The sequence below is a fragment of the Anabrus simplex genome, chromosome 13 (assembly GCF_040414725.1).
Source record: "Anabrus simplex isolate iqAnaSimp1 chromosome 13, ASM4041472v1, whole genome shotgun sequence".
Lineage (NCBI taxonomy): Eukaryota > Metazoa > Arthropoda > Insecta > Orthoptera > Tettigoniidae > Anabrus > Anabrus simplex.
Genome location: NC_090277.1, coordinates 29,202,762 through 29,346,940, shown reverse-complemented (window position 1 = coordinate 29,346,940; position 144,179 = coordinate 29,202,762).

Here is a 144,179-nt window from a genome sequence, read left to right as displayed (position 1 = left end):
CCGCAGTTTAACCCGAGGGAAAGGTCCGAATCATTAGCTATGAAACCTAGCTTTTCTAAAATGTAACTTCTTCCGTATAATGTAAAAACTTCATAAAATCTTTAACTGTAAATCGGGGATAGAGAGTGAATTACCCTCTCGAGCTCCCCTTCATCTTGGTTTGAGGTGACTACGTTTTCGAACTGTTTTCCGACTGTAAGTGCTTAATGTAATTTATATACGAGTCACCTCAGTAGTTTGGGAATAGCCCCTGTTTTTTCGGCCTAGAGCCCCGTAGGTTTTTTGGTGTTCATATCTAGGAGTGCAAGTACGCCTCCATTCATTTTGTGTTTCGGGCCAGTCACTTAACATGTTCTTTTCCGCAAAGGCCCTACAGGTTGGGTACGAGATACCCCTGTTTTAAATTGTAAGTTGTGCCTTGAAAGGCCAGAGGCACGGTTGCGGCAGATAACACCAAACTCAAAGAGTCATAAGAATTACCTATCAGTATCCCAACCTTGGGAGAGAAAGAAATTGATGAGGCTCTCTCCATTATCACAGACACCACCGAGCTAGCATCTGTAGTTAGTTTTTTTGAAGTGAGTGATCCTTCGGCTAACCAACTTAAAAGAGTACAGGCTAGATTGTTCCATTTTTATAATAGGGTTAGGGACCTATTGTCTCTCAAACTAAAAGAAGACCATGCCAAGGAGGCTAGTACCCTTGTTGAAAAACTTTCTGAAATGTCAAATAAAGTTCTTCAATTCTTGACGGGGACAGCTACTCCCAAAACTGACCAAGCCCCTGTGATGAACACGGTGAGTGGGGAAGATTCTTCCAGGAATGTAGAAGGTACAAACTCTGTAGCTTTGCAACAAACATCCGCCCCACTGGAAACCGAGTCTGATAGTCGCACATCAATTCCACATTTCTTTTTAAATAATACAGTGTCTGAGACTTCCCAACCTTCTAGGCCGTTAGCTACTATGTCACCTTGGTCAATGGTTTGCCTCATCCTTTGGCTATGTTGCCTAGGGGAATTTCTTAGTTTTCTATAAATACTACTAACGAGGTCACTTCATTTGTAAGGTTTTTCGTTGAATTTCAAAATCACGCACTAGTGTTTTTCCTCTGGCACTCTCAAAATTTTCAAATTATTTACCCTTACTCCATAGGTGTCCTCTCGGACAAAATTGTTAAGGCATTAGCTGAACAATCTTCTATAGAACACATTCACGCCCATCTGCTGGCTAACTTAATTCCGGCTCGAACAATCTCATCATTAATTCAAAAGTACTATTACAGAGTAGAGCGACTGGGTGAAAATCTCGCAGACTTCATCCAGGACATTAAGTTTTACACCAGGGTATTCGCTCTTCATTTCCCTGAAGTTCAAATTGTGCAGACGATTGTTGAAGGCATTTCCCCGCCCTATAGGTCGTACCTGAGTTTCGCGTCGCGTCCTCAAACCTTTGCTGAATTAGAGGCTTTGGCGGTCTCAGCCGAAGGAGTTAGGTATGCCGACACCTTAAGAGTCGCTAAGGAGCCCCCTCCATCTTCTAATAGTTTTCGGCCTTCACCTCGCCGAACCTTCACCACCCGCAAATGCTATGCTCGTGGGTCCACGGATCATCTGCGTTACAAATGCCCAGTAATAAAATCGAGTGGGACAAAGAATGGAGCAGGTTCATCGCAAGGATGTTTCAAATGCGGCCTTTTTATTCATAACGATAAAAATTGCCCTAATGCCAATAGCACCCCCTCCTGCTCAACTTCTGGTGCAACCTCCACCATCTCAAATAATAGGAAATGACTAGTGTGTCAGGCTGAGTCGGCGTGTTCTTCTTTTCAAGGCTCAGCCCCGGTTAAGCCCTCCAAAAGCTCATGTACGGATAAAAGTTCTTCTAATTTGTCTTTTGAAGGGAATAAGGAATGCCTTAGGATTGCGGCGGAGACCCCCGCACGCGTACGTTTTCTCAAACTTGAACAGTGAACCGGTTACTGCTCTACTAGACTCAGGGAGTGTTTGTTCCATTATTTCGGCTGAATGGTATTCTAAATTAAAGAATATCTGTAAGTTTTCTGACTATTTTTCTTCTTCTGTTCAATGTATTTCGGCTAACTCATCTCCCATAGAAATTCTATGGTTAATCTTTACCAAAATTCTCATTTCTATGTTCACATGGAAAGTTAAATTATTTGTGGCTAAGCACTTGTCTTGCCCCATAATGTTAGGAGCAGACTTCATGTCTCATACCGTTCTAATGCTCGACATTCAGAGCAAGTCGTGCACTTTCAAATTTGTTAATAACTGTAAAATTCCTTTGCTTAAGTATAATTCTGTATCATGTTCATCGGTTTCGCCTACCCAGGATGAGATGTTGTTAGACCTTAGAGATCTACCTGAGGAGCAGGCTGATAGTATTCGCCAATTGTGTCAGTCGTTTCCAGATGTATTCTCCGATACTCTTGGCGTTACTGACCTTATTGAATACAAGATTGAGGTTACGGATTCGATCCCAGTTAGGTTTCCACCTTTTAGGCTATCTCCACCTAAAATGAAGGCTCTGAAGGAGATCATTGATCAAATGCTAAAAGGTGGTATTATTCGACCCTCTAAGATGGCGTATTCATAGCCCATTTTATGGTGCCGAAACCCCAGGTGGCTTCAGGCCTGTGATTGACTATAGGGCTTTAAATCTGTGCCTCCCCACCGACCTTCACTCTTGTTTTTCATGGTTTCGGGAAGCTAAGTTCTTCACCATCTTAGACCTCAATCAGGCGTACAACCAGATCCCTCTAGCTGAAGAATCGAAATATCTAACAGCCTGTGCCACGGACTGGAACTGGTAAGAGTACAAACGCGTGCCTTTCGGACTTCCCACGGGGGCAGCCGTGCTCTCTAGACTGCTAGATAGGGTCTTCTCCGACATGAAATTTGAATACTTGTACCATTATCTTAATGACGTCGTAGTATTTACGGAGACCTTTGAAGAACACCTACATCATTTAAAGGAAGTACTCAATCGCCTTCGTAAGGCCGGGTTGACTGTGAAGTTATCTAGGGTAGCTTTTGCTAAACCTTCCATATCATTCCTTGGGCATATTGTGTCTCCCGATGGTGTTTCTATAGATCATTCCAGAACACATGCCATCCGTGACTTCAAACTTCCTAAGGACGTCAAAGGTATTGCCAGGTTCATCGGCATGGTGAATTTCTTCAGGAAATTTATTCCTAACTTCGCTAACAGGGCGGCGCGCTTGAACTTACTTCGCAGGAAACGCGTCAAATTTGAGTGGGGACCGTCTCAACAAGCCGCTTTCGAAGATCTGAAATTAGCTTTTTCTAATGCCCCGGTCCTTGCTATGTCTGATTTCTCGGAGAAATTCATCGTTCAAACCGACGCCTCGTCATCGGCAGTGGCTGCTGTGCTTCTCCAAGAAAGTGAACTCGGAGGCGACCCATCGCCTATGCGCCTAGGATATTATCGGCTAAAGAGGCCAAATATTCCATTTATGAACTTGAGGGTTTGGCAGTTTTATTTGCATTAGAGAAGTTCCGGCTCTATCTGGAACACGTCAAGTTCGACTAGAAACAGATAATCAAGTCCTAAGTTGGGTCTTGGCCAGGCCGCGTCGTACAGGTCGTATAGCCCGTTGGGCCATCAGGATTTCTGCCTTCCAGTTTGATGTTAGGCACATCAGAGGATCCGAAAATGATATTGTGGATGGACTTAGCCGCATGTTTTCTCATGATGTGGAGACCACCGAGCAGGAAGATAGTTCGTCTCTTCCCACGCCCATGCCTTCGGGTACTAATTCCATTTTAACTGATGCCCCCATGTTGTTTAGGGATATTGAAAAATATCAACGTGAAGATCTCGTGCTGGCCCCTATTATGGAAACCCTTTCCTCTGGGGAACATGCAGTCCCTTATGTTTTGAGGAACGGGGTTTTATGTTGCCGTCGAGGCATGATCAAAAGATGAAAGTTGTGGTTTCAGCTGTTCTGGTGCATATGATCTTCAAGTACTATCACGAGACCCCATTAGGGGGGCATTTAGGCATCTTCAAAACTCGCGAAAATATCCGAGAGATGTTTATTTGGAAAGGTATTGACGGTGAATTTCGAGAACTGGTAAAAACTTGTAAGTTTTGTTTGCTTAGTAAACCCACCATGTCCACTAAGATAGGTCTATTATCCTCTCATCAAGCGTCCCGCCCCATGGAGCGCCTGTATATAGACTACGTCGGACCCTTCTCCCAATCAAAGGGGAACGCCAAGAAATTCATTCTAGTATGTGTAGATGGTTTCGGTAGATTTTTCTGGTTATTTCCGACTAAGCTGGCTACCGCCCAGTCCACCATTTCTTGTTTAAATACCATATTTACTTCTTTTGGTTCTTGTCAATATATAGTTTCTGATAATGCTAAAGCATTTACCTCCAACCTCTTCCGTAAATTCTGTTTTGATCTGTCTATATCACATGTAAATACATCGGCGTATTATACTCAACCATCTCTGGCTGAGTGTGTCAATCGTAATCATCCATCGGCTCTCATTGCATTTCATAATGAAGATCATTCCAGGTCGTATACGTCCTTGCATTGGTTGGCCTTTGCTTTAAATTCGGCAGATCATGACTCCCATAAGTTCACTCCAGCTTCTCTGTTTAAATTTGTGCCGAACACGCCGCTCTATTAAACGTTGGACACTTAATAATATTTTACCAGAGACAACAGATCCCGATAGTATTAGGAATCTATGGAAGAAAGCTAAGCACAACCCGAAGGTTTCTCATGAAAAGGTTAGGGAAAGATAAGATCGTGGACGGAGGCCCACCAATTTAAAAGTCGGAGATAAAGTCATGGTTAGAAACTTCCTTCCAGCGGGCAAACTTGCCCCCAGATTTCAAGGGCCGTGTTTTATACTGGATTTTCTGACTCCCGTTACATTACTAGTAAGCAATCCAGCCAAGGAAAGGATCTCTAGAGTCCACCTCTCTCAAGTGAAACCTGTATAAAAACTGTACCTTTTTTGCCGCTAAATTTAGCATGAGTTTGAAGGTTGCATTTTTCAAATTATTATTCCAGGCCTTCTGCCCCAACTATGTTATTATTTTTATATGACCTGTTATGTAGGATCTTCCGCTCTGGGTTTCCTGCTGTCAATTCCTTAGTGGCCATTACCAAGCCCCCGTCTCATGCATCTCCACACTGTTGGCATACAAGTACCTTCCACGCCGCACGCCCCTCTGCATTACCAATAATGATCGTACTCTCAAGTCTGCAACAACACTTCTATGTCGCCTTGATCTTACACTTTCAGTGCCCCCTCAGCCGTTCGCCGCCGTCCTGCAACTGACGTGGGGTATGGGCTCACTCCACTCCCGTGAAGGCTCCTTGTGAACGGCGCGCTGGAGTCAATCTCCCGGCAAAGGCTGAAGTGCGGTGCCCCTACCGCCAACTCATGTGGCGACTGTACATACACTTTTTATCTGCGGTGACCGCTCTCATAGTACCGGGAGAGGCGTATCTCAGAGTACACGGGGGTCCGGGGCGACCTCTACTGGATAGCGGCACCGGCGGCAGGACTTGCCGTCAAATTTATTAACATACATTTCATAGTCTACAACAAGGACACTCTAAAGCTGGAGTTCAACTACTTTATAACCATCAACAATAAAAAACGTAGAATTTTTCTCTCTAAAAATGTTATCTCAAAATTCTTCTGTGTCACCCCAAAGAAGGACGTTTGGTGGGGGAGGTCTGTACCGGGCGGTACACCTCAGCGCCGCGCATTCAAAGCTAGCGCCTAAATGAACTCCTCTATTGGTGAATCAGTGCAACTGATTCTACAGCAACTTGGAACCTTAATCAGAAATGTCACCACCTAAATATTGAGTTAATTTCGTTATTGTGCAGTTTCCTGACCTGAGTGAATTTCTACTTGTGTTGTTTGACATTCATCAAGAAGTTTGGACATTCCTCCACAGATGACACCACCTAAAACCTATGATCATGCACCCTGGTGCGAAGTGAAAGAAACTAAAATTTGAAGGTTTTGTATTTCTAGGTTTTTTAACCAAGTGATGTTCATTTATTTTTGGGTTGGCAATATTTATATTTCTTTCCGGCAGTTTTGAATCCAACAAATCACTAATTTCTGTAATTAATTTTCCACCTATCACTGGCTTCTTCTCCGATTCTGAGTGTTACTTTTAAAACCTACCAATAAAATTCAGAGGGTGTGTCTTGATTAATCGCGAATGATCTCGAATCTTCCCTAAGGGTTTATAAACTACGGCGCTTTTCTCGCTTCTTGGCCAACTGATCGTCATCTTATTGAGTGTGCGTGTCAAAGCGGGAGGCGGGTGGCCTCTTTCGTCAGCTGCTAGAACTTCTACAAGGTAATGGCCACATAAATTATTTCTTTCTTGCTACCTGCGCAGTTTACCCCAAGGGAAAGGTCCGAATCATTAGCTATGTAACCATGCTTTTCTAAAATGTAAGTTCTTCCGTATAATGTAACACCTCATAAAATCTTTAACTGTAAATCGGGGATAGCGAGTGAATTACCCTCTCGAGCTCCCCATCGTCTTGGTTTGAGGTGACTACGTTTTCTAACTGTTTTCCGACTGTAATTGGTTAATGTAATATCAATACGAGTCACCTCAGTAGTTTGGGAATAGCCCCTGTTTTTTCGGCCTAGATTCCCTTAGGTTTTTTGGTGTTCATATCTAGGAGTGCAAGTTACGCCTCGTTTCATATTGTGTTTCGGGCCAGTCACTTAACTTGTTCTTTTCCGCAAAGGCCCTATAGTTTGGGTACGAGATACCCCTGTTTCAATTTGTAAGTTGTGCCTTGAAAAGCCAGAGATTGTGAGTTGATGTTGCCTTGAGTAGGCTTGAGAAACTGAGAGCCGGTTAGCTTTTTTAAAAAAAATTGTAACTGTAAAGTGTGCCTCTGGGGAGGCTGGATATTGTCTTTTAGGGAGCAAGGGCTCTGGAATTAGGGGATTTCTGCCCCTCATTAAATGATACCTCTTCTCTTTGTAAAATTGTAAAACTAGAGGCTTAAAGCCCAAAGAGTTAAGGTTCTGAATTTTGGACTTTTCCCTATCTTGTTTAATGATTGCTACTTGTCCCTGTAATACTGTCATAAAAAATTGTTAAGTTTGAAGTTCTGAAAATATAACCTTCAGTCTAAGTTTTAAATTCTATTCCTGACAATGTAGTTAGACCCATTCACCCCGGCATCTTCTTTTACCTCTGCGTTCCTCGGAAACTCGGGAACAACTGTGATAAACAACTCCCGTGTAAAAAAATTCCAACACCTTAACGCCATCAAAAACCGTGTAGGAACGTAAATCCGATGTTTTCTAAACGTGATTGCAAGTAGAAATACGACAGTCATCAACCTATTATGCAGTTTTTCGTAAAATGTAAAACAACGGAGGACTTTGGCTACCAAACGACTGCTGCTCAGATTAAAAAGGCCTACAGATTACGACGTAATGTGTGGTCAGCGTACATCGCCATTCATCACGACACGCCACACGTACCGGGGGAGTTGGCTGTGCTGTTAGGAGGTTACATATTGCATTCGGAAAATAATAGGTTCGAATCCCACTGTCGCTATAGTCCTTATCCAGGAGATAGTACAAGCTGGTTGAACGGTGTTCGATAGCCGGTGCTGTAGGTCTTGATGTGGCAGTAAATCTACCGACATGAGGCTGTCGTATTTTACCACCGGACTGAGCCAGAATCGACCCGGTCAAGACTACATGCTCCTGCTTTTTATTCTCACGTTATCTAATGCGATAATGTGGAAATACATCAAACTATCTTGCTGGTTCGCAATATAGCCTTACTTCTTAAATCCACAGACTGTTTCTAGTCATTCAGGGATAGAATAAAGCCCCTATCTAGTGGCGAGGATAGGAAAGATGTCGACTGCCGAAGCCTGTCTCACTCCCGTGAATAACTCAAAGATAAAATATTACCCCGAAGACCTGCAACAGGGCTAAGTTTTACGGACAGATGCCCATCTCGTCGTCATTTTGGAGGTGCCCCAAAAATAAGGTATTTAACGTGTTATTGGTCTCTAGATGACTTTGCCACGATTGAATCGGAGCGTTCAGGGAGTCAGTTTACTGAATCCCGAGTTTGAGCAGCGGTCTCTCGGTAAGCCAAGGTACTTCAAGTAGTCTCCCTTTATTATTAACCTCGCAAATGTAGTACTGTTATTATTATTATTATTGGCAGCCTCTGCCGAGTTTTGAACCCGTTACCTTCGGGTTGAGCAGCGGTCAGTTGTTAGGCCAAGGCCCTTCCTACGCGTTAGGGTGTCGGATGGAGACATACCGAATTTGCTTGTCCTTCAATCAATTCCACACATATACCGAGCGAATTGGCTACGCGAAGGGATGAAAGTTCGAATCGCATGATTTTTTATTCTGTTACGGTAACTACTGTGTTTGCGTTATAAACGAGGTAAGTTGTCTGTTCAGAACAGGATAGGGAATGTATGCTACCTATTCAAATCTTTACTGTAAGATAACAAGAGTACGTTCCATGCCCCCTGTAACAGGAATAAACCTGTTTGCATGTTTTGTCTTGTCGGATGGAGACACACAGCATTTGCTTGTCCTACAATGAATTCTATATTTTTGCGTGTAGAAAATTCCACAGCGTGGCTATGTCCCATTAAGAAAGTTTAAATTCCGCGCCCACGTGCTCAAAGAACCTAACAGTTGTCAAAAGAGCACGTAGACTTTCAATTCTGCGCCCTAGATGGCAGCAGTGAGGTTTTGATCTGTTATGACAGTAGCAGTAAGTTAACTTGTTTAAAATATCCGCAGCAAAACAAGTGCACGTGGTTAGGACCTGTTAGCTGTCACTTTTTCAAATTCCGCGCCTCCCTACATGGTTATGATGGCAGCAGTGAGGTTAGGTGCTGTTAAGATGCTAGCAGTAAGGTTAGCTACGTTTACTTGTTTAAATTCAGCATCCACGTGGATGGGACCTGACAGATGTCAAAAGCATGTGCCACATCCAAAATTCCGCGCCTGCACATGGCTAAGTCCCGTCAAGATAATAGCAGTATATATAGTGTCGTTCTCTTTTGCAAAATTCCGCGCCACTTATCTGTTAAAAGCATGTGATGTGTGGCTAAGTCCCGTTAAGATGCGCACGTATACGAGATGAGCTTACATGCTTTTTTTACCAGAGTGCGCAACTATTGTTAATCGACGCATGCACATCGACAATCGAAAAATTTCAAAATGAGCTTATATTTTCTTATGTCTGCAACTATCGCCAGCCGATGTGCATGCATCGACAATCGAAAAGTATCGAAATGAGTTTATTTCCTCTTTTACCAGAGTTCTCAACAATCGCCAGCCGATGTGCATGCATCGACAATCAAAAAGTATCGAGATGAGCTTATATTTTATATTACTAGAATGTGTAACAATCGCCTCATAATGCGCGCGCACTGCATGCTGATCTGTGCATCCCCACACCCGCTCAACGTTGGTGTAAATACAACTGCAAGTCGTAGTTTTACACGCTTGCCTTGTAAGAGGTGGTAGTGCCTTGGCATATTAGCCGGGTCAATAACTTTTTTAGAGGACACATCGCTACGGCGGTGGACCTCTAGGGAGAGAGACAGAGAGACAGAGCGAATCTCTCACTCACCCATTCCCTATTTTTGGTAAGGGGAGCTGGGAAAAGAGGACTACCTCTCTACTCTCTCTCCCGAATACAACAATGCACCAAAATTCCCTGAGGTTAGCCTTATACACTTGCGCCCGTCAGCTCCCAGTTAACTCACGTCAATGAGGTTAGCCTTGTCTACTTTTCCAATTCCGCGCCCGCTACGTGCCTAAGGTGGCAACGATGTGTGACCCTGTTAATTGGCAGCAGAAAGGATAGGCAGGTTTACTTGTTTAAATTCCATGCACACGTGGTTACGACCTGTCTAGATGACAGCTGTCAAAAGCACGTGGATTTAAATTCCACACGCCCCACTTGTATAAGGTGGCAACAATGAGGTTATGCCCCGTTAGGATGGCAGCAGTGAGGTTAGCGATACCCACTTGTCCGAAAAACTGAGGTTAGTGTCCGTCAAGATGGCAGCTGTGAAAAACAACGTGGCTTTGTTTACAAACAGTGTGACGTCACGGCCACGTAATCATGACGTCATGGGATCAATAACCTTAGCCGGGGTCAATGACCTCGGGTGCTGACTCAGCAGAAAAAATTCTGACGCCAGTGATTTAGAACTGTGACAGCTCTACTACACATACTCTCCTTCATTGTCTAGATTTACAACAAGTTCTGTTACTATGCTCACATCTCAAGAGGAAGATAAGCTAGATAAATAAGAGGAATAATAAGTAGATCTCAATGGTATTTACCAACAGAGTTTATCATTTTATTCCATGGTCTAAGCCAATTACAATATCTATCGCAGTGCAAACATCTAAAGAAGGAGAGAAGCAGGATGAGGTACATAATGAAGAAGGCGATGATAAAGTAGACAACCGAGAACGTCTCAACGCCCTTTTACCAACAAAGCATTTTAAATACAGTCTTCTACATATCAACTGTCTGCACTTAGTCTGAAATGTGAACAACAAGCCTCTGTTACCATATGTAGATATACAAAGTAAGATCCCAACCTACTCGTAGAACGCTTGTAACAGATAAGAGCCAATCAAGATTGCCATTACACAAGGTATGAAGCAGAGATTCTAGAAATAGAGCAAGAATGGCATTGCATGAGTATTACAGAGTAATAGCTTTTACAGTACAGTCAATACAACACCTTTCTTTTTCCTGTAGCATACAGTACACTATAAAGTAGCAGACTTTGCAATAACTTACATCTCTTGGGGTTATATCTCCAACTCTATCCGTAGAGCAGGTCTCAAGACTAGATAAAGCAAGACAGACACCCGAAATAGTAGGCTAGCAAAAATGGTAGTTTAGGTGGAAGTATAAAATTTAATTCATATATAACAGCGTTAGTAGTCGTTCTATCGAATAATGCTACATAACTAAAGATGTAAAACATAACATTTCTAATAATTTTTGGCCGAACTTGAGTTTTCGAGTTTTTGTACAGGCTATATTAACACATAATTATATTCACGAATATAAACTTAACTGAGTTGTAAGAAAATGGTTGCATTAAATGTAAAAAATAAACTTGTAATGCACACCTCAGTAATCCACACATTTTAGTCACTGTTCATTAGCCTGCACTCATAAGTAACTGCTAATAAGCCCTTGCTCAATTGCCCCCTATCATTTGTAATTACTTATTAAACCCTGCTCATTAAGTCATGCTTAACTGACACTTGCTCATTAGTGACTGCACACTGCCGATGACCACACAGTGTTCAAGTCTTACCCCTCACCTAGGCAGTTTACCAACTTGGAAGATGGATGGGTGTTTGTACCATATTTAGAATTAATAATAACATTATTGGCTTTACATTCCACTAACTACTCTCTTACGGCTTTTGGAGACGCCAAGGTGCTGGAATGTAGTCACGAAGGAGTTGTTTTACGTGCCAGTAAATTTACTGACACAAGTCCGACGTATTTGAGCATCTTCAAATAACACCGGTCTGAGCCAGGATCGAACCTGCCAAGTTGGGGTCAGAAGGCCAGCGCCTCAACCATCTTATCCACTCAGTATTTACAATTTGATGACAATTTCCCAGCCTTAGTCTATATAAACTTGATATTCCACTAAAATTTTAAGTACAATTCTGACTATCATTCTTAAATCAGCCTTTTAGACTGATGATAGTGCAGTTTTCAAGACTCGAAAAGCTAGCACTCAGCTTCTAAATAAGTTTTAGTAAGTCTACGCAGACCTGATACCTATCTTTCACCACATTTTTTTAAGTTCTGAACTCAAATCTTTCATCTCTAGCTGATGTAAACATTATGGCATGCAATTATAAGTCTCTAAAGTCCAAATTTATAAGCTCAAAAAGTTAAAATCAACAAGTGAGCGACTCCATTGTCGCTCAGCTCAGAGACCCTGAGAACGACCTCCATTACGTCCATGTAAGCAATTCGAATTGTTAGGCCTTACATCACCTCCCTAGTCCCATATAAACAATATATACTCACTACCGTGTACATAACTACATGTTCAACTCCGAGTCCCTCAGGTTACCTTCAATTACGCCCCTATCAGTATTAAACATTACACCATCTCTCTAGTCCCTTTAGCAAAATGTGTACCCACCATATTGTTCCAAGTCCAGCAGCAAGTCCTGAAGACCACCTTCGAATATTTCCCCTCTATGAGTGAAACGTGCGTATTAAGCCTTACACCATGTCCCTAGTCTCACTAGTACAATGTTTTGCCGCCGTTAAGTTCCAAGGTCCACTCCGATGGAGCTAATGCTCCTGCACATTGCTCAAAGGTAATTGATGTATGTTGTCAAGGTCGAAAGCAACATGTGGTCGAGTATTTTCTAGGCTCTTAATTACCTTGATCTCCATGAAGTAAAGGATGGAGGGAGAGTGGTAATGGCTTAGCTGTGTTTGGGTACATATTTATACTTTTCCCTGGCTCATTATTGCCTTCTTTAAATTTATCACTGAACGTTGAGGCAATGGCCTCGGGGCAGGCTACTATTGTTATTAGAGTAGAATGCACTTTGTGCTGATTTGCCATGTGTGCTATTAAGGTATTAATACACGTCATTGCTGTTGTTACTTATCTTATTTATGTAGTTTCTATATGCTTTGTGGACGAGTTTCTTGGTGGTATAGCTCACGCATTTATACTTGTCCGACATAAGATTGCTTGTATCTTGTTTCCGTTTCCTGTAAAGCATATTCCGTCTGTATATCATTTTGACTACTTCTTTTGTGATCTATGGAGTGTTTTTTCTTGGTAACGATGGGTTGATGGCTCCTTAGAAGTTATGATAGCAGTTCCCAGTCGGTTTTCTTGTAATAAGAGACTTCTCCATTACATTTTTTACTGGTGGTTTCTTGTGTTTTATGATAGCTGTAACTGCTAGGTTTTCGGAGGAACAGAGGATCACTTCTGTTTTCAGTACTGAGGATGGAGGGTTAGTAAGGAAAAGTTTTCATCATACGGGTTGGTTCAGTAATTAATTGTTCAAGGAACACCTTGTAATTCTACAACAAAAGTTGTTGCTAATGGACTGATGGGAAGAGGCAGCAGGTGAGGGCGATCATGCTGCCAGAATATTTCCAAGATAAAATCACCAGCCGTCTAGATACATTTATATCAATATTGTATATTTTGCGCACGGCTTAGAGACAGTAGTAATTCCTCGTTGATGTCACTGGGAGGAGTTCTGAGCTCAGTACATGGAACCCGAAAGGAACTTGCTTCCAGCGCACGTGAATTCCACCCAAGGAAATTTTGCCTTTTTTCCAGCTGCTCAAAGCACACAGGGTTGAATTTGGGTTTCATGGCAATAAGTGTTCCTCCCCATGAATTTTCCTAAATACTGTGTATGACTGAGGTACAACTTCTATGTCATAGTTTGACGAATTTAGCCAGGATTCACTAACGCACACAATTGGTGGGTCTAAAGCAGAAAGAGTGGCCTGAACTCCCTGTGTACAGTTCACATATTTCAGGCTGTGAGCATTAAATCAAAACACAGTAACTGCCCTATTATTTGCAGTCCAATATTCTGAGTTGCTAACATCACTATTTACACTGCATGATGTCATGTTGAAAAATGATTCTGAGATTGAGGAGAACTACATTTCCAACATAAACATGTCTGCACCCTTGAGTTAATTTTCTACAGTAGAGATGTTCTCCGGACTGGTGAGTAAAAAAAATGTACATGTCACAAATAGCTGATTAACATGTTGTTTAGAATTACACATGTTACACAGGCATAGAATGAGACTTCTGAGTTTGGTCCTGGGTTCAATTCCACATCTCCACTAAGTGCAACTGAACACATCACAAGGTAGCGAAATGATACAGGCGGTTTGGCAACTTTGGTCCCTCCAGCAACCCTCCAACCCCCAGACGTCCGATACCCATTCCTGCGGCGGACTGTAGACGTCACTTCTACATCATGCCCAAGAATTAATCTCATATTTAGTTACTACTAATAAACGCTTATTAATTTCTAAATATGTACACAATTCTCTGTTTGACAAGAAGTACTTTGACACTATTTTTGCAGATGTTATTACACTTTATACCATTAAAACATGACACAAACCTGGAGAACTCGTTTCACTACGGAGATACTTGCCACCATCCTGAACTATTTTCTGGTTATTTTGTTGTGATGAGCTGCAGATTTTAATATTCGAAAATAACATTCTTGCAAAACCAAACATTTGATTCCTTCACTTTCATCCAATACAGCCAGACAAGAGGCAGTGTTGCCAAAACTTATATCACAGCATATACTCTCCCCGGCCTGAACACTGAGGATGCTGAGGCCAACCTCTCACTCTGAAACAACCCCCAATTTTGCTTTTGTTTACTCACTTAATTTATCTGTACCACGATGCATTTCTCAAATAGGTTGCTTACCTGTTACTCATGACCGTATTTCAGTTTTATTGATTTGATAGTCCTTGGAATATTGTGATGAGTGAGTGAGTGTTGTTTTGAATTTCTACTATACATTGCCTGTGATCACCAGATTGTGCAGAAATCAGCTACTACTTACAATGCCAGATGTAAGAACAAGGAATGTGAAAGACCAACAGGAGGCCAAGTTAAATGTCACAGAGCAAGTAAGACTTGACAATTACACAACTAACTGCATGGAGCAGTGTCTATAAAGAGGTGCTAGAAGTGAAGAAGAATTAACAAGGTGCAGATGATGTAATATAACACACCAGCCTCTGTGGATCATTGCTGAATTTTCAGCCACTGGAACCCAGGATCAAATTTTCAAAGGTGAGAATAAATTTTGAGTATAGAAGCAAATTGAGTACATGGTCATCACATGGCAAACAATCAGGCCTTGAAATATAAGAAAGATTCCAGGCAAAGTTCCGATGTTATTCTTCCATCTGGAACAACATTTAAAAATATGCCCCTAACAGCACCACGATAAAAATCTGTTATGCCATCATAGGAGCCAGTGTATTCTAAGGCTTTGAAACTTAACAAGCCACTGAATGTGACAGTAAATATATCGATATCACAGAAAGAAAGTACTTTCGAAGTGTCACTAATGAAAGAAAATGGGGATTTGAAGGAGGAATGCAAAGATGTACAGAGGTATAAAATGAGACAGAATCAAGTGCCTAATTCAGAGCAGGTTGATTCTCTGAACTGGTTATGTTGCAAGAATGGTGAACAGCAAGATCATGGTCAACCAGACAACCCAGGAACACCTATTAATATATGGAGAAATGAACTGGGACAGTAATAATAATCACTGTACTGGCTCAGATACCGAGTGGTGCCAACTAGGCGGCCTGCTGATCAATAGATACTACAGGCTGACTTATTTTAATTTTGTGAAATGTTCTTACGAGCCACGATCAAACCAACAAGTTCGGACCACGAGTGAAGTACAGGAGACAGAATTCGAGAATGATTTGGATGGACCTGTGCTCACCTTGAACCCAAGATATTGGGATATTGAGGACTTCCCTTCACCTCTTGTCTGCAGAGGGAGCTACTGAACACATAAATATCAAATTCCATATTGTCGAGGGTAAGAGATGTAAAATCTAATAAAGCTAAACAGTACTTACTTGTCTTCTTCCTTGAAACAAGCAACCAACTGACCAACTGTTTGTTCATCTATGCATATTTCATCCTTAATATCGGTGGAAAGCTGTAAAAACAAATATGCAAAACAAAGTAAGAAATGTAGGGTAAGCAGATAACTAGAGTAAAAGTTTATAAATAGACATGACACAGCTGACAAGGTAAACTGCACAATAAAGATATCAATTTATTCTCCCAATGTAAAAAGGAAACAAACAACTGTCAAGTTAAAATTATGTGAAAAGCAGGAACAAGAAAAGGCATTCATAATAGGATAGAGAGGACAGTACTGGAAGTGGGAGCAAAGGAAGAAAACCTTGAAGGACAACAATAATCTCTGAAATTTTTCTACAACTTCCTACAACTTACTGTCATTGTGTTCATCCTAGTATGTGTTCTTAAATGATTGGTCACTTGTTTGTTTTTTGTGTTCCCACAGATGACTCTGATTGCCAAACAGACATACATTGGATCTTAACCAGAGAACGTTCAATCTCCTACCTATCATGTTCAAGTTTGTACAACAAATAGTCAGTGTTAGACTTTTCATTGACTCTAGACAATCTGAAAGCTCCATCAATATCGACTTACAACATTTACATTCAGGTTTTAAGGGACAATGCTGACCGTGTTTTCTACAGATAACAAGTACACCGCATACCCGGAAGCCCCAGAATTGCTGGTCCAGTCAGTCTATATGAGAACAATGAAGGTGTTAAATGATAGAGAGGTAGAATCCTTAGTCTAAAAAGCCAAGAATAATCGCCATGAAAATTTGTTGTGCTCACCACACATCGACTTACAAACTGCATGCCATCAGGCGGAGCAGAGGTCGATTGGCAGGGTAATGCTCACCAGAGCTGTAGAGCCACGGGTTTTGGTTCGGTCTTAAAACGACTCTGTTCAGATAGTTCAAAACTACCTAATATGTTTGCTAGACATGAGCAGAACTGCATAATATTTTTTAAAATTATCATTCAACTGACGTAGTTTACACTTGACTTTGTATGCAATGTTAGTTTAATGTTATCTCTCGGGTTTTTTGAAAGAGACAAACCTTACACTTTGCTTCCTCACAAGTGAATTTTCCACTGTTCTAACACAGGTGAAGGGATTCAATTTACTTAACTGTCATTGTGTATTTCATCAACAGAGCAATATTAAAATGAATTTGTCTAAACCTTACTAATGGAAGTTCAAGGATCATAACTAATGTCGTATATTTTGAAAGGAGCAGCCAGCAAAAGAGAAGAATCTCCCATTGTCTTGTGTAGTAAATGCTGCAAAAGGAAATCAAGGATCCAAACTACATGGGTAACACTTCCTTGGAAAATCAAAAGACACATTTCTTCTCAGATGAGTCTCTTCAGGATCGGGTGCATCTATGGATATGCCACGTTGCACATGTAGAATTACACTGACTTTAATTTAAAATGTTATACCGGAAAGGACACCCCATTTGTTCACAACAAGAAAGCTTTAAACAACAATCTATATTACCTTCGTGAGAAGAAACATGCTTGAAACAGGCGATTCACTAGATATATCCACAAAATATTCCCAATGGGCTGTTCATATGAAAATTAAGTTGGCTACAAGGGGACGAACTGAGAAATGGTATTTAATTAGCCCCAGAATATGAACACGACTGAAGAATGGGAGATAAGACGGTTGGAACTTGAATAGCTACATCATGAAGAGCTACATCAAACCAGTCTTTGGACTGATGACTCAAACATTAACAGGCGAGAAATAGTGTCCTGGTTAACAGAGACGGCAATTCCTTTCCAAGTGGACATGCTAGAACCCACTTATATTCATTAATCAAGATGAACAAGCCAGTCCAGTGCACTTATAAAATAGACTGTACTTAAGCCGAACATGGCCATACTGCATTACACCTTTCTCCATATCACCCTGAATTGAATCCCATTAAGCTGATGTGGGCCAGTGTCAAGAATGGCATTCCTGAACATAATGTGATTTCAGAATGGAAGCACTACTATAATTTATGGTTAACAAATTGATTCTATTACAAATGAGGACTGGAAGTAAAACTTGTGAGCACGTAAAGAAATTTGAAGATCAGTAATTTCAAGTGAAGTTTTATTGGACCCTGGTAAACATAAACGTGGGAAGTGAAATGGACAGAAATAGTGACCGTGAAGGAAGTAATACTGAAACCGCAAGAGAAAGTGATAATAAAACGGCAGATACTGCCAGCGGAAGTGAAATAGATATGCATATGATGAAACAGTGTGAGGGGCATTCTCTAAGAGATTTACTATGCCTAGAAAGAGTGACAGTGAATGATCCACAGTCTTTTATCAAGTGATTAACATACTGAGTTATGTGTAACGTGCAAATATGTGTGTAATTATTGGAAGGATTTGTGGAAGTTTTCTTAGCAGGAATACTACAATTTACGATAAGATTTTATGTTTCATAAGGCATGCATTGTACAATATCCTCACTTATACCCTCCTATGTATGCTCGAACCTAGTCCTTGTCTCCTTCCACTACAGCGCTCTTCCTGTCCTGCATTTAAATGAGTTTCTCCAAAATTAGCACAAGCTGTACCCAAAGATTGTGACTTTGTCTTCAACACAACAAAAGCAACAAAGCATTCTGCTGAAATGAAACGCTGGATAGAGAAAGCATAGTCCAACATGTACTCCTACCCTGAAACGATCTCAGAATAAAGCTTCACTAAGAGAATAATGAAGTGCTGTGTCCTCTCCACCATACTAAATACTGTAGAGCCCTAGATACTTCATTACCCACAACTTTCAAGATGTGTATATACGCAGGTGGATCAAAATATCAGTTGCATTAATGCGCCGCAGGAGCGTGCTGTGTGTCGCAAACGTGGGCATAGCGGAGAAAGGGACAGACACTGCCCACACGTCTGTTAGGCAGGTCGCTGTGGTGTCTCGTCTAGTATTGTGTGAATAGCGGCCAAATGCAATGGCGCGTCAAATGGACGTTCACTCCAAATATCAGGTGCGTGCGACAATCCGATTCATATGGGCCAAAAGGAAGATTTGCACGGACATTCATCGTGAAATTAGTGCTGTGTATGGGGAGCGGGCCATTTCCCGGCAAGGTATCGTACAGTGGTGTCAGCAATTCGAAGCCGGACGCACGTATATCATCGCGAAGGCAGGCCCGCAACGTACAGGAGCGGTGCAAAGGTCAACAGTGTGAATGCGATCATTAGACAGAATCAGAGCATTAAACTGAGAGAAATCGCGACGCAGCAGAACATGTCGTATGGCAGTGTGCTCGCCATTGTTCACGAGGACCTTGGATATCGTAAGCCGTGTCAAAGATGGGTCCCACGTCTTCTCACCGATGAGCTCAAGGGACGACGTTTCCAATCCTCCCTGGCAGTTTTGCAACGCTATGCCGCAGACGGCAACGGGTTTCTGTGGCGAATCGTCACAGGCGACGAAACGTGGGTCCACCACTTACCCCCCGAAACGAAGCGAACATCAATGGAATGGGTGCACACATCTTCACCACAACGAAAGAAGGCCAAGGTTCAACCTTCAGCCGGTAAGATTATGGCGAGAGTGTTCTTTGACATGGAGGGTTTGCTGCACGTGGAATTCATGCCGAAAGGAACGACGATCAACGCGGCGTAGTATTGTTAAACGTTGCACCGGTTGCGTAAAGCGATTAAAGAGACGCGCCGGGGGAAATTGAGCGCCGGTGTGATTTTGTTGCACGATAACGCAACACCTCACAAGGCCCGCCAAACGAGATAACTGCTGCAGCGTTTCAAGTGGGAGGTCTGGCAACATCCACCCTACAGTCCCGACCTAGCATCATGTGACTTTTATCTGTTCGGTAAGCTCAAAACGGAACTCGATGGTCGACGTTTCCAGACCGATGAGGAGGTGAAGGCCGCTGTCTCCGAGTGGTTGCAGAACGCTGGAGGAAATTTCTATGCATCCGGCATCGACAAGTTGGTTGTGCGTTCGCAGAAATGTTTGGAGTCACTTGGAAACTATGTGGAAAAGTGACGTAACAGTGTATGTCGTTATAGTCGTGTTGCTGTTGTATAGGTGGTGTAATAAATGGACATTACTGGGAAGTGCAACTTATTTTCTGATCTGGCCTCGTATAAATAAATATAACGGCAAATTGTATAATACCTGCGGGTCATGTTTTTGGCGACGATGTGGTAGGGGAGGGTTAGGAGTGGGAAGGAAGTGAACGTGGCCTTAATTTACCCTCACTTGACCTTGTGTGGTCCCTGGGACCTGTGAAGTTTGTTATATCTCTGTGAGTGGAATGCTTTGTCACCGATTTACTCCCCCCACCCAGTACGTTTCTACAGACTATGGTGATAAGACGTGCAAGTGCGGTGGCTTGGTAGGTGAGTATTTAGATACCCCTGGTCTGTGGGACCACACAAGATCAGTTACATACTTTTCTCTATAATTTACTTATTTTACTCTTTTTAATTCTTAGTGTAACGTGATATAATGGATCATTCCAAACCTGGCCCCAGCTGGAAAAAATGTACGATCCACGGTTTTCGAGAATATTGCTGCTGACTGGCTGCAAGCGGATGATGAAATCCAACAAAATGTGTCGGAATCCGAAGAACAGATAGGTACTCACGTGCAACATGCTTCAGAAGAAGAGTTTTCAGACCAAGATGATGCCGATTACATACCCAGTGATCATGATGATGATGATGATGATGCTTGTTGTTTTAAGGGGCCTAACATCGAAGGTCATCGGCCCCTAATGGTACGAAATGAAAGAACAAAAAAATCAAAGGCATCCACTGACCAAAATAAAAATAAAGTGTCATGAAGAATGAATGAATGGATGGACAGGAACCCAACAAAACACAAAACAAACAAACAAAAACAAAAACCAGTGGATCGGACTCAAGACAGATCGAAAATAACATTATTACCAACCAAGGAAGCACTTACAAAGCACAATGATGCTTGGTGTCTAAAGGGGGTGCAAAATCCACGTCTAAGGCCCCACAGAATGGTACATGTCGCGAGTAAAATAGAACCATGGTATGTGTCATGTTGGGGTATTAATCAGAAGTAGCGAAGACTCACGGTGTTCCACAAAAGATGGTACTACTCACAAGTATTGCAATACGTACAAGTAACGCAGACCTATGGTGTGTCTCACACAATGGCGCAACTCGTAGCCAACGCAAAGCGAGAAGGTTCCCCACCTAGGTGTACTAAACACGGGCGCCGGTATTCCCCTGGTGTTCCTCACATAGTGGGTACTATTCACAGGCAACGCGGACCCACGGTGCTGCTCATATAGTGGTACAACTCACAGGCTACGCCCAGACCCGCGGTGTTGCTCACATGGGTACGACGCACGGGTACTGGAATCCACCAGGCCAGGCTTTTACTGCTACTAATCACAAACCTATTTCGTACCGAATTTAGTGGTACTACTCGCAAGTACAGGCAACCTATGGTGTTCCCCGCGTGATGGTACGATTCAAAATTAGTTTCATGGTTCTAATTCAGTCAGCCCTTGGTCGCCCCTTTTAGTCGCCTCTTACGACAGGCAGGGGATACCGCGGGTGTATTCTACATGTGCATCCCCCACCCGCAGGGGGTAGTGTGTTTGGTCCGCGAGAGGTATTTTATTTCCCTCAAGTCCGCCGGCAAGCCGGTTAGGACCGCCCTATCCGCCACCTGGGACGCGCCACGTGGGAGTATCACCTCTCCCCCTGCTACGCCTGCGTAGCAGGTTCGTGGCAGTGATCATGAAACAGCTACTGAGGTAAGTGTCTCAGAAAAAGAAGGTACAGAGGCTGAAGGTATGGACGTGGCAAGTGAAGAACGTAACCCAAGGGAACAGTGTTTCTATTATGGTAAGAATAGATTCAAGTGGGCTCAAGCTGAACCAACTGGATATGTTAGGACGCCGTCGCATAATATTTTGGGACTGCCGACTATTCGAAGTTCAGCACGGCGTGAAAAACTACTCAGTCCAAAAGAAACTTTTGAACTGATTTTTGATGAGCATATGCTTACAATCATTACGACAGCGAAAAATACAAATCTCGACCTGATGCGACAAAAATTTCATAGCTAGCTAGGGGCTTTACGTCGCACCGACACAGATAGGTCTTATGGCAACGATGGGAATGGAAAGGCCTAGGAGTTGGAAGGAAGCGGCCGTGGCCTCAATTAAGGTACAGCCCCAGCATTTGCCTGGTGTGAAAATGGGGAAACCACGGAAAACCATCTTCAGGGCTGCCGATCACAAAGGTGATATGAGTAAAGTACGATTTCTCACTTTTCTTGGTCTTCTAATTTTTAGCTCTGCTTTCAAATCAAACCATGAAAGCATTCTGTCCTTATTCACCATGGGTGGCACGGGCAGAGAGGTATTCAGAATGACGTCATCAGCGAAGAGATTTTATTTACTGCTGTTGGTTTTGCGACTTGATGACTTTGAGACTCGTCACTTGCGTAAACAAGCAGATCCGGGTTGTGCTATCTCTGAAATTTTGAACTTGTTTAACGAAAACTCTCAGAACCATTACTCTATAGGAGCGAATGCCGCAGTTGACGAAATGCTCATCACCTTCCGTGGACGCTGTAAATTCAAAATGTATAAACCCAATAAACCGGCCAAATACGGCTCGAAACTTCAGTGCCTAGCACATGCTAAGACGTACTACATGCTCAGTGTCTACTTGTACAAGGGGAAGGGTTCTGAAGGGATGAACCTTTCTAATGATGAAAAGAAGTATTCTGCACCAACTCAAGCGGATCTTCTATTATGCAATCCCATTTACTATTCAAATCGAAATGTCACTTTGGACAATTGGTACTGTTCGGTGGAGCTACTGGAGGTACTACAATCTAAATGGCTCACAATACTTGGCACGTTGCGTAAAAACAAAGAGGAAATTCTTAAGGATTATTTGCCTGACAATAAGAGACCTGTCTTCGGTTTTACCAAAGACGGGACGCTAGCAAGCCATGTACCAAAAAAGAACCAAGCCGTCATTCTACACTCATCTATGCATCATAATAAGGACATATATCCTGTTACTGAGATGCCTATTATGATTATGGACTACAACACCGAAGGAGGAGTTGACTCAGTAGCCCAAAAAACATCTATATACAGCAGCAATAGCCGCACAAGAAGATGGCCGATGGCTGTGTGGAACCAAGTGCTGGATATTAGTGCTGTTAATGGTTTTGTGACAGACCAAAGCCAAGCAAGAATGAAAAATATCCCACGCCTTCATTTTCTGAAGCAATTAGCTAGAGACTTATGCGAGCTGCAATTGAAAGAGAGAATGTACAACAAATCGCTGCCGAGAGAAACGTGCCTAACCATTGCCCGTAATCTAAAACTAAATATAGATCCCGACAATGAGACATCAGAGGAAATAAAGGATCGCAACAAACGTAAATGTTGCTCAGTGTGTCCGGCGAAGAAGAGAACGAACACCGCTTACCTCTGTTACAAATGTAAACTACCAATCTGCTTACCGCCCAGCAAGAAAGTTTGCAATGGCTGCGTCAGTGAAAAGAATTAGGACATACTAACACTTTGCAGGATTCTTTTCCTTGATCTGATATAATTTTGAATTTTACTGACATTTAGATAATATATTTTTGTGTTAAGATGCACTTTAAATTACCAAACATGAAAAATGGTATTTTTTCTGAAGCAAAGACTGAAACTTCACAATTTTAGTAATATTTTGATATTTGTGCCATTAGCAGCTTGAGTAATGTATAATTTTATAAAATCTTGTTTTATATTGCAATAATATGGATGCACCTACAATGTTATTTAAATCAATAAAGAGAAAACTATATCATTTACGAAATACATATTTTTTATTTTCCTGGTCCATGGGACCACACGAAGTTACTAGTGTGAGTATTTTCCACGATGTTAATCAAGGGTTAAGGTACATTTGCCTGGTGTAAAACAGGAAACCACAGAAAACCATCTTCGGGGCTGCCAACAGAGGGTTCGGCCCACTATTTCCCAAATACAAGCACACAGCTGTATGACCCTAACCACATGGCCACTTGCTCATTACAGATATACTGTCCATTGTGACTGGACTTCACATGATTGTACTGAGAAGCAAAAGGTCAGATTGTTGCCTCAAGAATACCAGCCCTATGTTCAGCATACGGCTGCACTAATCAGTGTAACTAATCCTAGGATACATTTTGTTTTAACTAAGTGTTACTGAATTGTAAGTGACATTGCTTTTGTAATTCCTGTTTGATATTAAACCCATTCTAATGTTTAAACAGAGGAAATACTGTGAAACACAGTTATTATTCATTTGATCATGTTTCTGATTTCCTTTTTAAAGACCAAGGAATTAACTAAACAATGGGTTGTGAGGATGAAAAGAGACAAATGGTATCCCACCCAACACAGTCATTTATGCTCTGCATACTTTGAAGATAAGTACATGTATCAATAAACCAGTGGCTATTACTGCCAAACATGGTTCTAAGCATTTTATTTTCCCTCACATTTGCAAACAAAGAAAATACAGTACTGACTGCCTATAAAACATAATAAAGAAAACCCACCAGAGGCAACCTTTCAAAATTAAAGTATATAAAGTGGCGACTATTAAATAATCTTAAATTATTTTTACTAACAATTTTCTGCACATATTTATCATGCAATTGGAAACTGTAGTGATCTGGATGGCATTGTTTTTTTTTTTTAATTTCATCTTTTAAATCACCACACCTATGACCAAAACTACAGCTTTTGTCCAATCCCTAAGAAAATAAAGCAGCAATTGGTGCAAACTACCAGGAAAAATTGGCTGAAATCATGGCAAAGCATACAAACAGAACAGGAGGAAAGTCTTCCATCAGCAATATATCATTTAAAGTCTTCACAAGAAACATAATGATTCACATCTCAATATTCTGGGTAGCTATTTCCAAGAGGTGATCTGAGACCTTGTCAGGCTTCTGGCCAACCTAACCATGCATTGATATCCCCAGTATCCCTATTGTTACTGCAGGAAATTTTCACAATACCACATCTTCACAATCCTTGTCACTGGGCAACATCCAATGATGACAGTCCAGGATTTACAGAGGAGAGTTTTGAAAAGATAGAAAAAGTTAGGGCTATTTCACAATCAATCCTCGGAACTTAGATGTTTAATGAAACGGCTGTTAAGAAGGACTTGGTGCGGGGCAATAAACAGTTTTGTGTCTATGTTGAATCAGGTCAGGGATATTTAGACACTGGTGAGTACCTATGATGTGGCCAAGGAAGCATTAGAATTGATGGTGGCAGCACTGAATAGGACCTCAAAAATACCAGTGAGTGGAGGGACCATACAAAAAAATCGTATAGTCAGCAGTTGTGAAGGGATTGGGACTAATAGCCTTACGAATGAAGTTTGATGGACTGAACTCCCAGTGTTCTATTCCTCATCCAGCAGAGTTTGAGCAAAAGGCATTAACTTTCCTTGATGCTGCTCACAATATAACATTTGCAATGAATTCCCTAGATGAAAAGCTGGTTCTCATAGATGGTAGTGATCCAGACCAAGAACATATATTACTGAGGTGAAATACCTAAAAGAACTTGGTACTATTACAGGAAGTGGAAGGCCTGCACACTGGTTATAGATTAAGGAGAAAAAATTTGGAGTGGGTGACACAGAAGACAAACGTTTTCTTATGTGCATAAAACTTCAGTAATTCTGTTGCTAAAACACTTAAATTTTGCAGAGATCTGGGTCATGGAGTGATTTCTGATTATGAAAGTACCACTAAGTTGCAAAGTTCCTACATCTTGCATTTCATTTAACAAATTCATGCCATCCTATGGGTAAGTGAACAAGGCTGCAAACAGATATTCCATCAAGGCCAAAATATTATTATATTATTATCTTAACAATACTATGCTAACTCATGGTTCAGCCCTAACTCTAAGAAATAACTGCAATGAATGGTATCTTCTTGAAATGTTTAACTGTGCAAGGTTTTGCAGAAATATATGTCTGGGGAGAAGATTCCAAAATAAAAAACCTTCTCACATGGAGGTTAAGCCAGGATCATCTGGAATTATTATTTTCATGTGTGAGGTATAGAGAAGGAAATAAAATGCTGCTCAATTCAAAGCTGCACACAGGAAGTGTCTCATTTGTTTGAAAGGTACTGTTTTTTGAACCATTATCTTGTGCAGATAATTCAAAAAGAAATTGAGTTTATGAGACTTGAACACCGATATATAACCAATTATGAAGTCCTTTCTTCATATAGTGAATACGTTGAATATACTGCAAGCAGTGTAGTAAAATGTATCGCTAATTCCATTAAATATGAGCAGTATTTGCATATTTTGCAGTGTTATATAATATCAATTTCATATCCGTATTGATAGTACTTATAAAACTTTAATACTTCCTCCCCTTCAATACAAACTTCCATGTAACTTCACTCATTACTTGAGGCCATGTTGCCAGTAGGGGAAAACAGGGACACTGAACTAATGCAATCCTTATCTTGCATTGAATATGAGGAATTAATAGAGTCTTATAAGTGTATAATTCTTCTGTATTGCACAAGCACTAATACATGTGGATTGGTGCAGTGTAATGAGTTTACATGGAATATATCCCTTCCTTAACATCATTGTTGAGACACACAGTATGGAGGATTTGACAGATTTATTGTTCTTTGCCTCAGTGCTTAGACATTCCTCTTTTCCTATAGGTGACAGCTCATAAAAACGCAACAGACCACAGTTATTATTATTATTATTATTATTATTATTATTATTATTGTACCCGATGCATTTACTGGACGTATTAAAAATGGCGCCTACGGAAGGTAGAGGCCAGCCAAGGCAAAGAAATGTGTAATAGGGTATCGATATTGATGTATGCTAGAAGGCCATGACTAACTTAAACCTACCACTATGAAGGCGGTGTACAATGGTGTAGAATCGATAGAATTGTTTTTTTTTAAAAATAAGAAGGATAAAACAGATTACTATAAAAAAAGTGACTTAAAAAAATTGACGTGGTAAGGACAAGATATCCCGAACTTTGCTCTCAAAAATAAGCAAGATTCACAAGATCTAACGCGAAATTTTAAGCTGAGAGGACGGAAATATTAAACGAAACGAAGAGATAAACGTTGAAATACTGTAAAGTGGGAATAAAATCCAGAAGTTTTGAAAAAGTCCGTCCAAATACTTAGACGCAAAATCGTTTGGAAACAAGAAGACGATTGAGACGAGAGAGCTCGAGGTTGAGCTATATTAAGTGGAAATAATAGCAAGGACAGCCTAAATAAAGAAGCAATCGTTAAAATATATATATATATATATATATACTACGCAGAACCATGATGAATTCATATTTTCCAGAATCGATGAATATTGTCTACTGTGTTCCTGAACAGATGATGGCTTGCTAAATCGGCATAGACCAACCTGGAGGGAGATGTCATCCTGGCTGTTAAAACCACCCGACCCGTGTGGAGGAGGTCATTCTACCTGAGATACCAGTGGTGGAGAACCTGCCCAGTTCCTAATCCAAGGCCTGCGACCAGACCGAAGAGCAACTAAGGACCGAGATATTGAATGGCGAGCTAAGTAATAGTATTAAGTAGTATAATTTCTTATGTAGAGTATTACCAGTATATGCAATAGATCTGAATAGCCTAAGCGTGAGATAATTAAGTGTGCAGTGAATATAAGAAAGTGCAGTGTGAAATATTTAAGACGATATCTCATGACAGAATGGTAAGGTGTTTACTACATTATCTTATCCAAGGATGAAGGAATGCGATTTAAAATATGACATAGTGTAACAGCTGTTTTCAAAGAATCCCGGTTAATTAGAAAGATCCATGAGTGATGTAATACCACCCAAACCCAGTTACGTCACAGAGGGACGCATGTTTGAATTGGTTAAGTTAAATTACCATACTCTTTGCTATGTGAATATATTGAAAGAATAGATACTGAATTTGGGGTTATATGTTGAATTGTATGACAAAAAGCGTTTTGAGGAACGAATTCTGCGCTGTTGGAGAGAAACGTATCGTTGTGTTTAATTAATATTGGAGGTTAAACGCGGTAATTATAGATGTTAAAGGAATTAAATATGGGTTGAAATGAAGGTTAATAATGAAATAATGGAAGTATATATGGTATTTTAAATGATATATTGCGCAGATTAACAGGAAGTAAAACGTACCGTATATGATATATATAATGTATGATGTAGGAGCACATGTAAAGCGACTACGGAATATAAGTACGCCCCAGGTAGGAACTATAGCAAGGTATGGACAATAAAATTACGCATATTTTAATGAAGTGTGAAAGTGGTTTGACAATAATAACAACCGGTGATGGGTAAATGAATACATGATTGTATCATATTCTGAATGAATGGTAATTGCGTGGAAGATCAAACTTGTATGCAACTAGTATGATAATGTAGTGTTGAAATATCTTTATGTAGGCATTTGCACGTCTATATATGAAAAACGCTTAGTGACTATGTGCATATTGAACTGGAATACGTTACGTAAGAAATTATCTAGCTAGAGTAGGGAAATTATTTGAGATTTACGTAGGATATCATCGATGTTTTGTTAATCTGAAATATTATTAGAGCGAATATTTAGTTAGGAGCCGTAATTTAAGTGGCAATCGGACCGAGAAACTTAGTGCGTCATTCAATATTTCATTTTCTTCACTGTAGTCTGCACCAACGAATTCAGATAATTTTCAATGTAACTTAGGTCACTGATATTTGTATTCATGACACTTTATTAAAATTCAGTTCATTTCCGCGATAACTTGAACAATGTAATGGTTGTATTTTTGATCAGGGTGTATAATTAACACCGTGAGTGATGGAATAATTTATTGATATACCAAATTCTGACCGTGGTCTGAAGACTTTGATGTAGTATATACTTAAGTGACCAGATGTAAATTTTAAAAGGAAGATGAAACAAAGCAACAATTCATTTCAGGAATACGCGACCCAGAATGTTAAGATATGTAAACTTAGTTTAGGAGTAAGGCAGCGCTGACCTAGAATATTTGATTCAGTAATTAAAATATTTATTTATTAGGTTGATAATTGGAAGATTATGAGCAATATTTGACATTAACCATTTCTTTCCCGAATCTTGATAGTTTAATAAATGTGTTTCTTGATTAATTTTTTTTATAGAATGAAATGAGTTTCATTTATAATTGTAGTCAGTAATTGTACTTAGTAAGTAAAGTTCTCATTATGCGGATGTGTTTTTCGAGAGGTTGACTGAAGTATATGTTCCCAAAATCCATTACTGAGCGTTGACTTACGTAATTCTGAACCGCATATGGTGCCGTTACTTTCTCTTTGAACACACGTTAAACCTAAACATAGAAAAATTAACCATTTTTCTGGAGGCATGAATACCCTGAGATATATAACTGACTAGTTGGGAAAATACTGTGGTCACCCTGACCCGTAGGGTGCATTATTATTATTATTATTATTATTATTATTATTATTATTATTATTATTATTATTATTATTATTATTATTATTATTTTTCTGGATGGCTAAATTAAGATGAGAAGAGTTATTGCTTGAAAATTTTGCTTGATGCTTATTCCAATAGCAAGACATATCCTTAATAGGGCTGACTGATCAAAAATCACCATCAGGGATGTGATCTAAAAGGGAAACAACACTCAAATCAGATAGCATTTTTATATATCATGTAATAAAGGCAATAAACAAACGATGGTATATAAGAATGCATTTAGTATTTTGCACTGCATAAAGAATAGAGGAATCTTCTGGATAACTTCAAGCCATGCTGGCAACAGGGGCAAACACGGACACTGTGCTAATGAAATTATTATCCATGAGCACATTAAGAAATGTCCTGTTATAGGAATACATAAATACACACATCTTCATTATAGACCATAATTTCATTCTGTGTTCAGTCTGCGAGCCTCTGTGGGTTCACTTATCACCACAACAAACCCGTATTTGTAACTAGTTCTATATCTTTTATTTTAAATCATAAGAAACTGAGACTAATTATCATTGCATTTGTCTCCCTGTATACCTCTTACCCTCTATGACTGACTCCATCATTCTACTTGGTAACCTATCCTGCTCCTTTCACATCACATGACCCCTATCACCAATTTGTTTCATGCATACAGCTCTATCCATTGAGTTCAATCCTAATTTAGCCTTTCTCTTATCATATCGAGTACCTTCCTGCCGTCTGATAACATCAATTCCTTGTGGAATTGTCTGTACTAGATCATGGTTCAATAAAAGAGTACCTTTCAGAAAAATCTCTTTTTGTTCCCACCAGTTTTTACCAGCAATCATTCTCACTACTTTCATGTCTGCTACTTCTAACTTGTGAATAAGATATCCTAAGTCCACCCAGCTTTCACTCTGTAAAGCAAAGATGGTCTGCAAACACACCAATGTAAAGATAGTTTTGTCTGGGAGATGATTTCTTTATTACAGAAAAATCTTGATTGCAACTGAGCTCATTCCATTAGCTTGATTCAAGTTTACTTACTATTTTACCAGCCTGCGAGTACACACAACCTTAATGTCTGAAATTGTCTACCTGTTCCAACTTTGCATCCACAATCTGACACAATTCTCTTGGATCTCTGACATCAATTTAGTCTTATAAACACTAATTTTCATACCATACTCAAGGCACCTATTTTCAAGTTCAAACATAGCAGACTGCAGGATTTTGGCAAAATCTGCCATTAAGATATAATCATCAGCATATGGCAAACTGCTTACTAAATTTTAACCTTACTAAATCCATCCCTGCCACTTCTTACCTTTAGCAGATGATGCATGAAAACTATGAAAAGGAAAGATTTTTTGAAATCTGGTGCATACCAAAAATCTGAAACTAACAGCCCCTTTGTGGTCTGAAACCACACCGCTTTTCATCCAACTTCCTCTCATCCACTGATCTCACCCTCCCTTCCAAGACACCAGTGAACACCTTGCCCAGTACACTCGTTGTTGAGATACTTCAATAATTGTTGCTATGCTTCCTATTTGCTTGTTTACAGGTAGGTGCAATTTAGAGCTTTCATCCAATCTGAATGTATCTTACTAATACGCCATGGTAATCTTACCTCATGAAGCCATTTCAACGTTTCCTTCACATTATACTTCAGTATTTCAGGTCCAATCTCATCTACTTCTGCTGCATGATGACACTGGAGTTTATCATCCTTTCCACTTCCTTAAGAGTAATTTCACCAATATCATTGTCTTCTTGGCACAAGAGCTCAGAAACAATAGGGCTTACAAGTAATAATGCTGTCTAGAGGTAAAGTCTACATTCTACCAAATTGGGGTGTATTTAAGGACAGTGCAAATTAGACCCATATTTGATACATCCAGTACTAGGAAGAGGGAGTTGTCACTGATGACTGAATGAACAAAGGTCCGAAATTAATCGAACTTATTCCCTCTGTCCTGTTCAAGCTTAGAGAGAGGCCAGAGGGTGTGATCTCGGACATAAAAAAGGCATTCCTACAAGTGTCAGTAAAGAGGGTTGATCGATTTCTGTGGTGGAAAGATCATACTCATACGAGCTTCAAGGACTTTCGTCGTCGCCAAGTGGATGGAAAAGTAGTGTGCTTTCTTCAGGCACAGAAAAACCAGTCATTCCACCACTGGGGCTGCTAGGTCTTGTCATGAAAAATTGCAACATTCATTATGAGCCTGTAATGAGGCGAGGTATTCTATGTGTCAGGGCGTCTTTTTCCCTATTGGTTTCTACTATCCTGAGACTCTGATGCTGAAGGTTCTGTTGCAAGACAGTTGCGGACAGAGAACAAGTTGAGACACAGAGCTACTACCAGACACAAAAGACATCTTCATAAAGTGCAACGAACAATGCCTATTCCGAGACAATTTACCATGGCTGACTGCAAGGAAGCCTTACTAACTTCAGTAACTATGCGTATGCTGCAATTATATTGTTGGGAAGCAAGCATCCCGATGAAATCAGTCTGCAGCTAATATTCACAAAAGGGACGGTAGCACCATTTAAGGAAACCCGACGAGAAAAATTCTTTCCTACCATATTGGTGCTTGAATGTTAACCTCTGTAAAAGACAGTCTCAGGCTGGTTGGTGTGCAATTCTATTTTTGTACACTGCATTGATATGGATAAAGAAGAGGGTCTTTTTATGACTCAGAGTGAAATATTAACTTTCTCCCATTTACGAGGAAGACTTAATCGAGTTAATTTGCCATCACGAGGTTGCAACGTGGATGACTTTCAGAAGAATCCAAGTGTTGGGGAGGTCCTGCCCTGTTGAACCTGGGAGAAGAAAAGCGCCCTTGTGGTGAAGGTGACCTGCAAGAAGAGGAATTTGATCGTGAAAGAGATAAGGAAACTTATGCTGCCTCGTCTGGAGAGCCTCTTTGTTATCTGGAATTTTTCCTTCCATATCAGAATTACCAGAATGGTCACCTGGATGTTTCAGTATACTATCAACAAAAGAAGGAACAAGAATGAAACACTAGAGGGAGAGACAACCATGGATAAAATAAAGGCATCAGAAAGGATACTCATTTGATTAGTTCAAGAAGTAGTTTCTGGGGGAGAAGGGATTTCTAGCTGGAAGTCACTTTGCATATTCAAAGACTGTGAAGGAAATTTGTGAGTAAAAACAATGCTCACTGAATGAAAAGAGAGTGAGAACTTCAGATGCCCAAGGGTACTACCCAGTAAATATTGTCTGGTGCAACTTTTGATTCATGAGAAACATGTTAGAATGTTACACGTTGGCACTCGCATGTTACTGTTGCCCTTGCGGGAAAGATATTCGCTTATACGAGGAGGAAGGAGCAGCCAGGCCATGCTGTCAATATGTGTGAGATGTAAGCGGCAGGATGATAAGAAGACTGATGCTAATCCTGGAACTCTATGGAAAACAGAATAACAGATGATGTGGCATTTGAGGAGACAAGTGTACACCTTGCTGGACCCGTGATACTGACAGAAGGAGGAGAAGGGTGTATCAGCCGTACCGGCGATTACTGGTATGAGTAAACAAAGACTTTAGATAGTACAATCCAAGAAAACTTTAAAATGAAAGACCAATATTTACAGATGACATTCAAGAAAAGCTCATTAAATGGAAAGGTGCACCTTCGCGAATCTACAATAGTAATTACCTAAATGCTAAATTGGTTAGTAAAATAGACTTTGAAAATGAATAACAGTGAATAATTGATTAACTAAATAAAAGTAAGAAATACACCTTTAAAACGAGGGACGCCCTCTAAACCAAGAAATAAATTAAATGAAAACTTGAAATCGATGGGTTACAGGTTAATTATTTGTACTAATGTCCATGGACTAATTGGACTGTTCGCTAGAGGAGCTCGAGTAAACCCCTTACGCTAACAAGATTTTAGTTGTATATTAAGGATTTTGAAAATACTCTTTCTGTAGGAATAATTACTTTTACATCAAGTGAACATATGTTGGAGTGAGGCTGCCAGATACTCTCCTGAACCGGATCACGGGAGCCCAACTAGAAATTAATAACATGCATAGAAAACATATATCAAAACCGAAAGGCGCCCCCAAAATTAATTGACACGAAACGGGGATCAACCCCAAACATATGCCACACATGGAAAAGGCAGAACAAGATAGCGTTAAGAAGGTAAACTCCCCAGCAAAATTTTAGAATAAAATCATATATTATAAGAGCAAGCAGCTGAAATCACAACTCAGTGACCACACGTTAAACCAGATCGGCATAAAGCACAAGGCACCACAATCCACCAAGGAAATCAACCACCAATTAAATCATGAAACAATAAATGAGGTGAAAAAGGAGTCAGCAGCTCTCAACGTAAAGACACGCTTTCAATAATTAAATCAGTCTTCAATCCTTCCCCAAAACATATTAATAATCACCGAAAAAATAGTTCCCGTTACAACGGTTGTCATGGTAATGAGTAGATAAGAAAGAAGGGAACTGGACTGCAAGACAGTTGTAAACAGAGAATAAGTTGGGACACAGAGGTACTACCAGACACAAAAGACATCTTCATAAAGTGCAACAAACAATGCCTATACCCAGACGATTTACCATGGCTGACTGCAAGGAAGCCTTATTAACTTTAGTAACTATGCTTATGCTGCAATTATATTGTTGGGAAGCAAGCATCCCGATGAAATCAGTCTACAGCTAATATTCACAAAACAGACGGTAACACCATTTAAGAAAACCACAACACTCCGGCTAGAATTACTTTCCTGCCATATTGGTGCTTGAATGTCAACCACTGTAAAAGACAGTCTCAGGCTTGTTGATGTGCACTGCTATGTTTAGACACTGCATTGATATGGATAAAGAAGAGGGTCTTTTTATGACTCAGAGTGAAAGAAATATTAACTTTCTCCCATTTACGAGGAAGACTTAATCCAGCTAATTTGCCATCACGAGGTTGCAACGTGGATGAGTTTCAGAGGAATTCAAGTGTTGGGGATGTCCTGCCCTACCTGGGAGAAGAAAAGCGTCCTTGTCGTGGAGGTGCCGTGCAAGAAGAGGAATTCGATCATGAAAGAGATAAGGAAGCTGTGACTTATGCTGCTTTGTCTGAGGAGCCTCTTTCTTATCTGGAATTTTTCCTTCCATATCATAATTGCCAGAATGGTCACCTGGATGTTTCAGCTTACTATCAACAAAAGAAGGAAAAAGATGAAACACTTGTGGGAGAGACAACCATGGATGAAATAAAGGCATCAGAAAAGATACTCATTTGATTAGTTCAAAAAGTAGTTTCTGGAGGAGAAAGGATTTCTAGCGGGAAGTCGCTTTGCATATTCAAAGACTGTGAACGAAATTTGTGAGTAAAAACAATGATCACTGAATGAAAAGATAGTGAGAACTTCAAATACCCAAGGGTACTACCCAGTAAATATTGTCTGGTGCAACTTCTGATTCATGAGGAATATGTTAGAATGTTACACGTTGGCACTCGCATGTTACTGTTGCCCTTGCGGGAAAGATATTTGCTTAGACGAGGAAGAAGGAGCAGCCAGGCCACGCTGTCAATATGTGTGAGATGTAAATGGAAGGAAGATAAGAAGCTGCTTGCTAATCCTGGAACTCTATCGGAAAACAGAATAACAGATGCTGTGGCATTTGAGGAGACAAGTGTAGATATTCCTGGACACTTGATATTGATAGGAGGAGGAGAAGTGTAGAATGTGCTGTTTACATTTGCCATGAATAGGGCAGGCAACTTGGAACTGGTCAGCAGTTTCTTAAGGAATGGATTTTTACTCAGTTTTCGACAGCTCATCGCTGCTCGATGAGGAAGACCGAAAGCTGTCTACAACGACAATGGAACAAATTTTACTCGTACAGATAATATGTTGCAAACTGTCGACTAAAACCACACAGAAACAGAGTGCACAATGCATCAAATACAGTGGAGGATTAATCCTCCCACAGCAGGCTGGTGGAGTGAAGTGTGAAGCAGTGGTTAATTTCCGTCCCCTTACCTACTTGCCTGAGAAGCCTGAAGATCTCAACCAACATCCACCTTCAAGTTCTTTGCAAGATGAAGTCTGCATGGGTAGATTTAGATCAACTGGATTCTGTCAACTTATCAAGGAGATATTGATTTCTACAACAGTTGTGACAAGATTTGAGAAGAATATTTTTCATATGCATTGTTTTTCATGCTTTTTATGTCTTGAACGGCTGACGATGACCTGGACTAGGGTCGAAACCGGTCCCATTTCTAATTACTATTAAATAAGAATGTAATCACTACATTTCTTTCTCTTATGTATTGAATAGGTTGAACCTCTTTTTTAATTATTCAATTTTAAGAATATTTAAGTCAGTTGATCCAATGGCAGAATAAGATTTCTATGGTGCAGGTTGGAGCTTATGGGAAGAATGGGATTGACTGGGCATTAGCACGGGTGCTGGAAGTTTATCATGGGAAAGAGTTGAAAGTGTTGCGAGTTTGAAAACATTGTCAGCTGAGGCGACTAGTCTGCATCAGTGACTTCTGGAACTTCGAAGGAGGATTCTAATGACTGCCCCAGTAGCTTTTACTCTCATGAACAGTCTGACTCATCAGACTCCTCAAAGGGGGTAGTGGTAACCAGGATTGATGGTCGACAAGCAAAACTGCCGAATAAATTTAAGTTTGTGTATTCCTTCAATGTTTAACTTCTTATATTTGCAGATTCTTTTAGGTAAGTGACTGAAATTACCAGATAGATAGTTTGATGCCCATAGTGCTTAATTTTGATATCTGTCACTCCTTCCAAATTGGGAAGGATGTGAAGAACAATTTGTTGTAAATATTCGTATTTTATTTTCTCCTTGGAATTACTATCAATGAGTTTACGCACCATGAGTGTGTATTCCTTGTTATTTTGAAAACATGTCTACTGATTCATGTCAGTACAAAAAGCTAGTAAATCTAAGTAATTTACAATAAATGGGATGCTCCTTTCAGGTAGAAACAATGTCACAGGCTATGTGCTCTAGGAATTAAGACTGTAAGACATTCTATTAAAGATAAAGCCTCCTATCAAAATAGTATATATTAGAACAACGTTTCAGAAATAGATTGCCAGTCAGGTTGATACATTTCAAGTAAAGTTGGAAATGTATATTTTGTCGTAGAGAAAAATCACTGCTTCAGTCTTCCTAAAAACCCCCAGTCAATTCATGGATTTTGAAGTGATATTGAATCTAAAACTATCCATGGATAAGAGGATTCTAAATGTGGATTCAGTTACAAGAACTAAACAACAGAAAATACAGGCAAAACTCAAAAGCTAAGAAATATATAGGTATCGTTATTACACCTAAAATGGATAATTATAAGAAAATGTTGCCAAAATAAACAATGGATAGATAAACAGTTGTTAAAATTTTTTATACTGTATATATTACAAGAATCAAGCTAGCCTCAGGTCCTTGGCCTGTCACTTCACATAGGGGATGGTCTAAAACATTTAGAGAAATCAGGACATTTTGGAAGATCTCGGGATATTAATAATAAATCCGGCTAATAACCCCTATTGTGAGAGATTGCGGCACAGTCATTAGGAGGAAGTAATTGAACATTTTACAATCATTTGATGAAGCTATCTTCTCAGGGTTAATTTAATTATACCCTGAGAGAAGTTATGCAGTCTGTCTGCAGTGTGAAATTACACGTGTCAAGGACATACAGCCATTTACAGGATTTACGAACTTCTACGAGGAAGACAGCGAAGTCCCAGATATCTCGCTGAAATTATTATTAATACGGTTTATTTTGACGATCTGTAATGGAAAACAATTGGTTTCTTGTGAGATATAGCATCATTGTCCCATGGTCATTCACGTTTGGTGAACACCTGGCAGAGAAGGGTAGGAGCTTTGCACGATTACATTAGTTAACTCGTCGAGAAGGAATGGTTAGGTCCATTTTCAGTTATGTGTATAATAAAATATGTTACTATGTTAGTTCAAGTGAATTGTCAGCACAATTAGAGGTCTCGAAATTAAATACTATGTTTTGTAGTTAGAAATGTGAATTTCTGTCCCCTTTAAATTAGTTAGTATATCATGACACCGGATTGTATATGTGGCTTGCATAGAATTAATTGTGTGGCGATGACGACAATGTGTCATGTCGGGTATACCAAGAAACACTGTAGGTGGGATTGTATGTTATTTATGACGCGAGGCATTGAACTGTATTCAATTTCTTAAAATGTTAAGTTAAATATTACAATGAAAATCAGTAAAATCCGTTCGTGCCGGTAGAAGTTACAATAATAATGATAATAATAATAATAATAATAATAATAATAACAATAATAATAATCATTATTATTATTATTATAAAGTAAAGATAACAATTATAGGAAGCCTCCGTGGCTCAGGCGGCAGCGCGCCGGCCTCTCACCGCTGGATACCGTGATTCAAATCCCGGTCACTCCATGTGAGATTTGTGCTGGACAAAGCGGAGGCGGGACAGGTTTATCTCCGGGTACTCCGGTTTTCCCTGTCATCTTTCATTCCAGCAACACTCTCCATTCACATTTCATTTCATCTATCAGTCATTTATCATTGCCCCACAGGAGTGCGACAGGCTTCGGCAGCCGGCACATTTCCTATCCTCGCCGCTAGATAGGGGCTTCATTCATTCCATCCCTGACCCGGTCAAATGACTGGAAACAGGCTGTGGATTTTCAAAGATAACAATTATAAAAATGAAGTTAAATATTACAACGCAAATCAGTAAAATCTGTTTGTGTCGGTGAAAGTTATAACAATAATCATCATAATGTGAAAGATAACAATTGTATGTGTTCTAAAGTCAAATGATAACAGGGATAATAATATTCGCATTAGGAGTAAATCGAGATAATAATACATTCAGCAGTTATGTAAGCGCGATTTAGTTTTATATTCAAATCCAGCGAAGCAAGATAATTTTGGCATTTGGAAATTTAATCTTGTGACACCGTGTGTTTGTGATATAGAATCATAGCATGTTATTTTGCTCCTAAGGTCTGGGAAAATTTAGAGAAAGCTTCTTTGAGATCCGATATGTTGTTTAGTTATGGGATAGCTTGAACTTGAAATCTGGTCACGCAAGAAGATATGGATCGTAATGAGGAAGAAAATATTATGAGATAAATTAGGAAGAAAGTTTCAAGCAGAGTAAAACCTGTATTGTATGAGTCGAAAATTTTAAGCAAGACACGTAGAGAAAAGGCCCTGCAGTTTGATGGAAAGACTTTTTTTTGTGACAGGGTGTATATATTGATGTATGATATTTCTGAGACAGGCTGTATAAGAGAACTGACATCCTGTAGCGATCCAGAGCTATAGAAAAATGTAAGGGTTGTCAAATCCAAGTGAGTGCATTGTAGCGCATATTTTAAGTACCGGTACACGTAATGTTATCCCATGATTATTACTTTACGTAAGACTGTAGACAACGTCAGTTAAGCCTAGTTGACAATTCTATTTGATACTAGCGAAGTGGATTTTGTTATAAACCGACCTCACGAACAAAATACCTTCTCATACGCAGTCGAGATAATATATGCTTACTGGAAAGTGAATTTTATTCTGTATCTTTACAAGGCGAAAAGCATCGCGAATTGGAAACACTGCGGGAGAGAGAATGAATTTATCTGATTGAGAGTTTATCCTGCGTATGTTGATGAGAGTTTACTTCACTGGAGAGAATACAATGATACATGTTTGATATTGCAGATTATTTGGAGCCTCACACTCCAAGCTATTCCGCGAATATTGTTTTCAGTAATATCACGTAATATCATACGAGAATTGAATTTACTTTTATTTAGCGAACTTCACTTCATGTGTTAACATTTTAATGAGTGGTAGACTGAACTATTCAGTACCGTTATTTAATTTCGATTTTGCAATTTATCGCAGGAAATGGACAGATTAGAGTTCATTTCTGTAGCGAATTTTAATTCATGTGTTTGAATTTCAAAGAGAATTAGATTTAAATATCCGGACGTTGTTTTAAATTTCCGATTTCGCCCGACAGTATCAGTGATGTGTATATACTTTAGTGTTGGCTCAACGATAGGTTTGGGATGCCGCGTGAATATAATTATTGTTAGAGGTGTGTAGACACTATACTGTTGGCTCTGCGATAGGATCAGGGCACCGTTTGTACTTTGTCAAGTCATAGGTTAAGCATTTTTACGAATCGAATTGAACGATGGTAGTGTCCGGAGTAATGGGTGAAGGTACGGAAGATATTAGCTGGTACTATTCAGGCCATGTTTAAGAGATGGGAGGTGCTCCTATGAAAGCATCGCATCAATAGTGGCTTAAAAGTAAGCATTATTGCACGTGGAAATCTTGCTGATGGAGGCTGGTCCCTACTAATTAGCCGCGTGCGGTCAAGTTCGATGAACTTTCGTTTTCCATTTGACACTGTTTCTTTTCCTTTACTTCGAGATTTACTTTTCAGGTGTAAGGTGTGTTACGATAGTGCAGTGTGTTAACAGTTAATTCATACACTACGTCTGCGGTTTCATTCGTCAGCTGTTCTAATACTTTATTTTTATTTCATGTTACTCACATTATTTAGGTGAGACACTGATCTACCGATCACTTGTAGTTTAGTTTAAGTTTAAGGGGACAAGTGTAGGTAGACAAATTTGTAATTGTAGTTACGTAGAATTTGACTTGGAGTGGGAAGGAATTAGCCGTGGCCTTAATTAAGGTACAGCCCCAGCATTTGCCTGGTGTGAAAATGGGAAACCACGGAAAACCATTTTCTGGGATGCCGACAGTGGGGTTCGAACCTACTGTCTCCCGAATACTGGATACTGGCCGCACTTAAGCGACTGCAGCTATCGAGCTCGGTAAATGGTTGGTAAGGTAAATCACCATCAAGGGTAACTTTACCTGAATAATGGCAATGTGTGATATTTTTAATACCAATATTACTGTGAAAATCTTCGTTACGTTCCTAATTATCTCCAACCACAGGAATTGGCGGTGTTCCACTTAATAAATCGTTTTCAGAATCACTCTCACTGACTACAACCACACTAGAAGTGCTTTCAACACTGCTATGAAGACCAGTTCACTTTCTGACTCGACATAATCATCGTCAGTCTCTAAACAATGGATATAATCAGATCATCGTCATGTGTAAACATAACCTTCACGTTTTTAAATATTCGTCGCACGAAAACAAATAATTTCATCCGGCTCCTAGAGGTAAATTTGGGGACTACACACAGTCCTTGATAAGAATATCCTGATAGGTGTTACCATCTAACGGAAAAGGAAGAACTACGATGGTTTCCAAATAAGTCTGCATGAGGGATGAAATATCATTCCTGGCACTTTTGGCGAGTTCACAGAGGAATGAAAAATCATCCCTTGGTGCTCAAAGAGTTCATAACCTGAAAGTTGGTTTAATAAGAAGACATCTCCAGTGATTTAATACTTCTGTTTAACTTCAGTGTTTGGTGTTCCTTCTAAATGTGTAGTGAATCAACGTTGCTCTGCATTTCGCAGTTTTGTTCCTTCAGAATGATGTAACATATGATACCTCAGATCAAGTGTTGTTGGTTCATTCTGAACATCTGTTTGGGGTGATGCATGTTTCAGTATCGGGAATCATCTATAACTTAAGGGTGTCATGAGATGGTAACACATCGTATAATTTTATTTCAGATTGTGATAATTGCCGTTAACTTGTAATAAACACCATGCTTTTGAATAATAGTTCACAACCTATTCAAGGCAACTGATATTTTAATTGGTTCAATGAAGGATCCATTCTGGGGATGTTCCGGTATCCGAGAGGATAGTCGACTGGTGGATAACCTTAATTAAATACAAATCTCGAATTCTACTTTCTACTTGTTGAAGGTCAGATTTTTACATGGATCATGTGGGTCAATGTTGTCGGATTTTCAGGGTTTCTATTCTTTTTCTGGTGTTGCTGGTCACAAACCTTACATTGCATTTTCACATGTTGAAAGGCACTAATGTAAATAATTTCTAGATCCTTTCACCATTCACATTATGGATTGTGACTGTGATATAACATGTTGTGACAAATATAACTGATTTTTTGGAATTCATTAAAACATTATTATCATGATTTCATTGAATAAATGTTCAGTAAGTACACTTTTGCTCCTCATTTGAAGTACTTGTGCTCACATCTGAACACTGTTAAATGGTCAATGAAGTGACTGAAAAGAATCCTACATGCCTCCAGATCTAAGAATCAATATTGTTCTACCGAAGTACCCGAGACAGACAACCAACAATGGAACGGTAAGTTCAAGGGTTTAACAGGGAATGAGAATAGTAATCCCCGAGATTTATCTAACTGTGCAAACTCAAAAGCAAAGGTGTAGGAAGCCTTAAGTGTATTGCAAGTCATGTTATACCTTGAAACATTGCTGTTGTGGTTATTATAATTCTGGTAATTTTGAATTTCCAACAGGTTGGAACTTCATCTTACTGATGAATAGAAGTTGTATTGCTGCCTGGAGGAGTAACTCTCAGCTGCTAGATTGGACTCAGTACTGAGAACGACCTGGTGGTGTTCACATGACCTTCTAGGTTGTATTACTTTTTTGTTGTGGGGACAAATTTAAAGCATTCTTTAAGTACCACTATTGGGTACATACAATTGCAAGGAGACTAATTTCACAAATTGCCCCAACTGCTCCATCCAGGAGCCAGTATTGCCAACAAGAAGTGCCATCCTGAGCAATTGTTCAAGTAGAGGAGTATAAATAACAATCTATCATCCTCCCATAGTTCTCTCTTAACATTGTTTTTCAGTGGCTTCCACGAGTGCTGGATGTTCTGCATGTTTTTCAAGAATATTGTTCTAATATGGGTCTAACTACAATATCAAGAACTGAATTAAAATAAAAGGTTATATTTCCTTTAGAACTTCAAACTTAACAATTTCTTCACTGAATGATACAATGCTAATCTTGAAACAAGACTATGAAAATCCAAGATTAGTGAAATTTTACAGATTTGGTGCTTCAAGCCCTTAGTTTACAATTTCAGAGATACTGGATCCAGTTTACAAAACTTGCAAACTCTCAATGTTTCAACAAGGATGAAGGTATCCCAATTTAAGAGCGCTTGCAACAAAAGTTACAATTTTTAGCCTTCCAGAGGCACCTCACACTATAACAAAACTTTGAAAAGAGCTTACATGCTCTCAATTTCTTACAGCCCACTCAAGGCAACAATACATCAAAATCTTACACTCTCCGGCCTCACAAGGCACGATTTACCAATGGAAACAGTTTTACACAGGGGTATCTAGTACCAACCTACTGGGCCTTTGCAAAAATAGAACAGGATAAATAAATGGCCTGAGCACAAACTGAATGGAGGCGTACACTGCGCTCCCAGATAATGAAATATTAAAATCCTACAGGGCTCTCAGCTGATGAAACTGGGGCTATTCCCAAGCTACTGAAGTGGCTCACACAGAAATAACTTTTATATATTACAAGAAAGAAAACAGTTAAAAAATCGTAGTCACCTAGAACCAAGATGAAGGGAAGCTCGAGAGGGTAACTCACTCTCTATCCCCGATTTACAATTAAAGACTTTATAAAATTCTATATGAAAAGGAAGAAATTTACATTAAAAGGGTCACATAGTTAAAAATTCTGACCTTTTCCTTGGATATGTATGCGGAAACAACAAGAAAGATTAAATTTATGTGGCCATTACCTGGCTGATGTTCTGCCTGCCTCCTGCCTTAAAACGTACACTGAGAAAGACGACGATCAACAGACAAGGAAACTCGAAAAGCCGCAACTTACATACCCTCAGGGAAGGTTCGAGAGAATTCTGGGCTAATCCGGACACACCCTCTCAATTTCCATTGGCTAATTCAAGTGAACAAGAAATGCGGGATTGGTTGAAAATTATATTACAAAATTTCATGATTGGCCAGATTCAAAACTGGCGGAATAAAGAGAAGTGTTGCCAACCCAAGAATAAATAAACATAGATTCAGTTATGAAAATCTAGAAATACGAAACTTCTTTAAGTTATAAGTTCTTCCACCTTGCACCAGAGTGCATGATCAGAGTTTTTGAAATGACATCTATGGAGGAAGGTTTGAACTTCTTGAAGTAAACTAACACAATGCAAATAAATCCAGTCAGTTTAGGAAACTTCAGAACACAATTACTCAATACTTCAGTAGTGACATCTTCTGATTAAATTTCCAACTTCATGTAGTATCAGTTTCACCTTTAGGTCGATAGCGGAGTTCATTAAGGTGCTTATTTTGAATGAGCAGAGTTGAGGTGTACCTCCCGGTACAAATATAATTCACAATACTCAACAGAATGGTTCATAGTATGGTTAATGTAGCTCTGACATTAGAAACGGCTTTAAAATGGAGAACTAAACAAACTCATAAAAAATTATTGATATCAATAGAAAAGAGAATATAAATTAAGTGGAAGCAGGGGGAACACAACATGACAAATTATACAAAAACAACTTAACCATGACCACACAGGACCATTATATAAAGAATGGGAAAATCCAATTATGAAAGTTTACCATCAATGTTATAAAATCTATTCAATAAAGGAGAAAAGATGACTAAAAATCAATAATTACCAAACTCTCCATACACACATCTAATTAAATCTGTTGGTACCAAAGAGGATAATATAGAATTATCAATATTATGAATACTGCGATAATGGACTCAATTAGCTCACGATTTCAGGCAAAAATGACTCGACTGGGCACAATCAGTGATTGTGTCATTTACAGTAACCTAAATGTCAATATAGCAGTTTTACCATATGGAGAAAAAGTCCATAGCACAGATAGGATCCCAAATAAGCACTAAGTTTCAGTTACTGATATCTCAAACTCACTTGGAATCTTAACAGGGCCCTGTAAGTAAGATGAAGGTGCTCATTCTCTAAGGAATAGGGCCTGCTCAGTTATTTTACATTGAAAGTAATTAATGTTATGTAAAAACAAACCAAAACCAAACCCCACAGCACTTAACACCCTTGAAAGGGCTTTGGTCTGCGCAGCGACCGCTGCTCAGACCAAAGGCCTGCAGATTACGAGGGCCATGTGGTCAGCACGACACATCCTCTCGGCCGTTATTCTGGGCTTCCGAGTCCGGGGCCGCCATCTTACCATCAGATAGCTCCTCAGTTATAATCACACGTAGGATGAGTGGACCTCGAAACAGCACTCAGGTCAAGAGAAAATCCCTGACCTGGCCAGGAATGGAACCTGGGGCCTCCAGGCAAGAAGCAGGCATGCTACCCCTACACCATGGGGCCGGCAGTGTTATGTAACCAATCATTAAACTATCCATGGGAAAAATAACGAATAAGACATTCCAATATCATCAACTATCCAACATTTCAATAACAATGGATGATATCCTACATGCCATCACCACTCATCTGATGGCCATTGACAGCTACAACATACAGCACACCTACCAGACTACCACATTGATATGTCATGCCACGAAATTAGAAAAAAATGAATCATCTGACAAAGTACCTTAAGTTGGAGAGTTCAAGCCTCTTGTTATGCACTGAACATTATTACAGATTAACTTATAACTCTGAAAATATTTCAATATACAGTAAATTAAATTCCAATCACTACTTACGAAGGATGGACTTGCCGTGCCTTCAAGACAGAAAGTTTCCTCCTTGATCTCTATTCTCTGGTCCATTTCACACTGCAACAGATGTCCTTATATGAAATTGAGCCAAAAATTACTTCCACTGACTTTTTACTGAAAATTAAAATACTGGAAAATTATATTATCACCATCATTAGGGTTATAGCTTATTGACCACACAGCCTCTAGTCTTCCATGGAAATCAATAAAAGGGACAGGGCTTTTATTAAAAACATCCCACATGCAGTGGCTGGGACTGACTGTTAAGAGTACATATTTTTGAAAACAGAGTATTCACTTCTCCTTTAGCAGGTTAGCAATCCCTGTTTGCTAACACTGTGGGACCATGCATTTGGTCTGCCTCTGCTAAGTACAGTTTTTTGAGGGGCATGCCAATCCAACTTATAAGACAAAATGGCATGTCTGGGCGAAACTCTGCAAACGCACATGACCTAACCACCCAAAAGCTGGTTCTAATTCCAAGATTTTAAGATCTGCGGCCTTGAGAGCCATTTTTCGAATTGCATCTCCATGGGGAGTACATATTTTTGAAAATGGAGAATTCACTTCTCCATTAGCAGGTTAACAAACCCCTATTTGCTAACATGGCTGGATCATGCATTTGGTCTGCCACTGCTAAGCAGTCTTGAGGGGCATGCCAATCCAACTGATGAGCCCAAATGGTACGCCAGGGCAAAACTCTACAAATGCACATGGCCTAACCACCCAAAAGCGGGTTCTATTCCCGATATTTTAAAATTTCTCCAACTCAATTTTGACTGGCATTAGGATAAGGGGCTTGTCTTTATAACTCCCTATCTCTATTGTTAATGGCAATTGGCTAGTGAGTTTGCCATTATGATGCAAACCCCTTAAATCTATTGTGAATGGTCTTAGGAAATATGACCTGCCATTATAATCAAAACTCCCCAATGGCCACCTTACATTGGAAACAGTGTATGGGGTCCTCCACATTTGTTTCTCAGATAGGGCTAAGGGACATAAAATTTAATATAAACTTACTCACTGCATGTACAGTAATTTACGTAGAAATCCATACAAAAAGAAGTATACTGTAGCGAAGCATGGGTACATTAGCTAGTTTCTAATATTTCTTCAAGGAATGTTTGGGATTATGAAAACATATGTGTAATTGTATGCCACATGCAGGTTTTTTTGAAGGTACTTGTTTCCATATTTTGTCATTATTATCATTATCTCCTTCCTTTATGTTTCTGATTTTATGTTTAATGGGTTACTTATATTATCAACGCAATCTTCTATTAACCTCACAATGGTCGGTGGTGAAGGAATCCCTCAATTCTTAATTTTGTCGCACTGCACAATAATTTTGCACGCGTGTCTCTCCTTCTAGGTATTCCGAGTTCATTATCTTCTGCATCACTCTGCGACTGTTGCATGTTGGTGAAGGTTTGTTACTTTTGTTTGTTGTGCATTTTTGTCATCCCTGCAATTCAGTGAGATTTTCCCTCACCTTGCTCTTTGTTACATTAGTATTTCTGGCTTAGTTGAATACAGTAAATATATTGACTATATTCGAAAGTATTGCAGTATGGTTGTCAATAATGCACAGAAACTGTTTCAAGTGCCAAAGGAAAAGCAAGAAATGTAAATTCTGCAATGGAAGCATGACATTTATTTTTCCCGTCAGACACAACAAAGCTATTTGTGCATTATATCAATCTCAAATTGGCAGAGGTGCATAAAAGAGTCACCTATGAAAGAGATGTTTGTGATACTGTACAAACAATGTAGAATAACCTACATTTGTATTTATAATAATGTAAAACTAAAATGATTCTTATGAAGATAAATACAGAAAGCTTTAATTAACCAATTATACCTAAAACAGTACTTTAAAAATTACTTTTAATTTATTTCATGCGTGAGGAAAGTTCTTACCATGTGCCCACTTCTGTCTCTAGTAACCTCGTCCCCTGTGCCAGGCTAAGTAATGATTTTATATATTAAGTGAATAAATTCCATGTATGGCTTTTCAGTCATTCTGAATCTCCAATGTTCTTAGAATTTTTGTGGAATTCAGATAATGCTTCTCCTTATCATGTCTGCCCTTCTTTTCTTTGTGGGCTGTCTTTGATATGTATCTGTCTTCCCACTGTTATTGTATCCTCTCTCCTTGAGTTTATGTGTGTGCATTGCCTTTTGTTATTGGAAATAGATTATTAATTGGGATTGAAGTGTCTGTGATGTTGGACATCAATTTATTTCCTTAATTGTGGGAAATGTGGGAAGTTTTTTCAGGATTTAGACTTTGTGAGCTTCTCTTGGTGATAATATTCAATTATAAATATTTTTCTTCTAAATAACATTATTCTTGGTTTCAATTAAGGATTCTACATTTTAATATTCATCGGATTCTAACCATAGTTGTGAATTATGTTTAAATTCAACTGCCTTAAACTATGTTTTATTATGGAATGTTTAATCATTATTTTAATTTAAAGGAAATTCATTACTTTCATCCCACTTATCAACTTAAAATGAATCATGTCATGTCTTACCATTTCAAACGCACCATTCATGTTGTTTTAATTCATAAAATCCATTGTTAATGGTAATGGGTGTTCTCATATCTTCCATTCAGGCAAGGTACAGAACATATTACAATCCATTTTGTGTTCTCAGTCACACCACTTTATTGTTCTCCAGGGAATGAGCCTGTCTTCAGCATTACTTCAGTTGGGTATCTTTGGAGTTGGGATGTCTTCAAAAGGTAGGTCTGTTACATCATGTTCCTTGTACTTGTGAGTTTTCTTGTTTTTTATGTTTATCATAAGGTGATGAATTTCTTATGTTTGATGGGCTCTGTTTTACTTGCCCTGCCTTATACTGCCTCTAAATATGCTGTTCACACACAGAAACAGTAAGGGGTAACAGACCGTAGTGCTGGGGTGGTGCAAAATAATACTTCATCATAAGGGATGACACTGTGCGGAACTAATAAATGAAGAACATCATAAAATCAGTGATATATTCTTACCGTGAAATTGAAAAAATTAACTATGCCTGTTTTCTTCCCTTACTACCAAGAACATGTCTTGCTCCTAGATGGTTGCCAGATATAGATGTACTGAGAAAAGAGGTCAATGCATCAAAATAAAAAGATGTAGCAAATCTACTGACACGAGGCTGACACCTTCAAATACCACTGGACTGAACCTGGATGGAAAGTGAGTCAATCACCCCAGCATGAACAACAATAGATCACAAAAAAAGTACTATCAAGTAACAGAACTTGAGCTACACAGGTGGAAACAGTTTCATGAAATATGAGGTAGATGTTGTATTAAAGGCACTATACAAGTCTGCACCAGATGGTATGGATGACAACATAATTAAATATATACACAACTTCTGGAAGACCGTGTTCAACAAGTGCTTACTTCTTGAATGCTTCACTGTATTCCTTTTTTTTTACCAACTACATTTTATCTTTATCTTATGTTTCTTCCCTTTTCTTGTATTTATCTGCTTTTCATCTAATCCTACATTTCCCGCATCAAGATTGAAGAAAGGTGAAGGTGGCCCTTGAATGAGTGCTGATGACCACCCTCCTGATGAAGTTGAGAAGCACAAACCAGCTTGTTGGAGGCTTAATTTGGATTGGTGAGGAGAAAGCCTGTGGCAGTGTAACAGGAGATTTTTGCCGTCCTCCTGTGTTTTCATGTTCATCCCAATCTCCCCTTACCATGCCTCCCTCTTTCTACACTGAACTGTGATTATGTTTATCCTATTCAGTGTTCATTTTCTTGTGACACTTGTTTGTTCCTCTCACCTTTCGTGTTTTTCCTGTGTTCCTAAACTTTTTACCTCCCATATTTTATTCTTACCCTATATTTCTTCCCTATTCATCTTCCTTCCTGCTTTAAGACTGAAGTTCTGTCAAGATGGCCCCTAAATGAGTGTTAATGCCCAATTTCATGCTGAAGCTGGGAAGGAGAACTCGTCAGGGACTGAGAAGAGATGGATGTAGAAGAAATGGGACTGATAAACTCTCCTATAATGTGTTCCTCTGTCTCTCTCTGTACAAGTTGATTTCACAATTGTTTGTTCCTTCCCAATCCGTATTCCTCCAACTTCTGATTGCTATAGATTAGATTCAAGACAAACCATCAAGTGCCCACTCCCGCTATCCCTGTAGACTCCCAAGCAGCCTTAACTGCCATCTGAAATGGACACAGAATGCATCTACTTGCTCTTGCAGAGGTGCTAACCTTTGAATTGGGTCAACAGGAATCCCATCATTAACTCACGCTCCCCCACCCCACCCCCAAGACATTTACGAGTCAAATCCAAAGCACCCCTTTGCTCATTCCTACAGCAATCCATTCTAAAGTATATCATATTACACAATAAAATCTTCTCTTTGCATTAGTTCTGCAAAAAATAATCTTTGTACCTTGTTTTGCATCCAGCAGCTGCTTTTTCAGTGTAGGTTTCCTTGAAACATACTTCCCCCTGAGATGATATTTTTGTCTTCAGAAACTTAAGCAATTCCAGTGTAGATGTACTTAGTGTAGGTCTGAATTCTGTCTGATTTTTCCTAACAAAACTGAAAACTCTTTCTGTGGGAGAGTTACTGTGAGGTACACTTAGTATTGCAAATACAACATTACTTAATGTTTTATACTCAATTTGTCCACTTTCATTTTTAAGCTTTGAAATGTTGGCCCTGTTCATTATGTTGGGTTCAATGTACAATATATTCAGTGAATGTATCATACTGCTAAACGGCAAATTTCTCTTCAAGATTGTCTTGCTCATTTTCCTTGATCAAACTTGGGAATCTTCAAACAAAATATTCAAGAGATGAATAGGAAACCCTCATTCTGAGAGAGATGTCTACAACTTCGGCATGATGAAGAAATTCATCATCAAGGGGAGATTTCCTGATAATGTAACTGCAAGCTGCCATATAAAACTTTCCAACAGAATTATAAAGCATCTCTTCATCACAGTCATTATCTTTCAAGTATGCTCTGAATTTTGCTCCAATTAACAAGTCTTCATTGGCTTTCTGGTATTTCTTCCTCTTGAATTCAACACTCAAAAGGGAGGTAGATTCTGACTGAATAGAACATGACTGAACAAATCTGACAAATAGGTCAATTAAATGATCAATAAGTTTCCTCCTAACAAGGTGTATGGTTGGAGCATCTTTTTGCAGAAATAAATTCACTGAGTTAAAGACAGGAAGTGTACTCTGAAGAAGGTATCAAAACAGTTTTGTGTGTGGGTCTTGTAAGAAAGATTTTACAGTTTCAAACTGCTTGGTGCTCTCATTTTTATGGTGGCACTCACTACAAACCATGAGTGTCAAAGCTTCCCACTGCTTGAGATCGCCACCAATAGACTGAAGAAAAAGAGCCAATGGGTTCAGACATATTTCAAAATTTTGTAAAATTTTGTGACCCTCTGTGCCACAAACAGCCTGATATATTTTCAACACGTTTTGTCTTTTAGAACTCTTATCAAGATAGGAATATAACCAAAAAGTTCTCTACATTGACTGGTAATTGGTCTGCTGCTTTTTGTGCATGGATGTGCATGAGATGACATGAACAACCTGGGACATAAACAGAAGAATGACTGCTCTTTACAAATTTGGCAACACCTTTATTTGCCCCTATACTGTATATGCATTGTCAGATGAAAAAGAAATGCAATCTTCCCAAGGAATGCCTAAAGAAGACAATTCACTATTAATAAAAGAGAAAATTCCCTCACCTCTATTGTCGGTACTCCCTAACAATGACAATAAAGGAGTTCACATTTGGCCTCCATGAGCATTAAAGAAAGAGACAACTATAGGATAAAGTTCAACTGCACTTGAATCCATCCAAAAAGGTGTTATTTGTAAAAGTTCATTTATTTCCTTTTAAAATAAAGCAGAGGTTTTAGTTATTGCACAACCACATTTCTGAGATATTTTAGAGTTGGAGAACATTCATCTAAGTAATTTCCAGCATGGTCTGAAACTGATAACGGATTATTATGCTCCAAAAGAAATTATGTGAACAGCAATTCGGCACTTGTCACCGCAGTTCCATTCTTTTTACGAAGAACGATGAAACAGACTGGTTTCGCAATTTTGATTCACCGTATGTGTGATGTTTCTTGGATTCTACGTGTCTTCTGCAATCACCTCGACCACCGTGAGCCACACAGAAATCACACGAGCACACACTGCAGAACACGTGGTTTTCACTAACATGTGAAACATGTAGGCTTCCTTTTACAAAACTAATCACTCCTTTTCGAATCAACGCCTAGCATAATTAGAATTGAAACGCGCTAAATACACCACTCGTTCTACGCACACAACAGAGAGAGAACTGAATGCGTGCACTCGAGAACAGCAGAGCAAGGAGTAAAGCCTAATTCACGGCCGACTTGATGCGTCATTCTAGCTAATCGTATATCTATGTAGCTGGCCGTGATTTCACAACGCTCGCGGGAAGCAAAAGGAAGTGACGACCAAATAATTGCTATATATGTTTAGTTGGCAATTTACAAACATTTAAATGAGGAAGGTTTACCAGTAATGCTCTAAGGGATTGATTTTTTTTACTTCTTTCCTTTTTCCGAAGAAATTTATTTTTAAGGTGACATTGTTGCTTTATCGTAATAATATTCACTTCGACCGTAATGACGTAGTCATGCAGTGAAATCCTTAATCATTATGGACAATCCGTAATAGTTGACACTTCTGCTCTTGCAATCACAAATAAAACCATTCATGTAAATAACCTCAATTTCCTACACCGAGTCAAAGGACAAGATATTGCAAGATATTAATATTCTGTATTGACGGTTTTCACTTTACATAGCAAATTCAATAAGTCTTCCTGTTCAATACATACATGTCCCCATCTTTAGATGGAGTAAGAATTGGTCATACAAGTTTCAGCTCTTTTGAGCCATCTTCAGTAACAAGAAAACTGAGGTAATTATGCTTGTGAAGAAAACAGATGCCAGAAAATTTGTGAGTGACTCATAGTGGAAACCACAAATGTGGATTAAATTTATTTTTCTCCCTGCCGTCTTGATCACTTGGGATTGTGACTCAAAGGAAATAGACTTTTATTTTATTTTTAAAACAGTGTATTCGTCCTGGTTTTTTACTATATCATCCTGTACATTCAGACTATGAGGTCCATAACCTCATTTTAATTGTTCTTAATCCATCATGTCTCATTTGTTTTTCATTTATTTTATCATATTTTAACATATTCTTTATAAGACCAATTACGTAAATTTTAATTTTTTGTCACTGGAGATGCCTCAAAGGAGCCAAAACATATATGACCAACATCACGCCATCTGAAGATGGGGACATATATGTATTGAACAGAAGGATGTATTAAATTTGCTTTGTAAAGTGAAAGGACACGAGAGACTTTGAGGGAATGAAAGAGCAGACCACATAGCAAAAATTGCACCCAGCTATCCATTCATCATTTACCATAGTTCAATACCAATAACACGATGCAGGAAGTTACTGAAACAATGAAAATCCATAGCCTGTTGCCAGTCATTCAAGTGGGTCAAGAATGAAATGAAGCTGCCATCTAAGGTGAGGATAGGAACTAAGCTGGCTGCCAAAGCCTGTTGCCCTCCTCTGGGGCAATTATTAATGACTGACAGATGAAATGAAATTATATTAGAATGAAAGATTACAGGGAAGACCAGAGTTCTGAGAGAAGTGCTTGTCCAGCCTCTACTTTGTTGAGTAAAAATCTTATATGGATTGACTGGGATTTGAAACAAGGAACCCAGCAGTGAGATTCCAGCATGCTCCTGCCTGAGCCATGGGGAATTTTACTGAAAAAATATTACACCAAAATCTGGATTGAAACATATACCAACTCGCAGAATACTTCTCACACTTAACTATTCATTCCAAATATCTCCTATAGACATTCTGAATATTTTTTGCCTAATTACGTCCACATGCAGTTCCTTATAAACGAAGGCTGCTTGATCTCCCCCCCCCCCAAATGAACATAATCAGTTCACCACTGCACGACAGCCCAAACAAAGCGAAACAAATGGCTTACAACAGCATGAAAGAATGTACCGTCTTTACAAGGGAATATCCTACTGCACCTAAGTCTCTTCACCTATCTCAAGAGCAAACATCATATCAAAACTCTCAGCATTTAAAGATTCACTATATCAGCACTCTGTAAGATTCAAGATTAACATGACTGCACTGTAATGCAGAACTCTGTATGTACCCATAGTATATTAACACATGGTATCCTTTTCATCTGATAAATTAAATACGAAAGAAAAGGACCCAAGTGACGTTTTCCATCTAATGACAATATGACATTAATACAATATTAAACTTTATGCAATATCACATTTACAGTATAGCAGGTCATGGTTTCTGGAGAAAAATTCACTGTCAAACTGTTATCATTATTGATTCTATGTCATGCAAACTAGCTTTATGGATTTTGAAACACTAAGATGACAGAGTTGTTTCCATGAGAGGCTGATGTATTTGAGCACCTTTAATACCATCAGGGTAATAAAGGATTGAATATGCCAACTTGGAACCTGAAGGCAAGCCCTCCACAACCTGAGCTAATCAGACTGCCATTTTTCCTGAGAATAGCTACAGAATTAAAAGCCAGATACTCAGAAGAGTACACGGTACTCTGCTGAATGCAGGAACAAAGCAAACGGAGATGAAGAGAAACAAACATCATCTTTAAAACCTAACCAATGAATTCAGTTTTCAGACATGCTGTGTAAAAAAAACATGCATACTTGTAAATTCTGCATTTATATAATCATGAAAAAAATTTAGTCAATTTCATATTTCTATACAAATATATATATTACACCCAATATGCGATTACCCCAATGAATAATTTTATTAAATTTATTAATTTCACATATTAAATACGCATTGAAAATCTACGGAAGATAGTCTCTAATTTCGGTAACAAAGAGGCAGTCTTGGTAACAGATCAAATCCTCTGTGCTTGTCTTCAAGCATGTAGCAGAAGGACCAACCGGCCATAAACCACCTTAAATATAATTTAATATGCCGACCGCAATGTTTCTGTTGCAACTTTCTCGTGGGAATCGAAATTTTGGAAACAAAGAAGAGCCACACCTTACTGTGAGACAGAGACATATTCCTTGAAGGAGGACCCACTTACACCTGCTACCTCTCACCGAACTTGGTACAATCCTAGTCAGAAGACATCTCTAGTGTAAAAGTTTCAAACAAATTTCTTTAAAAACCACCAATCCAATACTTTACAATCTTTGCGTTTAAGATACAAATATTACATATATGTTACAATGGGACATGTTTCGCTTAGACTTTGTAAGCATCTTCAGCCATACTTAATCTAAAACTAAGTCAGGGCCCTGAACTGGGTTTCTCATTAAAGTATAAAACAAGTTTAATACAAGATAAAACAGTCATAAAATCTAGTTTGTGGAGAAAGCGATGCTTAAATGCAAATAAAATTCAATAATGAACTTGTCATAGTATTGTATGTACATGGGATGAATACTAGTGTTCTTCTAAAAAAGTACACATTAGTTATTTGTAGAACGAGACATAGTCATAATGATCTAACATACATTTGGATTGTACAGATTGTTTGATATTAGTGAAATGTGGATTAACTGAAATAGCGAAAAGTAAATCTTCGAGCGTTATTGACTGAGAATCAGGTAACATAGAATTGCAGTAGAGTTGTTCACTCCAAGTGGTTGCGTGATAAGGTTAAAAGGCACTAGAAGTATCAGTATAGAAGTGTTGTGTCCCTTTCTAGAATAATCTTTGTAATAGATGGTAGTCATAAGCTGTGTAGCGTAGATTCAACAAATAAGGTGTTCATTAAAGCCTTTGATGTAGGAGAATTTGCAGTGTAGCGTGTGTTGAAAACCTTAGTGTTGACAGACAGGTGACTAGCCTTGTTGGTTGTTTGAGATGATCTGGCAGTTGCTATTCTACTGCTATGTGTGTAGTAAGGGTTTTTCTTTTTAAATTAACTATCAAAGAAATATCGTTTACAGGAGGCGAATGTGACTTTGTTGTTTTAGAGGAGTTAGTTAATTGTGTGTCCTTTAGAAGTTTCAATTTCTTAGCCAGGGTTTCTTGTTTTTTATTTATTATAACTGATACATTGTCATTAACAAATTTGGAAAAAGAATCCCATTCTAACGGGGGCATATTGAAGAAATTTCCAAATGTGTTCTGTAAAGTTGTAGATTCAGAAGTGATTTCTTTTTGTAATGTAATGTAAATAGGTTGTGTGTTTTCCCAGGATGGTGATATAGTAAGTGAGATTGAATCAAGGTGTAGTAAAGCTAATCCAGTGAGCTCGCAGTTGCGATCAGCAGTATTCTGTAAGAAGGAAGTCAGCTCCCAGACGAAACTATCTTTACATCGGTCTGTTTTCAGACCAACTTTGCTTTATGGGAGCGAAAGCTGGGTGGACTCAGGATATCTTATTCATAAGTTAGAAGTAACAGACATGAAAGTAGCAAGAATGATTGCTGGTACAAACAGGTGGGAACAATGGCAGGAGGGAACTCGGAATGAGGAGATAAAGGCTAATTTAGGAATGAACTCGATGGATGAACCTGTACGCATAAACCGGCTTCGGTGGTGGGGTCATGTGAGGCGAATGGAGGAGGATAGATTACCTAGGAGAATAATGGACTCTGTTATGGAGGGTAAGAGAAGTAGAGGGAGACCAATACGACGATGGTTAGACTCTGTTTCTAACGATTTAAAGATAAGAGGTATAGAACTAAATGAGGCCACAACACTGGTTGCAAATCGAGGATTGTGACGACGTTTAGTAAATTCTCAGAGGCTTGCAGACTGAACGCTGAAAGGCATAACAGTCTATAATGATAATGTATGTATGTATGTATGTATGTAATTTGACCTCATTTCTCAACCAAATATCATTAACTCTTTTCTGGGTATTTTGTATTTTGAGAAGGAATGTTTTTTCTTTGTAAGCATCTTAAAAACTTTGGAATTAATCCAAGCTTCAAGCATTCTTTTAAAAAATAGGTATCTCTAGAAATTTTGTGGACCTTGACTTTAAGATTAAGATATCTGTTTTTCATATTTGCCTGGTTGGCAGTTATATTACATGTTATGAGTCTTACTATACACGTAGCAGTAGAATAGCAACTGCCAGATCATCTCAAACAACCAACAAGGCCAGTCACCTCTCTCGTCCGGCTCCATGGCTAAATGGTTAGCGTGCTGGCCTTTGGCCACAGGGGTCCCGGGTTCGATTCCCAGCAGGGTCGGGAATTTTAACCGTAATTGGTTAATTCTGCTGGCATGGGGCTGGATGTATGTGTCGTCTTCAACATCATTTCATCCTCATCACGACGCACAGGTCACCTACGGGTGTCAAATCAAAAGACCTGCATCTGGCGAGCCGAACTTGTCCTCGGACACTCCCGGCACTAAAAGCCATACGCCATTTCATTTCATACCTCTCTGTCAACACTAAGGTTTTCAACACGCGCTACACTGTGAATTCTCCAACATCAAAGGCTTTAATGAACACCTTATTTGTTGAATCTACGCAACACAGCTCACAACTACAATCTATTACAAAGATTATTCTAGAAAGAGACACAACACTTCTATACTGATACTTCTAGCGCCCTTTAACCTTATCACGCAACCACTTGGAGTGAACAACTCTACTGCAATACTACGTTACCTGATTCTCAATCAACAACGCTCAAAGATTTACTTTTCGCTATTTCAATTAATCCACGCTTCACTAATATCAAACAATCTGTACAATCCAAATGTATGTTAGATCATTATGACTATGTCTCGTTCTACAAATAACTAATGTGTACTTTTTTAGAAGAACACTAGTATTCCATACCTGCCAACTTTTAGAAACCAAAAATAGGAAGATTTTTTTATTCCTGGATTTCATCACATATATTCCACCACGGTCTAGGTGAAAAAAGGTCAAGATAAAAGGCATACATGTCTACAGTTACAATGCGAATTGACCGTTAAATTTCAAATCTTAAACTACCAAAACATAAAAATGGTTACAAGAAAATGTACCTTATCATTATCATTTATGACACTTAAACGAATAATAATATTTATGTCACACCGACACACGCAACAAAATGCATAATATCGTATTTTCTCCCGTAATTAACGCACTTTTTGACGAAAAATACAGGCGAAAACTTCGGATGCGTAAATTACTCAAGGAATTAAGATATTTACAATTCATTTACATTTAAAAGATGCATCAAATATAATATAAAAACACAACTGGTTCAACTCGTTTGCGGTTATCGTCATTTGGCGTAAAATTCCGGAGTGAGATTTTTCCTGAAAATTCAAATAGGGTACATCAGGTAAGTTAGACACGTGGGATTGAAGTACCGACTGGAAAATATTCTTCCCATTACGAGCTGACAATACGACCTGGAGTGAAAACATGAACTAATAAAAGTACAATTCATGTAATGCCATGAAAATGGCGTATGGCTTTTAGTGCCGGGAGTGTCCGAGGACAAGTTCGGCTCGCCAAGTGCAGGTCTTTTGATTTGACACCCGTAGGTGACCTGCGCGTCGGGATGAAGATGAAATGATGATGATGAAGACGGCACATACACCCAGCCCCCGTGCCAGCGAAATTAACCAATTAAGGTTAAAATTCCCGACCCTGCCGGGAATCGAACCCGGGGCCCCTTTGACCAAAGGCCAGCACGCTAACCACTTAGCCACGGAGCCGGACATGTAATGCCATAACAATGACATACCGGCAAAAAAAAAAACTGTCCAACACGAGAAGGGCGGGGCATCGAAGGAGGGACCCTGCTACATTACCCCAAAACCGTTTGTATCCAATCTTGTACGAGTGACGTGTCCATCCATCCTCCTTCTTCTTGAATACGAACGTGGATCACTCGCGGAAATTTTGCTTTGGGCATTGTTTTTCGTTTTAGATCAATGTAAGGTGTAAGCTTTCTGAGATCAGCTGTTATAGCAAGCATTGCAGTACATCGTTGTTTTTTGCTTCCGGTAGCGCGTACGATAACACTGTATGATCCTTTCTTATCGATTGTTCGACTTTGTGGCATATGGAAACTGATTGGCGTCTGATCTGCGGTTTCTATAAGGGAGATCAAATATTCCTCACTTTACGCTTCTCAATCACAAAACGATGAAAATCGTTTAAAACATTCGTCATTTTTTGGCATGATGATGTTCTTCGCTGAAGAGGAAGTCCATTTCTCTTCATAAAATTAATCAAGACTCGGCTAACCTTCAAATCCGAGACACTGATTCCATGTGCAGCGGTTATTTCACATTCTTTAAAATACTGCATTTCGTGAGAAATTGCTTATCCAACGTTGCGTCACAAAATCATATATTTAAGCAGATCCTTCTCTACTTGCGGAAACTTGCCGCTTTTTGGTCCGCGAAATGCTTTGCGAGACATGTTGGCCGCTTGACGTGCACTTCTGTTACCGCGGTAGCGCACGTTTCATTTGGGCATTGAATACACGCTGCCCTCTTCCCGTATGTTTCGGTGTAACTGATCACCGCGAGTTAGTATGATGCAGTATTACTCGAATACTGTGGACTGACAATTTTGAGATCACAGAATGTCCCGTACCCGAAATACTCGTAAAACTAGTGCCGGCTAATAACAGCACGTTGCCCTGTATCTGGAATGCCCGCTTTCGCAATAGGAAGCCTGCTACTTGAGTAGTTGACATCTTTATTTCGAAACGCATCCGGAGCTGCGTGATGGATGTTCGAAGTTGTGGGAGCGTCATATACGTGAACATTTGTTGTCCACTTTGGACCCAAAAATATTGGGATGCGTAAATTATGCAAGGGCGTTAATTACGCGAAAGAATATGGTAGTTTCTTTATCAGACGGTAAAATGAACGGAAATTTATAGGTATCTCTGAACACTTGGAGATAACGTTTGTTATATTTTTGGCCTTAACGAGAAAATAAACTACCTGAAACTGTCACCGACACAACCCACTTAAAAACATTCAACTCATTAAAATGATGCACTTAAATACGCGAAACTACCACATACAAAACAATTCTATATGTCCCATACATTATTAACATACGACTTTGGCAGTGGGGGAAAGCATACAAATGCAAGAAAAAAAGGGGCCTAAAACTCCGACGAAACTACACACAGAAAGGATGTTAACAGCGCGCGAACAACAATAATAAACTAATTCTTTCATCCCGATTAACTGAGTCGCTAGCGCGCGCCAGCCTGTCTTGCTTGCAGGACAATTGCCGCCCCGAATCCCCAGCTGTATAAAGCGGACACGCTGCTGTGGTGAGCGGGAAACACGATACACGAAGGCGCAGGACGAAATACTCACGAAATAAAGCATCAAATAAATACTCTTGAAAATGAGGTTTCGTAAATTACACAAACACATAAGAATTTATAGTAGGGGAAGAGTATTGGCCGTTCTAGAAGTTATATTGGTAAAAAATAGGAAGAAGTAAAAATAAATCGGAAAATCGGAAGACGAGTTAAAAACCGGAAAGTTTCCGGGTAAATCGGAAGGGTTGGCAGATATGGTATTCATTCCATGTACATGCAATACTATGACAAGTTCATTAATGAATTTTATTTGCATTTAAGCATCGCTTTCTCCACAAACTAGATTTTATGACTGTTTTATCTTGTATTAAACTTGTTTTATACTTTAATGAGAAACCCAGTTCAGGGCCCTGACTTAGTTTTAGATTAAGCATGGCTGAAGATGCTTACAAAGTCTAAGCGAAACATGTCCCATTGTAACATATATGTAATATTTGTATCTTAAATGCAAAGATTGCAAAGTATTGGAATGGTGGTTTTTAAATAAATTTGTTACCGGGCGAGTTGGCCGTGCGCGTATTGGCGCGCAGCTGTGAGCTTGCATCCGGGAGATAGTAGGTTCGAATCCCACTATCGGCAGCCCTGAAGATGGTTTTCCGTGGTTTCCCATTTTCACACCAGGCAAATGCTGGGGCTGTACCTTAATTAAGGCCACGGCCACTTCCTTCCAACTCCTAGGCCTTTCCTATCCCATCGTCGCCATAAGACCTATCTGTGTCGGTGCGACGTAAAGCCCCTAGCAAAACAAAAAACAAAAAATTTGTTTGAAACTTTTACATTCTGTACTCCAATACGGCTATCAAAATGAGACTCATAACGTGTAACATGTTTAGTGCCTGAAGCAAAATACAGCCAATCAGAAAATTGCAAGGGAGAACCGCCTAACTGAGATTAATCTGTCAATTTTGAGATTGTGAACTGTGTAAAAGAAAAAGGGCTATGCTAGCATCAAATTAGTTTGATGAAGTGTAATACAAATCCTTCTGCCATCCCTTCCCAAGATCATCTGGGGGCTTGGCGTAAGAAGATACAAAAGAAAACATCGAAGCCGACACGGTACTCAGTCTTCTTTCAGGTGGTCATTCAGTGTTCAGTCAGTCAGTTGTCAGAAATCAATTGTTACTCAGTGTTGACTTGCTCAGGTGTTACAGTCTGAAGCACAGTCGCGATACGGAGTCTTCAATTATCATCCGGGTGTCGTTGTTGATCAAGGTGAGTGTTACTCTAACACAGACAATCATAGCAACTATGCCATGATCAAAAGAGACTATGCACTCGTCATTATGTGACAGTCAATGTTCGGTTTTATGTTTGAGGAACTGATATATAATTTGACCAGCTTGTGTGATTTGAACAATTCATCGTTACTTCAGGAAAATGTTGCATTAATGTGAATTGTAAGACATATGTATAGATAGTTGCATCACTTAATGAACTCTGCTGTGCTCAAAATAATAAACATTTTTCACACACGTACAGTCATTTCTTTACCGCCATTCGCAAAGTGGTAATGATTTATTCTCAACGGCAGTTATACACAAAAATTCTCAATAAGGGAGCTAAAAGAATGGACATTAAAAACAAACATTATTGAGAACAGGGTTTATAAGAGACAAGGCACAACAGGAATTGGTCAGACAGGAGGAAGAGTGCTGCTAGCAGGTAGCAAATTCTGGCAATCTGTTGTGCAAGGACAAACATCCCCAGCTCACCTGAGCAAGATCATTGGACGGGCACTTTCTCTTATTTACAAACAATGAAAGGAGAAAGTATGCGCCATAATAGCAACGTTATCAGCTGCGCGCGCCAGAAGAGATAAGCCGGTGGAGAAATTAGTTCATTTTCACAGTACAAACGCTGATCCAAAATTAATCTTTGTAAAATTGTGTTAGTCTGTAAGTTTTATTACAATGCATCAAGAAACAAGATATGTGTGCACTACAAATAATTAAAATATGGTTATTTAACAAGTGCTATGCAAATAACATCCAAATTACGAAACGCAACATGTGTTAAATACAGGATAATTAGGTCCAGCAGAATGCAGTAGCGGCCAGCAGATGAGGTAAAGAAATGCTCAATTTATTACCTTGATCAATTAAGACTGTAGATTAATGTGTTGTCCAACATTGTTATAATGTAGTATAATTGCAAATATTAAGTTTACGTACTGGGCAAACTAATAATAATGACAGTTATGTGACGTATGTCTTGCAATAATCATATGTTAAATCAAGAGATTAAAGCAGTCAGACTGGCGATTGAAGTCTGATTGTTGTAAGCTCAATCCAATAATAATAATAATAATTATTGAATGTATGGATTTTCCATGTAGCATTTCATTATATGCGGATAAATTGCAAGATCTAACATATATATCTGATAAGTAAGATTCTATTGGAATGAAATTAATTGTAGCCATCTATTCAATACAATTTACCATTTGTGGTGATTAAATTCTAAGTGATTTGTATTCACTATATAGGTATATATTTCACCCTGTTTTTGGGCATCTTCAGCCTATTGTCAATATTAAGGTCAAGACCCAGGTATTATCTGAGTTAAACATTTGGAACCAATATATACAAATATGATCTTATACTAAGAATCTTCTTATTTCTTACAAATAAGAAACGGGGGCCTTACTTTAGGTGATATGTATAAAAATTATAAAAATGAGCAACTGCAATTAAAACAAAATTTGTTACATGAATACATCTAAAATTATCTATCAATTTACAAACTGTACAAAGCAACAACTGGATCTCTTCATCATTGGATGAATTGCTAGGTTCATAGTTTGTAGTAAATACGTTCGTCCAAGGTTCTTTCTGTTCACCTATGCCATTCGTCTGGCACCAAAAAAAAAAAAATCGGAACCATGTTTGTTGTCGTTCTTGCAAAGCTTGAAATATCCAATGAGAAAAGAAGCATAGTAGGTTGTTACTCTTATAAGGAATTAATCAATTTTTGTGGATTAAACTTTGTGTATGTTGGAGTAGGTTATCCAATGTCATTCAGTAGTTAGTTCTTCCTCTTTGAAAAGTTACACGTTTTATATTGTATGACTGTAATATTTGACTGTTTGGAATCAATAATTATTAATGCTGTGACAAATAAAATACAGTTTCAGTCTTAGCAACATTATGTAATTTTAGTTAGTTTTGAGTCGTCAATACTTGAGTTATTGAACCACTTTTGTAATTCAGTCAGAGGATGTTGTTGTTTGTTAACTGTTAATCTTGATTTTCTGATTGTGATTTATTTTTTATCTCAGCTCTGTTAATGTCATGTTATTTTGTTAGAATTTTCTGCTACTTTATTTAATTTCACTTTTATTTAACTTCAATTTAATTTTCATTTGATTTGCAATTTTATTTAAATTTAACTTCATTTCTATTTGCTTTGATTAATAAAGTTTGCTTTATTCAATCTTATTCAGTCTTGGGGTTACATTATTCAGTACCGTAGTTTGCTTGAACAATAATTAAATCATGACACCCCTATACCAGCCCTGTACGAGGAATCATCGGACGGTCCAACACCCTGAGAAGAGAATCTATGTCGTGGTGAGTTATGTTTCTTTTTCAGCTAGCCGTGGCAGGAGTTGGAAGAGGCTCATCACCACACTTGCTCTGGTCAAAGGGCACAATATATATATGTGAGTGTATGTATGTATGTGTGCCTTAAGAAGAGACAACAAGATACTCATATATCACCTGAACAAACAGATAAAAGTACAGTTATGTAACCAGTCATACTTAGACGACTCCCAAGGCTTTACGTGTTATCACTATAAAGTTATCTGGAATTATACTTACACACGAAGTATTTGATGTATCCTCAAACCTGATTGGTTCCTCTTTGGTTTTTACTTCCAAGTCCATTTTAAATAGCGTGTGAAGGTTTAGGTGGTTTTGGGATGTAGATTACTTCCACAGACCTTGCACTGAAACATGAGCGGAAAACACAGTATTGTTGTTCTAGGTTAGTATCGATATTGTGCTCATAGCCACAGGACCTCCAGTTTTACCTGGAAATTGAACCTCAGTGGTAAATATTTTCACTGAAAGAACGTAACACATTCACAGATTGGGATTAATTTGCACACATTTTGTGTAAAGCCTGTAACTATGCAACTTGCATATCGCCCACTACAATGGGAGTCTAGTGAATGGTTTGATGTACCTCCCCACACAACCCTATCCTGTGCTATGTTGTTAATCTATTAATTAAATATTGCCCTCTACCACCACAACTTAACTTTTTTTTAAATAATTTGTTTCACATCACATTGACACAAGTAGGACTTACGGTGTTATGGCTAGGAGTGGGAGGGAAGTGACAGTGGCTTTGAGTAAGGAACGGTACCAGCATTTGCCTGGTGTGAAAATGGGAAAGCACGGAAAACTGTCTTTATGGCTGCCATGGCCACTTCCTTCCCACTCCCAGCCCTTTCTTATCCCACCATTACCATAAGTCCTATCGGTTTTCGTGCAACATAAAGCCATATGTAAACAAAAATTCTGAAACCAAACCTTCAAAACTATTCATTTTCTAGCTCAATTTGCACAGCAAATGATCTGCATTTAATCACTGCAAAATCACAACCTCCCTACCCTGTCCCTTCACTAAGTCCTTTGGCTATGTACATTCTGTACTGTTTTACACTAGAGTCCAGTGGTGATTCAGTTACAATATAAATTTGAAAGTCACTATTAGAAATGTACTGATATAGTTCATTCAGTTCTGTTGTAAATGCACAAACATTTGGATAGTAAATGAAGAGCCCAGCATTTTCATCACACTTATAAATGATGTAAATCATCCTGGATGTTAATAGCAATTGTTTCTAAGCCCTGTGCCTTATGTATTTTAATAAGCCAATTTCTTACACAGATTTAGGCATAGTTCTTCTCTCAAAGCACAGTCCCCTCCTGGGCTAGCAGCCCCTTTAAGAGCTACCATGCACTATATTAAATTCAGTAGCAGTTTAGCCAGATTTCTTATTGGTGAAACAATTATTTGAGAGAGGATAGCCAGGTACTCAACGGCAACTTTATCCAAAAATTTGAAATCTTTACTGATTATGTTACAATACATACTACCGGTATATGTTTGTTACATCAAACAGTTCTGGACTGGCTATTAACTTCTTTGTTACTACAAACAGTTCCAAACTGGTTATGAGCTACCTTGTTACTACAAACAGTTCTGAAATGGCTATTAACTCCTTGTCACAAAAGTTCCAAACTGGTTAAAAGCTCCTTTGTTACAACAAACAGTTCCGTACTGGCTATTAACTATTTTGTTACAACAAACAGTTCCGAACTGGTTATGAGCTCCTTCATTAAAACAAATAGTTCTGAACTGCTTATGAACTCCCTTGTTACAACAAACAGTTCTGAACTGGTTATGAACTCCTTCATTAAAACAAACCAATCCAAATTGGCTATAAACTACTTTGTTACAACGAATAGTTCTGAACTGGCTATGAACTACTTTGTTACAGCAAACAATTCCAAACTGGTTATAAGCTCCTTCATTAAAACAATCCAATCCAAACTGGCTTAAACTACTTTGTTACAATAAACAGTTCTGACCTGGCTATGAAGTACTTCGTTACAACAAACAGTTCCGAACTGGTTATGGGCTCCTTCATTAAGGCAAACCAATCCAAACTGGCTATAAACTACTGTATTGTTACAATAAACAGTTCCGAACTGGCTATGAAGTACTTCGTTACAATAAACAGTTCCAAAACTGGCTTTAAACTGCTTTGTTACAACAAACAGTTCGAACTGGCTATGAACTCCATCAAAATTATCTTAATGAGCATACGCGAATCAGAATGCTTCTCAGAACTGATTGTTAATGATTTGTTGGAATTAGTAAATGGCAATTGTGAACTGTATCAACACCATCTACGTATTGTTACAAAACGTTTAATGTATTATAGTGGACCTCACCATTCCAATGAGAAGTACTCTGCAGTTGCACCACTTACTGGTCGAATTAAATGTGCATATATATATATATATATAAAACACGCAGTCTGTCGTATTGAATGAGAACTGCTGGCTACTTGGCTATAAATGGTTCTGAATGTACTGTATTATCGGCACACTTTATCTGGATGCATTTACAGCCTAGTGCTGAATCGGTCGACCTCGGCAGTCTTCGGGATTCGTACTGGCAACCTTTGAAACACAAACTATAAATCGCTTAAGCATCGTTGTGCGGTATCTGGCGTACACTTTACGTACTAGTACTGTTGTTGTTTACACAGCAAAGCCAAACTATAGAATTCATGCTAGGAACAAGATTTGCATCGAGAAATGTTATATAATGTTATATAATGTGTATGCGACACAGTTGTTGGCTTAAGATAATGACGGTTTAGAAACTTCATATCGATCGATCATATTCTCGATTCAATTCAGATTTCATTTACATTCAGTTGGCAGCACTACCGGAACCGGGACAGCTCCTTCCTTACTCCTCACCCCCGTACACAAATGCACCAAGATAAAGTGTGCCGATAATAGTTAGAACAGCATGAATTCAGAACTCAAAGTTCAGAGCCAGTTCTGAAATTCTGTTGGAACAGCGCGTATTCTAATCCGCATGAGCATGTCATTCAGAATCAATCAGGTACCATACTGAAACCAACATGCATTCATAATCACTGAGAATGGCAGCTGGGTAATATTTAATGTAAACAGCCTACATTCGGCTGTAAAACATAATTATCTGCCGCTGTTCTTTTGTCTTTTAAATACGAACGGAACAATAAAACTTACCGTATGTCCTATCGCGTACCGTACGATATTAAGTTCCTTAATGGAGATGTAGAAAACGCCAACTTTATTAGCAGTATGTTCAAAGATTTGGACACAGTGTAAAACGTTACAAACTGCAATTACCTGATGAAGAAAATCTTAAAAGAAACAGCACAATCCACAGAACAAACATGCACAAGCTGCCGCAATATGTGTGAGATGTACAATACGTAACAAATTAACATGAACATTAAATAACAGCAAGCCAACCACTTCGAAAGTAAACCGGAAATAGGGAATATGGTTCCTAAAAACTTTATATAAAGTTTTATTGCAGCCAATGGACATATATGAATTGTTCTACTCTTTACAATATTCATGTAAGGTCTTTTCTCTTTTGCTATACTTATTGAAGTGGTATCGTACATATTTTTCCACATAATTTGCACACGCATTCGTCGCTTGGTTCGTCATAGCATCAGTCACGTAGAACTCCGGCCAAATTTCTTCTCTTTTGCTTAACCTCAGATTTAGGTGAGCAGTGGCTTGAGGTGTCGATGGTTCAGAAAGATATCTAAGGTCCTCGATAAGGAAAGACTCCTGAGCTAACTCATAAGCTAGTCTAGATGGAGATGTCTTAGAAATACCTAATATTCTTTTCAGAAAGGTAGCTTTCACTTTTTCAAGGGTAGTTAGGTTTAATGTTGACAATTTATCCCAGATTAAATGTATGCTATATGTCAGAAAGGGTAGTATCTTTGCATGAAAAAGTTTCTTTGCCGAGCCAATTGATATTTTGGTTGGGTCTTGTATATCGTAAATTCCTCTTATTGCTGCTGCTGGTCTTTCCCTCCCATGTATTTTGAACGAAGATCCTGACGTTTGTAGAGTGATTCCGAGACAACGAAACTTATTTACTATAGTCAAGTCTACCCCTGCATATGAAATTCTATCCGTCGCTGCTATTCTTTCTCCTTGTCTGGAAACCATACAGACCTTCTTGTTCTTGTTAACCTGGAAGTCGTTTGTTTCGGCCCATTCCTGTAATCTATCTACCGCGATCTGAAGTTCTTCTCTGTTTCTCGATCCTATTATCATGTCATCTGCATAGGCATAAAGCACTGCCGATATATTTTCTGTTATTGTTGTGATGTCTAATGTCGCTACGTTAAAAAGCGTAGGGCTAATGCGGTCTCCTTGTAACACACCGTTTGTTTGAGTGTTGGGTGAAGAGAGTGATACCCAATCATCCATTCTCACACTATTGTAGGCTAGATGATTATTTATTACAATCTTAAGTTCATTGTCTGCTCCAATCATACCGTCTAATTTTTCCATTAACTTTGATCTGTTGAGCAAGTCAAAGGCCTTACTGAAGTCAATGAATACAGTATAAAATTTTCCTTTTTGATGCCTAAGTGATTGTTGCACCTCATCTAGTAAATTAGCGACAGTTTGTAGAGTTCCTCTGCCTTTCCTGAACCCGAATTATTGTTCCTCTGGAAGATGAATCATCTATTAATTCGTTAAGTTTTTGATTAATGATTTTTGTATATACTTTCATAACGTTGCTCTAACGCTATCTCTCTGTACGAGTTTTCATCATCAGGCTCTCCTTTTCCCTTATATAAGATTTGTATGTAGGACGTCCTCCAGCTCTCCGGGATTCTACCCGTTTCTAAACATTTATTGAAGAGCTTGGTCCAATAAGGTGCTATCAATAGTAAAGTGTCTTTTAGATTCTCGTTGTAAATTCCATCCGGACCGGCTGCTTTGTATTTTTTAGTGTCTTGAATTGTTTTCGTCACTTTATCTATTGTTATATCTAGATTTTTTGTCGAACTACATTTTAAGACATGTAGTGCTAATGTTCGTCCTCCTGTATTTAATACATTATTAAAGTGGTTTTCTAATTTATTCATATTTATTTGATTCGATGGATTCACCCTTTTGCAGGTGTTTGCAGTTTTAAGTCTTCTGGCTATATGTAGTAGAGATGGCTGAAAAATAACGTAGTAGTTATTATGTCCCAGTTACATGCCTGTCACTGTTACAAATGTAACGAGGATGAGAAATAACAGGTTATCGAGTAACGACAACAGAAAAACGTACTAGTGAAAACAGTACGGTAACTCGGAAGTGGGGACCTGCCACTAGTAGCAGCTAACAGTCACAGAATGTGACCTTCAGATAGTAAGCATGTCTTCCAAGTGAGAGCGCTTTCGTAAGAGATTGCTTTAAGTTCCTGCTGTTATCTGGTAGTGGTAACTAAGGTGTAAGCTGTTATTACACATTCAACTATTCGGGGGTAATCGCTGACTGAGACAACGCGCAAGCCTACCTATATTATAATATTGTTATAAGTTTCACCCGTATAATTTTTCTTGTACCATAAATAAATTATTAGGCTAAGTTTCCATACTGATATTATAGAATAAACGTAAGCTAGATAAAATGCATTTTGTAATACTGTTTCACTTTGACAGAACTTTCCCATTGCCCTCAATTCCTTTCAAAATTAACATTAGATATAATTTCTGTTACGATAAAAAGAATGACAGTGTTGGCTACACTAATGTAAATAAGTACTGCTCTCTCTTCCTGAGCGGTGTTATTGTTACGTGTAGGCAGCAGACTTGTTGGAAATGAGTAAACGCGTGAAGACCAGTTATTTGTGGAATTATTTCACTTCAATTGATAGCAACTTTGCAAAGTGTGATATATGTGGTAAAAAATGTTCGTACAAGTCCACAACTGCCAATTTAAGAAAACACATTGAACGCATACACCCAGCTGTCAATTTGCAACATGATAGACCAAGTAGGCCCACTGTGCATTAAAATGACCCTAACGGCCTGGAACCAGTTCGACATCAAAATATTGCAGATCCATTTTTACCATATAGGCCCTACGATTATTACTGAATCTGCTCCTGTGGCGTCAACATCATCTGCGACGGCTCCTGAACCTGTTGCGTCATATTCTAGTATATCTGACATACCGGTAAGAAAACAAACCAGTATAGCAACATTTATCCCAAAGACAGTTAGCAGTCTATAGACAGGCATCTACTGGAATTGTTCACATTGGACTTCCCGCCATTTTCTATAGTTGAAGATAGAGGTTTTGTGCAGTTCGTGAAAGCTCTAAATCCATCCTATGAGCTACCAAACAGGAAGGTGATTTGTAATGCAATGCTACCAGCAGTATATGAACAGTGCGTCAATAGAGTTCATGAAATATTGAATACTGTGTCCAGTGTTTCTCTAACAACAGATTGCTGGAGTTCTAATGCTCTTGTAGGTTACATGGCAGTTTCAGCGCACTACATAGCAGACGATTTCGACTTGAAATCCGTACTCTTGGGGTGCTCGCTAATTGACGTGTCTCACACCAGTGCCAAACTTGCACACGAGATAAAAAAATACAGATGAATTCAGTTTGACAGATAAAGTGAATTGAATTTAGTTGTGCAAGATGCGCTTAAGGGCCTTAACGAAATGCACTATAAATTCAAAGCAGTGGTGACATTCTCCAAGAGGTCTAATCAGGCAACCCAGAAACTGTTAAAATTCGAAAAAGATTCAGGAGTTCCAAATCCAAAAAAATTGTGCTTCAGGATATGCCGACTAGGTGGAACTCTACGTTGTTCATATTCGAACGGCTGTCACTGCTTGAAGACGCCATAAAAAGCACGGTGGCTTTGAGTAATGCTTCGCTTCCTCAAATTTCAACAGAGGAATGGCGAATCTGCGGTGAATTGCCAACAGTTTTGAAACCGTTTGAAGAAGTTTCTTCGAAAATTAGTGCCGAAAACTACATCACCGCAAGTCAGGTTATAGTGCTCATTCGGGGACTGTCAGCAGTGTGTAACAAACTTGTGAAAGAAGACTTTCACCCCACAGTGCGGAATCTGATGGATTCCTTAGACAATGGAATTAGAACACGGTTTCCGAATTTGGAATGGAGCAAAACTTTGGCGCTGTGCACTTTTTTGGATCCGCCCTTCAAGCTCATTCCATTTTCGAGTTCCAGTGCTGCTGACTCCATAAAAAAACATGCCACTGAGCTCGTTATGAAAGAACTGAACAGTCAACAAGTGTCAGTGAATGTTCAAGAAAATGTCAATACTACTGTGAGTGAAAGTTCCGCCTCCAATACGATTTCGGTTTGGGAGGAGTTCGATGCGATGGTTGCTACTGTCCAACCTCGGGGTACATCGTTATCGGAGGCAATAGTGGAAGTACAGCGTTATTTAGATGAACGCCAACTGCCGAGGTCGGGAAACCCCTTAATCTGGTGGAAGAAATACCAGGACGTCTATCCGACCCTCTCCAAAATCGTCAAAGAAAGGTTCAATGTTGTTGCCACGTCGGTTCCTTGTGAACGATTTTTTTCTAAAACGGGACTGATAATGAATGACAGACGCACCCGACTAAGTCTTCAGAAAGTCGAGCAATTGGTTCTTTTTTTTTTTTTTTTTTTTTTGAACGCAAATTCTAGCCTGTGAAATTCGAGTGTTGCCTACAGTGTATATAAGTTTCATTTCAATCATTAAATTAGGTGTAACCCATTAAAGTGCTTTCGTCTTATGAACCATGCATCAAAAATATGACGCTCACTTTTTCTTAATATTAGGTTATTGTAGTTACTTTGTATTTTCTTTCATCCAGTAATTAATTAGATATAGAATATCCATTGTTTATTTAAACATTGTTGTGGCAATTACAGGTTCCCCCAATTACAATGAACATATTTTAAATGCTTTTTTTTTTCGGGGCGTCGACCTATTAAGATCTTTTGCCCCTACTGGCACCATATGTGAGGAATCTGCGTGTAATTGTAATGGCGGTAGTGTAATGTGTGGAATGTAAGGAAATGAACATTAAGGACGATACAAACACCTAGTCCCCAGACCAGGGATATTCATCATTATAATTAAAAAGAGACCTAATCCCGCCGGGAATCGAGCCCGGGACCGCTGGGTGACAGGCGGGCGCGTTGCCCCCTACACCGTGGAACCGGACAAAATAAGCGCAACTGTTTGAATATTCATAACAAGTATAATAAAAATGTCAGATTGTCATGAATGAAACAAATGTGAAAACGTTTCTTTACCCACTGAAGTTTTTATTAATTCGTTTCACACAACTCATTGTAACAAAATAACACAACATTACCGGTACTTCATTTTAAACGATCCTCTTGTTCCGGTTTGTGCCATGTTTGGCAGAAAGATCATCATGTTTTCTTGTCTTCCATCCTTAACTGGGGCATTGTCAGACTCACTCCTCTAAATTTCAGAAAAAGATGCTATGTTGTCTTGTCATTTCATCCGCTGTCTGCCTTTTGATAACTTTATAGCAAATAGGAATGCGTGTTTTGTTGTTCAACAGTGTGTGTAGTGATGCGTGCGCGCAAGTGCGAGTGAATGAATGGCAATTTGGAACACAGCTGTAACTTGTAAGGGGACAAGCCTGAAGCCGTGACCAGACTGTGACCAGTAAAAGGTGAGTAACGTTGGACGTTATTTTTCACTGTTACTTTTCATAGCTACATTGTTATAGCAGTTACACAAAAATAACCGTTTGTCACACCTCTAAATGTAGTAGGCCTAAGTTAAGCGTTTTTCTTCTTTCTATGTAGCATTCTACATCAAACCATTCTTTGGACTTCCGAGGTTTCTTGTGGAACAAAGAATCCCTTATTATTCAATTGATGATACCTAGAGCTGTTTCGAGATCATCTTCCACAATGAGCTGATGAGTCTCTTCTATCCTTTTGTTGTTTTCCTTGAGTTTGTTTTCGACTATACTTCTTGATCTTATGTGTAGCCTATATTCTCTGTTTCATGTGGGACCTCTTGTCTGATTAAGAAATTTGACGATACTGGTAGATGTTTCCTTTGTGCGGCGATACCTTGATTTCTCATAATCTGATGTCCTATCAATTTAATATTTCTTCCTCGGTAGAAGATTAAATCGATGGTACTGGAACCGTTTGGAACCAAATAGGTGACCTCCTCACTCTTTTGATTAGACGGTATCCTTCCGTGAGCAGCATTTCTAATACGATATCTGTTTTGCTATTCTGTTTGTCCAGACGACAGTTCAAAAGCTCCAGCTAGTATTACATTTTCATCCTTGTCAGTAAAGGCTAGAGGTTTGGCTATTTGCTCGACAGTGTCTTCCACTTTTTTCAACGGACTAACATATGTTCCTACTAGAGTAATTTCTCCTCCTTGTGGCCTCCCTTGATCCTTCTGAATTGATAATGCGTGTTTGTTGTAGTAGCCTGGCGTATCCATTCTCTCTGTCAGCATTTTTTCTGTGATTATAATTATATCACGTCCTCCCAAGGATTTTCTGGAGTTGTTGAAAGCAAGCCTCTTATTCCTTCTACATTCCATAAAATCAAGTCAAATGTGAGATTTCCTGAATCAAGGTTATCTCTTTTGATCAGTAGCGTAGCCAGGATTTCAGTTTGGGGGGAGCCCATTCATCCAGAATTTTATTTTGATAGGTGTCTAAACTTCCAGAATTCAGGTGGTGTAGAATACCTAAAAAGGAAATGAGTGTCCTTGGATCCAAGTAAGAGTGGCGGATTCCGGAAGCTAATAGTAATCTTCTTCTTCTTCTTCTTCTTCTTCTTCCCTCGCTTTTCCCACATCTGTGGTGTCACGGGTGCGAACTTTACATACCGATTTTCATTAAATACTGTTTACCCATTTTCTCGTTACTCGGCGCTGATATGGACTTGGTAACAAAAATCCAAATTCATGAATATCTTGGTGATCATAGCCAGTACGGTAACAATGTATAAGACATGAATAATAGGAAATTTAATACTATATAACCTTAGTTATCTAGCATTCATCGACTACACTTCTAATAAGAAATATTTGAGAATTACATTTTAGGCCTTCCCCTAAACTACCATTTCACTCAGCGTGAATAAAATAATTTACAGCCTAGACTATAGCGACTTATTTCCTGACTTTGCATACCGATTTTCATCAGATAGGACTACTAATAACAACAATATTTGGGAAGTTAAATTTTAGGCCTTCCCCTAAACTACCATTTTTCTAAGCGTGAATACAATTATTGATAGCCTAGATTGTAGCAATTTATTCCCCAACTTTGCATACCCATTTTCTTTAAAATACGACCACTAATAACATAAATAGTTGAGAATTCAATTTTAGACCTTCCCCTAAACTACCATTTCACTCAGCGTGAGTAAAACGATTTATAGTCTAGATTGTAGCGGCTCATCCTCCGACTTTACATACCGATTTTCATTAGACCACTAATAATATAAATAGTTGAGAATTCAATTTTAGGCCTTCCCCTAAACTACCATTTCACTCAGCGTGAGTAAAATAATTTATAGCCTAGATTGTAGAGGCTCATCCCCCGACTTCACATACCGATTTTCATTAAATTCTCTTCAACCGTTTTCTCGTGATGCTTGTACATACATACATACATACTGCACCCGCCCACCTCCTGAGTCCCAGACTAGCATTTATCTCAGGGGTGATCAGTTCGAAAACGAATAAAAAAATTTTATATCAAAAAAAATATATATATCGGCGCATCAAATGAACACAGGGATGAACGGGGCATGAAAATTTAAGGTTACGGGGGACGACTCATTCATGGATACAAAATTCTGACTCCACAATAGGAATGGGAAGTGACAACTTAAATTCCATGGGCATACTAGACTAACTACAATGAAAAGATATGGAAGCTGTTTCCTATTGAAATTGCAATGAGGAGCAATTTATTCACTTATTTTGCATACTACACATGATGACAAATTTACATTGTGACACTTTAATCCTGAAAAATAAATGACATAATACTTGGATTTTACCTCACTACTCTGGTAGTGTAAAACATCTGGTGAATTCGTCCCAATTGGTTACTGGGGATCGAATTCACATCCGTATGATTGGACGTTTCACCGCTGGAGATCTTTCGGAAACGAAGGCACGACAGTAACTTTTTACTGTCGTCTCCTCGTTCCGTTTGGACATGAGACACTTCCGGTATGTACATTCTGGTGAGCCGGACACCCACCGTAGAAAATGTTATCGCCTTGAAAAAACGGGAATTTATAATACGGACAAACTCTAGCCTATTATTTCCAGATTCACAAACACACCAGGTAGAGTTCATTAACTCAAAAGCTACTTTAATATTTACACTTGTCAATACGACAAGACGTACGGAAAGGTTCATTACTCTGCTCTGACCCTGCAAACATGTGCCGTCCGTGGGTTATTTACGTATCTACCGCTATCTCCCCGTGAAAACCCAACATGTGGTTCGGAGCAGTTCGACACAGGATGACAGTCCCTAGCATACCCTCCTATGATTATCAAATAATATCATTACCATTCTCTGTCTGATCATTAGCATATACTATGACTACCATCAATTAATTTTATTATTATCATTAATTTCAATTATAATCCGGTATCTGATTATTATCATTTGTCATCCGGGATGATTATATGCCAACCCTGCCGGCGTTTCAAACGAGGGTCGTTCTTACTCCTAATTTATCCGCACAATATAATGATCAGCTTCCTCATAAATATTTTTATTATTATTATTATTATTATTATTATTATTATTATTATTATTATTATTATTATTATTAATAGTGGAAATCGTGATTATCGTAACCCATAATCATCCTCGCTATAATACTTCAACTTCTCGCTCTTATTATTTTCATCAAAAAAATAAAATAAAAAAAAGTACCTTCATTGGTTATTCTTCTTCTCCTTCTTCAAATATTTTATTTATTATTATATTTAGTTAAAAATCTCAAATCTTTCATTTCATCTCCCAACATCATTATTATGTCCAAAATATAAAAAAATTATTCTTCAAAAAAAAAGTAGCTTAGTTTTTATTATTATTATTATTATTTTTTAAAAAAAACTTAAGTTCGCCTGTTACACGGTAGTCCACTCTTAATATGTTTAACGCATAACCCCTTTTACAATTCCGATTTATCTTGGCACTAAGCACTCGATTTACGACAAGATTCACTTGGAGTATGATTATTGTTATTATTATTATTAAAAATGGAAAGATGATATTTTAATATCCACTCTTTAGAATTTAGTCACATATGTTAAATCCCGTTATGAACCACTAAGATCTGCTTTATATTGGCCGGGACAACACAGTATTCGGGACCGTACCTTCAACTTCGTACTGCCGTTAATTTTATATGGGGACACCTGTCCTCCCAAGACACATCTCACAACCTATGGCACATCGCGGCTGGGCAAATACCTCCAATGCCGGCGATTGCTAAACTATTCCTTCAAATTTGAAGTCCATTTCCTTTCATCGGAACTCTTCAAACATTTAATTCATAAAATAATCCTCGGTGCGTGGATTCTACCACTAAGAACACCGGCATATGCATTTATATCATCTTAGGCCTTGAGATTCATCTATTTCATCATTACAAACAATACGGCTCAACTTATTTCACGCCGGATATTCGTCCCTCATGACTTCCAACTCTAAATATTGGCTCAAATCATTCTGGGCTTTTAACATATCGTGACCATTCTAATTCACGTGCCTATATCGCTTTTAAACAAAATTTTAATGGTTAAATTAAAGTCCAAAAACGTAACCTCAAAAATTTACGTAAAATCAAACTGACTACGCGAATGAAAGTCTTTAACGCTACATGTCATCTCCACATTGATTATTATATTTGCACTGGCTAACTCGCGAAGCACCGTCATTATTATTATTAGACTTTAACTCGCAAACGCATAAAGATTATTATTATTATTATTACTTTACTTTCCTTTGTCAACTCACAAACATTATTATTAGTATTTTAATGACCTTCCGTACGCAACACAAATCTTCCACACTCTGGCTCTTTCATAATCTGGCTGTCTAATAGAAATTATTCCTAATTAAAATACAAATGATCACCGCAGTGAATGAAATTCAAATAAATGGGTTAGCACAAAAAAAGAATTTAACACTTGAAATGAACTTAATTCAAAGTATTACAAACAGCATGCATTAATTGAAAGAAATATATCCCATATTTACATTATATACAACAAACAAATTACTCAAATTAATTAATCTAACCCATTATTACGTTAATATAAATTAGTTCGTCCGTCTAACAAAAAAATAAAATCATGGACTCGGGAAGCGGACCATGTTAAGTAACCATAATTAATTTACACTGAACCCCGTTTAGTCGCGATAACATCCCCTAAATATCAAAATTGTGTACTCATTCCTGTGTAGAATTCCATTGTCTCGTAGCGGAGGAGATATAGGCTTTACGGCCCCATGGTGATTTAACCGTCCATCATGTCGCACAATACAAATTTAACATAATAAAACACTTCTGGGTGACTACCCATGATTAATACCTTATTACACTATTTTACACAAAAATATTAATAACAAAAAAACACTTATAGGTGCTCCTAGACCCATGATACTCGCACAATATACTCTTCATATACGCCCGAAACACACGTCGTGACACATTACGGCGAAATGTCGTTCATTTGAACCGGCGCGTATCGCGTCTTCAACCGGCACTTCCTGGTTTATTTTCAAGCCGTCTTGATCATCGCCTAGCTCCTATAATTCCCTGCTCGGATAGTTATTCACCGTCTATCTTGAGGTGTTTACTTCAGGCTCCGCACACTGCCTTCCAAAGGTACTGTCGGCGTTCCGTTAGTTATTTATTATTTAAACACATGACATTCATCAAATTCAACATACAATTGTACTGATTATACACACTCGGTACTATGGATAATTTCACTGTTCGTATTCATTCTCCTAATAATTCACGTACTTTCAGCTCTAACTGACTTCGACTACGTCCCGAGGTACTGACTTACAGAGTCAACGTGTCAGAGTCTCAACTACTTCATTACGACGGTCACAACTGGTGACTGATAACGACTGGTGACTGGTAAGAACTGAGTGATGTGAGGTCTGCTACTGGACTTTTATGGACGATATGATTTCCCGCCGGGGTCATCCGCGGTCAACTTCTGGAGAGGGGGGTTGGTTATCCTAAATCGGCATATGCAGGCGGAGTTGGATCTCTTGCTTTATCCTACTTAATACACTGGTGATACACATTCATGTGTCGTATTCTGAACTCCTATCGTTCGGTGATCATGGAAATATCACTTAATTTCTGTCCTCCACCTTTCGCGCGCTAACTCGGCGTCCCTGATGGCGTGCCCATCTCGACCAATGGCGAGATAGCGTGGGTCATTTCCACGAATTCAATACCTTAATTTATTATGATTACAATTAATCAACATGGGAATGATATCACAAAAATCCCCTCTATTCAATCATGTGGTTGGAATAATTTAATTATTGTTATCGGAGAAGCTAACTGGAGTTCACTCTGAGTTTTTCTTATGTTGGTTTCTCTGCGGGCTTACGATAAATTTTCTCATTGGTCAGCACCGCTTTGGTTAGTTTTAAATCTCTCCCTGTGAAACGTGGCCACACCAAATGCCTCGGGCGTGAAAATACCCGGTACGTCATATTCTCGGTATTGGCGATACACCTGCTCGGCCTTGGTCCGAAATATATACTCTTTCACTTCCTTGTAGTAATTATTCTGTTGTTGTGAGCTCTAGATTTTAATCCTCTTATCTTTTGACCAGGAAACCTTCTTCCCTTTAATGACAAGCTTACCGTGGCGCCGGACTGTCGCGATCATGTTGAAATTCTCCCGTCCACACAAAACTGACACTGTATTTATTTAATATTCCAATATATCTGTATTTCTCCTATCAAAATCAAATCATGAAACTAGGGGCTATCTCATCAGGGTACATTTTCCTGTTGCTCGGTAAAAAAAAATCTTGTGATAATCATGAGATTTTTTTATATATCCGCATCATACTTTCATCATGATTTGATTACTGCTTTCGTTCCTTTTTGATGGTGACTGATCTCGTCCCGCAGATTCTGGTTATTGAGTCTCAATTCTTCATTCTCTCGTTGAATCAGGTGGATCCTGTTAACGAAATCTTGGACATCACTGTCGATCTCTCCGCATTCTGGGCATGGTCTTGCTTCTATTTGCCTATGGATCAGTTGGACTTCTTCATCTCTTCCATCTTCTTCTTCATCATCCTCTTCTTCGTCCTCATCTTCTTCTTGGTCATCCTCTGTTTTATTGAAACTCTGTCGTTTTCCTCCTAGCTCCGAGTTGTCGTTCGTCCTCGAATCTAGGGGCGTTTGGATTTAGCTGGCTACTATATTGCGAATGTAACAACGGCGCGTTCCTTTCCCCGTTGCGACCACCATTAGCCTCCTTCTTCCATTTGTCTTCTAAATATTGCTTGGTCTCCTGATGTAGCTCCTCCATAGTTTGTATCGTCGCCTCTATGTATGGTTTCCCATCGTCTCGGTCCCAAACACTACATGGCTTGTCATCCTTTCGGTCATGATTTTGGATTGCCTCCTTCCATTTCCTCTTCTTCAGCTCATCGAGGTACTGCTGGGTTTCTGGGTGTCGATCCTCCCCATTTCTACGGTATTCCTCCGTGTAATGCCTTCGGTTATTCTGATTTCTTCGGTGGTACGGCTGAGTTTCGCTCCTTCCATTTCGATATCCACGGTATCCCGTTTTGTCATGGAATTTAACATGCTTCGTTTGCCAGTTGCCTTCCGCAAATCCTCCTCCGTGATTCCATTGTCGGGGTCTCCATCCTGGATCATACATCCTCTTGGGTTCTGGATCGGTACTCGTTCCTTGGCTTCTAGTACTGATGGTTCTAGTTTCCGTCTGCCTCTCGACGTTATTTATCTGTTGCTCTCTAGGCCTGGGTTGCCTCTGGTTAGAGTGATACGTGGTCTGATCTAATTGACGTAAAAGAGCTTCCGCTTGCACTGCAGTCTGAATATTCGACGCAATCATCATCCGTTGGACCTCAAATGGTAACTGCTTCCCGATAGCGCTAATGAGTTCTGTCTCACTGACCGGATTATCTAATTCCCGCATCTTATGAAATTGGGATACGAAATACTCTGAATATTTAGTTGGGGACGATGTTGAATAACGTCTAGAATACAACTCCAACCTAAGATCTTGCTGTTCTTGGATACTCCAGAATTTTTGCAAAAACGCCTGTCGGAATCCCATGAAATCCTCGAATGTGTATAAGAAGGCCCTGAACCACATTGCAGGTGCTCCGTCCAAAAACTTTTCTACAGTTCGTAATTGCCGCTCCGCCGGAATTTTATTTTCACTAATATAGTTAGTGATCTCGCGGATGAAGCCTTTAGGGGTTATATGTCCTCGAGCGTCGTATCTAGGTGGTTTGTCGTCTGACATTTTGATGACGTGGACCACAGATGTCGGAAGGGCATTTGATGATGATGACGATCCGTCTCCTACTTCAAACTTAAGTCCGGTCGTATCGGCTTGTGACATGCCTTCCTTTTTATGAAAGCCCTGATTGTCTGGGGTCTCGAACTCTCGGTACTGGAGATGGAAGTCCTGAAGTGACCCTGGCTGTTCTAACCTGGCCTTGACCTGTTCCAGATCCTTTCTAATTTCTTCCAGCCTTTCGGTATTACTGTCGGGCATTTGCTTGGACACTGAATTCTGCCCCGTGTGGACCTTAAATTGTTCCACTATTCTGACCTCTGTGTCAGCGATCGTCTGGCTTTGTTCCGCTAACCCATCAGTCTTTCTGAACAATGCTATATTTGCCTCCTCACACTGTGTAAGTCTACGGCTACGATCTTCCGAATTCGTTTTTATATCCTGAATTTCATTTCTGAGACCGGCTACTAGTACTAGGGTACGAACAGTTTCACCTCGTAACTCATCGATTCCCTTTTCGTGCCTGTCCAAAGTATTTGCAGTATGTGCACCTTTACTTTCCACGTGGCTTCGGATGATATCGTTTTCCTTGCGACATTCACCCCTCACCTCTTCGATGTGCGCCTTTAAATCTTCGCGGTCGACCAACCTCTGAGCTGAAATCTCCTGAATACTGGCCTTTAATTTCTCCTTAATTTCGTTACGTTCTAGTAACGCCTCATCCCTGAATCGGTCAACCTTTTCATTGACACTAATAATACACGAGTCGATATGCCCTTTCAATTCGTCCTTAGCGAAATGACACGCCTCTTGGACTTGGGTCATTTGGTCCCGTAATTCCTGTCCCAGTGAAATACTGGCGGCATGAACCTCAGCTATTTGTTCTGTGAGTTTTATTTTATTAAATTCACACGCGGCCTGTACCATATCCACTTTATTTTCCAAAGAAACGCTAGCGGCCTGCACCTTGTCCACTTTCATTTCTAACGAACTATTAGCGGCATGTATTTGTTCCGTCAGTTCCTGTCTATTAGTTTCAATTTTACGCTCTAGTGAAACACTCGCGGCATTAACTGTAGATGTCAGTTCCGTGAGTTCTTGTTTATTTAGAACCATAACTCGCATTAAGTCTTCCAAAGTGAGAGCTTTCACCTCTCCCTGTCCTTCTAACTGTTCACCTTGGGGACGCTCCCCACCTTCGTCTGACATTTTATCAAATGAGAAAAGAGGGCCGATCAGCCTCTCATCCTATCGCACACGATTACGACAATTTTGGGTCTAGGCCCTATCATACGGTTATATCCTCGTTAATATTTTCTAGAATTTTTAAATTTCCAAATTCAAAACCAAACAATATTTTTCGCTTTCACATAGCGAATAATTTATATAACGTAATTCAAATTTGCATATTAATTGCCATCACGTGCTCATTATGAGTGAAATTCATATCATTAGTCACTCCAGACTATGACAACAACAATAACAATCGATAATACCATGACGAAAACCTTGAAGTCACCTGTCTTGAAATAATTTAAATTTAACTTACACAGTTCCATTATCTTTTTATTAATACTTGAATCTGGCTCTCAGTCACATTTTTACCAAATACAGTATTCCTAATAAATTTTGCCTATATAAAATTCCTGCCCATGGATAGTTACATTTATGTGGAGTCTCACTAAATCACAATAACTTTTAATTTCATAGAATAGGGAATTATTAATTTAATGAGTCTTTATAGCAATAAAATACTATTGTATAATTATCAAGTCTAGCCCCGTTCGAAACTAACCTTACTTTAACATGAAATACTACGTGACATATCAAAAACCACTATTTAACTTAACCGTGATGCGGTCAAAATTTTAATTAAATATCCCGATTGGGTTTATATTGAAGTTAAACAACTGGGCCTATCTATAATGCAATCGGGCACTGAGCTGGTCGCTAATGATATCGTAGCTAATACAACAACAAAAAAATTTCGGATGTTTTTTTTTTTGCGTAAAAAAATAAAGTCACCCGTTGCTCAAACATGATGCAATAGGCCCCACGTTGGGCGCCATTATGCACCCGCCCACCTCCTGAGTCCCAGACTAGCATTTATCTCAGGGGTGATCAGTTCGAAAACGAATAAAAAAAATTTTATATCAAAAAAAATATATATATATCGGCGCATCAAATGAACACAGGGATGAACGGGGCATGAAAATTTAAGGTTACGGGGGACGACTCATTCATGGATACAAAATTCTGACTCCACAATAGGAATGGGAAGTGACAACTTAAATTCCATGGGCATACTAGACTAACTACAATGAAAAGATATGGAAGCTGTTTCCTATTGAAATTGCAATGAGGAGCAATTTATTCACTTATTTTGCATACTACACATGATGACAAATTTACATTGTGACACTTTAATCCTGAAAAATAAATGACATAATACTTGGATTTTACCTCACTACTCTGGTAGTGTAAAACATCTGGTGAATTCGTCCCAATTGGTTACTGGGGATCGAATTCACATCCGTATGATTGGACGTTTCACCGCTGGAGATCTTTCGGAAACGAAGGCACGACAGTAACTTTTTACTGTCGTCTCCTCGTTCCGTTTGGACATGAGACACTTCCGGTATGTACATTCTGGTGAGCCGGACACCCACCGTAGAAAATGTTATCGCCTTGAAAAAACGGGAATTTATAATACGGACAAACTCTAGCCTATTATTTCCAGATTCACAAACATACCAGGTAGAGTTCATTAACTCAAAAGCTACTTTAATATTTACACTTGTCAATACGACAAGACGTACGGAAAGGTTCATTACTCTGCTCTGACCCTGCAAACATGTGCCGTCCGTGGGTTATTTACGTATCTACCGCTATCTCCCCGTGAAAACCCAACATGTGGTTCGGAGCAGTTCGACACAGGATGACAGTCCCTAGCATACCCTCCTATGATTATCAAATAATATCATTACCATTCTCTGTCTGATCATTAGCATATACTATGACTACCATCAATTAATTTTATTATTATCATTAATTTCAATTATAATCCGGTATCTGATTATTATCATTTGTCATCCGGGATGATTATATGCCAACCCTGCCGGCGTTTCAAACGAGGGTCGTTCTTACTCCTAATTTATCCGCACAATATAATGATCAGCTTCCTCATAAATATTTTTATTATTATTATTATTATTATTATTATTATTATTATTATTATTATTATTATTATTATTATTATTATTATTATTTTTATTATTAATAGTGGAAATCGTGATTATCGTAACCCGTAATCATCCTCGCTATAATACTTCAACTTCTCGCTCTTATTATTTTCATCAAAAAAATAAAATAAAAAAAAGTACCTTCATTGGTTATTCTTCTTCTCCTTCTTCAAATATTTTATTTATTATTATATTTAGTTAAAAATCTCAAATCTTTCATTTCATCTCCCAACATCATTATTATGTCCAAAATATAAAAAAAATATTCTTCAAAAAAAAGTAGCTTAGTTTTTATTATTATTATTATTATTATTATTTTTTTAAAAAAACTTAAGTTCGCCTGTTACACGGTAGTCCACTCTTAATATGTTTAACGCATAACCCCTTTTACAATTCCGATTTATCTTGGCACTAAGCACTCGATTTACGACAAGATTCACTTGGAGTATGATTATTGTTATTATTATTATTAAAAATGGAAAGATGATATTTTAATATCCACTCTTTAGAATTTAGTCACATATGTTAAATCCCGTTATGAACCACTAAGATCTGCTTTATATTGGCCGGGACAACACAGTATTCGGGACCGTACCTTCAACTTCGTACTGCCGTTAATTTTATATGGGGACACCTGTCCTCCCAAGACACATCTCACAACCTATGGCACATCGCGGCTGGGCAAATACCTCCAATGCCGGCGATTGCTAAACTATTCCTTCAAATTTGAAGTCCATTTCCTTTCATCGGAACTCTTCAAACATTTAATTCATAAAATAATCCTCGGTGCGTGGATTCTACCACTAAGAACACCGGCATATGCATTTATATCATCTTAGGCCTTGAGATTCATCTATTTCATCATTACAAACAATACGGCTCAACTTATTTCACGCCGGATATTCGTCCCTCATGACTTCCAACTCTAAATATTGGCTCAAATCATTCTGGGCTTTTAACATATCGTGACCATTCTAATTCACGTGCCTATATCGCTTTTAAACAAAATTTTAATGGTTAAATTAAAGTCCAAAAACGTAACCTCAAAAATTTACGTAAAATCAAACTGACTACGCGAATGAAAGTCTTTAACGCTACATGTCATCTCCACATTGATTATTATATTTGCACTGGCTAACTCGCGAAGCACCGTCATTATTATTATTAGACTTTAACTCGCAAACGCATAAAGATTATTATTATTATTATTACTTTACTTTCCTTTGTCAACTCACAAACATTATTATTAGTATTTTAATGACCTTCCGTACGCAACACAAATCTTCCACACTCTGGCTCTTTCATAATCTGGCTGTCTAATAGAAATTATTCCTAATTAAAATACAAATGATCACCGCAGTGAATGAAATTCAAATAAATGGGTTAGCACAAAAAAAGAATTTAACACTTGAAATGAACTTAATTCAAAGTATTACAAACAGCATGCATTAATTGAAAGAAATATATCCCATATTTACATTATATACAACAAACAAATTACTCAAATTAATTAATCTAACCCATTATTACGTTAATATAAATTAGTTCGTCCGTCTAACAAAAAAATAAAATCATGGACTCGGGAAGCGGACCATGTTAAGTAACCATAATTAATTTACACTGAACCCCGTTTAGTCGCGATAACATCCCCTAAATATCAAAATTGTGTACTCATTCCTGTGTAGAATTCCATTGTCTCGTAGCGGAGGAGATATAGGCTTTACGGCCCCATGGTGATTTAACCGTCCATCATGTCGCACAATACAAATTTAACATAATAAAACACTTCTGGGTGACTACCCATGATTAATACCTTATTACACTATTTTACACAAAAATATTAATAACAAAAAAACACTTATAGGTGCTCCTAGACCCATGATACTCGCACAATATACTCTTCATATACGCCCGAAACACACGTCGTGACACATTACGGCGAAATGTCGTTCATTTGAACCGGCGCGTATCGCGTCTTCAACCGGCACTTCCTGGTTTATTTTCAAGCCGTCTTGATCATCGCCTAGCTCCTATAATTCCCTGCTCGGATAGTTATTCACCGTCTATCTTGAGGTGTTTACTTCAGGCTCCGCACACTGCCTTCCAAAGGTACTGTCGGCGTTCCGTTAGTTATTTATTATTTAAACACATGACATTCATCAAATTCAACATACAATTGTACTGATTATACACACTCGGTACTATGGATAATTTCACTGTTCGTATTCATTCTCCTAATAATTCACGTACTTTCAGCTCTAACTGACTTCGACTACGTCCCGAGGTACTGACTTACAGAGTCAACGTGTCAGAGTCTCAACTACTTCATTACGACGGTCACAACTGGTGACTGATAACGACTGGTGACTGGTAAGAACTGAGTGATGTGAGGTCTGCTACTGGACTTTTATGGACGATATGATTTCCCGCCGGGGTCATCCGCGGTCAACTTCTGGAGAGGGGGGTTGGTTATCCTAAATCGGCATATGCAGGCGGAGTTGGATCTCTTGCTTTATCCTACTTAATACACTGGTGATACACATTCATGTGTCGTATTCTGAACTCCTATCGTTCGGTGATCATGGAAATATCACTTAATTTCTGTCCTCCACCTTTCGCGCGCTAACTCGGCGTCCCTGATGGCGTGCCCATCTCGACCAATGGCGAGATAGCGTGGGTCATTTCCACGAATTCAATACCTTAATTTATTATGATTACAATTAATCAACATGGGAATGATATCACAAAAATCCCCTCTATTCAATCATGTGGTTGGAATAATTTAATTATTGTTATCGGAGAAGCTAACTGGAGTTCACTCTGAGTTTTTCTTATGTTGGTTTCTCTGCGGGCTTACGATAAATTTTCTCATTGGTCAGCACCGCTTTGGTTAGTTTTAAATCTCTCCCTGTGAAACGTGGCCACACCAAATGCCTCGGGCGTGAAAATACCCGGTACGTCATATTCTCGGTATTGGCGATACACCTGCTCGGTCTTGGTCCGAAATATATACTCTTTCACTTCCTTGTAGTAATTATTCTGTTGTTGTGAGCTCTAGATTTTAATCCTCTTATCTTTTGACCAGGAAACCTTCTTCCCTTTAATGACAAGCTTACCGTGGCGCCGGACTGTCGCGATCATGTTGAAATTCTCCCGTCCACACAAAACTGACACTGTATTTATTTAATATTCCAATATATCTGTATTTCTCCTATCAAAATCAAATCATGAAACTAGGGGCTATCTCATCAGGGTACAATACATACAGACAGACAGACAGACAGACAGACAGAAATTACGGAAAAGTAAAAAGTGCATTTTCTTGTTACTATGGACATGACCGATACAGAAATACCATTATTTTCAAATTCTGAGCAATGTACAGACAAAACTCTTATTTTATATATATAGATATTATAAGTGCCGTGGGATTTGGTTTGGTTTATACATAACATTATGGGTGCTGTCCTGCCTATACTGACGCACATACTGAACTACAGTTTACTATAGCGAACTTTCCCTCCTGTCTGGAAAACAGCCAATATTATACCGGTACCGTACCTAAGAGTTTAGACCCCCAATCACCCTCTGACTATCGTCCTATGTCCGTACTCCCTGCGCTTTCTAAAGCCTTCGAACGTTTAGTATACGAGCAAGTTCTGGAATACCTAAATAAAAATGCTCTTTTGGACCCTTTGCAATCTGGATTTAAGAAGGGTCACAGTACCACAACAGCACTTTTGAAGGTTACTGAAGACAATAGAAACGCCATAGACAAAGGACTGCTCACTATACTTATCCTTCTTGACTTCAGTAGCGCCTTTGACACTATAGTAATTCCGACTGTGACAAAGAAAATGGAACTGTTAAATTTCGACCTGGCTGTGCTAAAAGTTTTTAGTTCTAATTTGAGTAACGTCAACCGCGTGTAACAGTAAACGACAAGGCCTCTAAATGGAAAATGAAATTTAATGTTGCCCCACAGGTTAGTATTCCAGGGCCCCTAATTTTCAGTATTTATATCAGTGACCATCTGTGACAGGAAATAACACACACCACCTCTATGCTGACGATCTTCAAACATATCGGGACTGCAAGACAAGATATTAACAATGAGATCCGACGACTCAGTGTCTATGCACAACGAAACTCTCTTATACTAAACTGCACACAATCTCAGGCAATCATAATTGGATCACGAAAATTACTGAGCTGCTCAAACAATGTCAAACTCCCGCCTATCCTACTGAATGGTAACATTATTCCCTACAGGAAAACGGTTAAAAATCTCGGCGTAATGATGAATGAAACAGTTGATTGGTCTGATCACCGGAAATAAATACGTAAAAAGATTTTTGGAGTTCTTCTCCCTCTTCAACGGCAGACGGATGTATGTCCATTTGAGCTACAGGCCAAACTAATACAGACACTCATTCTCCCTATTCTTGATTATTGTGACGTTGTTTTAGTTGACATGACGAGAGAAGAAACCCTTAAACTTCAACGAGCATTGAATTCCTGCCTGTCGTCGCCATAAGTCCTGTCTGTGTCGGTGCAACGTAAAGCCCTTAGCAAAAAAATAAATAAATAAAATAAAATTCCTGCCTGCGATTTATTTACAATATCGGGCACAATGTTCATATCACCCCATACTATCAGACTGTCTCATGGCTGATGTCTGATAAACGTCGGCAGCTACACAATTTTACGATGGTGTTTATAGTGGTAGCTGAAAGTCAGCCGATGTATATTTCTCCTAAATTCATTTTTATCATTATTTCATAACTTAATACACGTTCTAGATTCATTCTTTCTATTCCACTGCACCGCACAAATAAAATTAATAGATCATTTTTGGTGACTGTCGCCAGATTATGGAATACCCTGCCAGCTCAGGTCAGAGAAACTAGCTTTTTTAAAATCACGATTTAAGGTCACCTGCCGAGACTACCTGCTGAGGACAGCTGACTGAATGGTTGAGGTATGAATATGTGTGTGCCTGAGGATTAGTCATTTTTGAGAGTTTTTAATATTAATTAGTTTTAATATTAATTAAGTTAGTAATTTATTTAAATTTATTTTCGATTCTATTAATTTATGTAGTTTTAACTATTTTAAGTAACTCAGTATGTTTTTTAAGATTCTGATTAGTATGTGGTTAAGTGTACGAGGGGACCAGGAGCCCTAACTTCGCCACTGTACAGAAGGCACTAATAAATAAATAAATAAATAAATAAATAAATAAATAAATAAATAAATAAATAAATATAGAATGTAAAGCGTATGGGTATAGATATTTTGTTGGTAAAGAAAGATACACGTCACAACATATGCTAGGTAGGGTTTACCTTGTCCTATTAGTTTCCCTCGCTGCTAGGGCCACGCAGCTCTGACCTTGCATCCGGGAGATAGTGGACTCGAACCCCACTGTCGGCAGCCCTGAAAATAGTTTCCCTTGGTTTCCCATTTCCACACGAAGCAAATGCTGGGGCTGTACCTTAATTATTAAGGCCACGGCCACTTCCTTCCCACTCCAAGGCTTTTCCTATCCCACCGTCGCCATAAGACTTATCTGTGTCGGTGTGACGTAAAGCAAATTGTTAATTACTTTCCCTCGCAAGCCTGGCATGGAGAATATAGTACAGTAGTATAAAGTCACAGTTTTGTGACGCTAATATTCATATGTATAATTTTTATTTACGTGCCAGAAACCAACGACACGGAGCTGTTGACATTTCAACACCGTTTTAAGGGCCACCGACCCAAGACGGGATTTGAACCTGCGAACTCGGACTCAGAAGGACAGCGACTCAACCAACTGAGTCACATAAAAAGGAGGTGTTTGTGATCATTGTTATAAATAGATGCAGTTAGTATTAGTTTCTCGGTTTTTATTTAAGATTTAAGATTTATTTAAGAAGAACTAGCTGGAAGCTAAAGAGCCTTCCAGGGGTGTCGCTTCCTTCTCTGTTCACTTTTCCAAACCAAACTCCATGGCGTAACAGCCCCGAAGGGCCATCGCCTACCAAGCGACCGCTGTTCAGCCCGGAGGCCTGCAGATTACGAGGTGTCGTGTGGTCAGCACGACGAATCCTCTCCGCCGTTATTCTTGGCTTTCTAGACCACGGCCGCCATCTCACCGTCAGATAGCTCCTCTATTATAAACACGTGGGCTGAGTGTATCTCGAACCAGCCCTCAGATCCAGATGAAAATCCCTGACCTGGCCGGGAATCGAACCCGGGGCCTCCGGCAAGAGGCAGGCACGCTACCCGTACACCTCGGTGCTGGATGGTTACTTTTAGGTCTCTTTATTTTAGAATTTGACTTAAGGCACCCTGCATTCGATTCCCGGCACTGACAGAGTTAAGATAGGGATGGGATGGGGAAGATACAGCCTTGTTTTGGGTGCAGTAGAGTTGGCCTTGAATCTCCCGGAATCGAAATATCTACGACCTGGAAGGTAGTCACCTTCACGGTGTGTAGTATGAAGGTGGTTCCTTTTTATAAGAAGACAAATTAAATGAAGATTCTACTACAGTTTTAATAATGCAGGCGGTTTATGTTAAAAGTACAGAAGCTATGATTGCACATGGTATCAATCAAAACCATCAATATCTCCTGACGATCCGTCACAGCACTAGGTAGGACCGGCTTACTTTTCATATCGAACGGGCGAGTTGGCCGTGCGGTTAGGGGAGCACAGCTGTGTGCTTGCATCCGGGAGATAGTGGGTTCAGAACCCACTGTCGACAGCCCTAAAGATGGTTTTCCGTGGTTTCCCATTTTCACACCGGGTAAATGCTGGGGCTGTACCTCAATAAAGATCACGGTCGCTTCCTTCCCACTCTTAGCCCTTTCCTTTTCCATCGTCGCCATAAGACCTACGGTGCGACGTAAAGCAATTTCTACGGTAAATAAAAATTACAAAAATCTTTTCACAACCCCTTCCAAGGAAACGTTGTATCCATGCTACTGGCCTGAAATTATTTTGTGGGTACGCCACTGCATCCACTCACCATTTAAGGTACAAGGTAAGCCCGGAAGAATGGTTGGATACTCAAAATACACTACCATAAATGATGCGGTTATGGCTCAAAAGTATAAAGAAAGGTAAGGGGCGAGTTCTAGTGTTTTAAGTAGAATCCGTATCAACAGAACGTGACTTCCCATTTTCAAAATGTTTCAAGCATCGACTGCTATTCAAGCCTGGGCCGTCCTGATTAGAAGATGGAACCACTGGAACTGGGTTATCACGTCCGCTAATTTCAAAATAGTTTTGATGGTGCCATTTGACGTTCCAATCAGTTCCCGAACATTTGACAAAATATATAGGCCTACCAATCGAACTTAGGCACGCATGCGCGATTGTCTTGCTACTGTTAGAATTTTAAACAATATTTTTCATAACTTACCGTGCATGCACATAGTTTTGCCTTCTCAGTGAAATAACGGTCCCTCTTCAAAGAAAGTTACTTATATGGCACAAAATGAGGAACTACGTGCAGCTCACAATCCTGTCACAGTCTTCCCAACGCTGCCACTTAAACACAGCACATCTCTTAACCACGGTACAACCCGAGGATCCCTAGGATATTGTTGTTTGCGGGAACCGATGTGCAGAAGCTGACACGATGTTGTAAGCTTGCAACTGTCTCTGGCAGTGGCCCCCGTTATCTCGGTGGTCGCGTTCCGTCCCCCTATTGAGTAATTCCTTGCTAATTGCCCCTTTCCTCATGTCTTGACATTTGTCAACACACGGTTACATTCCCAATACTGAGGCCTCTACAGGGAAATATCCCTGCGCATCATAATCCTAAGTGTTTTCCTTTCATTCAAGGAGTACAAATAGGGAGAATTGTGTATGGTCCTATTGAGCCTTGCTAGTAGATTCTTTGTCGCTACGTTAATTTAACATTTCGGCGTAAGATTTTAAGTTGTTCGTACCGTACGTAAAAGAAGAGCTGATCTTCGCTCTAGTTTCAGGAAAAATGTTGGTGGGGGCCCGGCCCCACTGGTCCCCCCTTGCCTACGCCAGTGCTTTTGATTAATGTGTTAATTAACCGATTGAAATTTTGCGCCTTCTTGCCTACTGTTTCGAAAACTGAACTGTCTTACTAGAACTGCGGCTGGCCAGAAACCTGCTTCCATGGCTCGTTCTTTTTCCACAAGCGGGATGGACATTTTAAAAGCTTTGAAATATACTTTAGTTTGTAATTCTTCACAAGTTACCTCGTTTGTTATTCCTCGTTTTTGAAGACGTTCCATTTTTTCTTCTATAGTATCTCTGTGAAGTTTTCCTATGTATAACCAAGCCTTTCTTTCTCCAGCTTGAAGCTCGGTATTGCTCATTATTCCAATTATTAGTGTCTCATTACCCATCCCTTTTATTTTTCTGGTTATATAATCTTGTCGGGGTGCTCCTGGGTTATTCACTTTTCCCATTTCCACATTCCTATTCATTGTGGTATCATTGATTTTGGATTTTGTATCCGTTTCAGCATCCTCCCTGATTTTTGCGTTGTTTCTTTGTATTTCCATGTGGCTTATTTCCTTTATTACTGATGATCTAGATGTTTGAGCAAATTCTGTGTTATTTTTCTGTCGAGCTGTAGATGGCATTTTAATTAGTAGGTCAGTTGCTTAAGTTGTGTCTCCATTAAAAGAGTAATTTTTGTCATTAATATTTCAACTAGGTGTTCTATTTTGCCTTTAATTCTGCATAATTACTATTATAGTTTCTGGCGATTTCTGATTCTTCTTGCGAAGTTTTACGTAGACCATAGTTTTGAAGCCTAAAGCGACATGATTCGCACATCCATAGGTTTCCCTTTCGTGAGTTCAATGCCTTGATTTCGGTTGCTCCGAGTGATGTACATGAATTGTGATACCATGAATTGTAGCCATCACATCCTATGGAATTATCATCTTGTGTTCTATGGCGCATTTTGCGCAATGTTCAGTGTTATTTCCTTGTGTTGCTGGCATAATTGTCTACTCTCTGATTTTTTTGGTGCGTCACACTCGATATAAATAAGTACTCTCTACAGTTGAGATTATTACTCTTCGATGTTTTATATAAAGGTTCTGCGGGAAATCCTCTTTATGTATAAGTTCTTGGTAACTACTAGAAGACCAATATGTCGACCGTTTCTATTATGAATGTGTATTTAAAGATTAAATCACTTTTACACACGAAAAATTTCGTTGGTTTTATCGGTAAATATAGAATCTCACCTTTTGCTAGTGTATTCAGCTTCGTTTCACTGTAATAACACTCGTTCGTATGTATAAGTTCTTGGTAACTACTAGAAGGCCAATATGTCGACCGTTTCTACAATGAGTGTGTATTTTAAAAATTGGATCACTTTTGATGCCATAACTCACAGGGTGCCAGTACGGGTTGATTTAATTACACTATAGGCGAACTATTTCTCGCGCATAAATTTATAACGTCATGGCCATCTATATACACTCCTTAGTATCTGGTGAGCCGTGACTTTAAGTAAGCGTCACTATCGATCCACTTGTTTAAATTAACAATTATAAATCACCAATTATATGTGAAGGTTACGTTAGATCACAATCCCAGCGCTATACACTCTAGAATTACGTTGTCATTTGAGATTTCACTCTAATCTCCCCTGGGGGAACAATGAAGTTGTCTATAGTTAATAATACATTTCACAAAAACAAAAAAACAGCACTCGCAAAATTTTGAAATTTAGATGTTATAAAACACTGAGATTGAACGTTTAGATCTTTCCGTCTGCCATGAGGCCGCTTTCCCAACGACATTAACACAATATTAACACTATATTAGCGATATTAACACACAATTATTTAGTATTTACTATAACACGTATACACTGGCCTTACGTTGGCTATACATTCTGTGTCAATCTTTAACATCACTTTTACACTTATGAAAACACTTCACCAACAAGCATGCACCACATATAATCAACTAGAATCATACATATGTTCTACTAGAAAAGAGACCAACAAGATGATTACTTAGAAATTTAAATTCGTCACATAACGCTCTCTCTTAGATTTCACTTCGCTGGATAGATGAAAATACATGATAAAACTGTTAAAATTATATTTCTAACATCATTTTGAATGTTTCCAAAATAAATTAAGGTGCGAAATTCCTCGATTTATTCTCTCTCATGAGAACTGTGAAACATAATTGGTTACCTTGGTTTTGAAGTGGTAGACAATTTCTTAAATTCAGCACCCAATGAATTGGAAGTACACCCAAAATAATAATGTTATTAGCTTTACGTCCCACTAACTACATTTGTTACGGTTTTGGGAGACGCTGAAGTGTCGGAATTTTGTCCTGCAGTAGTTCGTTTACGTGCCAGTAAATCTACCGACACAAGGCTGACGTACTTGAGCACCTTCAAATACCATCGGACTGAGCCAGGATCGAATCTGCCAACTTGGGATTAGAAGGCCAGCGCCTTACCCGTCTGTGTCACTCAGCCCATGTTCACCCGAAATGATTATGTTAACCCAATGAATGGCCCTGGTAATGCTAATATAATGTTGCCATATGGCATAAGAGCACTTCACACAATGATAGTAACCTTAGTAACGAAACGTTCAGACACTAAAGTTGTAATAGATTTTTACTCATTAAAGAACATGAGTGCAAAAACTCTATTGACTCAACATTGATATTTAACCACATGGGCGAGCTTCAGTTCGGCGCTGTCTGCTTGATAACAGATAACCACAGCATGAATCTGAAGCACATAGACACTGACGGAATAACACAATATGAGTTATATTCTATCTAAATTAATATTTTTCGGGGAACACGAATAGTTTGGAAGTAGAGAAATGGCTTCCCTAACCTCAGACTTATTCTCAAAAGGATGTACGCACGCTACACTTTTCTCATGGACTTCAAAATAATCACGATGCATATTCCTAATCCATTTCTCTCTTAATGTTCTGTTAAGTCGGAAACTTAAGAATAGTTGTATGAGAGGCATTGCCATAGTTAGAATAAAACCTGGTCCACCTAGTGCACTCATGTTCTTTAAAGGGTAAATACACGATCAAAACAAGCACATTCTCATATTACTGTGTATAATTACAGATGCTATGTGTCCAGCGACTCATATGAATACACTCGCTCACTTTATTCTACAAATAAAGTAACATTTATCGTCAACTTTCATAAAATTACACCGACTACATACGATAACAACAAACCAAAACAAATCCACATTTCCAAAAATTCCGGCTTCTCGATTCACCATCTTTGAACGATCGAGAGTAGCATTAAGGTCTGAGGATTGGAGTCGGTCTTGATACATACACACCTGGTATAATTCACTTATCTCCAGTTTCTTCTTTTTCTTCCCCTTCTTGAAATGGTTATAGGCATGTTATGTCACCCAGACGTCATACATATAAATAATTGTATGAGTATTACACTCTCACTAAACTTCTATTTATTTATACACAGATGATGTACTCAGAATTGCTTGATGGACAAGGACTTGCAAATCAAGTTAAGCAGAGTGTGACTGTACACAAAAAGTGCTTCCAAAGCACACGATATCGTTCACTAAAAACGTAGCATATGTACGAGCGTTCGTGATGGAATTACGTACCTAATGCACGGCATAAATAGGAAACACACAAGGACACAGGGTGCTTAACTTCACGCTAGAGTAACCCAACTCAGCGACTTTTTACAATACGAACAAGTCCGGATCGACATTTAAGGATTAGAATGGACAAGTAGGTGAAACTACTGAGGGGTTAAATATTAAAGGAATGTGGGACGCTGGACTGAATGAAAGTAGTAACTGAACAAATGGTGTTGGGGACATGGAATGAGGAAGGGTTAGTCGATGTCAGAAACAACTACCCATACCACATATGAATGTGGATCCGCGATCTGGAGGGAGGGGAAATGTGACAACAGACAGTAGCTATGTTGAGTGGGTTACAGGCAGGCGTGAGAGGGGAAGTAAGTCAAAAAATAGACTCGAATATGCAGTATACAAAGTGTTAGGGAAACGTACCAAGAAACCATTGAGATGATTTCGAATAATGTATGTAATGAATGATTAGAGGTGTATATTGGAGTCATCTAAGAACTGATTTAATATACTGAGTATCGTGAGAGAGGGTTTGTAGAGCATACATGCGATGCACGTTGGAAGAGGGTGATTTAGAGTTAACCCCTCAGCGCCGACCTCTATACGTGGTATAGACCCCCTTTTCTTCCGTAGCCGCCGACCTCTATACGTGGTATAGACCCATACATGGTTTCGCATTTACGGCTATAGCGCGAATAGTTTTGGTGTTATGGATATGCAAATTGTTTTGTTTCCAAGAAGACATTTTCGGGTTTATCAGTGTTCTAAATAAGTATTGAAAATCGTTAAAGTGTAGCTGCTTTTGCAAGGATAAGTATATGTCAATTATGTCTGAGCACCAATTCCTGCTTTTTTAATAGTCCGTTTGCTTCATTCTTTCCCACAGAGTAAAATAAAGAAATGATGATCTGAGAAGTTTGTCTTTTCGTGTGATGTTCTTTGCTCTAATTTTGTATTAAGAGTGCGGTTTATTTATTATATTTGTCTTTATTTCTCAGCTTGTAGTCTTTTCGTAACTCTCTACGAGTACTCTGTATAGGCATCAGTTAGTGCTGCTTTCTGTCATACGACACGAGAAGCAGTTGTGCATGGTGTATATCTCGTTTGAAAGACGATGTATCGACCTTTTAATCTGAAATATGTATCGAGTTGTTTTGATTCGTCATAAATGTTATTCCCCTCATTCAGTTTCGTCCTGCCGCTTTCGGTCCCGCTGCAGCTTCATCAGCTTGTGTGACGCACCGCGCTCAAAGGCTAGCTCCTGCTGAGTGTAGCGTGCTTGAAATATTGTATAATTCAAATGAAAGTTTAGTCGGAAGTAGTAGTGGCAGTATTAGCAGTAGTGATAATGAAATAGATGATGTAGCAGTGGTAAATGATGAGAGTGACGATGAGGAGGAACCAGTACTTGGAAATTTCGTGTAGGAGGCTATAGATACGCATACAGGTCAAAGGGAAGCTTTCAACAGTGAATTATGATTCCTAGATTCTCCAATAATATTTAGACAAGTCACAGGGACAAACATTGAGCAGTTATCTTATCAGTTTCAGCTGATGGAAGGTTTGTTTACGTAGTACAAAATACGCTTCTCGGGCGGGAAACGAAATATTCAAGGCCGGCGCGCATCAGATAATACAGTTCCAAGGTTGCAAGAAATACGTTTTATCAGGAAATTAGCACTCAAGAGTGAGAAATCCAAACCTCAGAGACGTTGTATCGCGTGTTCAAAACACGGTGAAAAGAAGACATCGGTGTACTGCTGCCAGGAGTGTGCCTTGGGTCTCTGTCTCGAAGAGTGCTTCGAACTCTATCACACGGAACTAAATTACTAAAGAAATGTGAAACAGTTATGTAATTATCTTCATGTACATAGTTCTACCATAAGGAATTCCGAATTTCGTGAATATCGGGCCACTCTTATACTAGTAGTAACGCTTTAAGTGAATCAATGTATTTCAGTCGCGCGTAGTTGAAATCTCATCGGGCCGCGGGATAGGAAGCTCTTTAAACGGCTGCGACGCTGAGGGGTTAATAAACTTTAGTACAGGCGGCGTCGGGAGGAGTTATACAAAGGACATTGAAGGATGATATGGTTACTATCAGCATCTGCTGAACCACAGTCACAGAAAGGATGCTGTTGTAGACGAAATCTAAATTTATAGAGAGTGTGAGAGCGTGATTAAGGCGAAGTCGTAAGATATTAATGATAGTTCGACGGGTGTGGATTGCTTTATGATACCAGTGTGTGGTAGGTAAGAGTGGTTGTAGGGTATGATAGGAAGTTCCCTTCAAGCGTGCAGATACAGTCTATAAGTTTTGCCTCGATCGTGTTTGTTGGCATTCTAAGAGAGAAAAGAAATCAGATGCCGAAGCAGTGAATTTGAGCGCGGGTGTAGTTAATATTACCTGGTACCTTATGTTTTTATGGGCAGGAATCCAAATGAGGGTAATTTGGACACCTAATTGGTGTAAATTATATAGGATTTGTTTTACATTATATATGTAGGCCTACCAGCTTAGGGTAAACTTGTTGGATGATAGGGATTGTACCACAGGTAGTGAATCAGTAAATATGTTGGCGGAATGTATCGATGAGTTTATTATGTAGAGTAACGTTCGACGTATAGCTAGCATTTCTGCAGAAAATATAGAAAAATATGACGCTAAATGATACAATTCAACATACTGTGTTTGTTCGTAATAAAAGGCAGCTGCAACACCACAAGTGCTTTTGGAACCGTCAGTATAAAAGTTGTTATTAGCATGAACATATGAAATACAAAGTTTTCTGGAAAGTAGCGGAAATATGTAAGCCAATATGGGAGCAGAGTGAAAGATGATGCTTTAGAAATAATAATGGGAGGAGTGTATTGAAGCACGTCGTATGATACAGAAAAATATGCTAGCACATTGCTACGAATTATATCAGATTTAAATGGGGAGAAGGAACCATTAGCCCTAATTAATGCTGGGGCTCTGCAATTTTGTGTGAGAGGTGGTGGGAATTAGGTAGCAATTAGTTGTATATTGGGCACGAGATTAATTGAGATAACTATTAGCCGTTTCAGAAGATATTTAGAGGCAATAAATATTCGGCGAAGCTGAAAAGGAGGTCCACCCATTTCTACTAATAGTGGGGATGGTATGCAGTGCACCAAAACAAATTCGTATTGCCTGATGTTGTATCGGAGTGAGGGTTTGAAGTGCGGAGGGGGGTGCCATGTCAATTATTAATGCACAGTAATGAAAACGAGTGCGGATTGTTGCGCGGTATACTAATTTTGCTGTGACAGGGTCAGCTCCCCAGGAACGAAGTGTGATATCTTTTAGTAGTTTGATATATGTGGCAATACTGTTTCGTAGGCGTCGCAAATGTTGGGTGAAATTTAATTTTAGATCAATTATAACAAACATCAAAACAGCCCCTCGGTACCTGAAGACAGAACACGGTAAAATAGAAAGAGTTGATAGCTTTAAGTATTTGGGTGAAATAGTGCAATTGAAAACAAATGAAAGAGAAGCAAACAACACCAGACGGGAGAAAATGGCTGCGGCTTTTCGTAGGACATATCCTATATACAAGAAGAAAACCATCTCCAGACGAGCTAAACTAAGGCACTACAACACAGTGATTAAAACGGAATGTCTTTATGCTAGTGAATGCCTCCAAATGACAGGAAAAGCGGGACTGAGAGAAGCTGAGAAATTTGAAAGAAAGATCCTTCGCAAAATAATGGGTCCAAAGATTGTGGATGGACAGTATAGGCTGCGAGGAAGGGAAGAACTTTACCGAGACAATGAAAGGCTAACTGAGTCCATGAGAAAACGGAGACTTAAATTCTATAGGCATTTATTTAGAATGGATGAGAAGAGGCTAACGAAAAGGATTTTCACAATACTAGACAGCAGACCTAAAGTGTCGGACAAATGGTTCAGGGAGGTAAGAAAGGATCTCAGACAGGTGGGACTAAATTCGGAAGACATCTCAAACCGAACAAAGTTTAGGTCAGTGATCGACAGATTTCAGGGATTCCATGACGAACCAAAACTTAACCGTGGGTGGACGGACGAAAGAAGACAGGCTGCCAGAGAGAGGATGCTGAAGTTCTGGGCTGTGAGGAAGGCTTACAGAAACATGTAATTGTTATCTAACGTGGTCTCTAATGGCCGTAAATGAATATATATATATATATATATATATATATATATATATATATAATGCGAAGATATTTGTGATGAGTGCGGACAGGAATTTCATATGCATCGCATTGTAATGATTCTGAATTATAGGCACACTTGTTAGTAAAAATAACCGCAGAGCATTTATCAAGAGATAATGTTAATCCATGTGTGCTTAGCCAGTACTGGACTTTGTTCACGACTTGCGTTATGCAGTGTCGAGCAGTATCAACGTATTTATGCGAAAAATAAATGACTATGTCATCAGCATACATGAGGATTCTCGCAGATTGTAAGACCAGTTTTTCGAGTTCTGATAAGTATAATGCAAAGAACAGTCCACTAAAGATATCTCCCTGTGGGAGCCCGACTGTTGTTTGACGAGGGTATTGTGCACTGATAGGTGATTTGAGAATAAGAGTTCGATAGATAATCAGATTACGCAGAGGATTGATGAAGGTAGTAGGGATTCCTTTCCGCGATAACACGTCCCATAACAGATGAAGGGTACGGAGTCGAAGGCTCCACGAATGTCAAGGAAGACAGCGACAATGTGCTGTTTCCGAGAGTTGGCTAATGAGATATCGATGATAAGCATATTAATCGCATCCTGAGCGCTCCTGCCTTTACAGTATGCATATTGGTATTTTGGGAGAAGAGAATAATACTCCAAGAACCAGGAAAACCGTTGTATCATTATCCTGAGAAATATTTTACGTTTACAAGGTGCTAAGATTATGCCCCTGATGTTTTTAGCAGTTGTCATGGGAAGGCGAGACTTTGGAACATGGACTAAGAAGAAAGTGTTCCATTCCGGGGGAGAAGTGGAAGTGGATAGTACAAAATTAAAATACTGTACAAGTACTTGTAGGGCTTTGATAGAAAGTTATTTTATCATAGTATAAGAGATGTAGTCGGGCCCTGGCGTGGATGCTTTTCAGGATTTCAGAGTGTATGTAAGCGCAGGGAGAGTTATGGGACGTGTAAATACTGAAGACTGACTAGCAGAAGCAGAAAAGGCTGGGGTGAAAGGTGGAACGACATAATCTGGCGTTAGCGATGTTAGAAATTCGTTAAGAATATTCGACGTTATATGAGGGAGTGGGATATGGTTCGAAGCTCTGGTAGGAACACGCACGGCGTTCCATAACTGAGGTGCAGAAATACGTGAATTAAAGAAGGATATAAATGTTTTCCAGGCTTGTCTTCTTTTTCTGTTGAAAACACGTCTTACATGTGCAATGTGATGCTTCAGATGAAAATAATGTGAGGGGTTTAAGTTTTGCGATATATTTTGAAAAGTCTCCTTCGTTTGAGTATTAATTTGTGGCATTCAGAAACCCACCACTTTAATCGAGAGGGGGAGGATGTGGTGCTATGCGAAGGTGTTTTAAAGGGGTGGTAGAGGTCAAGATACTTGTATATCATTTGTAATATCGACTGATAAGATAGTTCTGCCACTGGGCATGTCTCTAGTTGTTGTGCCATGAATGACTTCAAGCACAAATAATCAAAATGTTGTAGGGAGCGAATTTTGCCAGTGGAATATTTGGTAGGAGTGGTATGAGTAATCTGCCCAATTCCATAAGTAAGAATGATGGGAAAATGATAACTATTATGAGTGTCTCCTAATACTCTCCATGTGGTTATAGAGGCAAGATTGTAGCGTCAAAGTGATATAACTACTGCGCTAGGCACAGAAGCAGGAGCAGTTAGTCCAGTAGGAGAACCATCATTCAGAATCATGAGATAATGTTGATTTGCAGCATTTAAGAACTGGGTTCCTTTAGAGGTGTCTGCATGAGCTGCCCACTGAGTATGATAAATATTTAGATCCCGAGAAGAAGGAGTTGACTGTCAAATGGAAATTGGTTGAAAAATTTTAATCATTGTGCAAATGGGATATAATTATCTGGAGGATTATATAAATTTATAACGTAGGTATTGTGATAGAGAATGCCAAGGGCGTAAGTATGGGGTATTCTATACTGTAGTTGTAACTGAGTGTATGATATAGAATTATGGATTATAAAAGCTGCACCATCAAACCCTGGTCCGTCACGCCAATCAATATAATATCCAGGAAAACAGAAGTTAGTGGTTGGTGAGAACCAGGTTTCTTGAGGAGCTACTATTTGTGGAGATATTTCCTTCATTAGAGTTTTTAGTTCATATTGTTTGTTTTGTAAACTTCTAGGATTCCATTGCAGAATTTTGACTACCATTGTGAGAGACTATATGTTATTGTTGTTGTTAGTCGTTTAGTCGCTTTCGACTCTCCGTGACCCCATAGACCAAAGTGCGCCATTTCTTCCTGTCGTATACAATTTTCCGAAGTCTTTCTAAATTGAGAGCCGTGGCTTCCTTGATGTCATCAATCCACCTCATCCGTTGTCGCCCTCTTCTCCTGTTACCATCAGTCTTCCCCAGCATTACGGTCTTTTCCAGTGAATCATGTTTTCTCATGATATGACCGAAGTACTTTAGTTTTTGCCTGAGTATTTGACCTTCCAGTGAACAGCCTGGGTTGATTTCCTGTAATATGGACTTATTAGATCTCTTCGCAGTCCACGGAACTCTAAGGAGTTTTCTCCAACACCATAGTTCAAATGCATCTATTCTTCGGCCTTTCTTACTGTCCAGGTTTCGCTTCCGTACATTGCTACTGGGAAGACCATAGCCTTCACTATACGAATCTTCGTTCTTAAAGTTACGTCTCTACTCTTGAAAACGTTATCAAGGTTGGCCATTGCCTTCCTCCCAAGGAGCAAGCGTCTCTTAATTTCATGGCTGCAATCGCCATCAGCAGTTATTTTGGAGCCCAAGTAGATGAAACTAGGAACAACCTCCATTGTTTCACCATTTATATGCCAGGAGGTGATAGGTTTAGTTGCCATGATCTTTGTTTTCTTGACATTCAACCTTAGTCCAGCTTTTGCACTTTCTTCTTTCACCTTCATTAGTAGATACTTAAGTTGTTCTTCACTTTCTGCCAACAGGGTAGTGTCATCAGCATATCTAAGGTTATTTATATGTATCCCGCCAATTTTAGCTCCAGTTTCTGTTTCATCTAATTTGGCATTCCTCATCACATATTCTGCATATAAGTTGAATAAGAAAGGTGACAATATGCAGCCTTGACGTACACCTTTCTCAATCTTGATCCATTCAGTTGTTCCATATAGGGTTCTCACCGTAGCTTCCTGATCAGAGTAGAGATTTCTCATAAGGCAAATAAGATGATCTGGTACTCCCATAGTCTTGAGTACTTGCCACAATTTATTGTGGTCGACACAGTCAAAGGCTTGAGCATAGTCAATAAAGCATAAGTATAGGTCTTTCTGAAATTCTCTTGCTTTCTCCATAATCCAGCGAATATTAGCAATTTGATCTCTGGTTCCTCTGCCTTTGCGGAAACCGGCTTGTTCTTCAGGTAGTTCTCGATCTACATACTGCCGAAGCCTATTTTGCAGGATCTTGAGCATAACCTTACTAGCATGCGATATAAGTGCGATTGTTCGGTAGTTTGAACATTCTATAGCGCTGCCCTTCTTTGGAACTGGGATGAACACTGAGTTTTTCCAATCTTTTGGCCACTGCTGGGTTTTCCATATTTGCTGACATTGAATGTAGCACTTTCACAGCATCCTCTCCTAGGATTTTGAACAGTTCTGCTGGGATTCCATCGTAACCACTTGCCTTATTGTTTGCAATACTCTCTAGGGCCCACTTGACCTCACTTTCTAAGATATCTGGTTCTGGCTCTGACAACAGAGTAACTTCATCATCAGGAGTACTCCCATCTTTCCTATACAAATTGCCTACATATTCCCTCCACCTTTCTTTAATCTCCTCTGCTTCAGTAAGATCTTTTCCATTTTTATCTTTTATCATTCCAATCTTAGCCTGGAATTTCCCTCTGATGTCTCCAATTCTTATGTAAAGATCTCTTGTCTTACCCAGTCTGTTATTTTCCTCAACTTCCTTGCACTGTTCATTCAAAAAGGCATTCTTATCTCTTCTAGCTAGTTTCTGAAACTCTGCATTTAATTTAGACATTTTCGATCTTTCCCCTTTGATTTTTGCATTCCTTCTTTCTTCTGCTATTTGTAGTGCTTCACCCGATAACCATGTGGCCTTCTTCTTGTTCTTTTTCTTGGGAATATGCTTTTCCGCTGTCTCCTTAACAACACAACGTACTTCTGACCATAGCTCTTCTGGAACTCTATCTCTTAAATCTAATCCATTAAATCTGTTTCTAACCTCTACTGTACATTCAAGAGGTATGCTATTTAGGTCATATCTGCTTGATGGTTTAGCTCTGTTAATCCTCTTTAATTTGAGCCGGAATTTGGAAATTAAGAGCTCGTGATCTGATCCACAATCAGCCCCAGGCCTTGTTTTGGATGACTGTACAGCACTCCTCCACCTTTGACTACAGAGTATGTAGTCGATCTGATTCCGACATTTACCATCTGGCGAAGTCCAGGTGTATAGGCGTCGTTTGGGCAATTGAAACAGTGTGTTGGTAATGACCAGTGAATTGTCTTGACAGAATTCTAGGAGTCTCTGTCCAGCTTCATTTGTTGTGCCAAGGCCAAATTTTCCCGTTACTCCATCTACAGTTTGATTTCCTACTTTGGCATTCCAGTCGCCAATAATGAAGACGACATCCTTCTTTGGTGTTAACTGTAGCAATTCTCGTAAGTCTTCATAAAACTGGTCAATATCTTCCTCTTCAGCTTCAGTGGTTGGTGCGTAAATTTGTATGACTGTGATGTTAAAAGGTTGGCCTTGAAAACGTACAGACATCATTCTATCAGTTTTAAAATTGCACCCCATTATAGTGTTACGCACCCTGTTGCTAACTATGAGAGCAACTCCATTTTTCTTTTGGTTTTCATGTCCAGAATAGTATACCATGTACTCATCTGTAGCAAATTCACCAATACCAATCCATCTCACTTCGCTTATTCCCAGTATATCGATGCCCAGTCTCTTCATTTCTCGTTTGACTATATCCAGCTTTCCTTGATACATGGATCTTACATTCCAAGTTCCTAAACAGTACTGTTCCTTGCAGCATCGCACATTTCTTGAGGCTTCTCTCAACGTAGTTCCCCCCGGAGATCCGACTGGGGAACTTGAAACTCCGGAATATTTTGAATTGAGCAAAGCCATGGGGTTTTCTTGGGAAAATTACAGTGGTGGTTTCCCGTTGCCTTCCACTGTCCTCCACTCCTGTTGGCTCACTGACCCAGTTTCCCGCTGGGGTTGTAAACCCAACCTTCCACTGGGTTGCTCAGCTTAACAGGGGCTCCACGCGTAGGTAGGATTTGGAGAATTGAGGTGTGAGAGGCTAAGTGAACTCTCTTGGTGAGTTCATATATTCGCATCACACCCCCGTTTCTAGCCAGAGTCTCAAGATGTTCGTAGAGACTCCCCCAGGTCGTTTCCTGGGCCCAGAGACTATATACTTTCGTGTATTTGACTAAGCACATGTATTATATTGGGTTGATCTCCAACGAGTTGTGTAATTTGCATTAGAAAATTGAGCACACACTGTTGAATATGTTCCCGCTGTGCTAGCGAGTTGCCTGTTTGTAAGAGGTGTTGTGCGGGTTGGAAATGGGTTTCTTGTTTTGATGTTGATGGAGTAGGCTGGGTGGGAGGTATGGGGTATTGATGAGACAGAGTTTGCATGGAACGTGGGAAATGATTGGGCTGCACGATCTGAAGATTTCCAGCTTTATCATAGCCAGGAGGTGGCATGGAAGGCAAGTCTTTTACGATTACTTGCGTGAATTTACGTTTGCGCGGCATTTCTGGCATTGGAGGAGAAGATTGAGTCGGGAGGGGAGGAAATTGTTGAAGGTTACTACAATCAGAAAAAGTTGGTCGATAAAATCAGGATGATGCTTCGTAATCTCTACTTCTCTTTGGTGGACAGCACAGTCAGATGAGCCCGTGTAATGCTTCCGATTACAATGTAAACATAGTTTTACATTGGAAAGGCAGTCTGAGGTGACATGATTTAAGGCACAGTTGCGGCAACGAAATGTAGTAGACTGACAATTTCGTATCGTATGACCATAACGTTGACATTTTGCGCAAATAATTGGGTAGAAAATATAAGGTGTGACTTCCAGTAAGACCTTATCTCCAGCTAACTACTGTACATGGATAGAAGTCATAAGTCTTCTTCTTCTTTTACTACTACTGTTCTTCTTGGGGAAAATAATGGGCTCGTTTATTTCACCCAGTCACTAATCTTGAAGTACACGCAAAATGTTGACAAACAAACCTTCGCTCCGCACGTATCTATTCTCATATTCAAAAGATCACAACTCACCTTCAGCAAAGTGGGGAATAGTGAAAGACAATAAAAACCAGTGGAAGTAGGAACATGTGTCGTTGGAATGAGAACAGAACACTAAAACTTACAAACAATCTTAGCATCATCCAGGAATGTATTAATCACTGCAATCAAATACAGTAGAGACAAAATGTGACACTTCCGGATTTAGCCTTGTTAAAATGGGAGACAATTTGCAAGTGGTGCTCCTAGTGGTGTGACCGGGAAATTCGCGCTAAATTCAAATATCAATGGAAATTCATATACGGAAATAAACAAATAAATTGGGTCTAGAAAGAAATAGCTATTATATTATTAACTTCAAAGTTGCTAAAGAGATTCTGGATAAATTAATGAAGAATTATTTAACAGGTTATTATTTAATGACTGAAATTATACATATAATCAAAATGTGAAATTGACTGCTATGAAAGAGCTTGGTCGTTCATTTGTGCATTACGTTTTTAGCTTTAGTATTCCTGCCTGAACTTTCACGGCTAGATTTGTCATTTTTCGCATTTAAAAACATTTTATCATCATATAAGACACTTGTCAATAAAAATATTTGCACATTCCTTACACACATGATTCAATGAATTAACATTTACGAGCTGGACAATTTTCCTCCTAGCTTGAAGCCTACTAACAGAAAGAAAATCTATACATTTAGTCTCAAAAACATTCAACATTTCCCTACAAGCAATACTTGCCATTATATTATGGTAAACCAAATTTGCTTCATCATATTTTTTCAACAAAATATGTAAATTTCTTAAGTCACTCAAGTTTCCTTCCGTGCTTGACAACGCATTTAGGCATTCCGAATGGGGTAACTTGGAACACAACCAGCCACACACATATGCATATGCATTTTTATGAATTAAAGTTGATAGAGTTTCTTATAATGGATAAGCATGACCACTCCACAAGAACCAGGACCATCACAACGCTCTATATTGAAGCCTTTGTGATGAAACACAGTATGGGGCAAAAACCAGGTCTCCTTTAATGCTATAATCTGCGGGATAATTTCATCAATAATGAGTTTAACTCATATTGTTTGTTAATTATACTCCTAGCATTCCACTGGAGGATGTTTATCATAGAAGGTTAACATATTGTGCAAGCTATCACGGAGTTGGTGGAGAAGGTGGGAGACTTGCGGTTTGTGTACGAATAGGTGACGTAACTGGAGAAATAGTTGTTGAATATTGTTATGCAAGTAAGCCCTGTGACTTTGTACATTAATATTGGAAGTGTTAGGAAGGGGGTTGAGGAATATCGTGTGATCGAGGCGTAGAAGGAAGGGGTGAACCAGTAGCTATAGCAGGCGGAGGTGGGAAAACTGGTTGAATAGGGGCGTAGGTGGAGGGCGAAGAAGATTATGTAGTCCGCCCTATCATATGCAGGAGGGGGAGTTGGCCTTGGAGCTTGCAAAACGACTTGCGTAAATTTACGTTTACGCAAGTTGTCAACAGACGTGGGTGTAAATTCCTCAGAAAGAGTGGGGAAAGATGGGCATTTTGTGCGGGGTAGAATTCTGGAGGCTGCAATCGTGAAGATGCCTCCGAAAAAGGAATATTTTCAGTGCTCATAAGCTTCTTAATTGATGTTTGATATTTATGGGCTGAACAGTCTAAAAAGCACGTAGAATGTGCTCGTTGACAATGTAAACATATTTTAGTAGATTCTGAATACTCGGATATAAGATGTTGAAGAGAGCAGTTTCCTCAACGAGACACACGAGCCTGGCAATTTTTGTTAGTATTGCCATATCGTTGACTTTTGCTACAGAGGATAGAAACAAAGATAAACGGTTGAACCTCCAAGTGAACTTGATAGAGACATACATTCTGAGGGAGATGCTGAGAGCTAAACACCAATTTAATAGACCCTTTAGGTAAATACCCCGCTCCGCTCGGCTGCAAGTCATTGCGCTTGAGGCGCTGGACCGATTTGAAGGGTATCGTGGATTAGAGGTGTTTATGGTTGACATCGTCGGATGAATCTTTATCAACACTTCAAATAATACCAACGCGAAAAGTATTAGAGCTGGGAATATATGCCCTGACGTCAATTGTGGAGAGAAGGGAATGTCGTAAAAAACTATTGGCCTGTGTAGCAGATTGAAATTCTACCTGAAAGCGATTACGACCTTTTCTTGTGATACCTTTAACATAGATCTCATTATCGTAGAATATACGGCCACAGTCCATAGGATGCAATTGCCCGATATTTTAGTACCATTAGATTCTACGAAAACAATAAACGGGCCGTAATGGGCTTGTGGGTAATACTCCGGTGCTAATAGAAGCAAGGACTGTCAGTTGAATTGGAAGAGAATTGAACTTGCTGAGAAGTCACTGAAAGATTTGAAAGTAAAGAGACATCACTGAGACGCACGATTTCTTCATGATCCACGATTAAGGGAGGATCACCTACACTCTCAGTTTCCATGTTCACACTTTTACACTGCTTGGAGTGTGTGTCACTACTCGCCACACGATATCCAAACACTCAACACTGCGTATTTCACAGGCACAACCTACTTTAACCACTGTCAAGTAGAGACTGCAAGTCATAAGTCATCTGGGACAACCATGACCAACCATTACACTCAGACCACGGGACAGAAAATACATGGCGTGCGTACCTACCGGGAGACGGGAGACTTCTTCTACTTCGTGATAGTAATGGGCTCCTTTAATTTTGCCCAGTCCAAAAATCCTAATTTATAGTGAATACACTCGCTATACGGCAAAACAACATTCTACACAACACCTATCAACTTAACTGCAGTATTCACACACCTATAGCACTTCAATGTATGTATCGAAAAATCAAACGAGACGGAAACACTATAACACCAGTGGAAGCAGGAATATAATGTTATAAGTAATAAATATGACAGTACACTGTGTTATAATGCAAGTTTAGAATCATCGTGAACCACATTGATCACGTCAATCGTATCAACAGTAGGATTATGCAACAAACAGGAAACACCAGCCTAGCAACGTGCTTTGCTAAATAGCCAGTATGGTGAAGGAGATTCCATAAATTATAGAGCGAACAAATCACACAACCATTTATTTATTTAATCAGAACAACAATAACAGGCCATCTCGGCTAAAAGAAAAGGCAACGAAATCATACACTGAGTAAACAGAATAGTCTTTTTAGTTCCATACCTAGCATATCTATAACATCACTCCCACCTTGCAATTTTAGGCATGTGATAAAATTGTAACACTACTTTATGCATCATAAGTCTAGTCTTTTAGGGACTTGAATGTTTCTTCCTGCCCTGGTTGTAATTACTTCTGGGGTGTCACTAGGCACATCACAGTCCACTTTAAAAGAGATCTGCTGGACGAGTTTGGGAACATCACAGTTGAGGAAACCTCCAGGGGGTACAAGCGTTGCACAGGTCTCAGTTTCCCTCCTTCAGCGGTCTTCACTCTGGCTACCCGACTATACCCATCCTGCGCTCGATAGACTTCCAAGACGACTCCAAGTGGCCAGTGGGTCCTCTTCATATCCGTTCCGATTAGCACTACGTCTCCTACTTTCAGCTATTCTTGTCGTCTCTGCCATCTGTGAAGCAACAGAGCAAGGTATTCATTTCGAAATCTTTGACGGTGGCGTTCTCGTAATGACTGCAGGTACCTTTACCTCCTGTTTAGACTCCTGTTGTCAATGTTGTCTAAGTCTGGCACTTCAGTTCCAGAGATGCCTTGCATGAAGTTAGCACATGCCAGGGGTTTCAAGTTTTCAAACTCATCTTCAGTGTATGTGAGATGTCGAGAGTTCATAATCGCTTCACAGGTGCACAGCAGAGTTTCAAGTTCGTCATAGGTAAGTATCGCTCTTCCCAGATTTCTTCTCAGAAGTTCTTCAAGGGTTCTTATTAACCTCTACGACCATCCTCCCCACCAGGCAGCAGTGAGAGGATTGAAGTTCCATTTAATTTCGTGTTCTGATGAGAAAAATATTATCTTCTTCCAGTCCACAGTTTTCAAAGCATTATACGTGCCGACGAAGTTGGTGCCATTATCCGTGTACACGGTGTCGATTCTTCCCCTCCGTGCTATATATTTTCTGAGAGCCAGGAGGAATGAATCTGTGTTGGAGGATTTTGTATGTTCCGGATGTACGGCTCTCTAAATGGCACATGTAAATAGGACCTCCCAAACATTTCACCTGTAGTTAGATACAATGGCCCCGCTAGGTCAATTCCAGTTACCTGGAAAACAGCGGCGCAATTTGTGCAATTTTGGGGTAAGGGAGCAAGGGGAGGTTCTATAGCCTCCCCTCGAAACCTTTTTCATGTGACACATTCATAGGTTACTTTCCTAGCTAGTCTCCTGATGCCTGTTATCCAGTACTTTTCTCGTAGGTTTGACAACAACATCTGAAGTCCAGCATGCTTTGAATGGTGGTCTCTCTGACGGACCATTCTCTTTACAATTAGATTCTTACCCTACAATACTATTAGGCATTTTAAGTCATCACATTCATCCCCTAAGGTAAGTTTTGTCGTAACTCGCATGAGCCCTTCATCGTCGGTTAAAGTTTGAATTCCCTTAATCACTTTCTCCTCATTAGGGTCTGAACTTTCATCCTGAATACATTTCAACAGTGCCTTCTCTGCCGCCTGGGTCTCCTCACACGTCATTTCTCCATATTTCTAGCAATCGTTGCGACAGTGTTTATAAATCTTAGCATCCAGCCAATCATCCTAACTGCCGGGCTGAGTGGCTCAGATGGTTAAGGCGCTGGCCTTCTGACCCCAACTTGGCAGGTTCGATCCTGGCTCAGTCCGGTGGTATTTGAAGGTGCTCAAATACGTCAGCCTCGTGTCGGTAGATTTACTGGCACGTAAAAGAACTCCTGCGGGACCGAATTCCGGCACCTCGGCGTCTCCGAAAACCGTAAAAGAGTAGTTAGTGGGACGTAAAGCAAATAACATTATTATTATAGTCATCCTAACTATATTTGAGTATTTTGAAAAAAATATGTCAGTGACGATATAAAGGCTGTTTCCTCACAAAATGTGCTAGCTACCACCGTATTCCTTTCTTCAGCATTTACTTATTGATCTGGAGCTTGTTCATCTGAACTAGGCCATTCTCTTTGCTCTAGCTTCAACCATTCTGGCCCCTCCCACCACTGGCCTTCTTCCAACAGTTTTGCATTACAGCCCCTTGAAGGAACATCTGCAGCGTTCAAACATCCTGAGACAAGATGCCAGTCAGTGGGATGGCTGTGCTGTTGAATTTCTTTGACGCGATTGCCAGCAAATGTATTCCACTCGCTATCCTTCCCTTTAATCCATGACAGTACGACAGTTAAGTCACTCCAGTAATAGGTCTTGCAGTCTGAGAGACCCAGTGCCTCTTTAACATGACATCCAATACGAGTAGCTATAACAGCTTCCAAAAGTTCTAGCCTCAAGATGGTCATTTGTTTTAGTGGAGCTACCCTTGCTTTACATTCTATAAGGTGAATTGAAATTCTCCCAACAAAATGTGCTCGAAGAATGACACAAGCCGCAAATGACACCTTGCTCGCGTCACTGAGTACACGAAGAGTCTTTTCGCAGTCCTCGTAAGGTCTTTCCGTGAGCCTCCTAGGAATGCGACAATTACTCAGATAATGCAGGTGTTTTAACCAGGCTAAGAATTTCCGAGTTATTTCTTCGGGCAATGCAACATCCCACCCACATTTCTGTTTTCAAGTTTGTTGAAGGATCCATGGAATGAGCGTTGTTGGACAAGTATGTCCCACTGCGTTAAGTATTCTTTGCGCTATCGAAAGGAGGACTCTCTTCGTAATAGGCTCCCCAGGAAAAGTAAGTCCACTGACTTCACTAAATAACGTGTCATTTTCAGTGCCCCAAGATACACCGAGAACAGGAACGACAATTTTATTCTCCCTGAAGTATTGACCTAATTTTTGTGCCGTTACTCAGTCTCTAAGCTCAAATTTTCCAGAGGCCATCAGCCGAGTGCCTTCCTTCACGAATTTACTAACAGATTCGTCAGGTTCGAGGCTGGTTATACAGTTATCAACATAAAACGCCTGCTCCAGAATATCAGCCGTCCTTTTGAGTTCTTTTGGAGCATGATTCAGATGATGAGTTATGGTAGCTACTATAATAAAGGGACTTGATGAAACTCCAAACACTGCATGACGGTGTCTGAAACATATCATTTCTTGAGCATCAAAATTGCTCCTCCATAGGAACTTCAAGAAATCCCTATCACTGGGCGATAGGCTAATCTGCAGAAATGCCCTCTTAATGTCAGCGCTGATACCAAAGGCATGTTTCCTGAACTGAATTAGTAACTTCTGAATTAGCTCAATTAAGTTTGGCCCCTTTCCTAGGCAATCATTCAAAGAATTACCATTACGATCCTTAGCTGAACCATCAAAAACCTGTCGGATTTTTGTAGTCTGCATACTAGGCTTAATTACAGCCCGATGAGGTAAGAAATGTCCCTTATAGTTACATTCAGGAACTGTCTCGATAATGCCTGACTGTAACCAGTCCTGGAATACTGCATGATAATTCTCCAGTTGCCCAATAGAGAGGAGTTGTTTTGTTACACCTTTAAGCCTCCTCTCTGCAAAAGCTTTATTATCCAGAAGCTCAGCGTGCACCTCATATCTATGTTCTTCATTGATTCTCACAGTTTCATTGAAAAAGAAAATGGTATCAGTAACTGATTTTTTTTAAACTTCACAACTTCTACTTCACTAATACCTATAACATCTGACCTCCGTAAGTCTGACAAATTCAAGTTGCAGTTGTACGTTAAGTTACTCATCAGGTTATTCGAATTCTTCCCTGGCCCTTGTAAGGTCCAACCCAACTTTGTCTCAATAGCTATCAATGTTCCGTCCAACTGCACGTAGGAACCGGTCATTAACACTCCTGAAATGTCCAGTGGATTCTTCCCCATGTAAGAGAGAATAATGTTTTTCTCCCTGACCTTAGGATACAGGCCTCTACTTTCCACACTAGGTACATAACCACAAATTTTCGCCTGATCCAAAACAATTATTGATCCTTGAAATTTACCATCCATACTTCGGATAATTATATCATACACGTTGTGATGTTGTTTGTTGGTTTCAACTCACCCAAAAATACTATGGCTTAACATCTCCTTCCCAGATGGTTTCATGTCTAGCTGTTCCACACCATCTTTGGAAATAAGGGACCTTTCTGCTCCACTGTCATAAAGGCACGTACCTCCTTAACTTCACCGTTATGCACAGTTTTAAACATTACTGTCTGTAAAAAGGTGACGTCAGTTTTCTGAGCCAAGAGTGATTGAGACGCTTGACTCCTTTGTTTAACAGTTTCAAAACTTTGGGCTTTGGACTGCATTGGTGTTTCTGGGCACACGATAGTTAAATGCCGTTTAAGACAGACAAGGCATTTAATATAATTCCTACATCTCTTGGCACTATGACCGGAATTTAAACATATGAATAACAGTTTTTAAAATTAAGTAAAGCCTTTTCCCTGATCATGTAACATAGTTCTAGCTTTAAAATAGTCTGCCGCAGCATGTGAAGTCTTGTCGCACCATAAACATTTAACAGCATGCTGCTTAGAATAACCAGAAAGGATACATGCTGCTGTAGGTACTTTTCCCTATGACTCATTCGGCCCTAACACTGATACAGTCATTGCCAGAAATACCATTGCGAGCTAACTGCAGGTGCTCTTCGCTCTCAACTTTAAGTTTCAAGAACTGTATTGAGTTAGATAAGCCATCACTAAGATCACAAATTTCAGCTCTAGTGACAGTTCGTGCTCTTCCCCATTCTGTCAAAATGTCCTCAGGTAAGGCTGATTCCACCAACGGATCTAGCATGGCAGCATATCTATCTCTTGTTACTTCTAATGTTTCTAAAGCTCTCAGTTGGGTCTCTATCCTGTCATATAAATGGCGTAAATTCATTGTTTCCTTATCTGCAGCTTGAATCATTACTAAACCAAGCAACTCGCGAACACATGTTTCTATTAACAATTCACCACGGGAGAACCTTGCCTTTACTTGTTCGATGGACTTACTGTAGTTAGGTTCTGAAGGAAGAAAACTTCGTACAAGTTCTCTAGCACTAGATCCTGGTACTGTAGCTTTGATTAAATACTGGAACTTATCCTCATCAGCTATATAGTATCATTATATATCTTACGAAACTGTCCCTAGAATCCTAACCAATTTCGGATATTGCCATCAAATGCCTTTAACTACAGTTTAGGCAGTCCTAAGTTTCTTATTGGAGAGCTTGAGAAAAACCTAGCCGCGCCACTTTCAGATACGACATTATTAATTATTCAATAAAACTCTCATACCGGCTCTTTGCTGTCATACATTCCTCTTTCTACTCTTCGGCTGCTCCGTATTCTTTCTCACATGCCTGCTCGTCGAAATTTTCATCTGCAAATAATAAATCTCGAATCTTTCCTTCTATTACGAGAAGAAGCTATGCTTTACCATCGAATACCTTAAATGCTGTAATAACATCGTCCTGCTCGAGTGGATCTGCTTTTAACTTCTGTTTAAATTCGTTGAGTGACCGTGTGAATTGACGAATTAATAACGTTCGCTCTCTCTTTAATTTCTCCCTAATGTAATTCGAAGTCCTGTCACGGTCGCCAGATGAAGTAGATTCCATAAATTACAGAGCGAACAAATCACACAACCGTTTATTTATTTAAACAGAACTACAATAACAGGCCATCTCGGCTAAAAGGAATCGCAACGAAATTTCACAGAGTAAACAGAACAGTCTTTTTTGTTCCATACTTACGATATCTATAACAATACTTGTATGTCCAAGCACCAAAAATGATGTTAAATAAACTTCTGACTGTTCCAGTATGTAAATCAGGTGTTTGGCATTGTAATGATACCTATTTGATGATAGGGATAATGAAGACAAAGATTGCAAGACACTCAGGGCATCCGTATATAGGGTAATTTTAATATAAGTGTGGTGCTTGGTAAAAAGGAGAGCTTGTCGTATGGCAAATACTTCAGCAGTAGATATATTAAGTAATCTAAATTGCTCAGTAATATAAAGTTTTCCTTAATGATTCGCAGGCCGCTGATTAAAGGTTGGAACAAAATAGGCCGCCCCAACCCCAAATACGGCCTTTGAGCCATCCGTATATATATATAAATGCTACCTTTTTAAACGTTAAGCTTCAGCTGTTTTGAAGTCATATGAAGGTGGTCTTGAGCACTTATTGCTCTACTATAGTTGCTGGTGGTCGGGATAATATTATGAGGCTTGCAAAAGAGGATGGGGAAGGATAACGTATAGGAGGGGCTATTGTTAGGCTTCTTAATAGAGAATCTCGATAAGAATTTAGTGCTTCATAAGTACAATATAACGCAGGCATTCGGCGGGTTCTAGGATTTTGTGTGGAGTGATATTCATAGAGTAGTCGTAGCTTATGTACCAGAGGGTGGCCAGCGAGTGAAATTTTTTAAATCAATTTTTGGCAAGCATTTGTCGTCGTATAGTCAGGTGAGGCTCACCTGATTCGACTAGAAGAGCATTTGTAGGAGTGGTTTATAGGGCACCCAGACAAATACGAAAGGCTTGATACTGGCAAGTGTTGAGTTGCACCAGATTATTACCGGAAGGTGTATCAAATAATTGTGCTGCGTAGTCCAGATAGCCCTTGACCTCTAACACGATATGGCCACACACGTGTCTGCTCCCCAAGGCTTACGAGTAACTGCTTTTAATATTCGAGTATAGGCGTCGCTCTTTTCCCGAAAATATTGGAAATGTTTCTTCCAAGTTAGTTTATTATCTAAGATTACTCCCAAATATTTATATTGATTACCAGTTGGTATTTCATAAGTAACAGCTGAAATGGGGGAGTGGTCATAACATCGGTGGTGGGTAAAAATCATTGCACAACATTTGGAAATGGATAGCTGAAAGCCATAGGCACCCAACCACGAAACTGCCTCGCACATTGTTGTTGGTATATATTGTCTACAGGTGTCTAAGTTATCATGTGAATAATAAAGAACGAAATCGTCCGCATAGGCACTGAACGCACTGAATATATAATTACTGTTCGAACTCACTCATATACAGGGCAAAAAGATACCACTAACATATCTCCCTAGGATAAGCCGTGTGATGTTTGTCGACTGGGTATGAAGTGTTGGGTCGTTCTAACGATCAGCGTGCGTTGCGTGATTCATTGCAGTATAATAGGTATGAATCGGTCGGGAATTCGTTTTAAAGCAAGTTTTTCCTAAAGAATGGGCAGCGGGACAGAGTCGTATGGACTTTTAATATAAGGAAAGATAGCTATGGTGCTTTCTTTTCTATACGTCGCCAAAAGAACATCGATGACAAAAATACTAAAGGCATCATGTGAACTTCGCCTCTGACATTTAGGCACAATATGGTAATATCCTAGTGCCCATATGAATCACTGTAAGAGAACTTTCAGAAACGTTTTCCTAAGGCAAGAGCCTAATACAATGCCGCGATAGTTATTGGGGTCAGTAGGTATCTGGCGGTCTTTGAGAATTGGAACAAGAAAAATTCATTACAATTTGTAGACGTCTTGAAGGTTATCAATATGTTGTTATAGTAGTCTAGTTATACTTTATTTGCATATGACGGTAGTAACCTCATCATCTGATATGTAATATAGTCTGGTCCCGGAGCAGAGTCGGAGGAGGAAGTTAATACGCCTCCAATTCCTTATATTCGCAGGGTTGCAATAAAACAGAAAGTTATGAATTGGAAGTTACCTGGGTGGAAAGAACATTATATAGCGCGTAGTCGGGAGTTGGTAAAGCAAGAAAATCACACAGAACTGTACTAGGTATTACCGCTGGAGGCTTATGTCTTGAAACTCTTGTTAGAGCACGTTGTTTGGCGGGTACGTGGTGGGTTAACGATGATATATTCTCCTTCCAAGCCGTTCGGCATTTATTGTTAAAAATTTTCCGGGTATAATCTATGTGGTGTTTGAGGCGAAAATAATTATGCGGCGTGAGATGTTTTCTATAGTGTTGAAACAGTCGCCTGCGAGTTTGGAGTAACTTTTGGCACTCGTCATCACACCATCTTATTTGTTGCGGACGTCCGTATGAGGGTGCGATATATTCGTTGAAGGGATGATAAATGTACCGAGAGGTACACCCCTACGCCGCGCATTTAAATCTAGCGTCTAAAAGATCTCCTCTACTGGTGAAACAGTGATATTAAAACTTAGAACTTTACTCAGAAGATGTCACCACTACTGTAAAATCTGATGTAATTTTTTTAATGTGAAGTTTCCTGAACTGACTGGATTTCTATTTGTTTTGCTTACCATTCATCAAGAAGTTTGGATATTCTTCCACTGATGTCACTACTAAAAACTATGACCATGCACCCCGGTGCGAATTGAAAGAATTTTTTTAAAATAAGTTTTGTATTCATAAGTTTTTATACTGATTGATGTTCATTTATTTTTGGGTAGGCAATATTTATCTTTTCATTCCGCCAGTTTTGAATCTAGCCAATCCCAAATTTCTGTAATTCATTTTCAGCCTATCACAAGCTTCTTCTCCGATTCTCTGTGTTACTTTTGAACTGAACCAATAAAGTGAGAGGATGTGGCTAGTTTAATCTTAAATGGTCTCGAATTTTCCCGGACGGTTTATAAACTGCGGATTTTCACGTCTCTTGGCCATTTGATCGTCATCTAAGTGTGTGTGTCAAGCAGGAGGCGGGCGGCGCCTCTTTCACCAGGCAGTTCTTCAACAAGGTAATGGTCACATAACATCTTACTTTCTTGCTAGATCCGCAGCTTAACCTGAGGGAAAGGTCCGAAATCGTTAACTATGTAACCTTATTTTCTAAGAATGTAACTTTCTGCCGGCATATGTAATAACTTCTCAAATCTTTAACTGTAAATCGGGGATAGAGAGTGATGTACCCTCTCGAGCTCCCCTTCATATTGGTTTGAGGTGACTACGTTTTTAACTGGTTTTCTTCCTTTCCGTAGTGTCTTAAAGTATCATTATACGAGTCACCTCAGTAGTTTGGGAATAGCCCTCGTTTCATCGGCCTAGTGCCCTTTAGGTTTTAAGAGTTCGTATCTAGGAGTGAAAGTACACGCCTCCATTCATTTTGTGTTCGGGCCATTAACTTAATCTTTTCCGCCAAGGCCCTATCAGTTGGGTACAAGATACCCCTGCTTCAAACTGTAAATTGTGCCTTGATGGCGAGTGATTGTAATTTCCTGATATTGCCTTGAGTAGGTTGGGGAAACTGAGAGCACGTTAGCTCTTTTTCTAGTGTTGTGAAAGTGCCTCTGGGAGGCTTGATATTGTAATAGAGGGAGCAAGTGCTCCATGATTTAGGGAGATTTCTGCCCTTATATTAATTTGTGCTCTGTTGTAAATTTGAGCTAGGAACTCAGGAAAAGTAAAGTGAGGGCTTGAAGCCCATGATATGCTAAAATCACTAATCTTGTCTTTCCTAGAATTGTTTTATGATTACCACTTGTATCTGTAATACTGTCATGAAAAAATTGTTAAGTTCTAAGCTCTAAAAATATAACCTTCAGTTTAAGTTTGAAATTCTATTCTTGCCATTGTAGTTAGACCCGTTCACCCCGGCACCTTCTTTAACCTCTTTCTGCTCCACGGGTATCCCCGTAACAAGTGGTAGCAGAGCGTGGTTGAATGGGTCTCAATTAAGCCCCTTTTGACGGCTAAACATAGGATTCGATTTGTACTCTATCAATTTTCTCAGTCGCTGGAATTTTTTCCCCTTTTCTAATTTTGTAAACTTCTGTTATCATGTCCGGCCCTCGCGAAGCCCTCCATACCGGCTACTTGCACAAGGAGGAATTGCACGGTTGCGGCAGATACCACCAAGCTCAAAGAGTCATTAGAATTGCCTATTAGTATCCCAACTTTGGGGGAGAAGGATATTGATTAGGCTCTATCCACTATCACCGACAACACCACCGAGCTAGCATCTGTAGTTAGTTTTTTTGAAGTGAGTGATCCATCTGCTAACTAACTTAAAAGAGTAGAGGCTAGATTGTTTGTCTTTTACAATAGAGTTAGGGACCTATTGTCTCTTAAACTAAAAGAAGACCATGCTAAGGACGCTAGGAACCTTGTAGAACACCTTTCTCAAATGTCAAATAAAGTTCTTCAATTATTGACTGGGGCAGCTACTCCCAAAACCGACCAGGCCACTGTCGCAAATATGGTAATTGACGAGGATTCTGCCCCATTGGAAACCGAGTCTGATCGTCGTACATCCATTCCACCATTCTTTTTAAATAATGCTGTCTCTGAAGCTTCTTCACCCCCCAGGCCGCTATCTATTATGTCACGCGGATTCAGTAGTTTGCCTCATCCCTTGGCTATGTTGCTTAGGGGAATTTACAAGTTTTCTATTAATGCTACTAACGAGGTTATTTCATTTTTAAGATTTTTAGTTGAATTTCAAGATCACGCTCTAGTGTTTTCTCTCTCTCCTTCTCAAATTCTTCAAATTATTTACCCTTACTTCATAGGTGTCCTCTCGGACAAAATATTCAGAGCAATTGCCGAACAATCTTCCATAGAAGACTTCCATGCACACCTTCTGGCGAATTTCATTCCGGCAATGTCCTCTCTAATACAAAAGTACTATTACAGAGTACAACGACTGGATGAAAATCTGGCTGACTTCATCCAAGATATTATGTTCTACACAAGGGTATTTGCTCTTCATTTCCTAGAAGACCAAATTGTGCAGACGATTTTTGAGGGGATTTCCCCGCCCTATAGGTCGTACCTGTGTTTTGCATCGCGTCCTCAAACTTTTGCGGAATTAGAGGCTATTGCGGTCTCAGCCGAAGGAGTTAGGTATGCCGACACCTTACGAGTCGCTAAGGAGCCCCCTCCTTCTTCGAGTAACTTTCGGCCTCAACCTCGCCGAACCTTCCCCAACCGCAAATGCTATGCTTGTGGGTCACCAGATCATCTGCGTAACAAGTGCCCTTTGATTAAATCCAGTGGGTCAAAGAACGGAGCAGGTTCATCACTAGGATGTTTCAAGTGTGGCTCCTTTAATCACCTCGCCGAGAATTGCCTAATGCCAATAGCACCCCCTCCTGTTCAACTTCTAGTGCAATCTCCACCTGGAATAATCGAAAGTGACTAGTGTCATCGGCTGAGTCAGCAGGCTCAGCCCCTGTTAAACCCAGCGTAAACTTGGGTAAGGACAAGAAGTTATCTAATTTATCATTTGATGGTCCCAAAGAATGCCTCAGGATTGCGGCGGAGACCCCCGCACTTTTACCATTTCTTAAGATCGAATCTAATAGTGAACCGATCACTGCTCTATTAGACTCTGGGAGTATTTGTTCTACTATTTCGGCTGAATGGTATTCTAAATTAAGGTCCGTTTGTAAATTTTCTGAATATTGTTCGTGTTCGGCCAAATGCGTTTCGGCTAATTCCTCTCCATTGGAAATTTTGGGTTTCCTATTTGCCAAAATCGTATTTCTAAATTCACTTGGAAAATAAAATTATTTGTGGTCAAACACTTGTCTTGCCCCATAATATTAGGAGCAGACCTCATGTCTCATACCGGTCTAGTGCTAGACATTCAGAGTAAGTCTTAAACTTTCAAATTTGCTGATAACTGTAAAATTCCTTTGCTTAAGTGTAATTCTGCATCATGTTCATCTGTTTCGCCTACCCAGGATGAGATGTTGTTAGACCTTAGACATCTACCTGAGGAGCAGGCTAATAGTATTCGTCAATTGTGACAGTCGTTTCCAGATGTATTCTCCGATACTCTTGGTGTTACTGACCTTACTGAATATAAAATTGAGGTTACTGATTCGACCCCGGTTAGATTTCCACCTTATAGGCTATCTCCTCCCAAAACGAAGGCTCTCAAAGAGATCATTGACCAAATGTTAAAGCATAGTATTATCCGACCTTCTAAGTCGGCGTATTTATCGCCCATTTTTCTGGTTCCGAAACCTCAAGGTGGCTTCAGGCCTGTTATTGACTATAGGGCACTAAATCGGAAGGTGGTGTTATAATGAATATTAATATACAGCAATCTTGAAGTACCGAATAGAGAGAATGGTAATTTAACGTATTAACAGGTATTTGCTAAGGTGTTTAGGTAGGTAATTACTGTAGGTTTGTGCGTTGAAGTGTCCGAAAGAGCGTACATTACTTAAGCATGTAGATGTTGTGGTAGGTGTGCTAGTTCTGCCTACACCGTTAAGTTACAACAATAGGAAAATGGTCATTTGAATGAGTATCTGCTAGTGTATGCCAGGTAATAAGTGGTGACATATTTCTGCGGCAAAGAGTGAGGTCAACAGCACTTGGAGGAGCTCCAAGCGCTGTTAGTCGAGTGGGTGATCCATCATTCAGTATTAAGAGGGCATGTTTATTTACAGCATTAAGTAGTTGAGTACCTTTAATTGTAACAGAGCTACCACACCACAAAGTATTAGGGGAATTGTAATCCTCAAGGATAAAAATATGTTGTTCAGTATCGAATTGCTGAAGAAATTGAGACCATTGCCTTTCTGTAATAAAGACATCAGGAGGGCAGTAGATATTAATAAAGAGAACTTCGGATAATAGATACCAACGGTAAATGTATTAGGGATCGAATGAAGGGTAATCAAAGATCTATCTGCTAGTTTGTGGTGAACGAGGAAAGCAACTCCGCCGTATCCTAGTCCGTCATTCTCTACATAATCATTTTTGACATATATATGCTGGGAAGGCGAAAACCTTGTTTACTGCAAGAGAACAAGAATTAATTGTAATTCATGTATTTTATTTACGACACTCCTAGCATTCCACTGGGTTAATATTATCATAGAAATTCATGATATTATGTGCTCTATCGCATAACAGATATATTATGTTGCAGTTGTCCACCAACAAGTGGAGTAGCTGTCCTAATATTTATTGAATGTCACTGCGTTGGTGGTCTCGTTGACGTTGAAGATTATTAGCTGATGTTGCCATTGGAGTCCCACCAGACGTGTCACACGCTCCCGATGAAGAAGGAGGTAACTGAGCAGGGATAGGTGATTTAATCGGAGAATGTCGAGTGTTCACGCCTGTCATTTGCGGTGTCCGTGTTACATTAAGATACCCATCCCGGTCATAACCAGGGGGAGGTTTAGGCCGTGGTCGCTGCATTATTACCTGGTAAATTTCCGCTTTCGTAGATTTTCTGTTGCGGAAGGCGACATTTCACGAAAAGCGGCGGAAATATTTGTTGTTTTACGTCAGGGCGGAATTCAGGGGGGTTTAGTATTTTAGTTGTTTCCTGAAAAGTTACGTTGTCCTTACTCGAAATTTTCTTAATTAATGGTTGTTGTTGCTGGGCTGGGCTGGGCACTCTTGCGTACCCGTGGGCTGAGGCCCATGGTAATATGTTTCGGGGCACTCTGTTGCAAGATGGTGTAATGCACAACGTTCACTCCTTGGCATCTTTGCTCGACAATTCCTACCAGTGTGTTCATATCTTTGATACTTTTTACATATTAACGGGGAGAATGTGAAAGGTTGTACTTCTAAGTACACTTGATATAAAGATACATGCTGTGGCAAATTCTGTGTTGTAAAAACAACTTTTATAGATCCTGTGTTTACATAGTTTGTACCTTCTTATTCGAGATTCTACGATTTAGACGTTGAAAAAATTTTATTGCCACCGATGATTTAGGACTTTTGAGGATTTCCGTATCTAAAACATATTTTTCAACACCACGTATTATGCCTACCGGCAACTCATTAGAACTGATGATGATGCTTGTTGTTTAATGAGGCCTAACATCGAAGGTCATCGTCTCCACATTGGAACTTGGTATACAGGCTTCAACATTAAGAGTTTGTAGAATTGGGTGTAGAAGCAAGTTATTCGCTTGAACAGAATAGTTACATTTTACTTGAATTCTATTTTGACCCCGTCGGTCCACATATTTGATTCCTGCAATGTTGTTTCCATAGAAAACTCGCCCTAAAAGCCATTGGATGCGTATTGCGAATATTTCGAGTTGTATTAGACTCGACATAGATAAATTAAGGACCATAATGAGTACTAGGGTAAGTTTATTGTACAACAGAAATAGGAGAGTTATCACAGTTCACGTCACCCGGGTTTACAATGATTTGAATTTCACTATGAGATGGTTGATTAGTATTGGGGTTCACTTCCTCCTCCACAGGAACAGTCTCTTCAGGTTCAACTGGGTGTCAGGAGCCCCCTCACCCCCACTGTCAGCGTCCATTCTAAGCACTACACCCGACAAGTATTAGACTATGAGCCCACCGCTACACCTCCCCGCGATCAAACACGAACGTGTCCACTCACTAACAATGTCACACAATGAATGAGAGAGACGGGAGACAAATGGGAATAAGAAACGTACACCACCAATTACCACGATGCTCATGCAGCCTCGGTAAGGAGATATTCAATCAATCAATCAATCAATCAATCAATCAATCAATCAATCAATCAATCAATCAATCAATCAATCAATCAATCAATCAATCGATCAATCAATCAATCAACCAATCAATCAATCAGTCAATCAATCAATCAATCCCTACTGGTCTGCATTTAGGTTAGATCTGTTGTTTTTCCTGCATTTTCTTAAATTATAGCGGAGAAATTGGAAATGTATTGAGCATCTCCCTTCGTATGTTATTCCAATCCCGAACTCCCCTTCCTATAAACGAATAGTTGCCCAATTTGTCCTCCTCATTTCCAATTTTATCTTCATATATTGTGATCTTTCCTACTTTAAAAGACACCACTCAAACTTATTCGTCTACAAATGTCATACCACGCCATTTCTCCAATGATAACTCGGGCCATACCACTAAATCGAGCAGCTCGTCTCCTTTCTCCCAAGCCTTCCCAACCCAAAATTTGCAACATTTTATATTATGACTGATATTATGATTGATGGTCTTATCTTTCTTCCATTTGATGGCAGACGTACAAACCATGTGGCGTCCGAAGCCTACGCGTTTACGTGTCATTTATCAATTCGTGTCCATGTCTTCGCCCAGACATGTGATGGCATCATCAATACCTTCATTTCTTACTTCACGAAAGCAGTACACCTCTAAATTACTTCATCTCGCATACTGCTTCACCCGCCTCTGTGGTGTAAGTAGCTACCACCCCTGGAGGCATGGCTCTTCCACGAAACTTGAAAACTGGTACCCCAAGCCCCCGGTCAGCATAGCAGAATAGCCGCCTCCTCCTCAGTCAGGGAGGGGAGGGCTTGATTAACTTGAACATAGTCATGTGGAATGACGAATAACTATTAACGCACACATTCCTATATTGTAACTATATTCACACTCTAAAAGAAAAAAAAGGCCAATAATAGCAATCGTTCCTCAAATAGAGCTTTGAACGAATGTTATGAACGGAGTTTCCAATAATATTCAAAAGTAAACAGAAAAATAGAATTTGGTTGATGAATACGTACATTCTCTATAGAAGTTCACAGACGTCTTATATAGGTACGAAACTATAAAACAGAAGCATAAGTAAACAGAGTAGGACTTGCTTCACAAACACATTTTGTGACTTTTTCATTTCATGATATGAAGTGTGCAACGCTCTCCTTGTGTATACGCAGAAGTGTCAATGAATGTAATCACTGCTGACCATTAGTTGTACGCAAAGAAGTCTGAATTATTTAAGGCCTGAGAAGGACCTCTCAGCAGTTGAAGTTCTCACGGGAATTGTCACCACTACTTTCGAAAAGTTGTACGGTTCTGGAAGCAAATCATTAAGATGAAGTACTTCTTGATGAATCCTCGAACAATTATTTTTCCTTCATTCGGCAGCGACTCATCTAACGTTCCTCTGTGAAGCAAAGGACGATTATGGTCTGCATTATTTTTACGGAACTGTAAAATTGTCTTTGTTGGGGCACCAAGTAGAAACTCCTCGACTTCAAGCAAGAAATTGTAACATGTGTCAAAACGGGAAGCCAGACAATTAACAGTGTTGTCTAAGATTGCAAAGAATAGACTCCTGCATTTTGTTAAACTGAATCAAACGGCTCTTCTGAATTTTATTGTAATCCGTATCGTCACGCCGGTTAAAAATCTTCTTCTTTCTAGGCAGAGTGGGTGAATGAAATTCTTCAACTTCGATGTCCGTTCATAGATCTCGACAAACACATTTCTTTTTACACTGTTCGAAATGAATTCCCGGTTGATCGCACGACATGGTTCATGATTGTTAGACGTACATAATATAAGTTATTACTATTCGTATTTACAAATTCCTGAACATGCGTTGTTCGAATACCTTTACTTCAGGCCTTTCTCTGGCGTAATGTTTGCCGTCGCAACTCCGCTACTACCCAGGTGATTTTACGTCTTCTACTGGCAGCTCTTCGCTCTTGTAGTTGTAATTCAGCTTTTCAGGTTGTATGATTAATTCACATCAGCAGGTTTCAAAACATTTAAACTACTTTCAAAACGATGAACACCTGTTCAGTCCCTTCGAAGCTATTATACTTGATGAGATCCGCCATTTAAACTTCGAATAAAAAAGACGTTCAAAATTCAAAACCACAACATTCTCAATAGAAATTCCCATACAACTTTACATCCTCCCAACATGAGTTGTGGGTCAACTCAACACTGACCATAGGTTTATTCTCTCCGGTACCTTAACCGAACGTCCATCTCTTGTTCTGTAAGCAGAGATTTCCTGTTCATTTCTTCTAGTTTTATCAACAACATGATTACATTCTTCATCTTGATTGGAAGATCTCTCAAAAAAGCTCCTTCTCAAGTCGTCAGGTGTGGATACCTCCAAGGGGAAGTCTCTGTACAGGTTGGGTCACTTCTCTATTAGCCATCTGTAGCATCACCACTTTCACAACTCCATCCAGACCAGGGATGATATTGGTGACTTTGCCAAGAAGCCAATCCAGAAGCTTCAGGGAATCACTGTCAACAAGGACGATGTCTCCCATTCTGACTGCAGGTTGACTCCTCTCCTTAGACTTAAATCTTTGTACCAGTTATCCCAGATACTCGCTTCGGAATCTGCTTCGTAGTTCTCTCTGGAGTGATTGTCTATATCTTACTCTTCGGTTCAAACTACGATGATCAAATTCATCACAATATGGTGGACCAATTTAGTTCATACCTTTCAGAAATAACGCCGGACTTAGAGGAACCTATTCCGAAACTTTCTCGGCTATATCTCTCAAAGGTCGATAATAAATTATGTATTCACAGTCACAAAGGGTAGCAGCCATCTCTTCATAGTTTAGACGTGCTTTACCTAATGTTACTTTAAGCAAGTCTTTCATTATTATAATTCTTCTCTCCCACCAACCACCCCACCAGGCAGCAGTTGGGGGATTGAATCTCCATTCAATATGATGAGCAGTACTACACTGACTGAGCAAATGTCATAAGATAGCGGAGCACTTATGCGCAGGTATGTTGTCTGCGCACAACACGCCCCTTGTGCCAGCGGCAGTTGTATAGGAGACCTTGTGAGCAGTGGCTGTGCATGTGACAGGTGTAACATGGAACGTCGTCGTGAGCTGAAACCGTTCGAACGGGGCATGGTGGTCGGTGCCCGACGGATGGGAAGTGCGATTTCGGAAGTGGTGCGGGAATTTGGCTTCACACAATCAACCGTGTCCAGGGTGTATCGTGAAAGGTTGAATGCGGGTGTCACCGTCCACAACAGACGAACGACCGGCCGTTCAGCGACCCTCGATTACCGTGACCGGCGACATCTGAGACGGATTGTCAATAGTGACAGACGGGCAACCGTGCAACAAATCACGGCTCAGTTCAACACAGGCCGTGCTAGACACGTCTCACAGTGGACAATCCGTAGGAACATGGGTTCTATGGGGTGTGGGAGCCGGCGCCGCACACGGCTGCCACTGTTAACCCAACGCCATCGGGCACAACAACGCGCATTTGTCGCCAGTCACCAGGGATGGACACTGGAACAATGGCGTAACGTGATATGGTCGGACGAATCACGATTTCAACTGCACCATGCCGATGGGAGGCACCGTGTATGGTGCAGACCACATGAAGCGATGGATCCCGCCTGCCTCGAAGGTGTGGTCCAGGGCCCTGGTGTCTCTGTCATGGTCTGGGGTGAATTTTCCTGGTATGGAATGGTCCCCCTAGTTGTTCTGGAAGAGACTTTGAATGGTACGCAGTATGTTGAGCTGCTCTGAGACCATCTCCACCCATTTTTGGTCTTTCAGCGCCCAGACGGTTCTGCGGTGTTTCAAGATGATAACGCGCCCCCATATCGCTCCCACGTCGCCTGGGAATGGTTCCAGGAACATACAGCGGAGGTCTAACGACTGCCATGGCCACACAGGAGCCCCGATATGAACCCTATCAAGCATATCTGGGATGTCCTGGAACGCAGGCTCCGTGCCATGTGTCCTGCACCCAGGAACAGACCAGAATTGGCGGCCGCTCTGCAAACGATTTGGTGTCAGCTGCATCCAGAGGACTACCAGGGACTTGTCGACTCACTTCCACGGCGTCTCACTGCAGTTGGCAGGGCCAGAGGAGGCCCAAACGCTATTAGGTGACTATCCCATGGCATTTGCTAAGTCAGTGTATATTTCACAATCAGACCCCTATCTGGTGATTTCAGTTTATTTGCAGCTCCAGCTAAGTTCGTAACATTATCTGAGTAGATAATACAGCAACTTCCTCTTCGGGCTACAAACCTTCGTAAAGATAACAAGAACTATTCTGTTGAGAGTGATGTCACTAACTCCAGGTGCACCGCACGATAGACCACACAAGCGCATATACAGAGTCAATCCTTCCCATTAGTTTTAAGGAACAGAGGGCCAGACATATCTAATCCGGTTACCTCAAAGAGAACTGCATCTCTTATTCTGGGTTCGGGAAGTGGTACATCAACTGTTTCTAATGTTTTTGAGCTATATCTTCTACACACTACACACCTATATATAACAGACATCGCTGATTTTCGCCCATTTAGAATCCAGTAACGCTACCGTAGGATGCTTATTAAGGTACCGACACCAACATGTTTATTTGACTCATGATGAGACAAAATCAGCCTTTTGACAGCTTCATGATTTGAAGGCAAAATCATGGGTCATTTGAAATCTTCCTCATCTTATTGGTAAACAAGTTTAGTTCTAAGCTTTATAATCACATCAGTGTCTTTGAAGGCATCTTAAGTCCTCAGTTTCTCATCGTTCTCACTGGAGAATGATTCCTCTTGAATTTGAAGTACAATCATCTTTTCAGCAACACAGTACTCTTGAAAAGTGATCTCTCCAAATTTTCTTTCCTTGATAAAAGACAGTTCAATATAAATCTCAAAATCCAAGCTACCTGCCGTACAATCTTGATATAACTTGAGAATCGTTTGTAATAACAATCCCGCTCATGTTCATTTAGGGTTAAGAGGCAAGGAGGTTTCATCCTCCCCTCTAACACAGCTTGGGAGCTAGCACCAACAGTGTCGAAAATTATGTGGACTATTGGCGATATAGTCATCTTACTGACAGAATTCACACTAAACATCTTAATCCACGATAAATTAAGCTGCAGGGTATCGCTTTCTTCGTCCCATTCGACTGCTAGAACAGGACAAGGAGCTCCACATTTTCAACTCAAGGAAGTCTCCCACCCTCTTAACCCTTTGAGCCCAATGAAAAGAAGTTAAAGTTGAAAATTTATTTTATTCACAAGATGACTATACAATAGGTACACAGAATCATAAAGCACACTCAGTTTGTTCGTCACAAATATAGGGTGTCCATACAAGGTGTGGGGAGATAGTGCACTTTTTCACTTCTTGTGATACTCGCCAAAACAGTTTCTTTCATTGTTCAGGCACAAACCTACGTCACATACAAGACATGCCCATTTGGTTCGGTGCGGATTTGATGTAGTACTGCAATGAGCACAGCGTCGTGATTTACATTTAGTTGGCATGTGGTTAGCTTTGTTAAATCGCATTTCTGGTGCCACGTACTTCTTGAATTTGTTCGCCACGCGTGGGGTTTTCTTGCCTCTAGCTGGAGTTGATTCGGCCCCAATCATTCCCGCAACCACTGACATTCGGAAATTTTTCAGAGTTAGTGTGGCACCACCTTCACTTCTCTCCTTGAACAGGATGTAAGCATTCACAAATGCCAAAGTAACTTGAAAGTTTGAAAGAAAAAGGATTCCTTTCTTGTCCTTCCAAATAAGTGTCACAATGCCACTACTAATATATCTAAAATCAGAAGCACCACATTCCAGTTGTTTTTCGTTTACTAAATCTTTTGGCATTTGTACTCTGCCCTTCCTCATCGTACCACAAACATAAACTTTTCTCCTTGCAGAGTTTGCATTAGTGCTACGGAGGTGAAATTATTGTCAAGTAGACCTGGTGGTTACGTCCCTCGAGCTTGGCAGTGACCCACTGGTTTCAGGTTGAAACCACGTATATTTCACATAGAAATAGAAAATATTTCTGGAATTATAAACTGAAATACCCACAGATTTGTTATTTAGGATTTTAGTAATAAGAAAATGAACAAATACTTACGGTTCACTAGCACACAAGTTGTTATTAATAATCGTAATGAAGGGCAAGTAGGCAAGACGTCATTACACGAATACCTCCATGAACTAAACACTGTGCGCCAACTGCAAAACAACTTCAGCTCCCTTAGATACGTGAAACAAACAGCAGATGGCTCCAGTTAACAGAGAGGCAGACCGGTTTCTTATGAAAACCAGCAGGAAGCCGGGCAAGTGAACTTCTAAACATGGTTTCACTGCTAAACCACTAGTACAGAAAGGTTTAATTCAAACCATCCTTTGGCCATAAGTTCGATGGTTTCAGAAACAAAACTGTCGTAAGTCATCCTCAGAGACTTTACTTGTAACCAGATAATCTACGTAGACACTTATCATATGTTTTGCACCCCAAAATCATCTAAATGAAAAGTCCTTCTAATATGGTACTCAATGACGGATCCTATCAAGAGAGGTTACTCTACCCTGGTGTGACGAAATGTCTTTATTGAATTCCGGCCGTTATCACACCAGAGAAAACATAAGAAATTCGTGTCTTCCTTATTCAAGCTTATCTGAAGGAATGCCTTTTCATGTCTGCTATTACTCCGAACTTATTTTCCCTAAATCTCAGCAAGTCATCAGGGATCAACTCGATCAGATTAGGGCCACTATCAAAGCATTTATTTAGCGGGTATTAATTATGGAATTTAGCAGAAACATCAAACACAGGTCGGATCCGGGTCGTACTGCTACACTCATTTCTTACAGGTCAGTGTGGTAGATAATATATATTAATTGCTTCCTCTATAGGAACCTCCTCAATAATCCCTTTACTCATCCACTATTGAAGAACATCATCATACTCTCTAAATAGATTATCTGACTCAAGCTTCTTTGAAGTTTTCTGTAGCCTTTTCATTGCAAGATCCTTAATGTCGGGAGGAGGTGGTTGTCATTCAAGCCAAGGTAAACGAACTTCATATCATCCCTGCTCATTGACTTTAGGAGTTTCCAAAAACAATGCTGCCTGGTCGAAAAATATTGTTTGGACCTAGACTCCTTCTCTGCTGCTTCAGTGACTCTTATCAAATCCAGCCTCCACATATCTGAAATATCAGCTTCCTTGATGAACAATAATCACACAGTCATGCCCATGTTAGGATCATTAATCTCCCTCTGAGGGACTTTTCTCATTAGAGTCCAACCAAGGCGGGGGTTTTTTTTCGTAGGGGCTTTACGTCGCACCGACACAGATAGGTCTTATGGCGACGAAAGGCGGGTTTCAAGTGCAACAAGTCCTGATGCTAACTCTTCACGACGGCCTGTTAGTAGCCTTCCTGTAACATCTGCTCCTATCATGATAACTATCAGCTCATCGGTACGGTCAACACCCATCAGCGAATGGTTCCTCTTGTTCAGTTCTGTCATCCAAGGCCCATTTTCAACTGAGAAAATCCCTTGGCATATAACACTCAGATATAAAACCATACACTTAACAGAAAAATTCCATCAAGATTACCTAACCTTATCCCGTAACAGTAATGTATATAACTAGCGGTATTTATGCCCACGAACAAGGAATTGATTACCGTTTTCTCCGGCCGAGATAGTCCCATTCAAATATGGCCTATAATGAACATTTTGTTGTGCAGTCAACTAAAAGGCTGTTATTTATTTCCTACGGGCGAGATGTTTCCGTCCCGGGTTACATATACGTGTTCACATGTTGGGAACCGGTGTCAGCCAGCCAGGAGCGAAGTATTGATTTTTCCAATCGAGCGATCAGCTGTGCCTCGCGACCTAGTGAGGGCTCTCAAGGCCGCTGCGAGGTGAAACACGCATGACAAGTGTCTTCAAATGAGAGTACATTCCAGCATTAAAATAACCTATCAAGAGGAGACGGTAGCCAATTATAAGACGACGTGGAGCCACACCTACCTCAGTAAGTTAATAAATACCTTAGTTTTGCGAAGAAACGCTCTATTGCTATCTTGCGCTCTTGTTCTCCTGATTTCCTGCTGCTCTGCGCTCTCAATTATTCTACGGAAGATTTTGAACTCGAGCATTTTGTAGTTGGACTTGAAATGTCATCCTTTTACGTACGATAATCGATTCTGACGAACCTACACAGGCTAAGTTAAGTGTTGTTCATCATCTAAACTCGGCGTATTTGTGTGTGAATATTTCCTGAAGACTTGTGTTAGTTTCAGCTTATACCGCATAAGAAGGAGGAAGAGGATTACCAGGTGGCTACTGCAGTACCTCAACATGTTTCCACAAATTGAAGTGGAACCCTACAGTATTCCTGCATTGAACTTCGCTGCTGCCATGGTGTTCTAAATGAAGGCGAAATCTAACATGGGGAGATAACGACGGAAGCAGCCATCGATCAACATGTGATCCAGAGATTCCAATCACCGGCAGACATCCAGTTCCATCATGCATTTAAGTACCTTTTTTGAATATTTCTCTGTTCATCTTTGTAGAAGTAATGCTTGCTTATTCATTAGCGGTGATATTTCTTCCACATTTGCAGTAGTAATTGATATTTTCATTCTTCTTTCAATGGGAGATTGTAGTGTTGTCAGGTTGAGTGTGAATGACTAGTACAACCTGTTAGTGTAGTTAGGATATGTGTGTGTCTTCTGTGATTAATCTAAAGGTCCCATTTAATAGTCTAGCATTAATTAAAAATCATTGTCCTCGACGATAACTAATAATTTGAATTTTGGAATATTGTCAATAAGGAAACAATGTGGGACAGATTCCCGGCATTTTCTTTGCATGCCGAATTTCTACGTAAATTCCTTCTTGTTGGATTTATCACGTGTTAGAGTCATCTGGCTTATTGTCAAGCTTCGGTTCCCGTAATATCTCGCGCGTATAATAATAATAATAATAATTTCTCTTCGGGTTGAATGAATGGATAAAGGGTCATGCGTGTAAATATTGCTCGATTTTGTGTCGATGTTTATGTGTGCTCAATTGTAGTGAAGATGGGCGTGGAATATGGCAGGATCCTGACGGATCAATTAATGTAGTTATTGAAGGGTTGAAATCCATTTATTGAATTTTTATTGAGGATTATATGCGTGGTAAACGTATTTTCTTCAGTTGCTGAACACGTGTTAATTTGAGAATGTAGAATGGAGTAATAATAAATTCGTGACTCATGAGCCATAAACGTGAATACTATATTTGACCCGTATTATGTGCGTGTTTGTAGATGACCAATTTTCCAGATATTTACTGCTAATGCTGTTGTAACCAACGTTGTGGTAACCAAGTGACCACTGAAGTTTCGTCACATATCCGAGAGTCGATAATAAAATCTTCCTTTAGCCGATATAGTCATCACGAGAATTCGCATGCCCAGGGTTAAAAATCAAAATCATAAAAGTCAAGAACTAGAATCAGCTGTAAATATTGTAGATAATTCGATTGTGTCTTTGTTTGAATATGTGTGTTGTAGTAATTCCTGTAACTGGCGATACATTTTCTTATTCTGAAATGTGGTTTTGACCTGGCCTTGTGGTTTTGTCAGGTTGGGCCCAGGTTGTTAACACCGTTGTTCGAGGTGATTTAATTTATTTGGTGTTTAATCTTTAGTAAATTTTATTTAAAAATTAAGTTGAGATAAGATCACAGTTTCAAACGCCAATGAATAAGGAGATGTTATTTCAATCGTTTGTACAAAGATTAATTGTGTTATAAAACTTAAAATGTTCAATTTTATCAAGGCGTCCGAGGTTTAAGGTCAACGTTACGTGTTGTTCAGTTGAATATTAGAGAAATTTTTGTAGGAACAATTTTTGTCCGAATACAATTCAATGGAAATGAGTCAGATAAAGGTATTCTGAAATGATATTCTTTGAATAAGATTTTCTAACATAATTCGAATAATTTCATGTTTTATGACAAGATAATGGGACATAAAATTATCTATGAGTAGAACAACGTGATTAATTATTTGTTTCTAGTGGACTTAGACGCCGTAATTTATTCAATTATTTGATACTTTAAATTTTATTTTGAAGTAATAAATGTCGTCAGGGAGAGATCTGACAATTCAAAGGTTTTAAATCATTTGCGGAGCAAATAGCCTATTGAGATCTGTTCGTTTTCATCTTGTAAATAATTCAAGTATGACCGAAGGAAATTTATCCCAATGCAGAATTAATTTTTGTATTTTGTCAAGCCAGGATTTGGCTAATATTAATTTGTGTATTTACATAGTAATTTAACGTCGAAATGGGAACAACATTTTAGAGCTGTAGAGAGACGGGCTGAGAAAATGTTTTATTTTCGCCATCAAGATTTATAACAAGGTGTTATTTTGTTATTTTCACTTAGTGCTAGTTGATAATAAATGTCAAAACCTGTAGTTTGATTTTTGTATTTTTGTCGTCAGCCCTTGTTTCTTTCCCTGTCCTCAAAATTAAGTAAAGCATGGCAGCGAACGGTCCACCCTTAAGACCCTCGCTCTCCGGCTGAGCGTGCCAGGTAAAAAGGGGAGAGTACATACTTCATTTTTTGCTATATCTTTCAAGATGTAGGAGTTCTGAGATCCTGTGTCAATGAGAACCCTTACACAAGCTTTCCAGACTATCAGATGCTATCTTCACTCTCAGAGTTTGTAGGAAAATTTTGGGAATGTGGGAGAAGTTTGCTAGTGTTATATTTGTAAAGTCTGACTTGGTTGTTGTGTCATGAGGATTCAGTTCTTCACACATTAAGGTCACAGGGTTTTTCCCGCAAACAAAACATCTTAAGACTCTTCGACATTTCTTACTTCTATGCCCTGGTCTCATACAAGAGAAACAGCAAAATCCTTGCCTCAGCACTCTCTGCTTCTCTGCTACGTCCATGCCTCGTGCTGTGAAACAGTCAAAACTGTTATGAGACTTGTCGCAAAAGACACAATTCTTCATAGCCTCTTTAACGTCTGCAGTTGACAATAACCCTGCCGCTGGGGGATGTTCTCTTTGGCGGTAGTGCGATATTTGTACGCTACTTGATTCTCAACGCCATCTTTTGCTTCACTGCTTCCTAAATTAAAACCAGTGAGAGAAAGTGTAATTCTTTCTTCCAATCCTACCTAGGTTTTCAGGAACTCCATCAAGTTAATAAGGTATTCCTTAGCATCTTTCGCATCCCCCGTGCTAGAAAGTCAATGCCATGTTATCGGAAACTCTTCGGGGAAGCATGACTCTAATAAAGGAAATAACATAGCAGAACATTTCTATGTAGTGACACCTAATGTTTCAAGAGTTGTCAAATAAGATTCTAGTTTATCATATTGTGAAGCTAAAACTATCGATTCCTTTGACTAACCGGTAGACAAAATTAGGTTCAAGACTTCTACAATATACACCTCAACTAACAGGTCTTCGCTCCCGAATCTTCATTTCAGACCAGGCACAGATTTTGAATAGTTATCTGCTGTAGGAGGAAAACTCTCCACAACTTCCCTCGCTCTTGATCCTTGTGATGTGGATTGAATTAAATATTGGAATTAGTCTTCAGGTGCTATATAAACATCCTGATCTATTTTTTGAAGCTGGCTCCATAAGGGCAGTCATTCCTTGAAATCGCTTCCAAATGTTCTTAATTCAAGTTTGGGCAGTTTAAAATTTCTTTCATTATAGAGGTTAGCACTGACGACACTTCCATCATAATCATTATGAGAAATATCAGAGACGCTCTTACCTTCATATTCACGAACTTACTGTGGTAATCCTCCGTCCCTATCATTTCATTCTCCAAGTCGGTGTTGTCGTCCATTATTTTAGCATCCAGTTTTGTAATTCCGTTACTCTTTCTTCCAGTACACTAAAAGGGATTTGTACATCAATTTTATCCACTTCAGATGCTTCTGCCGAGCCTTTCAGTTTATTTAAAGCCCTCGTAAACGCCGTTCAAGTAGCTCTTCAATGCCACACTAACCTATCAATGTTTCATTAACCTCAATTCTTCTTAAATATTGAAAACTTAATCCTGTCGCCGTTGTCACTATTTTAGGTTGTATGATTAACTCACATCAGCATGTTTCCAAACATTTAATTCACTTCAAGGAACTACATTCAATACGATGAACACTAATTCAGTCACTTCAAAGTTCTTTCCTTGACGAAGATCCGACATCTCATTTGAGAACAAAACGAAGACATTCAAATGCAAAAACATAACATTCTCAATAGAAGTTCGTAGACAACTTCACAGCCTTAATTAAGATACAGCTCCAGCATTTGCCAACAGCAAAAATGGAAAACCATAAAGAGGCTTATCCAGGGCTGCCGACAGTGGGGTAAAAACTGATCTTGTTGTTGGAGCATAATAAAATTACACGAAGTATTCCACTCAAGGAACTGTCGACCTAAACTCATCAATATAACTAAAATTAGGAGGCTCGAATATATGGGTGACATTATGAGGACTACTGAAAAGAACAGTCTGCTACAAGAGTAGGTATAATGGGAGATTTGGCGGCCTCCACCTCCACAGGCCCTCCGCAGAGGCCTCCTCCACCCGCGGGAAATTTGAATTTGGGCGGGAGATTTGAATTTTCGCGCGAGATTTGAATTTGTAAACAAAGCCACGTGCTTTTTGACAGCTGTCATCGACCCTCCTTCGCCTCTTCTACCTCCTCCTCTGTCAAGGAATAGCTTTATCGAACATGCATCGCCATAGCTAGAGTGAGCACGTGCTGCAGTGATGACGTCATTGTGCATGTTTAGACTTGATCGTTTTCTCAAGAGTAAGTATGTGTAAGGAATGCAGTAAGTACAACATTTTTGAAAGCGATCAAATATTTATTTACAATGTACTACAACAGTGCTCGTTTTGCTGCTGACAAGTTTGGTATGCTTTTTAACAACGTTTTGCGAAGAGGTAGCATGCTTCTGAAATGCCTCCTGCAACATTCAAATTAAACAAAACATTTAGAAATATATTACACTAAATATCTTACCTTGTTGTTATTCCTTTTCTGAATCATCATCATCATGAGGTGCTAGAAAAAGTTCATTCATAAACTGTGTACAGTGTTCAATCCTCGGATTTGGTCCATCCCAATCATCATCACCATTTTCTCCTCGATGCTTGTAATGTCGTTGACAAGTTCTGCATAAAGCTACATCGATTGTCATTTTACTGTGTAGAGGAAGGATGTCCCAAAATCATGTACGTAAGAGGCAGCGTACGTAGATAAAAATCCTGACGGTAAGTATTGAATAAGATGTTTTGGCATCGAGGTTCTATGTTTGTAGAACTTCTTAATAGCCTTACTTACTCGTGTAAGATAAATAAGATGTTGCGTATGAGCATGCAAACAGCATGCTCATTTACAGTTTTATTCCATAGCGTACGATGTCGAAGCACACACTGATGTTGATAATAAAGATCTATCCTTATTCATAGTCTAGTAACAATATTCGTTAGCGGGTGGTAAGTAACATCACTCATATGAATAATAAGACAATAGGCTGCAGTGTTAGCAGGAATGTTTTCAGATGTTTCAAATTCTAAACGAATATCAACTGGAGATTCTTTTATAGATTATTCATAATAAGAGCAGTCTATAACCACAATCGGTGCTTTATTTTTAAAATTCTTGAGGTGAAAATAGCGGCCGATCTTCTTTCTGATAATACGAAGATTGGAATTTACAAAACATGTCATAGAGCATCCCAAATTTATTATTCTCAAAGTTAATGTCTATGTTTTCATAGGATACGTAACTCCGTTGAGATATAGTCTAACATGTGTTAATTTACAGTGAACATACAGTGAGCTATCTTTTTCGTAATTGAATTTGAAATCCAAAAATAACATACAAGGGCTTCTCAGTAAAACGTGATGTTTTAACAGCCCAGCTATGCTTGTTTGTAGGTGGTAACACAGGATATTCATGCAGTTCCCAACTTCGAAAACGTATAGGTAATGGTGTATCATTTTCTACAATCTTAAGCAATCGAAGTTTTTCACGATCAGATAAGATTACATGTGGAATCCTCCACAGTATACGATGAAGTGTAATTTTCGATTCTACTGGTGTTTCTGCTGCTTTAAGAGAATTCTAATCACTTCGATCACGGATTAGAATAAGCTCTTGTTTTGCGTTGATTATAATACGTGTAAAGTCTTCTGCGAAGCCAAAAATACGTTTGAGTGATAACATACCGTAAAAGTTCCATCCTCATTAATCATCCAGTTGTTAGCAGCTTTCGGACACCATCCTGCCATCCGCAAAAGATTACTTTCTTCATCACAGAAAGAAGGGTGGAGTTTCATTGCACTTGTAATACCAACATTCTTCGTTCGATCTAATTCAACATTATTTACTTCATATCGCGCTTCAGAAAAGAGAAAGGCTAGGGCATGGTTGTTTAGTTGTGATGTGCTTGGTCCACTTCCATTCGACTTATCTAGTCGTCCTTCAATATAGAGGTAGCTTTCATGTGGTAAGGTGTGTACATCTAGCTGATTAGTAATAAAATGAATTTCATCATTGTTATTTAATCCAAAAGTAAAAGGTTGATAGGAATGAAGCTCACTTCGTACTACACCTTCATGAGTTTCTATTGTATTCGTAATGTCTAGCATTTCCTCCATTCTGTTGTAGTAGCGTATATCCTAAATCTTGAAGTATCTGCTTATGGGTATCTCTTAACTCGAAGAGTCTTCGCACACATGTAGTATGTCTTCGGAATGTACACAGTGTTTTATAGATGTTTTTCATACTGGTTTGAGATGAAGTTTGTTAGCTACGTACGCGTGCTGATCTAAATGAATAAGCTGATTATGTTTATTTACAAGTCTAAGAGTAATGTTACTAATGTGTTTTACAGACACAGGATGATAAAGAACTACTGCTGGTTTCTCACGAATAGTATATCCACGTTCCTCTGTAATAATAAAGTCGTGCAGGGCGTGTGAAGGTTGTAGATTACTATTCAAGTCTGTAATAATATTACAAGTAATGTTCACATGATAATCATCGAAGAGTGTTATAGGTTGATCAGACTCGTAACGTACGTTCGGTAGGAGCTCCCTTGATGAAAATCCAAGCAATGGTCCAATCGAATCAGGTTGTGATTTGAAGTCAATCTTAAATGATGATTCAATAACACATTTGTGTGTAATATTGCTTATACTGATTGAGAACTTGTAATTATGATTACAAAAACTATCTTCTCCAAACTGATTAATTAACGTACTTTCAATATTGTCATGAATATAGTCTACTGAATAAACGCCTGACGGTAGCGTTAGCACATACTCGTCGTAATAGAACTTGTTTACACCATCACGCACATTATAGATTTTATTGTAGCTTTCAAACGATACTAGTCCAACACTATGTAGCTGATAGCCAAGTTCGATCGGCGGATTAAAGTAGACGGTAGTTTCAGGTCCTTCTCCACGTACGGCAAACGTTCTTTCACTGTTCGTCATCACGTAGACACTAATGCTCTTTCTCTTCTGTCTGGGTTTGATATATGGACATAAGACATAATCGTCCGCACATGCGTGTATTAAAGTTTTGCACACGGTTTTTATTGTAAACAATGTCTGCACTGCTTCCGAAATAACGTATAAGCTCAAAAGGAGGAGTTAAGTCTCCATAGCTATCAAAATACCATACTTTAGATTTACGTTTTACATAAGCAACGTAATAAGTTCGAGGTCCGCGACTGTTGTCCAAGTTAATTACGGCATTTTCACGTTCACGTGGGTGCGCTGGTAGTTGATCGCGCATATACACACCTCGAAAATAACGAATTCCTAGTTGTTTAGCAAACGTAAAAACTTCATCATGCGTCAGAGCTCGATGTGGCAGTGCATTCAGTGGACGTTTTTGGAGAAATGTAGATACCAAGCCCTTTTTTATGGTGCTAGCTTCATATTTACACCTTTGCCTCGTAATGCAATTGCCTCCATCGTCTTGTTATAACGTTCACCCTCTTTTAACTGTTGTTTCGCTTCTTCTACAGCTTTGACAGTTCTTGCTACAGCACTATCACCACCCAGCAATAACCCAAAAGCTGCTAGGGCAGCAAACAGTGGAGGAAGAAACCCTCCTCGTTTTTGTACATGAATCATTCGTGCGCGTTGTACCAAGAGGTACTCCCCCTCGCCGCATTCTCTTAAATCTTCAATTTATACAGATCGTATTGTATATTTGTAGTTAGTATGTTTTCTCCTTGTATCTTAATAAAATAAACATGTTGTCCCGTCCCCGTCCCCTTTATGGCCCCAGGGAAAAGTGAAAATTATTTCCGCCGTGGTGGCACCTTCCATATTACGTTGGCAAGCCTTTCTTCGGCCTGCGCACTTGTCGCGTTGTCTCTCCACCTTGCCCCTCCTCTCCCCTGTAGAGGGAGGGCACCGTTCTGTGGAGTTCGGAGAGACCTTGGTTCAGTTCGCTTGGAGCGAGCAAGCCGCCTAGTCGCCTAGCCGTGAGCGTGGAGGTAGGGGAAATGCTTATCAACCAACTTCAGGCTTAGGGAGGGAATTTTTTAATATTCAGAATGTAACATATTTGTTCTCTTGTCAGTAGAGGCTAAGGACCTCGGAAAATAGTAAGAGGGATTATTTCTGAAAAGGCTAATGTGTTAACTTGGTTTTTAAGTAATTCAGTATGTTGTCACTAAAGGACTTTGTTCCCGAGGCTGAGCCTCGATTTTTTTGGTAAAATGAGTGTAGCCCTCATGATAGTCGAATGGGTATGTGGCCTAAGGCCCCTGTAATTCCTAAGAATCGAGAGTTGTAGGGTTTGAATTGTCGGAGGGCAGGTCCCCCAATGAATACGAACTTTATTCTTGTTCGCACTTACTACTGTAATAAATGTTCAGCACTGTTCACGACTCGGTTTTCGCTGGCTGTGTTATCGCTTCCCTTGCTCGTTACTGGTATTTAGCTTCGGTCCTAATGCCTGCACCTTCCTTACTTCCATATCGCTGCCAAACCTTGGTGCAGCAGTCTGGTAGCAGAGCGTGGTTTGTGCTCCTACCAGTGCTTTCGGGCAATTTTGAGCGTGCGTGGTCTCTCTCTCTTTCGGTTACGGTTCCTCCCGTTCAGCTCGGTGGCCGGAGATATTTTTACCATGGCTACTCGAGACGTGGCATATCCTGGGTCTCTTCGAAAAGAAGAGTTGTTATACGAATTATCAATTCGTAATGTAGAGTCTAAAGGGACAGTTAAAGCGGATGAGTTATTATTACGAACTAATTTTGATAATGTTGTTGTGGTGCCCAAGGTCTCTGACGGTGAGGCTGCGAGTGTGGCGTCCCTTATGCAGGCCAATTTGACTGAAATATCCTCAGTTATGGATTTTTTAGAGAACGATGTAGCGTCTCTCCATCAGTTAAAACGAGTACAAGGGCGTCTAACCCATTATGTTCATCGGACGGAAGATTTACTCTCCTTAGAATTAAAGGAGGAACTAGTAAGTCAAGTTGGAGCTTTGAAGGACAAGGCGGTCCAACATTTAGGAAAGGTTGAGGCTTCTGTTAATCGGGTTGAGGAGGAACCCAATAAGGGTATTTGTAGTCTTGAGTTGAATGGGGCGCAAGGCTTGTCGGAATCGCAGCAGGGTTCCTTACCTAGGATTCTCCCCCAGGCTCATCTCCCAGCTCAGCAATGGATCTTGCCTTCTGTGAATTTGCCCTTTTCTAGTATCCCTCACCCGTTAAGTAGTATGTTGAAAAACGTTCCTCGTTATTCGGTAAATTCCGCCGATGATGTAGTTACCTTTTTGCGATTTTTTGTGGAATTTCAGGATCATGCCCTTGTGTTCGGGCTAACTCACGTTCAAATATTGCAAATTCTTGATCCGTATACTTCAGGAGTGCTTTCCAATGGAATAGTTAGTGCTATTTCCGATTAGTTGTCACATCAGCAGTTTCATGCTTATTTGCTTACTCATTTTATTCCGGCTAGGGCTCTCAGCTCTCTAGTGCTGAAATTTTATTTCATGGTTCAACGCTCGGACGAGCCTTTAACAGAATATGTTGCTGATGTTTAATTTTACGCTAGGGTGTTTGCGTTACATTATACGGAAGAGGAGATCGTTCTCACGATCCTAGAGGGCATTTCCCCGTCATACCGCTCCTGTCTTTGTTTTGCTGCTCAACCTCACAGTTTTGCGGAGCTCGAAGCGATAGTGGTATCGGGCGAAGGTGTTCGCCATGCGGACTCACTTCGTATTACTAGCTTGCCCCCGGTTGTTTCTAATGTCAGGGAGTCTGTGGTGTTATAATTGCGGTGCTTCTGATCATTTGCGTAATAAATGCCCCTCTCGGTCTCGTAACAACAATCAGGGTGCTAGCGCTGGTTCTAGGGTAGAGGTTCCGCCCAGAACCAGTAATATTGTATGCTTTCGATGTGGGGTCGCAGGTCACCTTGCGCGACATTGTACCACCCATTCAAATAGCTCTTGACTACAGCGAGAGGTGGTGCAGGACAATGGTACCGCCTTACCTTCCCCTGTTAATAATCAAACATCTTGTTCGTTTTGTGAACCGTCTCCTATTTGCCCTGTGGGCTGTTTAGAGATATCTACGGAAATTAAACGTTGGTTGAGGTCGAAATATACAATGAGCCCGTTTCGGCCCTTCTTGATTCTGGCAGTGTAGTGTCATTTATTAGTGAAAAATGGTTTGCTCTGCATAAAGCTGTCTGTAAATTTCCTGATTTATCTCCGGTTTTGCATTCGTTTGTGTCAGCTAATTCTTCCAGAATTGAAGTCCTGGGACTGGTAAAATGTAAAATTCGTCTTTCCAATTTCACTTGGAAATTTTCCTTGCATGTTGCGAGTAATTTACCTTATCCTGTCATTCTTGGTTCAAATTTTTCGATCATTCTGGTTTAGTGTTAGATATTCAGGAGCGTTCATGTTGGTTTAAGTTTTCACAAAAGAATAAAATCCCTTTGCACATTAGTAATTCTGCTTCAGCGTCGTCGATATCGCCGCCTCAGGACGAAGTGGTGTCAGATCTTAGCCATTTGACTGAGGATAAGGCGCAGCGTATTAGGGAGTTGTGCGAGGCCTACCCGGATGTGTTTACTGAGAAATTGGGGATGACGAATATCTTAGAGTATAAAATTGAGGTCACGGATTCGGTCCCCGTCAGATTTCCGCCCTACCGTTTATCTCCTCCTTAGATGCAGGCATTAAAGGAGATCATTAACAACATGCTCGTGGAAGGGATCATCCGACCCTCTACTTCGGCTTACTCTTCCCCCATTTTCCTTGTGCCCAAGCCCCAGGATGGTTATAGGCCTGTGCTGGATTACAGGGCTTTTAATCATAAGGTGGTCTTGCAGTCAGTCCCGCTCCCGGATTTACATACGTGTTTCTCATGGTTCAAGAGGGCGAGGTACTTCACTGTCTTGGATCTCAATCAAGCTTATTACCAGATTCAGCTCGCGGAGGAGTCTCGTCATCTGACGACCTTCGCGAGGACTGGAACCTTTATGAATTTTGCCGGCTTCCTTTTGGGATCTGGACAGGTGCCGTCGTTCTCACAAGACTCCTTGATCAGTTGTTTTCCGACATTAAATTTGCCTACCTTTATCACTATCTTGATGACGTAGTTGTGTATTCGGAGGCGTTCGAGGATCATCTCCAGCACCTCAATGAAGTATTGTCACGCCTGAGGAAGGCTGGCTTGACAGTCAAGTTGTCCAAGGTCTCGTTCGCCAAACCCCAGATGTCCTTTTTGGGGCATATTGTATCTTCTAACTTTGTCTCGGTCGATCAGTCCCGCACTCAGGCCATTCAGGATTTTCCTCCTCCGCAGGATGTGAAAGTGTGTCCCGCTTTGTCGGAATGGTTAACTTTTTCCGAAAATTCGTCCCGAATTTTGCCAGTCGTGCGGCCCCTGTTAATGCACTCCGGCGTAAGGGAGTAAGGTTTCAGTGTGGTGCTCCTCAGCAGGCTGCTTTTGACGATCTTAAGCTGGCCATTTCCAACGCTCCGGTGTTAGCTATGCCGGATTTTACTAAGATCTTCATTGTGCAAACCGACGCTTCTTCGTCAGCTGTCGCAGCCGTTTTGCTCCAGGAATCTGAGTTAGGGAGACGCCCCATTGCGTATGCTTCGCGGGCTCTTACCCCTCTAGAGGCTAAGTACTCTGTGTACGAGCTCGAATGTTTGGCTGTTCTTTTTGCTCTAGAACGCTTTCGTGTGTACCTAGAGCATGTTAAGTTTGAGCTTGAAACTGACAACCAGGCGTTAAGTTGGGTGCTTGGGAAACCACGGAAAACTGGTCGTTTGGCTCGTTGGGCCATTAGGATTTCCGCCTTTCAATTTAACGTCCGTCATATTCGAGGCTCTGAGAACGATGTAGCGGATACTGTCAGCCGGATGTTTTCCGACCAACCTATTCTTGATGACGAGCCAGGTCTTTCTGAGTCCTCTCTAGCAATATCCTTGGTTGGAGCGATTTTATCTGATACCCCACTCTTGTATCACGATATAGATAAATTTCAATCGGAAGATCCGGTCTTGGCTCCTATCGTCAAAGACTTGAAGGATGGGAAAATTGTTGATCCGTACGTATTGAGGAACGGAGTTCTTTGTTGCCCCTCCCGTCATGATCGTAAGATGAAGGTTGTAATTCCATCAGTGTTGGTCCCTATGATCTTTAAGTATTTTCATGAAACTCCCCTTGCAGGTCATCAGGGAGTATTTAAAACAAGGGAGAAGATCAGGGAAAATTTCATCTGGAAGGGAATGGACGGAGAAGTTCGCGAACTAGTCAAGGCTTGTAAGATTTGTAGGATTAGTAAGCCATGTGTTAATTCTCGGGTTGGGTTGTTATCCTCTACCCAAGCTACCCGTCCTATCCAACGTCTGTATATCGATTTTGTAGGACCTAACCCGAGATCGAAATCTGAAGCAAATAGGTTTGTTTTGGTCTGCGTGGATGGCTTCACTCGTTTTACATGGTTATTTCCGACGAGGATGGCCAACGCTGAAACAACTATTAGATGTTTAAAAACCATATTTTCATCATTTGGTCCTAGTCAGTATCTGGTTTCAGTCAATGCTAAAGCCTTCACATCTAATCTATTTAATAACTTTTGCTTTAGCCTGTCGATTACTCATGTCACGACTTCCCCTTACTATCCCCAGCCTTCGTACGCGGAGAGAGTTAATAGGAATTTACGCTCGGCCCTCATCGCTTTCCATCACCACGATGTTCAGAGGTGGGACACCACCTTGCCGTGGCTGGCTTACGCTTTTAATACTGCGGTGCATGAGGCGCACCAGTTTTCCCCTTTCTCCCTCTTAATATTCGCGCTAACTGGAAGAAAGCTAAAGAGAATCTTCAGGTCTCCTACCAGAGGAAAAAGGAGCGCTACGATAAGGGGCGTCAGCCTACCAGCCTGGCCGTCGGGGATGAGGTATTCATTAAGAATTTTGTTCCCTCTGGGAAGCTGGCACCGTG